Here is a 144,179-nt window from a genome sequence, read left to right as displayed (position 1 = left end):
ATTAACCTAGGAAGACACAAATAAATCCAATCAGACAAAGCCTGCAGAACCTATTCAGCATGAGGCTAGCGCTTGTGCCATTAATAAGACTAATTGCTATCAATCAATTCGTTTCACTAACAGTGGAGACAAAAAACCTGGAGCAAAGTAAGGGCTTGCCTTTTGGAGCAGTTCATTGCCACGTGCTCATACTGTAAATCAACAGGATGATTCACTTAACCAAAAAAAAAAATATGCAAAAGAAATCTTGCAGGTATTTGGACTTAAATATTCGCAATTGGGGAAAGTGCCTTTGCATGCAAAAGCAGAATGTAAAGCCTAATTCAAAAAGGCGTTTTGATTTCGTTGTTCCAGGTGAAGATATTAACTGTAGTCCCTCAGCTGCTTCTGAGGATCTGCACTTGCAGATGGCAAAGGCTGCTTGAAGCACCAAGACCTGGAATTGCAAAGGACTCGGTGTTCCTGCTCCATTCTCTGCCACATCAGGCTCAACTGATGCTCTGGCCCAAACCAGCCCTGCCGAGAGCTCCCGAGACCCACAGGGCTGTACCCGCTCCCTTCTTTTGAACTTGAGTGTCAGGGATACGCTTTTAAAAACAAATATTATCCTGCTTAATCTTTCCTGATTTCATTACTGCTGACATTGTAACAACCACATCCAGTGGCAAACAAACTCACACACGCATGGGATAGATGAGGCACCTAAAACAGATTTGTATCTTCCCTTGATATTATAACACTAACAAGTTGAGTACTCAAGCACTGCGGGCTTCCTAGCGGCATCTTTATGAGGCCCAACTGACTCTCCACCAGAATTTATACCTGCTCAAGCATGTTCCCTGAACCACAATCGTAGACAATAAATTCAAAGGCTGCTTTGTATGACAGCAGAGACTTTTCAACACTTCCTTTACACGGCACAAGGGGAAAGCATTCCTCTTATTTGGCAAAACTCCGCAGAGCATCCTGGCTGCTCATTCCTTGTACTCAGACATATCTTGCAGTTTGGAAAACACAAAAACCAAGGAGAAGAAAAACAAGCTGAATTTATTGACTTGATTATCTCGTAGCCAGGACCACAGCCGTGTATTTGATCCCTTCAGCCTGCACTCCACCTGCACTGTCAGCTGTGCTGAGCTGGTGGCTTTGAGCTGTCAGCCTGAACTCCACCAGCAGCAGTGATGGGAGGACTCCAAAAAGGCTCCGAGAGCTGACAAATCCACAGGACATTGATAAAACCTCCATTTCCTCTAGCCATTCAAACCCAACAGTGAAACCTATATGCAATATATATGCAATACACTGCCAATACTGAGTGGTGTTCTATGGCAAAGGTCGAATGTCTCTGACAAATTTACAAGCCAGGGTGAACGTAGTCTACCACAGCCATTTTCACCTTGATCTTCAAAGTACTGACCTCCATCTGAGCAAGCAATCTGAGAGATCTCAAGAACTTCATGAAACCTGAACTGCTAATGTATTTTCACCTGACAGACTCTAGAAGAGGAATACATCACATTATTACTGAAGTTTAAGTTGGGGGAAGGTTTTAGCTGTAAACATAGCAGTTCAAAAGATAAATATTTAAACACAGACTTCATGTCAGAGTCTATAAAATATAATATTCACCACTTGGTTGTAAGCCAATGGGAAATTTTAACAGAGGATAGACTACTTCTTTTCATGGTTATTTAAAGCAAATTAACAATGACAGTAATGTAATTTCCTTGGCACGACTCTTTTTCATTTCTTTTCAGCTGCCTCCTGCTAGAATCTTTAGAGAAGTTTAAACTGATTTCAAGAAATCCTTTGAAAAACATGCACTTTGCTATTATATATCTTTCAGGTGTTCACAGAAGTGCAGAAGAAAGAATATTTGCATTTCCATTTAAATGCTCTGTTTATACAGAGCTGTAGATGGGAAATGACAACATACATTTACCAGGACCATAAATATTTACTTGCACTAAACTGAAAAGCTAAAGTTTTGGATTGTGACCTGTTTTGGGTACATTGTGCAGGAAGACTCCTACATAAGATTTTCGTAATGAGGTAAGTTGCTGAAGAACTGGTCTGATGCAAAGTCCAATTAAAGGGTGCTGCAAGTTCACAACTAGTGATCTTTTTAGTCTGAAACAGACTACTTAAACCCATTTTTAGGGAATTATTTAATGCTCTTGTGTTGTTACAATATTCACAATATTAAAATCAGCCTGTGTTGTTATAATATTCACAATATTAAAATCAGCCTTCACTGCAAGAAGGAACTACTAATTTCAAAAAATCCTTTTCCAGAGTTCCAGTCATTTAGTCCAATAGTGATGCTATACTGTAATTGATTTCTGAAAATACATCATTGCCTAAAATCATTGTTTCATATGTGGAAAACTACAAAAACATGAAGAACAGAGGATTCTCATCCACTGAAGCCAACAACATTACTTTCTTTAGATTCAGTTGGGTTGTGAGGGTCTCTCTTGTCTTCTAAAGCCTGATAAAAATACCTCTAAATTCAACTCTTATCTTTGTCTTCACTTTAGTAGCCCTTGGAAGATACATTTAGAGAATACTTGGATTCAGAGCTATAAATCATATACTCCATAGCTGAAGCTGAGCTACAGTTTTCAGAGTCCACTGTACTTTAATCGAGATTTATGCTGTTAGGAAAAAAAAAAATCCTCAAAAGAATTAGGACTTTGGGCTCTCTCTCTTCCAGCTCCTGGTTTCTGCCTCTGCAGATCCCAGCCAAGAGCCAGTCCATCCCCACCCAACGTCACTCACCTCCTCCATTGAACTTTTTCTGCAGCATCCCCTGAGTTATTGACCGTAGAGCACTGGCTGTTTGAGGGGTTCTGACAGAACTCATCTGATATTTTTACCTGCTCCTGTCAAGACATTCATGCTACAAACCTCCGGCTCTTTGAGGAGCCTTATGGTCCCATGACACCTGACTGCATCCTTAATTCCCCAAACTTTGTTCACAGCAGTCCTCATTAATACAGGTCACATCATGTGTGTTAGACTAAGATGCAGCGAAATTAAATCTCTTGACAGTAAGCTGACTTTTAGGGCTGTCTGCCAAGGAACCTAATTACTATAACTAATCATTTGCAGAAATTACAGAAAGCCAGCTCACTGGTAGTAACTCTGCTAGTCCATTGGGGGACGTGGAGGGAAATCAAAGCAAGAGAGTTTAGGTAAAACCATTAAATAGGCAGAATGAAAACAATATGGATAGGTTTTGTAACAGTTTTGCCTTCAATAATCAAATCTATTACTACATTCTCAGTGGGTTCCCTGTTTTACTGACATACCTTCAGTTTTCATGCCAGGGTTTTAATTGACACAGCAACAAGAAAGATGACATTTTTCATCTCTTACTTTTGAGAAGAGTTTTGGGAAAACTACCTCATGAAAATATAGCAAACTACTGGCATAGATACTTATATGAATGCAGCCTCAGTTGCGCATCAAAAATCAAAGCTGAGTGGAACTACTTCTGCATTTCTTACGTTAGTATTGCCTTGTATCAGACAAAATTCACTTCAGTTTGTTTGGGTCACAGGGTTTTTCTGCTTTGTTTTGAAATGTTTCCTCAGGTAACATCTCAAAGCGGTAATAAGCTGCTGCTGACGTTGCTTTACAGAAATCATACCCAGAGCTAGTTCTTTTTATTTGAAGGTCCTGCCAGTGCTTGGACTTAACAGCCAAGCCCTTTGCAAGCTTTCTGTGCCCATTATAAATGTTTGTAACTCTGTGAAACAACACAGATCAAGGACACCCATTCATGGTATTTCTGGATACATCTGCCTAAAGGTAAGCTTCTTTCAGAGGTATTTTTACCCCATATTTTGTTATTGAGATATGGTACCATGATAATACAAATACAGTTATTTTTAAAACTTTTCTCTGCCTGCTGAATTGTTGTATAAATAAATAATTTTCCATAAAACCCCTCCTAAAATAACTCAATTAATGTAGTAATTACCACAAAGTACATCTCGCCTTCAGTAATTAATAGTTCCAAATGCTCATATTTTCCTTTGTGCAAATAAGCATCTATATCAACAAAGAGTTAGCAGAGGGTACTCTGTTACTGAAAGACATTAGGGGAGTTTCAGCTTTGTTTTTCCCGTCTTCTCTCAGAAGTCTTCATTAATATAATAAAACTCTCATTATTAAATCATTAGTGTAAGTGCAAATAAAGTTTTACATTGTTAATGTCCCCACCAGGTCCTTAATCACTTAAAAAGTCATGCTGCATTAAGTATAACATTGATTACACATGATAAAAGGGAATGACATAGAAAATGTTACATTACCTTACACCGAACTATTAAGGGAACAGGGTGGTCTGTGTGTTCAAAACTATTTTTGTGTATTGTTCACGCACTGGAATCTAAAAAGCCCTAACTGAAAAATTAGGCAGAATTCTAGACTTCAGTTACGTAAAGAGCCCCACAGCTCCTGGACCCCTCTATTGCCCTTTGCATGTTGCCCCCAGTCCAGCTCAGTCCACCAGCCCTGTCCCTTCAGGGACCAACCAATGGGAAATGACAGAACCTCCATTCAGGAATTTAGATTAACTAATACAGCATAAAGCTATTGAACACATTTCCATCACGGTATTTTTCCTGCACCCACTCTGCATTTTCATGTTTGGTGAATCATTGGTGCAATGTTAAGAGTAATCACCCCAAGACATCAAGATAGGACTGCACTAACCAACCACCAAATCACCGAAACAGGATCTACACAAGTACAGACAAATACCTCTGATTTAAGGCAACAGAGAGAGAAGATGTATTTTCAGCTTTGAGTCCTAAATATTGCTACTGAGAAAACATGGGTGCTTACATGTTCAACTATTATGCTGTATTACTTATAGAAAGAATCACTATATATGTTGCAAATGCATGAAGATGATATGACTGGAATGCAGAAGAACATCTTGATCTGGAATCTCTTTTTCTTTGGTTTCTTCCTACCCAAAGTTATTTTTGTACTCCAGAAGAAAATCATTAGTACTATTCTAATTAATTAGTCTGAGAAGGAAGGGGACTGATTGCACTAATAATCATAAATAGATCAGGTGGACATTTAAAGCGTGAATATAGATACAAAGAGATAGATGAAAACAGCTCTTCCAGATTTGTGAGAAAGTGTGTATTATAAGGAAAGAATTTAGTATCTCCCAGTCTATAAGTGTTCTTAGAATTAGGTACTCTTCCATAATCCAAACATCAAAGAAAAAAACCCAACCCTAGTACACAGAGTTTGCGTAAACCAGCACCAAATATTGAAACCAAAGTTACTGATTTGTGATATTCACCATCTGTTAATCCCAGTAGCTAAGTGCCTATCTCAAATTAGCACAGGTCCAGACATGGGATCATAACCTACAGCCTCTGTTTGCCATCCAAGTGACAAGTGGGCCCAACCCTGCAGATATTTTATGTGACCAAGAATTACGTGCTACTTGATGGCAGCTCAAAGTTAAAATAGAAAATCAGTTTCCCTAGGAAACTGCTTGTAAATTATTTCAAAAAAGGAAACACTATTAAAGTTTCAAGTCAAGTATTTCAACTCTAGGAAATCCCCAAATTAGGGTTGTCTGTGCAACTTTAGTTCAGCCTCTCAGAGACTTCTTTCAACTATGCCCTGTATGCATGATGATACACTCTTTAATTACTGAGAGCAACATCCAAATGAGTTCTACCAAGAGACATGCCAGTCTTCTGAAGTGAGATCAAGGAAATGATCTCCTTTTCATCTCAATGTATTGTGTGATGCAGTCATTGTTAGCACATTGTAGCTGCTATTTCCAAAGGGGCCTCGCAGACTTACAGCTTAGAGAAGCACTGAATACCTGAGGCTTTCAAGTTAGTTAAGGAACGACAGCAAATGCTCTCAACATCTGGTAAGTGTATTGCAGAGGGGGGGAAAAAGTTAAAAAAGAAAAACCTCCAACAAAAATGAGCAGGCTGCACTGACATAAATTGCTCCTTTCAACTTCAGAATTTCCTATCTGAGATCTTTCCCTTCTGCTCAAATCAGGAACCTCCAAAAGCTTTGGCAAGACAGTAAGTAGTACAATGGCTGCACACAGCAATATGCCTGCCTTATATATAAAATACTATATTAGAGGTTAACAAGCTTGGTCTGGTTATCAGAGGAATGGCTCAGGAAATAGAATTTTATCTGTGTCTTACTGGACTCCATGCTTGTCTTGCACAGGTTATTTAGGGTTTCTCTGTATCATGCAAAACAGCACTTAAGAGACATCTGAGCTGGCTGGAAATGAGCTTGCACCGGAAGGGAAGGCAATATAGCAGCATCGGCTTTACCCCAAGTCATTACTTTGGGTGTATTGCCATGCTAATGGAGCTACGCTGCATCTGGGACTTAGGAAATGAGGACAGCAGCTCAATCAGAGCCAGCTCTGGTGTCTTTACACCACAGTGGATCATGTAGTTAAACATATGTTAAAAGTACAGCTACGCTCAGTGGATGCTGATTGAGTTATATTAGGAAAAAATTCTTCCCAGGAAGGGTTGTCAGGCATTGGAACAGGCTGCCCAGGGCAGTGATGGAGTCACCATTCCTGGAGATGTTTAAAAGGCGTTTAGACGGGGTTCTTAGGGACGTGGTTTAGTGCTAGAATTAGGTTATTGTTGGACTTGATCACCCTGAGGTTCTCTTCCAACCGAAACAATTCTATGAGTCAGTAAGATTCTGCTTCATGGGGCAGCCCTTCCCTTCTCCCCTCCTCTGCCCATGTGCTTCATGGCCACGGAGCTGCATGGTGAGTCGGGCCAGGCTGCTGACCCCACCAAAACCAGAGCTTCCCACCAGAGCCCAGACCCAGCTCTTGCAGCAGCAGCGCTCTTGGAGGAGTTGGAGGTGGCTGTTGATTGCAATCGGGATTTTGCAAGGAGGGAACGAAAGCATTTCACTATCCCCAAGAAAAGCAGCAGGCTGTGGGGACAGGGAGTTAGGGGGGATCTACGGGGTGGGAGGAACAAAACAAAAGGAAGAAACACACAGCGAGAAAAAGGAGGAAAAGCATTCCGTGGTTTAAACAGCCTTTCTGTACCTCCACCTTGAGCAGCAAAGTGGGGTGTTAGTGTATCGTGTGTTCAACCTGCTGTAAATGCAGCTTTAGGGATGAACTAGATTTATTACTGTGGGGGTGGCTGGGAAAGCCAAAGATAGAAGTGAGAGATGATTAAACCTACTGGGTAGAGTGATTGCAGTAGGGGTTACCTGTATTGCCTGACAACAAGCACCACTTAATTGTTGAAAGATTAATACTTAAGCTTCATTCCCAGGTCACATTTCCTAAGGCCACGATTAAAGCTTATGCAATTTTCTTTTTCTTCCCTTCCTGTGAGAAGCGACACAAATTCAGTTCAAGGTTGAAGTTCAGAGTGAGCTAGGGCTTGAAAGATCTGAGCAGCTGGGATGTCACAACTATGGAGTCAAAGGAAAAGGGTGAAGAGAGAGGTTTTGTTATTTTTGTGCCTTTCAGTTTTAAATTCTTCCAAGACATAAAGAAAACTTGGCATTGCCCTGTTCTTCAACAATCACTTATAGAAATTTTTCCCTTTCCAGTTTCTCCAAAACCTCTTAAAAACTAGATTCTGCACAGTGCAACAGTCCTATCTCCTAGAGTTATATGCTATTTAAATGAAGCTTGTGCAGGCGGTCTAGTTTGCACCAATTACACGGCCTTAACACAAAATAAAAAGCTCACTGCTTTTTCAGTAAAACAATTCAAAGTGAAGTGGAATTAGCACACATGATACTGCCTTCCTATTAATTCTCATTGCCTCATACCTTTTCTTTCAAGACTGTTTACTTGGGAATAAAGGATATATTTACATTGCCAGCCTTGTCAAATGACTTAATACTCAGCTAATATTCAAGGAAAGATCTGGAAAGAGAAAAAGATAGAGCAGCAGGGCCCAGGTTGGCAATTTCCAAGAGACTTATTTTCAAGTTTCGACAGAAACCTGGTAGCAAACGAGAAAAATTGTAACCTGTAATGAAAGGGAGTATTCCTCTTAACAGTTATATGGGTGTTTTTGCAGCACATATATTGGCAAATGCACGTACTCACTTGAGGCTTGATGACTTGCGTGAGAACAGCAAAAGGACAAGATCCAATTCAATTCAGCAGCCTGCCCAGCACCCTGGTGCTGTAATATTGGTTGGGTAATAAGTGTTACATGAAGAACTGGATTCATACAATTCATTGCTACTGACAAGTGCCGCTGCACCAGAAAGTTCCCAATTCAGAGGCAAAGTGTAGGTGCCTGCACGTGATCCAGGGTTTGTCTGAACCATGTTTTTGAGCAAAGTGAAGCTATTAGATACAAGCTCTCAACAGCAAATATATACCCACGTTCAATCAGGATTTTATTTTGAGATGTCCTACCACTACTTTGGTCAGTTTGGCATACAGGCAGGGCAAATCCATAAAAAATGAAGCAGAAGTTGTCTATCCCTAGAGGACGGAACACTTCAGTCTTGTCAGCAAGAAATCAACTGCAGATAACATCGCCTACAGGAATGTCTGCTTTTCCTGCTCATACTGTGTCCTCTCTGAAAAGCATAAGAAAGGCTGTGAGGAGCCTTCACTCTGCTCTCCGTGCCAGCTGACAGTCACCGTACCCTGCAGGGAAATGTGCACCCAGCACCTTTTTGTACTGCAGAACTCTGGAAAGGTTCGTTATCTCTGGGGCCACAATCTTCTTTTGCATGATATAGCTTCTACGCTACCAATTCTCTTCTAGCCTGAGCCTAGAAATCCCTCACCATATATTTAAGAAACTGAGCAGAGAGTGATATTGCTGGTGGGAAGAGTGATTCCCAGCCAGAATTACCAAACAGCTGCTTGAGAAGGTCCCTTCAGCCTCATCCTTAACACTCAGAATCAGCGCTGGAGGAAGGTGAACAAGATGCCAGGCTCACAATCTAATGTGATGGAAATGACAACAGAGGCAATTCTGACCTGTATTCCTCATTATATTGATTGCACCTGAATGTTTAATTGTCACCTGCTGTTCTCACCAGCACAGTCACGCCAGGAACAGGGCACTGCAATGGAAAGTGTCACAGATCCTGTGTATCTGACTGGGAAAATACTCTTTTCTTGTCACACTGCACGCAGGCGGCAGAAAAGCAGAAGCCATTTCAGGGTCACACAGAGCATCCATTTGTGGCATCAGACCTACCCCATGTTCAGTGGCTAATGGAGCCACGTTAGGAAAACACCTGGATCTACGCAAGAAGAATTTAGTAACACGAAATTGCCGCTAAATCTACTGCCTTTTCAAAACAATCTCTCACATCCTCCCTGTTCCCATGTTAAATTAAGGAGCCACTGAAGTTATCTGTACATTGGTAATGTCCTTACCGCTCAATGTGGTGCTGGCCCTAAGCACCTAAAAACAGGGGCTGAGTTTGGAGTGAGTCTCAGATGGTGTCGGCTCATTATTTCAGAGAAAACCTGCTCCAGAGATGAAGGCGAGCCAAGACTTTTAACACCCCAAGTTACTTTTAGAAATGACTCCCAGAAAAAGTCATATGCATTATTAACCTCATCTCAACACAGAATAGTATCTGCTGTGAACTCTAGTGGAGCCGTGGATCAAATGAGAATTCTATCACGTAACCCAGCTAAGCCATATATGCAAAAGATCAAATATTAGAACGTATTAAATATACATGCACTGCTTTCAAATATACAACAGAAACATTGACCTGGTTCATCACTGTTCTTTCAGTCTCTTACTTGAAGAGGCTCTACAGGCTTAAAAATATACCCTTTCATAGGGACAAGGAATTTGTAATAAGGAATAGAGGTATCACATGGAGGGTGTTCATGGACTAAATTTATTTGACATACCTAATGAAGATTTATTAAAATAGAAGAAGACAAGGATGTATAAATACATATAAATATGTGGAAGTGTGGCAAAACTACTCTATTACTTCCTACATTTTAAAAAATATATATATATATTTTAATTACACAAAATCAAATGTGGTCCTCCCAACCCTACATTTTCATTCTCTTCCTGCTAATAACTTTCATTAGAGTCCATTGGCTAAAAGGCTCCATGAAACAATCAGAGAAAATATTGGAACAAATGGAGAAAGGGGAATGTGAAATTTGGATCCCAGGAATCTTAACAGAGCATGTTTATGAGCCTCCTACTGTTTAAATTCCTGAGCTTTTGTCTGGATAGTTTTATGTACATTCTTTCTGAGAGTACCTTGAAAACAAACAAACAAACAAACAAAACCAGCCTAAAAAGTAGCAAAAAAAGAGCCTTATCATGATTTTTAAGTTACAATTTTAAAAACTTATCTATTTGGGGATAGAATGGGAGACCAGACTCATTAATCAATGGTTTAGATTGGCAACATCCTACCTGTTCAAAACACACACACAGACACACGGACACACTCTTGGAGCTGATCTAACCCCGCTATACCATGTCCTGATCTCTCTCTGAGCAGCTGCCTCCAGCTGCTGACAGGTGACTGACAGAAATGCAAAGGGCACATTAAACATTTAAGTTACCTACTGCTGTACCTAATATTGAGGTTCCTACTTGCATTCTGTGCTTGACAGGGAAGTCATACCTTTATGAAAGAATAATGTACAGAAGTTTTTATGGCAAAACTTCCGACTGACATAGCAGAGTGCTTCCCGATGAATTTTAGTTGAACAGCCCCAAACTGCGGACTCCGAGTCTTCTGTAAGCCTGATCTATTTATATTCACCCCTACATGAAGATATGGAGTGTTCTGTGATTATCTCCTAGTCCAGCACAATTTCTAACGCACAAGAGGATTCATTTTCATTGATGAAACTCTAAAAGATGGCCTTCTGAAACCACTAGCTGTGAACTGCAGGGTGTGGCAATTAAAATTATGCTGTTACTGCAAATGAGCTTAAGTCCTCTGTTTAGGGTTTACACCCAAAGTGATTTTCTTCTTAACAAATTAGTGAGAAAATTGTAATTTGCCAAGAGCAAGAAAAAAATGACTGGGCTGCTCAGTGGGGATCCACAAGTCTCTGGCTTAGTTTTTGCTGGCTGGCATTTAAACGGAAAAAAATAAAATAGCATTAGCATTTTCATGGGCTTTTATATGCCCCCATAATTTATACGTGATTTAGCTTTTAAAATGAAACTCCATAGTCTTCAAAGCTTAATGTGTGTGGAAACTTTTAGTGCAAAAAGGCCAGAAATACCATCATCTGTGGTTCTTAAGTCCCAATCAAATGTAAAACCTCCCAGTTCCCACATCTGAAAAAACACAGTTTAAAAATGTAATGATGTTTTCCTTTTCCCATGCTTGCCAGGAATTTTTGCCTTTGAAAAATGAGATGAAGTGTCCATTATTCATTGGAAACTTGCCCAGCCTTAAACAAGACCTTATATGCCATGCATTTTAAGATGCGCATCCTCAGTAAAGGCTTTATCACTCAGGTTTCATCTGATTCCATCCTCTCCTTGTTTTAGCCACTGGAAAGCTGCTCATTTGCCTGCAAACCACTAATCTCAACCTCTGACCACAACTGTTCACAGAGAAAACCAAACCACCTTCCAGTTTATTTTGATTCAAGGCAAAACTCAGAGATCAGGCCAGTTCCTGGTACGCAGCCACATTTGTGGCATTAGCAATCTGATCGGTTGACGTGTATAAAAATGATTTATTGTCAAGATTTAAATCTGTAGCCCAGATAGATACAGAAGACAATTATCATAAGTAATAAAGCTAATAATAAAACTTGATGTTTCCCAATATTTTTCAGGGTATTTTAGGGACAGGACTCACAGCATTTAATCCAAGGTGGCACAACCAGCTCAAAGCCAAGGACGAGGGACTTCAGGAGAATATGTAAGACATCCCATGGTACATAGTGATCAGTGATGAGGAGAGGTGGTTTCCTCTGAAACTGAGACAATATACAGCTGATGTCTGTACTATAGCAACATGACTGTGATCTTTATATATACATATATTTAAAATCCTTCCTGGATTATCAACAAAAAGTTTCTCTCCTAAGCTACTCTGTTAGAAATGCACTACCCCAGCAGGTGAGCGCTTCAAGGAAACCACTTCAGGACATAAATAAGAGCATTTGGATAAGATTAAAATGTTTCAATCTGTTGTCTGCTGAGCAAGTAATTCTCTTTTGTTTCAAATAGCTCTGTTTAGACATTTCTTCTATGGTACAGCCATACTAATGATGCTATATATTGCGATGCATCAATGCACCTAAAATTATTTCATTTCATTTTATAGGTTATTGGAGATTTTTAGCTTTCATTCCCATTTAGAATACCTTACACAATATCCTATAAAATAGAGATGCTGGACCCTTTCTAACATTACCACTACTGTCTCTGGGTTGGAGGGGATGACCAGCAGCACTCCAAGCAGCTGTGAGTTCCCCACAGAATTACTGCTGTTCCTTTAAATCATTGCTGAATATCTGCATTTCTCTCCAAAGAGTACTTCATGTGGTCTGTGACCTCCTATAACATCAGGATAATCTGAGGAAAAAAAAAATATAGGGGACAAAAAATAGTGGGGAAAAATTTAGGTGCTAGCTCTAACCTTACAGAACTCCCTACACTGAATTCAGTATTAGAACACGCAGCCTGCTTTAAATATTTCACTTGCAGGCAGCACAGAGATGGACATAAAAGCATTTTGAATTATTTCTTCAGAGATGATATATCAGAACAAAACAACAGTGACTTTAAAAGGAACAGTTTATCTCTACAAAGTATTAAACTTTTGAAACATTTTTTCCCCTCTACAGAAAAGCCTTTTAAATAACAATGCACTGAGTCACTGGATTAAACCCTGGGACCACATTCTGCCACCACAGCTTATGAGCAGCTTCTATTCTAGGCGAGTTTTTCACACACTATAATGGGGGAAAGGGCAATCTGCAGCAGCAAGACTCTCTTATGCCTTCAATAGGAGTTATTTTCTGAGCCAAAACTGTGTGATATGAGGTCACTAAAATTTGAAGTAAGGAGAAAGAACTTGAGCGTGAACAGAGAAGAGAGATGATGCTACTGTCTCAGAAAATGTCTCTGTCCTGTATTCTGCAATAGTATGTCTGTAACACCGCTGCAAAAGTGCTTTTGACAGGCACATGGGGAAATAAAACCTGATTGCTTGAACACAGAGAGAAAGGAAACAGGAACGAAAAGTTGCCAGGGCTACCAAAGCAGATCCAGTGGAGAATCAAGCAAGTAGTCAAGATTAATATGCCAGATTTCATTGTTGATTTGTTTTGTGTGGGTGTTTTTGTTTGGTTGGTTGTTGTTTTTTTTCTCTTTCCTCCAAGACTTGGTCATCTCTATCAAAACAACCCAATGGCCAAATGGAGGTTGTGAACAAACCAGAACACCGGGAGGGAGGGCAAGGTTGCATGGATGCAGAGGCAGCCAAGCCTGGGGGGTGAGCTGGGAGGGAAGGTCTGAGCCCACCCTGGGGAGCACATGCTGCATCTCCGAGGGGGCAACAAGCCCCGTCTGTTCGCATCCTCCTCTCCCCACACTCCAAAATGTGCTTTTGCTTTCAGGTAACTCAGCTGGGAGTGCCAGCTCGGTCCTCCACATCACCATGTCCAGATGTAAAGAAAAAAGATAAAGCCCTGACTATTAGTTCAACTACTGTCTAGAGCTTTTACACACTTGCTGCAGGGTACCGGATCTTCCAGGTTTTTAGAAAATAGTTTAAAAATAATAATAAGAGTAGCCTTAAGGGCTTAATTTAAGAGCTCATATTTTCTAATATCCTTGTGGTTAACAAAAATAAAGTAATATCACATATACTCTGCTAGTCATAGTCAGGATATCTAATGCTTTCTGAAGGTGGGATGCATAATTCCCAACCTAACACAGAGATAGGAAAACCAAGGAAGAAATTGGATTTTTTTTTTTTCAAACTGAATTCTTCTCTTCCAAAATAATATGTGAAATATCCCAGGAAATAGAACTCTTTCCTCCCTTTTTATCACTCCTGTGAATTCTTCATAAGTAGTTATTGATAAAGTTAAATGTCCTGTTTCAATACCTCAATGGAAACTAAAACAACTCTGTTATAAGAAGAGCTAATAATTTCCATTTCACTTCTCCTGTCCAACCCAATACAGAGTACAGCATATCTCAATTTTTATTTTCAAAAATGTTTGCGGTAGAACAAGCAGAGTCAACAGCAGAACCAGGTCTAAAACTAAAAAGATGGGTTTGGGTTTTTTTTCCCCAAGTAGCACAGTCCAAGCCAGTGGAGGAAAAAAAATCTTCAATGATCAAAACCCACTCAGAGTTCTGCTCTAAGTTAAAGCACCAGACGTCTGTTTAACCCAGCATTACAAGCTCTAATGTATAAAAACTGTTTCAGATCTTATCCATCAAATGGGGTTACATCTACTTCTGTTTATAGCAATCTTGAATGGAAAGATTTGCACAGAATCAGTACTGAACCTCATTTCATTTCACTCATCCCCATTTTGGAGTACAAAATGAAATTAGCAGAACTCCAGCTTCCAAACATAAAATTGTGTTGATGTCTGAAAAGCAGCCTGATTTGTAAATATCTATTATGCACCACTTGTGCATAAGCAAGGATGCAATTATTCAAATCCACTCTGTGATTGTGCTCTTTGATTGCCAGAAATCTTTCCAGCAGCAGCTGCCCTCGCTCCCAGGGAGCCTGGGTTGAGGATGGAGCCCGGCTGCTTTACCCCTGAACCCCTTCCCTCCTGCCCTGCTGTAGGGTTTTGCCTCAACGGACTCCTGATATAACCCCGGTCCAAAGAAATTACTGCAATTGCTCTCCTCTCAAACTGGCATTAAATTTTGTTTTTGAAAACCAGGATGAAAGGATTAAAAGGTAGATCGCTTTTCAAGGTAATACAAAGTGCTGAGCTTGGTTAATGGTTTCACTTAAATATTATGGGAAATATGGTTTCCTGGATAAAGATGGATGGACCAATTTGACTGGCTGCCTAGCTTAAGTATTTGCCTGCTGCTGAAGGTACTTCAAGCTACTTTTCAAACCTCCAGTTGACAGGTCAGCCCTTACTATCAATGGGACAATTTCCATGAAAAATCCACAGAAATGTCTTGCAACAGGCAGGCTGTGCTCACAGGCAGCTGGTTGTAAATGGAACAGCACAGATCCAAGTCTGACTTTCGGCTTTGTTTATGCTCAGCAATTCTGCAAGTTTTAAGTCTGCTGGAAATCTAATTCATTTCAGTGCAACCTGCTCTTTAGCTAGTTGTATGCCAGTTTAAATTGAGTTTATACTGGTTTAGGCTGCTCCTGTCCTGAAAATGGACCTAGTTAACTAAAGCACTGTTCTATTGCAATGGCATATTTTTAACATAAATACACGGTCATCGCACATCAACAGTTCACACAGTGAACCACAAATTAATTCTAGCAGCAGCACCGATGCTTGAATTCTCATTTTTCACTGTCATATGTGTGGCTTTAGTGTCAGAAACGGTACATCTAAGCCTTTCCCGCCCCCCTGCTTTCCATTCGAATAGTGTGCTATCATACTGTGACATAATCAGCAACCTTGAAAAATACCCAGGCATGGATTTGAATATAAGTTTGCGTATCAAACTGGTATATACCTTCTGATCCAATTTAAAGCTCAGATCAAGCAGTACTATGATATGTTCCACCCAGCTTTAGTTGGTAAGAAATTGCCTTAAAACACAAAAAGTTAGCTTATGTAGTAAAGTTTTTACTGTGCTGCTGGGTATTAGTACCCACAGCTAAACCCAGAGTCACTGAAGTCTGGGCAATTCTTCAGTCTCAGAACTTTGAGAACCGAGCTGACACATCATCCTGTTCTGGACTCACTGAATAGTGTGAATTTTACCCTGGCCAGGTCCAGTTTAGGATCCTGGTTTGCACACAACCAGAGAAGCTGCCCTGACAATTATACAGGTTGAGTGAAGAGACCCTATGAGCAGTATTTGGTCACTCTGATGGACAGGCTCTGTCCCAGATAAGTGGTATTTTGAGTAGAGGAAGCGTTTCCAAAATACCTGTTGATGGAAGGGTAGATAAGAGAAGCTAAACCTTCCTTAAGCATCGTAATTAAATACCACTAGGATTAATTCAGTTCCCTGGAAAATGTCCCAATTAAGTAGATTTTCTAATTAAGGATATCCTGATTACCTACTGAGGTGTCTCTAGCACTCAAGTGACATTTAAAATAAAACAGAGGAGAGATACAAGACGTATGCTTACTAGGCCTCATCCCCTTTAGAAACACGGTATAGTTCAACTGTTAATGAAAATAAAAGCAGGTACTTGTTTTATTTTGTTGTGGGTGTGGTTGTGTGTTTTTTTTGTTGTGGTGTTTTTGTTTGTTTTTCTTCCCTTCCAGATTGATCTGTGTTGATAATTGCAGTGCAAAGAAGAATAATGGTAGCCATGAGGTCAAATCTGCCTTTCACTTCCAAGTGTAATTCCACATGAACTAATGAGAACTGGTCCTGGCACAGCAGGGAAAAAAAAAAGCATCTACAAGAACAAAAAGGCTTGAAAAGACAGGCTGTTTGATTTCAAGAGAGTTGACATTTTCAGTCCATTTTTATCACAGATGCTCCTATCAAGATTTGCTTGCTTGAAAAACGTGAAGCAATTAAAACCCAACTAATGCTGGGCACGCTGCCTTGCAACATGAAGATAAAATCTGGCTTTACCAAAGAGAAGTAACTCATGTTGCTTCGCTTCCCTGGCTTCTGTGCCCCAGTTAGGCACAGAAAGCTTCTGCTCACACAGTTCTGGATCTATATTTAACAGTACTTGGTGTGATAGTTTATCTCTCAAGTGCAGACAGATATGTACAAAACAATTTAACAACCAAGGAAAACATCTACTGCAGCCACAGCTTTACAATAGATTGATTAAATTTTTTTAATTAATGACTACTGAATGCCATTTTCCAGCAAGCACAAAAACAAAGTCAAAATCTCCATATTTTTCCTCTGTGTATACATGAACGTCTGTCCATGACTTAAGGACAAAAAATTAACAAGTTGAAGCAGCTCTACAGAAGACAGTGAGAAAGGACGTTTGTTCTTGCACACAAAGAGTCAAACACTGAAAATATCTCAGAAATGGCGATGAAGAATGTCTTTGCCTGTCAAAACACAGTATTGCTAGAAAACCACTTTTTTATGGCCCGCCTGACCACAGAATAAAAGTACAGAGTTAAATTTGAAGAATTACATAGGAACATAAGAACAGCTTATTTTACATGGAAGGGACAATAAGTTTAGTAAATTCATGCATTGCAACTTCTATCTTTGCACAGATTTGAATAAAGACAAGATCTAGAACAGAAGGTCAGAGCATCTCTGAAGGAACTGAGCAGAGCTGTGGGATTTCTTTTTTTGCCTGGTGCTTTGGAAAAAAGCTTTTCCTGTAGAAAAGCCAGAGTGACTTTTCAAGTATTAAGTCATCTCTCCCATCCCCAGTCTCATCCAAGTCCTATCTCCCCTCAAAACCCCACAAGCCTCAGCTTTTGTAGTCAACTCCAAGAATAAATTTAATTAGCACAGACAGAGCTTTCAATGCTTGCACTTTTTTGTTTTTAAAATGCACAAGACTATTTTGAAACACAGGCAAAAGTAAAACAAACCTGCAGCTTAAACCACTTATGGATGAAAATGTTTATACGAGACAGGTTTTCCTAGCAGAGGAGGATAAGGGCTGCTGCTCTGGAGCACTGACGGATGATTTATTGCCAGGGCAGAGATATTTATGAATAGCAACTGCAAGCACCTGGGGGAGGCAGACGCTCCCACCCCTTGCCAGTTCAGGCCACTCAGCACTCAAAGCAGAGACATACAGTTTGAGAACACATCACTCTGCTTATCTTTCATTTTATTCCTTCAGCAGCTTAACGATTTGCAAAATCACAATTCATTTGCTGCTTCTTTGTTCCTGGGTGAAGTAGCATGTATTAATCATTGGCGGACTACATGCAAAGATTTCCTTCCCTGTCGGCAGTTGCTCGGGGTGCAGGTGGCTGCTAGAGCAGGGACATCTCAAGCAGCAACTGGTGCATCAAAGTCCTTGGGAGACCATGACAAACACCACCTTGATGGAATGAAACCAAGTGATGAAGTAAAACAGCAAACAATGATCAGGGCATAGAGCCAAATGACCTTTAAACTCAAGCTTGTGGCTCTGATGGAGTTTGATTTGGGACTAGTGCATCAGCCTGGGTGTGACTTGCGTATAAAATGGCTATAAAAGAAACCCAATCACCTGAACATTAAATGTGCTATGAGGCTTCACATTACCATTATGTAAAACTTGCTGATTTTTATCTGGAGTATGCTGTGTACAGCGAGTTCCAATTACTAATAGTATCATTAAAAAATAATTAGCTGGAATAAAAATGCTTTTTGTTGGCACACTGCTTGAGTTGTCTGCGGCATCTTCCAGTGACTTAATCTGAATTCTACAGAACTGTCTTTCCAGTAAAGCAACATGTGTTAATTAGAGACTGAAAGAAGTTTCATTCTGGGGGCAGAACAGCAAAATACGACCCTTAGTGAATGCTCTGAACTACTTCATCCTGAAGGACTTCACCTGTGGTTTTTGACATTCAAGGTAAAGCTACAAAAAATAAAATGTGTGAACACTAATGGCTAATTAAGGTGCCTCCATTGCATCCCTGCCAACCCTGATACATATTTGCAGACTTACAATGATGAAGAAAGAACAGCACAAAACAGGGGAAGAAAAACAGTGCGCTAACAGAATTTGGAAAAATCCATGCTAATGACTACAGGAACCTGTCGGAAGGCAGATGGGCAGGAAGGAAAATCATCTGCAGCTGCAGTTGTGTTTTGCGCATCATCCAGGAGTGGGTCACAGACTTCCCAGCGTGGCTTCTTACTGGAATTGTTCACCAATTAATTCCTGGCTTTGGTTCTGGTCTTTAGCCAGACGTTAAAAAGCAGCACTGTTCTGCCCGGTTACCTACCATCCCTGACTAGATGCTTCTGAGCCCTAAAATATCAGGCCTGTAAAAACTTAAGTTGGTTACTTTATAAAAAAAGTTATATGAACACATTTGAAAGAGTTTAAATATTTTGGTGTATGAGGGTGCACTGTTAGTTCTAGTCCAGCAGAAGTGCAGTGACCAGTGCAGATGTTTGAATATGAGTTTTAAAGCCCCACAAACTTTCTGACTTTTATTTCAAACACTCACTTAAAGCTTACTGTTTCAGATAGTAGTTTTTTTTTTAATTATGCTATGGCCTATAGCCTTAAGTGTGAAAATAAGTTTGGGGAAAAAAACAGAAGAGAAAAAAGCGAAAGGATGGGTGCTTGAGAAAGGCGTCACTTGGAACAAACCCTGAGCTTCTGTAAGAAGTGATTAAGAGGTCGGATACACTACAAAGGGCAAGAACTATTGTGGTTGACCGATTAATTCATTTGCTAAAATATTAGGGAAAATACAAAATAGAGTGCAGAGAAACAAAGAAGGATTATTAGTTTTAAAATTCAATTAAGAATAAAGAAGAGTATTCACCCAGCTCTGGAAAAGTCTCCCATGGAAACTGCTGCTTTTTGTATTAAGGGAACAAGCTTCACCTGTTGCTGCCAACTGGACATCATTTTGCAGGTCTGCTTATTTATTTGCTTTCTTAACCATTAACTGGGCAGGGCAGATAGGTGGCAAGAAAAAGTCATGAAAGCAATTCAAAAGATAATTCATGGCATTAAAAGAATTGTCAAAGACTCACCCAGTCTCTACACAACAACTAAGCAGCATGTAAATTAGGATTATACTGAATACAAATGTCAGTAAATTCAGAGCACTGTTAGAAGACATATAGGAGAAGATACTGAGCAGTGAGTAAAAGTACTCTAACATCATCCCTTTCCCCGGAAAACTTATTTCAGAAACATTGGGTTTCCACAACAAACCTCAGTGGGGAGAAGACAGAAGGGGGCACTAAGGGCCAGATGTCTCCTATGTGACAGAATTACAGCTGCTCTTTGCTCAACTGAGAGCAGCTCTAAACGCCTTCCATGGCTCAGGTAACTGTTTCCAAATCGTGTAAAGTTGATTTGATTGGCATGAAAGTGCAAACTGATTCATTCAGCTCAAACCCCCATATTCTAAACCTACATTAATAATACATGCTGCACAAACTCCCCGAGCTGCCAAAAAGCATCTGAAAAGTGTTTGCACCTCAGTCAGGTTGGTGTGTGACGTACCTGCCAGAGCCAAGACAGGAATACAGCCTCTGACCTTCCAGTTGTGACAGGTCCTGTATAAAGGGGATAAATAATCCAGACCCAAGGATTTAGCTGGCCTTGCTGATGTGGTATTTAGCAGGTTAGCTTGAGTGCACAGTAGTGCATTATTACCCTTCTGTATGTACATGTTATTTATCATGCACATTGCTCTAACAATATGTCCATTGCTTTATAAACACCTATAACAAAGAATATTAATTGATGACACAGGAATACACAAATGATTGGTAGGTTACAAACTACCACAGTATTTATATGCTAAAGTGGAACAATAGTCACAGCTCACATCTTTTGCTGAATGGTTAAAAACAATTAGTAATGAGTTATTAAGGCCTTGCATATTTTGATGCTATATGTCAAAGGTGGGAGCTGGTTGTTTATAATTTGTGGAACACATCTTTGCAGCCGTCACTATGCCAGGCTGGTTGATTATTTTTCCTTTCAAAACAAACCAGCCAGCCCGATGCATCAGTGACAAAAGAACGCAGAAATGCTAATTCATAGAAGCAATAATCTAAAACCTCTGTGCTGGAAAGGGGTAAGAGGAGCTTTTCAATACTGCCCGTCATCACCAGCCTCAGACCCTCTTACAGCAAAGCATATGGACAAGCAATTGTAGCACTTGAATCACAGTTATCATGCTTCAAATTAAGCACTTGGATGGAGCAGAGTATCAGTAGGGTACCCACAGTCCTGTCCTTTTGTTTTTATAATTAACACAATACAAACCCTTGGAGTTTACTGAAGCCAAATACATATTTCCCTTATGAAAAATAGCCTACGTGCATCAGTTTCTTAAATGATTTTCCATTATAGCAACAAGGACTCTCTAAAAAGTCATTTTTCCCGGAACGTAATTCAGAGCAGCTGCTGATCTAGCAATGAGTTTGGGCTTTTATTTCAGAGAAAATCTCAAGGAAAACCCTCAAATGCATTTTGTCAACCACTTCTGTTTTTCCTGACTGTTACTGAAAAGCTCAACAATCCTTTAATGGGAACTGAAGAGGAGAAAATATAGATATATATGTGATGTAAATGCTCAGTCTTTTGCACCAAGTGAATCTACTTCAAAGTATTCAACCTGGATCCTGGAAGAGCTTTTGGAAGAGGCCCTTGGAAAACATTCATTATTGACACAGAGATAGGAGGACCCAGAGGGATATGTAGTCAGAGTCAACATGGAGGAAGCGGGAAATCATTCAAAGGAGGACATTCTTATCAGCCACCAAGACTTTTGATGCACAAAGACACAAGCTTTTGTCAAAGGGGAACCTCATGCCTTATTCTTGCACAAAAGCACACACCAATCCTTCCCATTAATTTTTTTTTTGCTTTCTAACAAACACTACTGAAGGTAATTACTATTCCTATATCTGCAGATACCACATCCACCTTGGTAACATTAATTAGGCAGAGCTGTAAGGATTTTAGCAACCGGTTCTGAAGCAAGGAGGGAACATGGGAGATTTGAGTTTCAGATTGTTTCCATCAATCTGAGGAGCAGTTGGAGCCGGGGTCTCATGGGAGACAAAGCTGCCAGCTCACCTCTCCCAGGGAGCAGCTTTCACTGCACAGCCCTTGCATTTCAAGGTGGCATCATCTGCATTCCTAAAATCTCTTCGTGAATAGGAATGAACTCAAACACATGCCAAAGTGCTCCATTATATCCAGGCCCACAAGTGCAGGCAGCACATTGCCCTCTTCCACGCCCTCTCCAGCTGCAGCTGTGCTGTCTCCTCGCCTGGCAACCCTAGCAAAAATATTTGATTTATATGAGAAAACAGAATATTAAGCCATGCTTGCCGGTGCCCCTCTTCCCACCCCAACACTATATACAACATATGCCCCTGTAACTGTTATACCTTGAGCACACGTGGGTCGCAGCCCTGCAATCAGCTCACCCAGGAGTGAGCAACATGCAGCAGCTTCTAACACTAAGCCAGCTTGTGCCAAGGTTGTGATCTAAGTAACATTTAAAAGTGATTACAACAACCTTTTTGATTGAGATACATGCTTCCACAGAGTTTGATAATGAATAACAACAACAACAAAGTGGCTAGTTTAACCACAGCCAAATACGAGGATATTAAGCAGTATCCTTTGACTACTTTAGGGATTTTTCATTTTAATAATTTCTCTGCAGTAAGGGGATTTCTGCAGTTGTTTACTTTGAAATCTAAAACTATCTCAACCTTTGCTCACTGAGGCTCTTCTATGTCTGTTCAGCTACCACGCTATGCAAAATAAAATATCTTTTTCTCATGTGACACTTATTGAATGTCTCTGAACTTGAGGACTGGAAAAAGCTATGTAGGAATGAAGAAACCAAACGATTTATAGCTTGAAATGACCTTGTGGGAGATTTCTATATGAAATGCGTAATAATCTGCTTTTACACACCTGGCTTATACATCAGCTGGCTGGATTTAGGCTTTAATTCCTAAAGCCCTCAAGATAACAGCTCTCTGTATTTATGGCAAGGTCTTGACATTTATCTTTCAATATTCCTCCCTAACCCAAACCCTCAGACTCCCAAAATTGAATTGTTTTGGGCATCAACCAGTCACCACTTGCCTTGGAAAGGTTTGACAGCTTTCCTATTTTAAATTGTCTTTATGAAACACGTTAGAGAAACTGACCAGGAAACCCCTTTTCCTCATCTCGATTACTGTATCTATTAATTTGCTGATTTAACCACTGAACTTCTACAGTAGAGCTATGAAGTGATTTTAGACTCCTACTGACCAGGAAGCCTCCAAGCAGCCTATGATAAACTTGACGAACAGGAAAGTTTTGGGGAAGAAGAATTTCAAAGGAAAGCCATCTCCTCACTGAAATTTCATGGGAATGTAACACTGAAGTCAGGCTTTGAGGAAGGGAACAAGAGGAGGAAAAACCACCCCTAAAATGTCAAGGTTACTTCTGCCTCATTTGGAGACTCCTTTAGAATCTGAGCACTAACATCAGCTATAGAAGTTGCTTCTTCCCCAATGCAGATGGATCCTCACCCATCACAGGCTGACTGAGGCTTCCCATGGACCACCAAGCAGCCTTGACATGATTTGCAACTTTGGGTGCTCCCACAGGAGATGTCTGCACCAGAGACATCCACATGAAAGGTTCCACAACCCACTTGCAATCCCTGGCAGAGGCTTTGTGCTCTTCCACACTGCTACATGTAATTAGAATTTAGCAAAGAGTTCATAATTGATTTAATTGCTGCTGCTTTTCTCTTCAGGAAAACATCTAAAACCAGATCATTAACCCCTCTGCTTTCTTCACTGTCTGGGATTATTCCCAGAAGCTTAAAGCTTTATTTTATTTTGCTATTTAAACACTGAAATATGAAGTACTGCTTCTCAATGTACTGTGTGCATATGGGCATTGCTCAGGGTTCCACTCAGCAGCAACTGTACATAAAGCTCTTAAATGATCTGTTAAAAAAACCCAAACCACAACCCCAGCCCCCCAAACCTTCACAGAAGCCATTTCCTCAGCAGCTGCTGTTCCTTTATTTGGAGTAACCAGCGGTACCTACCCCTCTTCACCCTCTTTTCTCCTCCAGAAATTCCTGCATTTGGCTCTGTGCTGCCTGAGTCTTGACTCCCAGCTCATTGTTGCAGCAGCCAGAAACACATTCCTTGTCCAACACTACTTTCCTACACAGATATTATTGCAGAAATACAATCAGCAATAGGAAATAAATTAGACAACATTAGGATAACCCCCATACTGAAACTTAATTTCACCCCCTCATTACTCAAGCATCAAAAACTGAGTCTTGGAAAATTTATGTAAAAGAGGACAATGAATGGGCACAAACATAACTGAGGGGAATTAATTTAAGACTCTTGATGAATATTCATGGAAAATATTTTTGCATTGTTTGCCTAGCTCTAATTGTGTTCATTAAAGAAAAACTTCATTAGCGAATGCAAGAGCATATTGTTGTGCACAGCACTGAACAAAATACAATCCTAGAAATAGCACTTACTGTTTTTTGAGCAGTGTGCACAGGTTTGTCAGTTACTGGTAACAAAGAAAACATTTTGGAGTTATAATGAGCTCAAATGTTCACATTAACAATTCAGATTCATGAAAGGGATAGGCACAGTTTGAGCTTCTTGCAAAACAAACAGTAACACCAAAAATATTGGTATTGAATACTGAGGGAAAGGGTTAGATTCCTGGAGGAGCTAATAGCTAAATAATAGAACTACTGCCATGCAGTAGACATGCATCATTGCCTGATGATGGATGGCTTCTCACTTTTTGTGAATGTTTCCATCTAATTGCTGATGCACAGGAAGGTAGAATCCCTTGTATTAGTGCCAGCTAACAGAAGAGGGCTCTGTTTTTCAGCAAAAACATCCTCAGTTCTGCAAACAGCAAGCACACGTTAACCACCTTGCTTCTCATTGTAGTGGGCTTGGAACTGGGTATTATTCAGGTATTGGGCAAAATCAAGGTTCCCCTCCTCTCAGAAACACTCTACCTCTCTCTGCTATTGGCAGTACAATAGTGTTCCATCTCTGGGTCAGATTTTGGGCACAGTGCTCAGCAGTTCCACGCCAAAATGCTGAGTTCTTCCTACATGCTGTGTGTCACCCTAGGGGACTTCCCTCTATCCTGCTGACAGGAACTGGGTGTCAAAGCACGCAGAGCCCTGCCTGGCATTCAGCGTTGCAATGATCAGGGTCATGGGGAGACTGGGAATTTTAGGGAAGCTCAGGGACATTGCAGACCCTCATCAATAATAATAACAAAAAAGCTGATAACACGTAACACTTCCATTCTTCACAGGCTTGGGAAGATTAAACACAACAGGAGCCACTTCTACAGTGTTAGGGACCACACAAGTACCACAGTGACAGATCATCTTCGATAAGCGTTTAATGTAAGTCTGGAAATTCACCCAGGGATTTTATGTAAAGCACAGTAGGTTTTGACTCAGAGTGTTTGCCTCAAAAATGCCCTCAACCTTGTTATCAAAGGTTTAAGTGATGAGCAACTCACTGTGTCCTGCACACATCAGAGAGAAGGATAAGGGTCGTAAATCCAAAGCTGCAAATCACTCATACAAAATAACTCTGGCACTTCCTTTGCTTTACCAACAGCATCTCACAGAGAACCAACCACTATCATTAGCAGGTTTCAAATAAATTGGGTAAATGCATGGCATTTTTTCCTTCTCTCATGTTTCCCCTAGATTTATGTTCCAGCTTTCATCAACATTCAGCTCATTGCAAAAGAGGACATTCAAATAGCTGATTAACATTTTTTGGAGTGAATGTTTGCTCACTAACTACTTGTATCAGTTACATGAAAGTGTGGATTTTTGTCCTTTTATACTGTTTCTGTGTGTAACAGGCCACTCTGAAGAATTATTCTATGTTTCTTTCCCCTAAATGGCTTATTATCTAGGATAAACACTACCTTTCCTTCCCTTCTTTCTCAATTTTCCCCACTGAGATTCTAGATTTTCCTCTTTCTAGTACATTTGCCATATTCTTCAGGATCTGGACACATTATTTGAACTTGCTCACTATATTTCAGCTTCTGCAGGTTATACAGAAATTTGATAGTCCTAATATCATTTTTGTTTCTCCTCCTTACAATTACTACTGCAAACAGAACACCTGTATAGTCTATCAGTGATACAGAGCTTATACACAACTGCCCAAAAGATTCCCCTCCCCATTATTTATTTATTTTTAGAAATGCTGTATGATGCCATTATTTAAATTCCCTTCAAAGTAGCTCTACTGCTCCTCCCTTAATGTCTCTTAATTATTTTTGCTCATGCACACTGAAGGTTCAGTCTGGAGGAATTGATGTTTCTAAGGCAGTATCCTGACCAAAGCCCCGAGCAGCTCGGCTGAGCGAGCCAACCCAGTGACCATCAGTCAAGCACGGACCACATTGGCCACTGCCCCTGTTTCCAGCTCTGCTGCTGAGACAACGCCAGCTTTTTTCTGGCCTGCTTCAGAAGCAACAAGAAAGATGAAACTTCAACATTTTAAAATAATACTTCCTTTTATGTAACCTAGCAGATGAGAGCTTCCTTTTCCTTTTTCTTTCCTTCTTTAAACTGTATATCAGAATGACTCTGTGTTGAATAGTTTCTGTTACTGACAAATGGCAAAGTTCCCATTTCATTTTTTTTTGATGTGTGTGTTAAGTCATGACAGGTATCCATTCCTGCCAACTAGCTCTAGCATGAAAATAAGGAGGCCCAGGAGACTAACTCTATTTCAAGTAGCAAATAATTTCAATGGAATCTGAAAGAAAAAGATGAGCCTATATTTTCTGTTAAAGAATACCCAGATTGAAGAAAGCGTACTCTCAGATACAACAGACTGAACTAAAGCTTGTCTAATTGTTAGAGCCAATCAGCTACTCTTAAATAATCATGAGAAAAAAAAAAAAAAAGCGGTACATAGGCTGGAATTTATGAACCTGATATTACCGTTATATTGGCTTCAAGAAATTAACTCTGCTCACTTCTACAAAACATCAAGTCTGAGAAGATCCTGCCCAAAATTACCACATTGCCCCCAGACACTCAGCTCTGTTCCCTGCACATTTGCCATCACCGACTGAGTTCACATGAAGAAGATAAACGGTGACACACTCTTGTCCACTGGTGGCATTTGCTCTACATCCATCAGGCTCAAACAACATGTGTTGCAGGAGTTAAACCACCAGCATCACAGAGAACAAAATTGTAGAAGAAAACCCTGCTGCCACCTACCAATCCCAACAAATTGGAGCCAGTGTTAGAAAGTTAGAGGAAGCCTGTAGAGGACTCTCTTGAAAGTTTACGACACAATTTGGGGAGCTACATACCCCTGGGATGCTTCTGGGTACTCGTGATGGCTCATCCAAGCTCTCTTTTGTCTCCACAAAATTTGAGTAAATCAATGGGAATGGCTGTAAAATAAGCTTATGAAAGGGATTTGGCCCTCTGATGTCAATTCTGGAATGTTGCCCTCGTGTCAGAATTACTGTTTGGTGGTAGTTAATACACATGGCTCCCATTAATCACTGTGGGTGCCATGTATATGGAAAGAGCAAACAAACACACCAATAGTGTCCCCTCAGAATCTGGAGAACAAAGTGGTATTTCAGCACTCCAACATAATAAAGAGAACATGTAGAGGGTTTAGATTGCGGGGTGACAATCAAACCCTGGCAGATGTATTGTTAACCCCCTCTCCCCCCCACTTCCCCCTTTTTGCCCCTCCCTCTCCCCCCTTCCCACTCACAACAGGCGATCGGGAGAGAAAGAAGGACAGAGAGAAGAGAGTTGGAAAAATTAACAATGTTTTACTAATGCTACTAATAAGAATAGAGAAAATAATACAAAATATACAAAACCAATCTTGAAAGTCTCAGCAACTGCAGAGCTGGCAACCAAAGTCCTGGATTAGACTCTGCAGCCAACCGGAGCTGGATTCAGTCTGTCACTAGGCCTCAGTTCACAGGGACGACTAGCAAGGTCCTCTCCTAATGTCGGCCATAAGCAGAAGGGAAAAGGGAAAGGAAAAAGGGACGAGATCCTTGTGATCTCCCACTTTTATATGAATTATTCACGTGAATGGAATGTTACACACAGTTGGTCAGTTTCTTGGTCACTGGTTTTGTTGCCCCTCTCGCAAGATGTCCATCCATGCTTATCAATAAGTTTGCATTCCATTGCTAGGTTTACCAAAACATGTGTCTGGTTCTCCAGGAAAATGTAGCTAATATGAAGGCTTTAGCTGACAGGCAAATTCACTAAAAGAGACACTTGTTTTTAACAAAACCAGGACAGAACAGTACCCAAACTGCATAGCATAGTACATAAATATACTTATTGCAGATAAAGAGTTTCTGATTATTTTTGCTAGGGCTATATGTAACACCACTCAAAGTTGGATTAGATGTCTCTTTCTGACAGAAATATCACCAGACAAAAATCAATAAGGCTGTTAAAGAGCCCAACAGATTTATCACCTTCATATTAAACCTGATATTTTCACATGTTCCACTCTAAAGTGCAAGCTTTTGTCTATTGGCATTTTCCAAATGTGAGACATTAAAAAATATTCAAAAGCCAGCATTTCAAGAAAAGAGAGGCTTAATGGTTAAATCACATTAGACTCACATTATCTATACAACAGGAACATGTTCCAACAATTACTTTTCAACATACTAATCTATGAATTGAACATTCAATTGCAACAATTTTAAATGGCTGGTTTAGTTGCCTGCATGTGTTGAAAAAAATAATCAGCTGGGTGGGTTTCTGGATGGATAGTGTGAATTTCACGCATCACAGGAGAACGATTATTCTGCAATCACATGCTGAGGAACTGAGGCACATCCCTAGGGAACCAGCCCGCCAGGTCACAGGTGAGGACGGAATCCAGGCCACCATGCTCCTGTTATAGGTTTTTCCAACCAGATCTAGTCTATGGCCACTGGGGAGCAGATCATCCCAGACAAGATGAGGTATGTGCAGTCCCAGGCCTATCCCAACCTAATGTCCTGGTGAGAAAAACTCATTAATACTACCATAACAAGTGGTAATACTAGATGTCATCATATTAATACAAACACTAGAATTAACACCTAGAATCCAAATGCAATCAGAAAACTAAATAAGTGCACTGCATTGTAAAAATCAGACCCCACTTAAAACTTATTGAAGACTTAGAAAGAGACAGCACATGTAGGAATCTGGGGATCATAAGGAAGGCTTCGCTGTTTTTACAGCTGGAGAAAAAGAGACATGACAGGGTCAGAAACTGAATGTAGGTCCTCCAAGACCCAGACTGTTACTTTAATCTAAAGGAATCTTTTTCTTCAAATAATTTGTTTTCAGGTGAGTTTCTAGTAACCTGTTGTCTCAGCACTGTCCTCCTTCATTTTCAGCCCTATGTTATATATGGTACATTGTTTTTTGCATGTCTGCTCCAAGAGCTTTCTTTAAGCAATAATATTAAGCTCAGTATGCAGGATGAAGGTGTCATAAGCATTAGCCAGACCATGAGAACAAGAAAAAAAGGTTAAGAGTAATAAAGCATAAAGTGAAATGAATAACGAATGGAAAAAAAAAAGTCTAAAATGAAGTTAAAATATACAACAGTCACCTAATCTGCAGAATTTAATTAAATTTATACTCCTAATGATCACATATTCCTTCCTTATTGCATTTCCTCTATTTAACTGATATTGATGTTGTCCCAAATGTAATTGCTCTACATTGGCGCCAACACGATGAAGCTCAGCTTCAGTAGTTTTCTAAAAACAACTTCCTATTATTATCTTTCCAGTTCCAATAATGCAGTCCTCCCCATAATACAATATGGATGACTCCTCATTTGTATGCACAGCTTCTATACTGCAGAAGCAGTCCAGGATCGCATCCAAATGTCTTATTGGCTTTTTATAGCTACAGTACATTTGATTTACAGCTACTCCAGCAAACTGTTGTACTCATTACCATTGTAAGTCGAGGCACTTATATCCTTTTTGCTTTTCGTGTCCCTTGTATTATTTCAACTTTAAGAGGCTCCAGTGATAGATCATTGACAAAAAAAAAGACTCATCTTCTATTTTTCAGCTTATAATTACCTCATTATGAGGACAGAGTATTTGCTGGCCACAATGTGGTCAAAGCATTATTTTTAGTATTGATAGTAAAATTTATGCAAAACACTCCTTTTTACTACCAAAAAAAAAAAAAAAAAAAAAAGCGTTACTCATTTGAGTGATTGAGTAACAGTTCCTCCAACACTTAATACTATGGCATTTTGGTATTCCAAAGTAAATTTCAGAAAATTGAAATTCACTTTAATTGCATTGAAGTTTATCTTAGATTTATAGGAACATCTGTATCCACAAGGGAAATTATTTTGTTAATTAGAAGACAGGCAAGCTTTTGTTTGATTAGCTGACAGGGTCAAGGATTAGAAAGTAACATATCCTGACATGAAGAGATTTGAATAATACAAAAAACCCCAAGCAAACATATGAAACACCTTTGCACACCTATACTGAGACTCCATTTTTAATTAGGACACCTTAACTTCATTCTTACATCAAGGAATTGCATCTGCTTTAATTTATAATTATGCTTGTCAAGAAGCCAAGACAGAAAAAACTGTGGAACTGATAAACTGATAGTATCATTAGCTCATCTATTTGAATGCAGAAAGGTTTGTTCTAGTAAAAGTTTTCAGGCAGTAGAATGAAACGCTTAAACCAAAAAGTTTTCAGAGAAAGCTTCTTTCCTTTTTAAAATTCCCTTTCTTGACTTGGTCTTCCAGAGAGTCACAAATCTAGTCAACAGTCAGGGGATCATCAACTCCGAGTCACCAGGAACAGCACACACGCAGGATTTAAAAATGATTTTAGAGGATCATCTTCACTCCTTTGTGATTACAAGACAATGGCCCCAAATTAAGGCCTGCTGTATGCTAAGGTGGTTTGCCATATATTGTTCCATTTTACCTTCAAGCGTAAGTAATGCTATTCTTATATACAAACTGATTGCATATTCAAAGCTGCTACAAAGGTTAGCAGTTAACCAATCCCCCTTTGCAGATTTTCATTTGGCTTCAATTCATAGGCAGAATCCATGGTTGGGAACAGGATACACACTTCAAGGTTATTTGCAGAGCCCTCATAATTTCACCTCAGATTTTGATCAAAAATTGCCTCCTTTTTTTTCAAAAGAAAAGAATTACTCACCTTTGAAATCACTGGTACCCTTGAAGAAATCTTTGCTTTAAAAAAGGATTATTATAGCAAGGTCTACACCTTAGTCTTGAAGAATAATTAGGGTCTGTAGGGATTTCAAAATTATATTCAGATGCATATTTATCATAGCCAAGTTAATTAGCACTCTTCACTAAGGACAAAATAATTAAACTTATTATATTTAATGAAATTTCTATGATAGTTAATATCTCCAAGTAAGAAATCTAAAATATTAGTTGGACTGATTTGCTACTAGTTGGACTTTTACTAATTAAATGTCCTTTCTCAATTTACATTGAGCTCCCTTTTCCATTCCTACTGCTATAGAATAAAGACATCAGAATCTCCAAGCCACTTCTTTTTCTGTTTGCAAAAGTGCTTTAAATTTCACACTTAAGTGTATTATTTTTTTTTTTAAGCAAGCCATTTATTTTTATGTGCATATTTCTTGCATTAATTTTAATTATTCCTACATGTTCAAAAGATGCTTCAGGCTGTACCAAAATTCTGGGCACGGGGTGAACCATCTTTCTCCCTCCATTCCCACTGTAGCTGGTCTTGCTTCTCCTTTCCCTGCTGTGCAAGCGCCCCAGCTGTCAGACATTTCCATGAATATCTTTGCCGAAGCTGCAGCACAGCATTGCGCAAGTGGGGATAACGTAATTACCTAGACAAACTGCCTCTGTCCCATCTGGTATTTATTTAAATTAGATATCAGTGTTAGAAACAGGCTCAAAGTCAACACTGTTTTGATTTCTATCAACTCTGCCACATTTCAAGTGATGCCATTGCACAGACAAATCGCTATGGGTTACAGCATGTGCGTTTTCTAACAAACACAAGCAATCAGCGACTGCGTGTGCTAATTTGTCCTCCACCTCGATGCTTTTGAAGGATGGAAAGAAGAGATCCAAATTGGAGAATGTGTAAAACTGAAGCCAGAGTTAAAGGATTACACACTCCCCTCTGTCTTCTCTTGTCTAAAGCCAGAATTAAAAAGTAATTCTTAGTCATCAGCTGAGACCTTTTCTCCACAGCACTTCATCATCTGGTGCAGCTCTCCTTCAGCATGGCTGAAACCAGGGCAGACCAGGGTCACCAGAAGCATGCTATGGATCCAAGGTCATCTGAGATTTGTAATTTCTCCATGCAGAGAGCCTGGCTGGCCTGTGGGCTCAGATCAAGTTCCCTGCTAATTAGGAAACACAATCAGGCCAGATCTTTCTTCTTCCTCAGCCATAAAAAGCAGTGGCCTGGCAACTGGTTATGGCATAACTCTGCTTTACTGGAAAGTCATCCCTTCAGAAAACACTGACTGGTGCAAAAAATTCAATACTACTACAAGACAACTGTTTCAGGCAGGTTTATTGATCTGTTGATTATCTTTTTGTAATATACAGATATTTTGGGTTGTCATACAATGTTCATAAATCTGTTGGCTTTTAAAATCATGTTTATGTCTGTATCAGTACAAGATAAATTGAAATTACTAAATAGAGGAGCACAGCATTGATTTAATGGTTTTTACTTCTGTATAGCAGATTTGTTTTCAAAAGCTTTATATATTTCAATTAAACATTTCTTAGTGATTTAAAAATATGCTTGTTCTACCTTTCTGCCGGATGGCACTCACAAGTGGGGTATGAGCACATTATATGAAATAAATGTTTTCACAAGACTTCTATGTGCTTTTCATGGAGAAGAGCAGTATTAGCATGGGTAAACTCAGCACAATTATTTTTCTTTTGAGTCAGTGTCTATTATGCTTCTTCCTCCACCACAGGTCCTGCCAAATCATTTTTGTGCCTCACCTTCCCATTTGTCCCTAACACCTTTCTGCCCAAACCCATAAAGGGACATCAGAGCCCAAACAATTCACTCAAGGTTGCAAACAGGACCTGCAGCAGGGCATGGGAAGCCAGGTGAGCAACACTTCTTTCCTCTCAAGCACCAGTCTCCTTGCTTTTCTAGCTAGGATGAAGGAGACAGAGAAGTCAGGGGCCCCACTGCCAGAGAAGCAGAGCACCGGGAGCTCAGGCCGATGACTCTCACCTTGGGCAGAGCCAGGAGTAGCCCACAGGCCCCTCTGATCCCCCACAGCTGTGCAGGGGCTCAGCTGATAAGCAGATAACCATATGTGCACATATTAGCTGATAGGGACACTTCCATCTCCCTTTTATTTATTGGGCTGTGTCTTTGACCCTCCCATTAGGCTCATCATTGCCCGCTTCCTCATTACATTGCTGTCACACAGTTTATTTTCTCCAATTTATTCTCTCGCACATACATAACCCAACAAGTTTGCAGTATTTTAGTGACATGTAAACCGGAGGGAGACGTTAATGCGTGGAGATCACATATGCTGGTATTTAGCTTGGAAACTCACGAGTCTCACTGAAGCATTATATGAAATGAATAAATGTTTTTATGTAGGTGACCAGAAAAGGAGAGGCTAATAAAGCTAGTGCTTCGGAAAGCTGACAGATCTGACTCCTGCTATACCTGAAAACTTCCTTTTCATTAGTCTTTCTCTGTTGACAGAGCATTTCCACTGGGTGTTAGAGTCATTCTCTGAGCACAGGCTTGGAAAAGACAAGAAACTTCTCCTCCCCTCCTCCCACACTTAAATCTGGAGGCTGAGGAAACCTGCTCCTGGGGTTGACTTTATTTCATTCACAGCAAAACCAGCTATATTGTGAAGTGTTACCAAGTAAGTGACATATTAATTACTGGGATAATAACAACAGAGCCAAGGTCACAAAGTCTCTTAACGACACAACATATACCTCCATGCTAGTGGGATCTGTCTGCCAGAGAGAGAAGAGTGTCATATTAAAAGAGCTCTGTCAAAGAGGGCTTGAAATAGCTGCCGCAGCTGTGAAGAATTTTTCTTCTCACTGCTAAGCACAGAGCTGCACTCTGAGCCTTATCACTCAAGTTCAAGAAATATTAATTGGCTACTGGGAACTCGGGTGGAGGAGGGACAGCCACACTGCTTAGTTTTAGTTATCACCTTCAGCTGCTCCGGGGAGCACCTCTGCCTCTGAGGCACTTGCTGGAGGGGCTGCCTGTCTGCAATACATAAAGCTAAATAGCACAAACAGCCCCTCTCCAGGTGCAGTTCATGAAAAGGGAAACATTAGGTAGAGATTTATAACATAAACACAGTTTTGACAAAGCAATAGAACATGATTTCTGTTTTTATTTTCCTGTGTTGCAGCAGCAACTGAAAATCCCTTTATTTAGGATCTGAATGTCCATGTGCTGCACAAAGACACATCTCTTACACAGAAGAAAAAAAAAGCATGATTATTTATGAAATTCAGCACTGATAAATCAGAAGGTGACACCCAATCTACCCAGGAAAATGGTCTTGGGACAGCCAATTCACAAAAGCAGAGACCTTTAGGAAAGCATAAAAAGCTGAAGAAGGAGCCTGACACCAAAAGCAGGATAAAAATATGGCATCTTTCTCTCCCAGCATATTCAGGTAAGCTTTAGTCCCCATGAGAACTAGAGAAGCGCTGCCATGCACACAAATCCCAACAACTTCACAGCAGAAATGAGCATCACCAAATGCACCAAGCAACAGCATCAGTTAAACCTGAGAAAAACTTCCATAGCAGCAGTCTCACAAAACTAAACTAGAAATAACAACATGTAAAGGCAACAACATACCTTTGGGGAACATCTGTCTCATCAAGAAACATTGATTTCAGGCCTCACCTTTGTCTTCTAGGTCTAGCTTACAACCATGGAGAGAGTTTTACTCAGCCAGGCTTTGCTGCCCATGCAACTAATGGGTTGCTTTCACTTGTATTTGGAGTCCAAATGTTATTTCCTTCACCTCTTCTCCCTCAGGTCACGTACCTCAGGCTGCCCCAGCTCCAGCTCCTTATTGCTGGAGCTCTTTGCAATTTCCTCCTGCTCGGCAGGTCCTGGGCTGGGGGTAATTGGTGTCACCTGTGTGGCACAGCTATTTCTTCTGAAGGAGTCAGCCCTGCATTTCTACAGCAGCCTGGACAGCAGGCACAAGCTCAGTTCCTTTCACATGTGGCTATTTTTGACGATATTTGAAAGCCAAGAGCTGAGTAAACATGTTTGGGCTTTACACTGCATTTGCACATTGCAATAAAATGGCTGTTAAGGGTCAGTCTCCTGACAGTCTAGTCTTGCAGCCTGTCACTACGGCATTCATGTATCTTCTAGTTTGTGTCTTTGCTGATCACAGAGGTGTTGAAGATGGAGGACTGTCCCTCAGTTTATCCAAATGCCAGCCTGTTTGTGACTCGCCGGGGAGCTCTGTCAGGCCAAGATGGCACCTATAGCAGTGGCACAGCACCACAAGAACAGACCTTCACTTTAGCCGCTTTCCAACACTTCCAATGGCAGATGTTTTTTAGAGCAAGCTTCACCCTCCCCAGTAACCAGCAGCAGGGTTTCCTTTTATCTTCCTACACTCTGAAAAGCAGCTTAGAGACCCTGTGGGCAGCCCCAGGTGAGCAGAAGCCATGGGGCACCCCAGCCTACATGGGGGTGAAGGGAGCCGAGCTCTGCTAAATCCACAGTCATCTCAAACCAACCATCCAAAGCTGCCTTGGCTGCTCCATGCTGAGCCTTTCTTTAGGAAAGCACCATCCCTCTGGGCAGTGGAGCTTGGCCTCCAGGTTAACATGGTCACCACACCTGTTCTTAGTATTTCCTTGTGCAAGGGTCTTCCCTTTGCCTGTTTCATCTGAAGAGTTAACAAACCTAGTAAAACCCAAAGATCTGTGCAAGTTTGGCAGCTTCCCTATCTCATAATTTCTAACATAGACATAGGATCAAACTAATTCTTCTCTAGACAGATTTTTTTTTTCCTCCCATGCAGTGTTTTAATTTTTATAGCTTAAGTGTTTATGTCCTTCTTGAATCCCCCCACATGCTACTACAGCATCCACTGTCATTACATAAGTCAACAGTCTTTCCTGTAAGCCAGTCAGTCTGAAGTATAAATTCATATGCAAAAATTACATTATTCCTGTAAGCAACTTATGTTGTGAATAAAGCCCTAAGACAGAACCCAATTCTCTCTACAAAGCCAATGTGCAAACTCCTAAATTAAAAAGAATCCTCAGGCAGGTGGAAGTGCTGTTTTGGGACCTTTCTGGGGTTGCAGTCACCATGGAAACCACTTCCTTTGTGCCCAGTCAAAGGCACTGGCTGTTTGGAGCCTCAGCCCAGCTATGTCTGAGTATACTGTAGCACTGGAACGGAAGCTGCTAGAAATACCCTGATAAAAGAAAAAAAAAAGAGAACAAAATAAGGACCTTCCACATGTAAACATCTTTCCCTAAAAAAGGAGGGGAAGCAGGAACTTTTCTTGTGAAGCCTGGGGTCTGTGGTTGCAGGCTACCGTGACAGGTATCTGCCTCCTACCTTCAAAGATGAAGGCAGAGGCACACAGGGACAGCTCTCTGGATGGGATGCACTTCTAATAGTTAAAAGCCACACACAATAAGCTGCAAAAATTTAATGGGTATTCCTGACTTAAGAGTTGCACTCTTCCCTGTAGTTTTGAGCAGTTGTTGTAGAAAGCGCCAATAATTAAGAACTGTCAGGAAAGAAAAAACAAATCCTGCTTTATTACTGTGGTTTTTCATTGTTTGCCTCTTGTAGGTAATTACCTAGTTCGGTGTTTTTCTATGAGTTCTATGTAGACACCAGGAGGGTCTCAAAAGGAGTTATTTTTTTAGTCTAGAGCTGAATTATTTCCAATGTTACTGATTAATTTTGTACGAGGAATAAGAAAAACAACTGCAAACCCATGAGAATGAGGAGGACATCTCTCAAGTCTCGGCTTGATCTTCGTGAAACTGCTTAGTTGCTGCTAATATATTTACTTTTCTGACATTGATTTACATTAGAATCATAGCAAAACTACTCTAGTTTAATGGATTAGCCTTCATTCCTTGATGCATTCTTAATCTAAGATTAATAGCACCCTTAGGTTACGTTGTTTTTCTACAAGTGGATTTTTACATTCCGTTTGACAGTCAGAAACTTCTGCAACCACTCTAAAATGGCAAGCAAACCAGATCTGACTCCCCCACCTTGCTTCTTTAGCACCTGTATGAACACAGCTAGGTGAACGTGCATCACACACAAACCCTCATCACCCATCAGGATTATTCTCCTATAAACTGATATAAACCACACAGAGCTCAGAGACCATCACTCCAGCTCTGAGCACATTAAAACTGCTCAGACTACTCAGATAGAAACCATGCTCCAAATTACAGGACTTCTGGCAGATCTTGTTAGTACAGATGCAGAAGTCCTTCACAGACAGCTGTTTTGACATTCTGGTTAGGAAAAGGATGCCACATGCACAGAGCTTGGTGCACATGCTGGCTCCTTGGCAGAAGCATGCTCAAGTCCATCTGCTGTGGGTGGCAACTTGCCAATGCATGTTGCAGATTATAGGCTTTGGTTTGATAGAGGAACACAACAAAATCATAGCTTGAAAAAGAGCTGGTGGGACAGGGGGTGGAAACAAACCAAAACCAAAAACCTGTTGTGAAAGACTTGGGGAAATCTGGGAATTAAAACCCTGGGAAATACTCCTAGTTTGTTTAATTTTTCAATTTACTTTTTTTAAAGGAAGTTTATAATTCTGTATAAACACCGTGGTGACCAGGCTTAAATATAACACTTGCACCACATGCAACCATAAGTGTGCTCGTATGTTATTGAAGCTTCATTGTATGTCTCTCCACAGAAAGCTGCCGTTCTGGCAATGCATGTTACGTTCTGCAGGAAGGCCACCTGAGGAGAGCTTTTTCATTCTCAGAATAAAGCTTTTTAAGAGCTGTTGGAGTCGATTCTGTCTTCCCCAGGTATGTGTCAGAAGTCCATAACACAAAGAGGCTGTGATTTCTGGTCAGAGAGTAAGTCCTACAAAACTGACAGAAACATTCACAGAAATACTTTGGTAGAAATTACATTCTTTTGTCTGTCAAAGGCAAAAATTCCTCACATTCATATTAACAATTTAAAGGCAAAGATACTAACATGCATGCACACGTAAGAAAAGTTTTGAAAGCTGTCAGTTATGTGTCATCAGTGAAGAGTGGACAGAGCAGAAAATGAGGGGGATGGTATCGTTATCCATTTTCTTCTTTTTTTCGGCATGAAATACACTGAGCTGAACACAGAACTATCTACCCACTCTGTCTTTAGACCCCAGATTCCTTCCTTAACGTAGAATTAGCAATAGATCAAGAAATAATTGCTCAGACGTACCAGGCGAGCACCCTGGGAGCAGCACCGCAAGCAGCCACATTCCACCGCTGCAGCACCAGCCACACGGTGCTCTTGCTGTTTCTGCTACAGAAAAGTTTCCTCTAAGAAATCCCTGCAGGGGTTGAATAGTGAGAGGAGATACAAATGGCAAAAATCAGACATCTATATATGGCAACACCATAGCAGGGGTTTAATCATCTCTCCACTTATTTCAGCTGCCACACAGAGGCAACAGTGCACAGGAGAAACATCACTAACCGAGTGTCAAGATTTCAAATGAGTTATGATTCCTTTCTTTGCTTACACAGGCAAGTTATATTCTCTTCTCCCAAGCCAGGCAAATACTTCACGGGGATTTTGCTGAAATAATAGTCTAGTGCCAGCGCCCTGGCCTGCAGGACCTCCAGTCTAACTCATGATCAGAAAATCAGAGAAAGAAGAAAGTTAGGAATGATGGTTCTCTTAGCACATAATTTGCTTCTCCTTGATGTCCACATCTTAATAGAAAATTATGTTGGCATATGATGTAGAAACTAAAATTTCCCCATACCTCTTCATATTCCTCAAGTACAAATGATTGATTAAAGATGGATGGTGACACCACAACCCCACCTAGTCAAAGAAAAGACCACAGCATTTTTATACCAAGATTTGCCTCATCCTTAAACATTTAAAATAAATCAGATTTATCTCTCCTTCAAAGCATCAACTATAAAAGGAGCGTAAGGCAGCAGACATCTGCCAGTAAGGGGAAGCTGTTCCCCCAATTCCTGAAGCTCTCGCTCCAAGCCTCATCTTATCAAGGACACTTTCCAGCAGGTCACTTTTTCTGCTGGCACCTCCTACCTGCCAATGTACATGCCCACTGTCTATAAAACCGCCTCGCAAGAAGGCTAACTTGGAGTCCTTTTAATTGCTATTAGCTCACTGAACTTGACTCAAACCGAATTTGAGAGGGACACACAAGACCACTTCTACTCCTTGCAGGATATGCCATCTTGCCATTTAATGGTGTCCCTAATTATCCAACTGCTTTATTTCTAACTATTCAATTGGGTAAATCATTCCATGGAATTACACCAGGAGTTACCTGGTATTTGACCTGCGATGGTGCTGTCAAAAAGAGCTTTCGTAGCAGCTGTGGAAGGATATTGTCAAAATGCTCCATACCAGCTGCTGTGCTCTCCAGCCAGTAGCAGCTAGTGCAAATTAATGTTTAAAACATGTTTCGATTTAATCCAATGGACAACTCGGCTGAAGTGTATTGCTTTCTGAAAATAGCTGAGCAACCATTATCTTTTATGTTAACTATTAAAACATTATAGCTGCATTATATAGTTAGAGTCCAGTAAATAATTTCCACACATTTATCTGGTTGAGCTCATCACCACTCTTGACAATTGAAAGGTAGAAATTCTTTCAGTTTGACAAACAGAAAGTGAAGAAGCATAAATGCATTGACTCTGCCATTCTCCAAAGACCAGAATAAGTCTAATGCCCAAGCCTGGAAACCAGGCACTAACATTTTTATGACTTGTTGATAATTCTAAGTCGATCACTCTTTTCTCTCAAACCACTGGGGATCAGTGATTCCCACTTTTCAGCTCATTTCCATTAATATTTTGAAGTTAAAATGAACAATATAACAAGAAGGAGCTTTATAGGAGTGGGCATCCATCCTCATCAGTAGTCTGATTTTTAGGGGACTAATGAAAATGACACACATGCTACATTTGGTGACACACAGCATTAGGTTTCTGGATATGCATATGTGATGTGTGATTTGGCTTGAGATGTGCGTCCAATAAATTTTGGACAAAATCCTCCATTTTGCCTCTATCTTTTGCGAGGCCAGATTCATGGTGGCATAATATAGAATGAGTTTGACCCAAATAGTCACTTTTTCTTTGGTCTGCTTCTTTGAATTCAAGGTATCTTATGCTTCCAAGGTCTGACTCTATGAACATTTCAGGGAGCATATACACGGGTAGCTCCTGTGAAAAGCTACGCATTCTAGGGAGCTGCAAAAACTCTTCTATATTTGAATTGTGATCAGAATCAATCACTGCCCTATTCACACAATGCTATTCAAAGGCCCCACGAATTATGTGAGTAACCTTCATTTCAGAATTTAAATCAAGTTATTTATTGAGAACTGTGCTGTACCTTCCAGTTTAAAAATTCTTTTGATGGACAGGGTGGGGCTATAAACCAAAGTAGCCCCCAAATGGAAAAAGGTACACTGATAATGAAAACACATTAAAAAAAGCCCAAAAACCACATACAAAAAAATCCTCACCACCAAAAAACAAAAAAACCCCCCACACAAAACCAAAACAAAAGCCACGAATGCATAGTCTAAAAATCCCACAAATTCACAGATAAGAAACTCCTTTTACTTAGGTGCTTCAAATATCAGATTTCACCTTGTACACAGCAAACAGCCAACACAACAGGTGACTTTAGGTAGGTAAAAATTGGATAAAACAGACTAAGATTTTTCAAATGAAATCCAAGGGAAATCAGAGTTAATTTTCCAATGCTTATCAGTGAGAGACTAATTCCTTCCGATTTTTTTTTTCATTTTAATCCAGCCCAGCCAAAAAATGTCTGACAGTTGCTTAAAAGCTAAAAGAAGCTGTTTGATTGTCAGAAGAACTGGGGACCCATGACTCCCAGTGAAGCCCCAAAGGGCTTCATTGAAGAAGACCATTGAAAAATGGATTATAAGAGTCTCAACTGTCTTGCTTTTTTTTTTTTTTTGAGATCCCACTCATTTTTTTATTTTAATTGCTGACAGTACAATTGATTCTCTCTTGCAAAAGTCTTCTATTAATTAAATTATCTTTAGCGGAATAAGCCTTCATTCCCTATTGTTCCCATTGAAAGAATGATCAAGCTTGTATTACTTTCTACTTGAGACTGGTCATGAGTGAAGAATCTGGTGTGTGCTTAAAAAGTGGTTAAAGATCCTGGTTTGCCTTAAATATCAGAAAATACTGCAGAAAGTTATGTCTTTTTTCAGAATGGAAACTCATCCCTGGTTTTCTAGAAGGTGGCAGCTGATCAGGCAAAATAGAATAGCATAAGTCTAATTTTAAGTAGCAATATTATTGTTTGAGTTTTCCACAGTAGGCGAAGGGAAAGCTATTAAAGATTGCCAATAAGAGTGAATTCACATGTCAAAATATGACCCAAAGCCCCACTCATCCTGGCTGTCCTTTGTGAGTATAAATTGATATTTCTATAAGGCTTTGAAGAAAAATAATGTAACTGCTTCCACAATTACCTCAGGAGAACAGGCTGTATCCTGCTTCCTTTTCAGCTGCTAATCAGATGGTTTATAATGAAAACACACACTCCCTCTAAAATCAGCGAGAGGTCTGTGCCTCCACATCAGATTCACACTGTGCCCGCGCTGCTAGTAAGGACTAACTTAGATTCTTAAATCTAGATGCCTAAAGTTCAATACCTCATTCGAGATTTTAATCTAGGCCTAAATAAAAGCACTGCGATAAAGCTAACAGACACGAAATCCAACCATGTCCATCTAACACACTACAATTCCAAGGTTTGAAGTGGGGAAACAATGTGGCCATCTCCTTATATTGCCCATTATTCTCTTAAAATTCCAATACTTGCAGGAATTACTTTTCCCCAAGCAGTAATTAGAACAATACTTCAGTCCAGGGTTTGCCTAAGATGCAGATATTATAGTTAAACCACCTGACGTCAGAAAAGTAGAAACATCAAGGGAGGAGACATCAAGAAGGGCTTTGCATCATTCCATCTAATTTTCATTGTAAAAATCTAAACTTAAGTCTCATGTGTCTTGTTAGGCAAGTTCAGCAAATGGGAAGCTTGAGCAAACGCATTTCACTTTTGCCAGCTGAGATTGTTTTGGCATCTGGAAATATGCTTTGGATGATAGGAACATGGTTAGGAATTTGAATACTTTTTTTTTCCCCCTCTAGTCTTGTAATAGCCTCCTTGAGAAATGCCTTCAGACTGTTGCATTTATATTACTGGTCTCGGATCATTTACATCTAATCTTCCAGTGCTGTTAACAAAAGCTGCGCTAGTATGTGCAAATGTAAATAACATTTTTTTGATGTGAAATCCCAGTTTAACTGCATAACAGACTTCAAAGCCAGTTTAACATTAGCAACGTCTACCACACTGGTAATTAAACTGCTTTCTGTAAGAGTTATTGCTTTAATTTATTCATCTACTTTGGCTGCAGTGAGCCCCACTTCCCCCTTCATTTACTGAGATACTTTTTAAAAGGAAAAGATTGGAAAAGGACAAGTGAGGTATAAGCCAGCATATCCAGGAGTGGGTACAATAATTTAACCTGGACATTGAGATGGATGCATTTGTGCATAGCCCGGTTATCATGATCTTGGAGAGCTCTGGGTTAAGGTAACCTGTTTCACCTTGGACAAATGAGGTTTTTTGTATGCTATGAAGTGCAGCACCACAGCCTGTGGCAAAACACAGCTGGATGAGTGTTTCTCAAGAAAAGTCGTCTGGGTGCAGGAGGGGATGGGATCTCAGCATGCAAGTCCATTAAGCAGCTTGGAGAAGAGTCTGTCAAGCTACAGAATATCCCTGGGACATTGGAACAGAAGACCCACCGGGTATCTTCCAAAAGAGTGGCGCTCTCAGACAGCTACAGCCAAAAAATTAGAAGAACAGGAGGAGAGTGAGGGAAAGAAAGAGAAGAAAAAAAGTGCTACTGTTGTTTCAATTTATATTCTTTTTAAAAGGCAGCTCTCCCACCAATTTAATTTTCCATGACAAACTGGAAGGCAAAGAAACAGAATGATGTGATCGATGGAGTTTTAAGTTTTAAAGAATTTCCACAAAACACAAAATGTCCAAGTCTGTGGCTGCTAAGGCATTTTTGACGTATTTTGCTGTTGGAGTTTGCACTCTAACACATGTGCAGCAGCTGCTTCAAGTCACAAAGGTACAGAAAAACTGGTACCTGGACCAGTGGTTCCAGTCACATCAAGCTTAAAGGCACGTAACACTGGAACTCTTTCCACCTTGCTCAGACACTCAGCTAAAGAAGCAGCAACATTCAACACTGCCCCAGGCTGCACAACAGTCTCTTGCTTTTAGATGAAACCCTTTGGAAGAGAAAAAGTGCTGCAACTTTCAGGATGAAGCTGCTGGAATTCACACATTGTGTCTGATCTCAAGAAGAGAAGCGATTCTCCTGTTACTAGTAAGTGGCTTTGGGATACAAAAGTGAGCAGAACACCTCTAAAACCACAATTGCATTGGACCACAGTGTTCAAGTCCATCAAAAGTGAAAGCCCACTTCATAAAAGTTATTTGACATTGACTACATTTTTATTAAATGAGAGAGCAAAGAGAACACGAGGGCAAAGCTAAAATTTGTCATGCTGATATTTTTCAAATGGAAAATGGATTGTGGTTTTTAATATTGAGTTACAAATCATCTAATGGAAAAAAATCAAAATAATAAAAATTTCTGCCAATAAGACACAGATCTGCTTCCTCCAAAATATTTTTTTAGGTTCTTCCTTCATGGAAAAGTCTGGAATTTGGAGGGAAAGGGGAATTGAAGGAAGCTAATGTTTTGTACATGGGGGTTCCCATCCTCCACACAAACTAATTGGCTGGAACAATCCCCATCAAATCAGTCAGAAATATTAAAAAAAAAAATAAATCACACTTAGAACATTTCAGAAAAAAGCACTAGATGGCATATTCATTATTTCACTGCAAAGCTTCCCTGCACTTCCAAATGAGATAGCATATTGTAACATGTAGGTTTCCATGGCAAACATCTAATTACAATATAAACAGAGTATGCTAAAAATGTACCTCACTGGTAGCTGCTAATGCCCAAGGGCTGTAGAGATCACCTTCCTCTTTCCAAACTATGGTCGGTTATGTATTATAAACAGACATTAGAATGGATGCAGAATTGTAAACTTCTTAAATGAATATCTCATGTACATTCAGTGGTGCACAAAAGCCAAGAAATTCGCTGCATTATGCAAATATACACTTTTTTCCAAATGTATTCCACCTTCTGAATAATTTCCAAGACTGTTGACTTAATGTGGTAAAGCATATGAGCAGAACCAACTTATTTGTATTATTTTGTACCAATCTTCAACTTTTTAGCCTTGCTACCATAATACTAGTAAGAGTGTAATGGAGCAGCACCAAAAATGTGGAGCATTCAACAGCAGGTGGACAGTATTGATGGAGCAAGAACATCATCCTGTTTAAGACTGATTACTTGACTGAAAGGTGAGGGTCAGGAGAGAAGGATCACAAGTAAGATGCACATGGTGCCTTGTTTTTCACTTATTTTAGAAAATACATACAGAGAAAAAAATATAGCATTAATTCAGCTCTATATAAAACCCAAGAAAATTAATTACAGTTCTCTCACCCTATTCTTGTGTATTGGGAAACTACAGTTTGCACAAACTAATACAGCAGAGTGGTTGCAGAGTGACTATTAAAACACAGGCCTTCCCATTTTAAATCAGCGTCTTACCTATTTAATCATGTCACATCCCACAGGTAACAATATTGAATTTTATTTTTGTTTGTACTATGCTAGAGAAATTAGGATCTCCTCAATTTAGGGCAATAAATTTAATTTAGATGTCAAAGAGTTTTTCACTTAGAGCTCCAGAAATCCCAGAAAACACTTAATTTGCACTCTTACACACACACAAAAAAAAAAAAGAGGTTCCACCACTCTCCTAGGCTAAGAGACAGCTAAATCTGTTTAGCTTCACGGATGAATGACTAAATCGGTTTGGGAAGTCAGCAGTTCAAAAGCAAACTGAGGACAGTTTCCAGGCTACTCTTCAAAAGTTTTCTCCTTTTTTTTATTCATCAGGACCCTCACAGACTTATTTTTCCTTGCCATTTTCTCTGCCAACCTGGTGAAATAAAAAGCCACATTCTACTAAATCTCCAGCTAAAATGCTGGCATTTCTGAACAGAACAGCATCATCCGGGAAGCTGAACAAGAGAGACAAGACAGCACAGACTAAAAAGATGATTTTACTTCACTTCCATTCTTAGGGCATCACTGCTGGAAAGATTAGAGGAAAAAAAGAGTTAAGAATTCAAGCAGAATATTTAATACAGGACCAGCTTTCAGGCCACTAATTTATTCCAGCATTCCAGACCGCAGAATGGAAATAAGATAATGAAGGAAGGAAATACTTGAAGAGATGAGACAGCAAAACTAGTCTGAGAAAAGCTGCCTAACCAACCTACTGTGTTAGGGTATTTCCTCATCAAAGACAAAAAAGTTAAATTAGGCTCATTATCATTGTTGGCCTTCATACATAGTAAGATTTAACAAGTATGTAAATGTATCACTGATTACTTTTTTTTTAACCTGCTGTTACTACTGTCAACATTTCAGCTCATTTGTGCTCCTGTTCACCAGCAGTACCTAGAGCTGGTCAAACACTGCAAAACGGTGTTTACAAAACACTTGTATGAATTCTGAGCAGCTGCTTGGTTCAACCATGTTTGTGCCCCTTGTTGTTCATGAATATTCAAGGGAACATGTTTTTATTTGCACAAATGGTTGGGGAGTGGCTGTTCCTGCATGAATATATTCTCATGCAAACAGAAATATTCCTGTGGGATCAAGAGTGTTTGCTAATTCACCACTAACTGCTTGTTATTCCCTTGCTAAAAAAGTTTTGGGCATTTAGTCAGAAATCAGAAACAATATCACCTGACTCAATTAACCACTGGGTGCTACCACACACAAGTTGTCAGCAGCAAAAAAAGCATAAACCTCAGGTTACTGGCAAGTGTAGATCTGAGCACAAAGATTCATAGGAAAAAAGAACAATCAAAGCTTACTGTGAACAGAATAAAAAGAGTTAAACGGTGACTACCAATCAAAATGAATAACCAGCTTGGTGCTCATAATGCATCTCAATTTGAAAACAGGTAACTGTTGTTAGCATATTCAGGAAGGAGGGAAAATAAAAGAAAATAGGCAGCTGGGCTAGTAGATGTTCTCCGTGAGATTGCCTGCAGTGTTCACTATGTCTTAAACTGATCTATTTCTAGGTTACATACATCACTATATATATATATATATATATATGTTTCTTCCAGCAGAAAAAGTAGATGAAAGATGTATCAATGAATCTTGCTTAGATGCATCAGCTGCAACACATTTGGGTACAAGTACCAAATGCAGAGCAGCAGTAAGTAGAGTGGGCTAGTGGGTTCCTGCAGTGAGGTTGGGGTGCATGGCTGTGCCTGGTCTGTGTTCACCAGGTCACCAACAGCTTCTGGCAGCTCTGACAGGGAGAACCTGCTCACCCACAGAGCAAAGATGGACATATTAGGAGTTTAGTTTGGGGAGATTCTTGGTCATCTTCAGACAAGATCCTTACAAAGTATCTAAATTCATATGATTCATCATAAATTTCTACTATGTGGGAAGATGAACTTGGGAAAGATAGAGACAAAACACACACTGAGTCTATTAATTATGCAGATGCATTTCTCATTTGCAAATGAGAAAGTAGTGTATTTCTATAAATACAAGGAAAGTGGCACACCTTTATAAAGCCAAATCAAGCATCAGTCAGCAGCAACATATTTATAGCTGATACTGGCTTGGGGGAAGGGATGGCAGACACATCTCCTGTAGGTACCTTCCATTTTATTTCCTACAATATCAGGGAGCCCTCATAAAAGTGACTTTAGCATGTTAATCTGTTGCTAAGCAGCAAATGAGCTGACATAGTCATGTCCACATTTCACCTTCCTTTTTCCACAGTCTGCAAAGTTTTGGAGGTTTAGGGTAATTACAAAGAAAGAAGAAATATTCTACATAATTTTTTAGGACAGTACTTGTTTACCACAACCTTGAAGTTATCATGTCAGTGTTGCTCAACCTGTAATGATTTCGAAAAACATTGTTTTTCAGACACTAATTGAGTCGTTAGGGAGGTAGTTTTAACTATATGAAACACATCCACAATGTTACATTAATATGAAGCCTTTTTGACCACGCAAAACCTTCTTGTATTTTTCTGCCTTCATGCAAGTGTTTGTACACTGTGATATCCTCCCTGGCTAAAGGGAAACTTTGAAAAACATTTCACAGTGCTGCAATAAACCCTCCTGCTAGCATATATCTGAATCTTAATACATCCATCTAAAGATTGTCTGGAAGAATTTAATGAATATGCTAGTTTCTGCAATTAGATATTGTTATTCACACCTAGGGACTCCAGAGCGCATACATATTGAGCAAAAATTAATATTTAAGCTTATAAGCATAACTATTCGGAAACACACAAAAAAATTAAGATATTACTTGATTATTGACCTAAGAAGACCCAACTCAAAACCTAACTGCTTCACAGACTTCAGGGCTTGGGCTTAATTTGTAAGGAAAACAGGATTTACCATTTCATAGTATAAACCAGACAATTTAGTTTAACTGTTGTTCAGAATGTCCCAGCCTTTAAAGCATAGATAGCATTTCAGCCTCAAAAGTGATAAGTATTCTTCCTCAGGGTAGAACACTTTTATTAGTTTATTCCTTCCCAGGCACTCATCTCAGACAATTTTACCCACTTACAACAGACTTATTTCTTTTTGGCTCAAAGAATAACTGGACAATGTTTTCCAGCCTTTTACCCACCTTTGGCTAGAGGGACTTTGCAACCTCCATGCGCTTGAGGAGGCAGAGATGCTCAGGTCTCGCCAACCTTGTGCTACAGCTGCAGGTTGCACTGCACCAGAGCCACAACCCTTTGCCTTTCTCCTTCCTCTCTATCTAATGCTGAGATTGCTGAGAGCAGAGTCATTCCTGCCAGGAAACTTCAAGCAACCCCAAATTCAACCCTGGCTGACCAAAAGCTCCAGGTCAGCTGGCACACAACCCAGGTCCTGGTGCTTCATTATCCCACTTCCCAGCTCAGACATAGTCTTAACATTATTTCTGTTGTGGAAAACACTGGCAAAGGCTCACAAGACTATTTTGGAGAGGCCATGTGTGAGCCAGGAATAGATCCCTCAGGCCCAGTGTGGTCCCTCCTCTTTGAGAGAGCCAAGCCAGCCTCCCTCTGTCTCACTGTCACAGTCGGATGCTTCATCTGTGTCAACATCCCCTTTTCAAACCCTGCTTTGAATTTTTGTCAGCAACCTGCGCAAACACGGCTGACAGCAGAGGACAGCAAGAAGCCTTGCTGCAGAGCTGTGAAAACACAAAGCACTCACACATCTATAGCTGCAGAACAAACAGGCAGCTCTGCAAGCAGCAGAGCTGAAGAGGGCTGGATGCTCGGGACCTGCATCCTGGGGTCTAAAATGGTGCCAACTCCAACTGCAGGGTCTCCCTGCATTTGAAGCCTTCCTAACTCCTCTGTCTGTGCTGATTATTTTATGTTAGAAAGAGGCCTGAGCTCCCCATGTAGCCTGCTCCTCAAAAGAGCGCTTGCAGTGACTTCCACCCAGCGACCTACTCCTGCGAGTAGGAGTCCACAACAGTTAATTGCCTCTGAGACAGCCCTGCCCTTCTGCCAGCTGGGCTGAACTCAGTCAATGGACTCAAATCATTGAGGAGTAAGGGATAAAGGAAGAGATGAGTTTACCTTCAGCATTGGCTCTTTAGGAAAAACAAGGCTGAAAATAGAAGCCTTGGCATAATAGGAAAAAATGGATTTTTCTACTCTTGTAGTAAATAAAGTCTCACAAGATAAATAATAGCAGTATCAATTCCTATTTTAACAAATTCAGCTGCAAGAGATCTAATTTTTATCCAAAAACACATCAGAGAAAATGAAAAGTCATTGATGTTGTTCATCTACCTCTCTTGCTTCTCCCCCTCCCTCCCAGTTTCAGATTTCAAGCACTCACCAAGAAAATTAAACAGAGTCATGAAGGAAGCACTCCTAATCACTTGCTTCTCAGCATCTTCTTATTTCCTAAAAGGGAGCCCATCAAAGAAGCCTTTGAAAGCAGCAAAACTTCCACCTCCCAGCCTCCAAAGCTTATATTGGTTTGGGAAAGTTGTGGCCAGCTGCACCCCTCTGTGCCCTCTTTAAGTCAATTATTCACAGGTGTGCTGACCTTAATTTGTTCCCCAGAGCCTCATGTGTGACACTGTTTAATTTGATCTTGTTACTCACTTACGGTAGATAAGAGGTTTGAGGATTTCTTTCTCACTCAGGTGACACAATCCTAAGAAAAACAACGACTTGTTTCTGACCCATTTTGTATAAGTTCACGGAAAGAAGGATGCTTTTCAGTTTTCTTAAAGTTAAAAAGTAACAGAAAACAGAATGCATGTCCCCCTTCTCTAAGCAAAAATCAATGACTGATTTAAGCACTAATGTACCTTTAGAAAAGTCAAACTTATAACTGAACTACTTTCAGTTCAGAACTCTATTTCTTGATTTGCACAAGAATACAGTTTTAACAGTTTCTTTTGAAAATTAGTTTATCGAAATGTTGTTGTTATGGAATATCTGCTCATTTAGATAGCTGTTGTGTGTACATTTCATTATTTTTTTCTCTGTCTCTAACAAAAAACTCAATTATTGCACTGAACATTTGGGCAGGATCTCAAATTAGCTGGAATACATGTACTTAGAGAAATCAGCTGTGCAGAATGAAGTTCATGACAATACTAAAAAAATCATTGTCCAGCTGACTATGTGAGGTGTTTTTTTTTCCCTACTTGTTCCTATGAACATGTCAAGAACAGCACCTTTATCAAATAAAGGGGAAAATGGGCCAGATTGCTGAGAAATACCTTACACAGCAAGTTGGTAATAAAAATGGAACAAGAAAAGTCTGAGGATCAGATTTTCTCTTGGAAATTGAGCTGGATCATATTATACCCAGATGATTGCATATGAACCTGAGAAACTTTTTTCTCTAATGCCATTAAATCGAGTTATTCCAGCTTCTGGCAACAATAATCGTGTGTGTGTGTGTGGAAATCCTGATATACAATTAAAGTGAGGAAGGGGAAAATGCACAGCTTCTGTTCTGCCTTTTACAGGCGGATTTTTTTTGAGGGCAGTATGCTGGAAGATATTGTGATACAAAGAAGCGGAATGTTTTTAAACTCTAAGCTAAAAGAGAACAATTCCAGTTGCACATTTGCCTTATGAAGCTTTAGGGGTTTTTATAAAGCCTACAATAATTTTTTTCTTAATTGCTCTGAATATATTATTTTGCCCATATGCAAAGGTATAATGTTTCTTTTATGCATGTGCATTTTGCAGCTAGAAACCAGGAAAAACATCTTTTTAATTAATTGTGAGAAATGAATATAAAATTGTATTTGAGATTAAAAATGACTTTTTTTTCTACTAAATTATATTGCCAGAACATGGCCGGAAACCTTTCGCATATGCAATGGAAGGCTATGTAAGGTCACAGCTACTCACTGAAACAAAATAATACCAGATCAAAATCCACAGAAAATGGTAAAATCCTAAAAACTAGTACCAGTAGTGTTGCAATCACAGGTTTGTAACTAAATAGATTATTAAGAAAAACCAACTTTATTCTTTTGTCTCAGCAGCAATGCTGAGAAGTGTTTAAATGTTGTGGAAAGCATTAGGTAGAAATACGTAATGCTGGGCAAATATCAAGAGCTGTTTCAATCAAACAAAATAAGGGGAATTTTAGCCGTTTTTTGCCCAAGTTACAAACACCTACAGCTTATCTGCAAAGGGAAATTAAGGCTCAACCTTTGTTACAGTTAAAAATGTAAAAGAAGCCTGTGGCATATCATCACATAAATCCAGGAAGAATGACCAGGTACGATTAAAGGTCAAACATCACCAGTCTGCCCTTGTGCAGACTCAGTGAGAATGAGGGGCATTTACCAGGAAAATTCTCCACATCATTACAGGGTCATACAATTTAGAATTAATTAGTCACAATATTAAAAAGAAAAAAAAAAAACACCTTCCTAATTAACCATGTTACAAGACAGCCTCTTCAGTATTCTATCTCAGGGACATATCCTGACACAGATGCAGGCTACCAAAGATCTTTTTGATACTGAGATTACATTGACTTCCGTGGGAGTTTGGTTCTCAAACTCAGCTGTATCCAGACCTGAGTCACTAAGGACTTCGCATCCTTCAGGCAGATGCATGTGCTGGCTTGTTTGACAGAGCAGCAGCACAGAGTACACAATCGAGTGAAGTCAAAAACGTGGTTTTGCATGCAGGAATCATACAGAAGAACCTGGAGAGAAATTCTGTAAAAAATTTATCAAAAGTGTTGAAAAATCACTATCTCAAGTGAGGCTGGGCTGCTCGCCTTTCTCCTTTCTGAGGGCGAATTGGTAGAGAAAGGAACAAATATTATCTGTTTTATCTTCAGGTTGGTTTTCCCTCTCCCCCTGAAGTGCAGTGTCTTACTAACAAAAAAGAGAAAATCAAAGAGAAACGAGTCATCAACGCAGCCCTAGCTTGAAGCTTGGTTTGATGGCTCTCTGAGGAATAACACTCCATATTTTTTCCACCAAAGTACCCAAAGACAAACCTTCAAAAATTCTGTGGCAAAGTCTTTCTTTGGGAAGTATGTTCCCCACATCTGTACAATCCTTGGCCCAGAAGCAGGTCGACCATGGGGCACAGGCAGGACCCCGAAAATGAAGCGTCCTTGAAGAAACCTCTCAAGGAATGATGGTCCTGCAAGGCCCCCTGTCAGCCCTAATCCAAACCCTTGCTCAAGCTAGGATTGATGGTTGGAGGTGTTTCAGAGACAGGAGACTTTTTAGGTCTAACACAGGTCCTTCAGGGTTACCTGACTAGCATGGTTGTGAAGAAGCAGTTGACCTACATGTTCCTCCATTTGTCTTGGCCAAGGACCAGCCCACACAAGCCTCCCCAAACCTTTTGGCCGATTCTCTTTGGCAGTGGAAGGAAATGAGAACATCCTGTGAGGCGTCCGGTGGGAGCTCCTGTGTGAGCCCACGTAACTGTGAAACTGCACTGCTGTTAAATGGTGGTTTGCATTCACTTCTTAAATTTAGCACCAACTCCCCTTCACTGGAGAACAGAGAATGATCGTGGGAGCAGTATAGTTTTTTTATAATATCTGGATTTTAATAGTACCTGTATTCAGAATTATTCCTTCGGAGTAAAAGGGACTCTAAACAGGTAACTGTTCAGCTTTATTAACTAACAGATCATTATGTACAAAAATGCACTGAAATTGCATTGTAATTTCAACATAAACTACAACGTAATTACAGTCTTTGTAGTGTAAAGTAGGACTATAACACAGTAATGAATTAAAGATGAGAAATAAGCATACAGACTGGTTTGTATTTAGAGTAGACATCTTCGTAATATTCCCCTTGTGGATCCACTTTCAGGAATATGGCCAAACTTTTCACACCTATTGGGCTCAGAGTGCCAGATCTGGGAACCACCAATCTGTAAATAAGTAATAGAACAAGACTGGTGTTTTGTGCGGCCAGAGTGCCTGTCCCATTCCTGGGTTCCCAGAGCTGACCTAACAGCTGGAATTGCTCCCTGCTGTGCATTTCCCCTTTGGAAACAGCTGCCTGGCTAATGTCAGCCTGGCAGTTTTCCCCGCCACAGTGCAAACATGAACGGAAACTGCTGGTGTAACAGCACTTCTTGTCAGGAAAATGTGTCAAATTTTATTTTTGAAGTGGAACAGAGATTAGAAAAAAAAAGTTGTTTTTTTTTTTTTCTTTTTTTCTTTCCCATTTGGTACAAATATTCCAGTGTATCTCAACTGAATCTTCAGCTACAAATTCAAACAATTTGCTTCACCAAGTTGTGCAAATCTTTGCCATCTGTTGCACTGTTTAACTGCCGAGACAAAACCAGCATAATTTGCCAGTGTAGCATAATAACGTTAGACTGATGATTTATGGACTCTTGAATGTTCCTTTACTCGGAGCTGTGTGCTTTTGTTGGCCTTTGCACCTATTCCAAATACAAACTCAAACACGAAGCTGCTTCCCTCTCTCCACTGCAGCCTCTTCATGTCAAACACAAATCCTCTAATATCAGATACGGCATCACTGTGCATGTGACTCCCAGCTTACAGTGTAACAAGTCCAGGGAAAGGATGCTATTAAACTCTGCTATCTTGGAACACATATAAATAATTCACACCTTTCCTATAAATATGTATCCCTGTAACCTCAATTGTCATTGAAATAAAGGTTACAGTCTTCATCCATATCCATTTTCCATATACTAACCAAGTCATCTGAATTTTTCAAGTGCCTTCTCTGCTTAATTTGTATTTTTCTTAAAATTGAGAGGTGCGTGTTTTATCATCACAGCTAAAAAAAAAGACTCTCGACTTCCTTTTTTCAGTGTCCTGTGGTTTTAAATAAAAACATCATGATATTAGGACCATATCTGTACTGTACAAACACATCTGAACTGTAGCCCAGGGTATGGTAAATATCCATCAGCTTTCCACACCTCCCCTAAACGCTAAACTGACACTAACTTATTTTTTTCCACTTACAGTCTCCTGCATTATCTCTTGAAAAAGAGAACACCCACAACAAAATCATCCTGTAATTTGGCAGCTTTATAAGCCAAAATCAGACATTTATCTCCTTCAGGAAGAAGAAAGGAAACAGGGAAGAGAAGCAATAGAAGTTATGAATGCTCATAAGCAAGAAGAGTGCAGTCAATCGCTTACAAAATGAGTCCCTCCAGGCTGCAGCAGTTTGGTTTTTCCAAAAAGTCATCACCAAAAAAGCATCCTGGGATAAGAAAATACCTCAAAGCGGCCAGCCTTTTGCTGAGGAGAGATATTGTGAACCATAAAAATTATGTGCTGCTTCTGTTTCATGAACATTACATAATTACTACACTAAATAGCCAGAATAAACAAAGAACGGGCATTTTTACTAGGCTTCAGAAGAGTAAAGCCATAAAGAAAATAACTCCATGAAATTTACAGGAGAGACCCATTTCAGACCATATGTTGGGAAGGATCTTCATCCAAATGTATGAGTCAATGTGCTAGTGAAGTGTTGCACGCAGAGCTCCTGAGTTTGGGAGTATTTGAGGTTTGGGGTTCTCAAAGCTTTCATGCTGCTCTTATCCTCTAAAACGTGACACATCTACTTGACTTACTGCGTCACAAATTTTTCCCCACTCTGCACTGTGAATCTGAGCAGAAAAGAAAAAATAAGATTACGTGACTTGTTCATGGTATGGACACTTCAGCACATGCGTAATTCTTTTTCAGCTCCAGAACCTTAATTGCTTAATTTTGTGATCATTTAAAGACATGGCACAATTACAGCCAGGACTGACTATACTCTGAGTCTATCAATATATTCTGTAATCCAGACCCCTAGCTTTATTCCTCTGTCGTCTTCTGTGTCGGTAACAGCTGTATGTCTTCTTGAATACCACTAGAAGATGGCAATGCTAGAAGACAATCCTCTCATACAAAAACCCTTCATCTGGCCTAATCACTCATGTAGTTGTTTATTAGATGAAATTAGTGAAAGAACAGAACACGGACAATAACAAGGGTGTCACAGAGGAGCGTTGCCGCAGCGCTCTGCCAAGTGCTACCCCAGCACCACGTCCTCCGACTTGAACAGAAACTGCCAAGTACAGCTGGCCCAAAAATAACTGTCCTGTTCTACAAAAAAACCTTTACAATTTCTTCCATACTGTTTTCAAATATTACAGAAATGTTCATTAGATACGGAAAAAGAAAAACCAGGAGGTTGATTTGGGCAATGTTTATTTAAGAAATCACAAGGTGTAGCATAGACCGTAGGCAGCAGTCGCTGCCATGTCACACCAGGATGTCCATCTCTCCTGCCACCAAATCGCCGGTGTACTTGTGGCAGCAGCAAGACGAAATGCTGGTGCTCAGATGGCCAGAAAAGCCTGAGTGATAAATGTACCAAATCAGGCCCAAAACTCAGCTCTTTGTCCCATTCCAGGTACTTGTGTTACTGCTTAACAAAGACCAGTTCTTGCAATCCTGACTTCCACAGGGCTTAAATGTGACCCACGCCAGCTGGGAACAGGTATTCTCTTATTCCCTCCTAACAAAATGTGCTTGATGGCAACTCATCCCAATCAAGGTAAAATCTTCTGCCTGGAGGGTGCTGTCATTACTGAGGCACATTTAGAAATCACAATACATTGTGTAAGAGGAAAGGCCCTTTCCTAAATGGCTGGAAGAGTTTGTGTTCAGAAGTAATAAGAATGTTTGGTCTTTAAACTCATATTTCATAATTTGCCAGATTTCAGGAATATTTTCTCATTGAAAAGATATTGCTTGTCTTGTTTTCAAGATTTTGCTTCAGCAGGCTTTGCAGCAAAAAAACAGCACTGCAAGAAAACAATAAACATGAATAAAACACTATCCTTTCAAAGAAGAACATGTGAGGTTTATCTAACCTGAATACTGAGTCAATCTTGAGCCTAGCAGCTGAAAGAAAATATAGGAAGAAAAGGGAAAAATCCAGCAGGAAAAAATAAGAAATATATTTGGGGCACTTAGTTGCTGATGTCAGATGTGTGACATGGTTGTGTTTTATTCCAAGCAAAATTTCATATCTGTGAAGTTATTAGAGTGACAGAAAGTGCTGTGAAAAGCAGAGTAAATCCAATTCCTCCCTGCCACCATATCCTCAGTGCTGTGCAGCTGGCTGGCATTGATGCTTTACTCTCTGCTGAGGCAGAAAACAAAGGAAAGTTTCCTGGATCCCAGCAAAGCCGCATGAACCAGGTGAGTTTGCACCTGCCTGTACAGCCTCTTTATCCCACCATGGGGCCACAACAACCTCTTCCCAATATAAACACCTGAAATCAGGAACCAGGCTGGGATCTGCGGATGTAAGTCACTGCAGGCATCTCCTGTGATGGTGTCTGGGGAAATGAAGGCACAGGGATGTTTATGTGCTCTGCTAAATGAAGTTCCTGAACTACAGAACAGGGTTTGGGTAAATTTGTGTCGTGATGTGAGTGATGGCTGTGGTCACACCAACCCCGTGGCCACTTCCCTGCCTTGGTGGCTGGATCTGGAGGGACCCGGTCCTTGAAAAAGTGCCAGGCTGAGGCGGGTCTCACAAATTCTTGTTGACTTGGACTCAGTGATTCCAGCTCAGGACATTCTGTGATTTTATGTCTTGAACAGGTTGCTCTTTTTATATAGCATACATAATGCCACAGTTGAGCTGTATTTTGTCATTTTTGTTCCTTTTCAATTACTTTTAACTTAAATATTACACAGGCCCAGCGTGTGTCTACATGGTGACATAGCACTCTGTTCATATAGCACTGTGGGAGATAAAAGGACTTTTTTGTTGTTGTTTCTAGCTTGCCTTAATCCTATTTATAGGCAATCATCAACAGACTAATGTTCTGTTAAATACATCTTCATCCAGGCAGAAGTTGAACTTATGAACATGATAAAATGAAAGTAACTTGTAAATAGGCTATGCTGGGTTTTTATGTTAATTCAGTCTAAATTATATAAATTATAAGTGACAGTTTATCCAGGACATTATTTTGTGTTTCTAATTTTACCCTAATTATGTTGGTTCAGTAGATTTATACTAATAGCTGTTACAGATCTCCGTGCCTTTGTCTACCCTCTGTTGTGATCCCAGCCTTCTAGGAAACAGATATACACTATAAGTAATCTCTTCCACCTTACTGCATAAAAGCATATTGTGCATACATTGTGGGTTTTTTTTTTAGCTTAAGTAAATTAGCACAATCTTTATAGCATTTGATATATGACTACATTCTTAACATTGGAAGAAGTTCATCTTTATTTTCCTGAGTGGCTTGAAATGCCTCAATGTTTTCGGAATCTCTGCTGGCCAGAAATATCCTCTATCCCCAAGGTACCACAGGTAGATAAGGGATCACAGCCTACTCTGACCTCCATGGGGACACATGTGGGCCAGAGGTTGCCCCAGTCACACACAGACACATTTTACATCAGGCTGGGTTTGTATAATGGGTTCAACACAGTCTCTCCTTTGACTCTGGTTGTAGAATCAAAATAGGCATGTTTGTGTGTGTAGAAATGACAAGTTTCAGACGGAATTTCTTTTTAACTATTTTAGGAAAAAATAGTCTGCAAGTGTTTTATTCTATTTCCTTTTGATGCTGCATAACTCTGAGCACCGTTTTTGCAGAAAGACAGGGTGTTAGCAGCACTCAATTAACTCAGTGCATGATTGAGAGAGGAGGACAAACTTTGACAATCGTGACCAAAGGAAATAAATTAAGTAGCAGCAATGTACATAGCAAATGATTAGAGGGACAGAAAACCTTTCCTTCCACCCTGAGACAAGTGTAAATTAAGACTATGTGGAAAACATGGCAACTAGACAAATTGCCCATTTTCAAGGCACCACCAGGCTCAGCCCATGGTCCAGTACAACAAACCCTGAAGGCAGGAGACACAAATAGTTTTCCCAGCAATCCTGACACACAGTCTATCCATCACCCATGCTGCCTTGTTTCCCAGGGAAGGCCACTGATAAGGAAACCCACTTCTAAGTGAGGAGAAAGGGCAGAATTAATTGCTGCTGCTGTAAAACCCACCGTACAGATTACAGGGGCATGTTCCTGCACCTGGGGGTTTGGATCACAGGACAGTTCTTTATCTACATGAATTAAAACATGCATCAACGCACAATTTCTATACCACTCTCACCAGTCAAATACTGTTCTACACAGGATCTTGGTTGTAGTTTCAATGGAGACAACAGCAAGACTCTACTGATATCAGAAAAGCAGGATTTCTACAAAAATCATTCAGGAATGCTGTTTACAGCCTGTCAGTAAATAGAGTATTTGCTGCATGAAAATGGATCAGGTTTTTTCTCTGAGTCATTAATTAGGGGAATTTTCAGGGTTTTATCTTTTTTTCCTGGCCTTCTTCCCCCCTGTCCCTGACCAACTGTCCCCTGAACTTAAAGGGGACAACATCTTTCAAGAGAGAAGAATGGATTTTGGATCTGGTACTTCACGGCAGATGGTAGAAAGGAGCTCTCCTTACTTAGAGGTCAGAGGACATCTTCACATCCCTTTAAATGGCTTAAACAGCTCTGTAAGAATAACAAATCTGTTTAAAATAGGAAATCAGAAGGAAATAAAGCTGTGTCAGGCAACATTAACGCTCCCATATGCAATTTGACCTTGGACAGCTCGTCAGATCTCTTGTTCAGCTCATTCATCATTATTCTGGGCTGTCATCGTGAACACCATTGCTCATTAATTATACATTAACCTCATTCATGGCTTTTAATCTATAATGGGTCAGGATGTTTAAAAATAATTAAATAAGAATGTGCAATGGTAATAGGGATAATACCTGTACTGGAGTTTAGGACATCTGACTGCAAATCAAAAATAAGTGATGTGGAACAATTAAATGGGAAATTAAACAAAAACAAGAGAGGAGAGGTCTCTAAATCTTCAACCTTGCATTTAGAACAGTATAAGCTTTCAAAGATTCCCAAAATATACAGCTTGTAGGATTCTGACTTTTTGTTTGTATGTTTTTATTTTACAAAATGAGCATGAATTTTCAAAGCAAGGAAATATGATCTGCTGTAAGCAGATTAGCAGATCAAACTGTTAGGCTCTAGCTCAGACAAAACAGACATGGGTTCTTGACAATATTCAGACTCTTTTCTGCGGGTGGAACCACCAGTGCTCCCATTTGGTGTGTGTGGTTGCTGGGTGGGGTGCACTGGCTGCAGGGGATTATGTTGTTTTCAGAGCACGTTGTTCCCACAGATTGGTGCATCCATCTCCTGAAGGTTGAACCAGTTCTCTGTGGGTCTTTCAGCCTATGTGATGGCTGGATTCCCCAACAACCTGGGATGAGACAATCCTCTGAATCCCTCAGTTCTCTGTGCCAAATAATTGGATCCAATATAGGATTTAACTCTGTGTTCCCACCACTGATGTTTTAGTTCTGAAATGATCACATATTGTTTCTTCTTATAATTAAATAAGTTTCCACATCACACAGCACTGGGGCACCTTGCTTTCCAGTGTCACAAAGGACTTTTCATATTGTGCCAGTTGTCTGCAGTAAGGAGAAAGTGCCAAGGTTTCCAAAACAGGCTTGAAGCAGAAATAAAATTTTATAGCCAAAGAAGAATTACTACATGCCACATAACATTTCAAACTAAAATAATGTTTCATCACAGATTTAGGGAACAAGGATTAGTTTTTTAAACCTAGCTAAGTCAATGAATCTTCTATCCCATATCCTGCTATACATTATGTTCTGAGATACATTTCACTGTGCTTACTCAAGGCTGTTCTAGTGAGGTTGGTTCAGAGAAAAAACCCTCAACTGAGAGTACATTTCACTGACCTAGTTTAAAAGAACTTGTGGAAGCCAAAGAATATTACGCTGCCTGTGAAGCACGTAATGAATTATAGAATGGTAAATTATGGAGTTCAATAATAATAAACTATGGGGCCTGAAATATACACATAAGGATTTACCCTAAAGAGAAAAACCAGAAGAATTTTCCTAGCTGTTAGTGGATGCCATTTGAAGTTTCCAGACTATGCTTTATTATTCCCAGAGAAGCTAAAAAACCTTCATAAATCATTTTTGACCACATTCAGGATTTTCAAAGGACTCCACGAAAGACAGGCTAATACTGGGTGAATGTTAATGGAGGCTGGGTACCTAACTAGCTTGGAGTGCTTGGAAAATCCCTGTCTCCTTGAACAGCTGGGTTCTGCTGAGCTCTAGCAAAACACATGTATTTCATAGCTCTGAAATATTCTGTAGGATCTGAACCTTAAAAATCTCCTTAATGTGCTTAATCTGATTTCCTACTGAGTTTAATAGGACTCTGCTTGTGGTATTAAATAACAGTACCTTTGTGTAACCCACTGGTCACAGGTCCCTGTTGTGTGGCATCCCCAGAGGTGGGGGGTGTCAAAACCCACCTGTGCAGCCCGCACTTCTCCCCGCACCCCAACAGCTCATGGTTTCACCCCAGACACCTCTGGGGCAGGTTAACCAATGTAGCCATTGTCACATTTACACTTATAAACTACCTTTTATCTGATAATCTTGAAGCACTTCACATCCATTCATTAAACTCTAACGGCTTGGTAATAGGTTGAGATTAATGTTTTCTGCTGCTCCTCAGGTAAAATAGCAGTTTCGCTTAAACATGAGCAACAACTGGTTTTAAACCTAGAGAACGTGTTTTTACGAGCAATCACAGATTTGTATGCAGTAAAAGTATGATTACATGGGATGGACTTCATTTGTGCTGAAATAGGGAAAGAGATTACTTTTTAATTCAAAATACCTTTACTCTAATGTATTTCTTTCTTAAACCGAAGGGAGTATATTGGGCTGTTTTTTCCCAAATGGAATTCCAGCAATTGGGGTTACTGAGGATTTAGTCCCTGAAATGTATTTTTTCCTTAAATCTGTTTCATAAAATCCCATTGTATATGTGATCAGAATCATAATTAAAGGACTTTTCTGTATATGTAATACTTCCAATTTGACACATCTAATCATGTATTTGGACAGCGTAAAATCAATCCAATATCAGTAAAGTAATGGGAATCCATTTCTTTAAAAGGGATGTTAGTTCACACCTTATAAACCTGTTATAATTTTCATTGTCAGGGAATATGGTCTTTTACTCAGAACACTGACTAGAAGTTCATGACCAATGAGCAGAAGCTCATAAAAGCAGAATTTCTCCTCTGTGGGAGGCATCAGTATTTTAGAAAAGAAAGAATGCACACCTATTAAGAGGAGAAGTATTTCCAAACATTCTGTCTGCGTGAAAAAATAACAGAGATCATATCTTAAAAATAAAGAGCCACTGTGCCTCAGTATCCCCTCTGCTAAAACACACATCATGACAGTAGCCTGCACCACCTGGTAAAATGCATCATCCAGAAGCTGACTTACAGTTATTGAAAATGAACATGAGTAATCATTTCAGATAAAATGACAGACTTCCATAGAATCATTATATCCTCCCAGCCTGAATCATGCAACACCAAAAAGATATTCCCTTCCCATCCCAAGGCCAGACTCAGACCAGCTGTGACCTGTTATGCATGAATGATGTAGCAGGGATTAGTCATTTCAGCTGGTCTGTGTGTATTTCTTTTGTTTGAATGTATAGCATTTTTCTTAATTATTTCTGACTTTTCATCCAGCATGCTATAAGCTTCTTATGAAGAAAAGAAAATAAATAATTCAACTTCCACTTATTCCGGGAGGAGGCTGGCTGTTCTAATCCATCCTTAGAGAATAAGCAAGCTAGCTGTTCACATACAGTTTATTCGAGTATGACAAATAAACATGTGCACGATACTGCAATGACAATAAGGATGGGGAATACCAGAACTGTATTTTGGGCTGGAACTGGAAGCTGGGACCATTTCTATTTCCCTCCCTTGAAAGTTTGGTTACATTTTTGCCTGTAGCTATAAGGCAGAGACTGGTAAGCAATGTCAGTGCAATGAGGAGTGAGGAAGGACAGAGCCAGAGAGCGTGTCAGAGTGTGGATTAATTCCCCACCACGAGAGCGCTCCGGGCTGCTTTGCACAATGCGTTTGGAGAGGAGCTCTCAAATGAGATGAAAGGCTGATTGAGAAATATGGTTCCTTGGCCACCCAGGAGGGAGATGGTCTGTTTAGGGTTTTGGATAGTCTGTTGGAAATATTAATGTGTTGGGGCAGCACGCTGCACCTGCTTCAGAGAAACCTTTCAAACATCTATTACTTGCTGCCTCCAGGAATGTTCCTGTTTTACTTGGAATAAATGCAGGATGAAACATTTAAAGCAGTTTTGGACCAGAATCTGTTTTCCCATTTCCCAGGGATGGAAGCTGTGAAGCTCTTGTGCATCCTGTCTGGCTTAATGAACCCCGAATCCCAGCTCTTACTGAAGGATGATTGGCGCCTCACCCTGGTGGATCCCACAGTTGATGGATCAGGTGGAAGACAAGAAATGACCTTGCACCGCTTGAATCCTAGGGGAGAGATCTTACACCTGGGTCCTGGCACACTGACCACAGTGGAGAAACAGAGGAGAATTATTTCCCTGACAAAGTCTCCCTGAAGCTTCACTGCATTGGTATCTGGCCACCGCCTCGCAGAGCTGCGGAGCATCAGCCTTGCAGGGAGGTCGTGTTTGGCACCGAAGGCTCCAGCTCACTTCCAAACCACCGGAGCAACAAGGGACGTTGTCCTCACTTGAAAATGTTTCGGTAAAACATAAAAACTCTGAAACAGTAAAATATGCAATTGGATTGGAGTTGACTTCATCCACGGGAGATACCTGACAATCTTGCTTGATGAGAGCGAGCTGCATGTGTCACCAGAAAGACAGAGTGTCTGAAGAAGTGGAAACCATTCATCTCACCACCCTGACCTTTCTGATAGCCAGCTAGTAGTATGGGCAGAGCTCCACAGATCACTTCAAAGTTTATTGCTCTGTTAGTCCTTTTTGATTGACAGATCACCTAATGGATAATAAATTACTGCCCTCCACTCGGATTGGGGGCTGCCTGCATATTGCTAACGCTGATTTTTCAGAACCTACTATCGCTCACTCTCTGCTTTCACAATTTAAAGGGATGCAGGTTCAGAGACAATAAATAAATACAGAGAACTGGGACTTCAAGGGTACGTGTGGGGAATTAACAGCACGGCACCTTCTGAATTTCAGCATGACGCAGGCTCCCATGTCCCTTGGGTCTTTTTAAAAGTCTTGCAGCTTTACTCTTGTGCCTGCTGCAAATGGGGCTGCCTCTCCCCAGGCATCGTGGGGTCGGAGAGCAGAGCCCCTTTCCTCGGCCCCTCCACACCCTGGGGACCACTCCAGGGTGGTTTGGGAGCTCAGTGGAATGCTTGTCTCAGGAGCCCACCTGAACCAGAGGAGAAATTGTGCTCTGCAGTGAGATGAATCTGAAGAATCTCCACCCAAAACCAGTGGTGCTTCAGCCAGGACGGGGCCCAGCTCTCCATTTAATTCCAGTCACACTGACTTGCTTTGGCATGAGAGCAGCGCAGAGACTGAATAAAGACCTCAGGGTTTTGCCCATAAAAAGAAAATGAAGTGGAAATGCCTCTCTTGAGGCTGGAGAGGCCAGGTTCTGTCGTGGCTGCTCCAGGTCTCTCAAAGTGCCACAAGTCCGCGGTGCTTTCCTCCAGAGCCACCGTCAGACCTGGCACTTCCATCAGTTCTGCCACGTGTCAGAACACAATTAAAAAGTCCCTCTTTCACACTCACCTTGGGGACCGGTGGGCTCGTCACCAGCACTGAGGATGAGGCACTTCAGCTGCTGGTCCCACCAGTACCTGTGGTGCAAATACCAGAATGTATGAGCTAGAAAAAGCAACAGAAAACTCAGTTCTCACATGGGCTAGATTTTCCAAAGAGCTCTGTACAGATGGAGCAGGACACGTTTAAATGAATTAGCAAACTGCATTCCCTAAGCTTAGGTCATTGATTTCCTGAGAGATGGGGGGCGTGGGAAGGCTCTGACATTAGGCAGTGTAATTTTGCGTGTAATTTTGCACAGCTTTCCTGAAGGCTAAGGACCTCCCTCACATGCCAGGGATCTCCCCAAGGCACTGTGGTCGGGGTGTTGCTACTTAATGTTCATCTGTGTCTGTGATAGCTTTAGCTGTGATTGTGGAGAAGGGAGCACCTGCATAAATCTAAAGAATTTGGGGGTCAAAATAAAAGATGCTCCTCCCAAAAAAGGAACCAACACACTCAGCTGGATCTGAATTGGTGCTGGCAGAACTACACCATTACCCCTGGGCACACACAGCTTTTCTAAATCTCCCTGTCCCTGCATTTTCCAGGGTCTTTGCATGGTACACCAACTGTTTGGAGGCTTTCATTTTAAATTAGCAAATTAAAAGCACCAACCGCAGAGGCACCATCAGCACAGCAGGTACCTCCCGCAGGTTGGATCTGTCTTTCTGGCAGGTGCGTGTCTTTAGTCCCTACACCGCACATTCTCGGAGCTTTCATCATACGTGCTCCTCTTCCCTCTTGACTGAGGCAACAGTGAGACGTTCAGAACATGTTTATGAAATCTGTGTTACTTGTTCCTCTAACATTTATTTTTCTCTCTCTTTGGAAAACGCAGAAGTTCAACCCAGGCCCTTAGAAACACAGCTGCTGTTATTCCGCAGCTGGGCACTGCTATGTGGAGAGCATCTGAAAAGGGAAGCTCAGACATAGGAAACTGGATGCAAGTTTACACCACTGTGGAGAACAATACATGAAAAATTTGAGATGTAGATTTTAATCCAAGATTTTTAATATGAATAATTTCATCCTGCAGCCTTTACAGCTGAATGAAGGACTGGAAATTCCATCTACGAACAGATCCATGGAGAACAAGTCACTATTTACTCTTGTTTCTTTCTCAAATGACAGTAAGCTGCGGGTTACACAACATAGCCCGTCTTTATATCCTCAGTTTAGGGATGTGCTTTGGCTGTTCAAGAGAGCATTTATGTACACCAGTGAACTCTAAGTGCATGCTGAATGTTTAGCACATATTTCAGTGCTATTTTCACAGCATGGGCTATAGGCAATGTGTTCCCTTTACCCACACTACTAACATTTCTGCATCCTTACATTAAAGCTTATGGCTTATAAAAAAGAGAACTATGTTGCTTCATTTAGCAGTATCAAATATTTTTCCTGATACCGTCATCAATTATTTTTACTGAAAGTAACTGCTTATGCAGAGTTTGCTTATATAAGAATTAAACATGGTGTTCCATTAAAATTATTAAAAATCTCTTTCTATGGGTCTGCTTTCTCCACTTCTCCTCTAATGTTTGGAATCACATAAAATAGTAATGAGCATACATAGCCTGCTGCTGTTTTCATAGACAAGGCAGTAAAAGAGACAGTTGCTGTTCCCTTGAGTGCGAGTCCACGAATCAGAAAGTCTAATCAGCCACAGTGTCTGACACACTAGGTAGCCTCTGTATTTCATTACTGCTACATTAAAATCTTCCCTATTTGAATTCTGTATCCTCTATTAAAAGGAGAGGAAGAGGTAGAAGAGGAAACCAAAAAAGTGCCAGAAAAAGGAATTAAAGTAACGCCCAACATTTTCACTCCCCCAGCCTCATGCTTTGGAATTCTGTTTCCAGTGCAAGAGCTGCTATGAAAATACCTGGAGCAAGTACCCGGCACGCTGCGGCCATGGTACACCCCTGGGGCTGTTTTGTGAGAGTTCGGCTTTAGTAGCCTGGGTAAGACCCAGAGCTGGTTTGTGGTTCTGCCTTGCAGCAAATGCTCAGTGACAGGTAAACGAGCAATGGTGTTTCTCACCGCTTGCCCACAACACTTGCCCACAGTGTCTGTGCCCACGATTCGATGTCCAGGGTTCCCTTGGTTAGGTCCAAGGATTGCAGAGGGGCAGATGGGCTGAAGCTGCGCTGGGACAACGAAAAGACAGTTTTCCTGGGAGAATGTGCTGCTGGGTGCTGCCAGGCTCTGTGTGACCAGGGCATCGCTGCGGCTGTGCCAGCAAAGCGGCCGCCGGGCAGGTTTCAGAAAAGCAACATCTTCTGACACTCGCAGAAATAGGAGGTGCCTCTGTGCCTCAGCCCACGCTGATCTGTAAATTAGGCTGTGACAAAACGAATTAGATTTAATTTTGCATAGCTGTCCAATGCCATTACCACGTGTTATTACATAATTCTTTGAATCAATAATTTGACTGTGTGTGCTTTCACCTTATGAAATTGAGAAAGATCAGTTCAATACCATTAGGCAGTTGCTAAGAGTGTCACAGATGTATATAATATCCAACAATAGATGTCACTGTTATGCCAATAAAAATGGGTTATATTTACAGTTTTTGGTACTTTCAACCTCCACTGCACAAAGCTGCTAAGTCAAAAGTGTAAAGCCAGGGCATTCCCTGATACATGATACTTCTTAAAACATGGATCCTACATCTCCTTGTGTTTTTTTATCTACCAAATTACACACAAAAATTCTAAAATATTTTAAAAGCCAGTTTAAACAAAATTTAAAAAAGATATTTTCCTGTGGCTTTATGCAAACTGATCACTGAAGAATAGTCACTATCCATAAGTTACAATGAGCAGGAGAAAAAGAAAAAGGGATGTGGGAAGCTCAACCAAGGAAATATCAGAGATGGAAACATTTCTGCTTAGACTTCTTTCTTTTAAAGGGGAGGGTGATGTATTTCAACTCTTCTCCTTGGAATGACTACATGGAGGATGGCAGGTAGGAACTCATCAAAAGGGAAGGACCAGGGTATAAGCAGTGGTTTGTTGAGACAAGAAATAAGGGAGAGGCATCACAGGCAACATCCCACAGACAGGGAGAGTCTGCAGAAGGAGGGAATAAGTATCCAAGCAAAGTTTGAGCTCTAATGTCCTACTTCAAGTTCTTAACACTGCTTGAAATTAGTATAAAATTATAAACATTAGACTGCAAACAATACAAGAAACTCCAGACCAGCAAAGTAGCCTTTAGCTCAGCTGTGGGCAAGACCTAGGCAGAGCCAGCTCGCAGTGATGAGCAAAACCAGTGAAGTCTATCAAAAGAGAATGAGTTTAAACATCAATCTCAGGATGAGACACAGAGGAAACTAGGCAGGTTATTACACAGCAGCCATTCACCAGCTACTCTTCTATTCCTCATATCAAGAACACAATTCACTGAGAGAAAATATCTGTGCTCAGTGGTCGAAATTGTAGCCATAACACAAGAAATAAAATGCTGCTTTGTGACCAACTGATTCAGTCAGGAAAAGTGGGCAGGTGTTTCAGTGTATGGTGCTGTCATCAGCCTGGCCCCAGTCAATCCCGAGGAGGAGGGGGCTCCTGATTTTTTGCTTCTTACCGTGAGTTGGGAAGACATAAATAAATTCAAGCAAAACCTAAGTCTATGGAAATAAGAAAAGCCACATCGTAGATTTTCATCAAACCTCTTTCTTCCAGAATGCGAGGGAGACAAATTGTCATTTCTGGATAGATGGAACTTGAACTGTGCACACAAACATGTTCTTTCAAACCAACCCACCAGTGTTACTTACATAAACACCAAACCTTTACCACACAGATTAGACCACACCTACTCATTAAAACAAACAATCAAACAAACAGTAATTATAACATGGAGGGCAGCTCCCTCCATCCAGTCCAATGCCTGAGGGAATTGCCATGGATTTTCTTTCTAGTTTACAGACAAGACTGTGCTCTGGATAACATCGTGATGTAGCTTTAAAGATTTCTGTGCTTGTTTACCTAAGTACTGCAAGTTTTGCATGTAAATGGTATCATTACATCTCAAGTTTCTTCTTCTCTGCTGTATTTTTTCCTCTTCACTTGAAATCATCTCCTCATATGTCACATCCCAGTCTCATGCTGAGGAAATGATTAGGAGGTCACAAGAAGAAGAATGACTCAATATAAAAGTAGAAACAAGAGAAAACTTCAAGGAACAATCTGAGGAATAACAAGATTGTTTCCATCACATATTCCTTAGTGTTAAAGGAGGGATAGAGGCAGAATACCAGGTGAATTGCTTCAAAACATAATGTCTTTCAACATACCCTATGAGATATTACCTGCTTCTGTAGAAAAATAAAAGGAAAATGATACAAATACCTTGTAAATCATAGCTGAGGTGCATATTTCAAAGATGCATGGGATTCTGGTACAAAATAGGAAATGGTATGGTTTGCAATATGATGTTTCCTGATAGCACAGAGGAATTTCAGCCACAGGCATTCAGCTTGGGAAATTTAGGTATAAAAATCCAGTATTTTACATGTACTTTTATAGCACCAAGATAAAGCATGCTCCTGGACACAAATGACATTGAAAATGCAAAATCTTAGCATCTGTGAAAATACAAATATCGATGTGCATCACTAAACATATGTTGCTGACTAAAGCTATTATTAGCGACAACAGTCATTCTCTACTCTGGAAAATCCCAGTTGCCTTGGGCTTTGTCTGAGCAGAAAACCAGAGAAAAGTCTGAATAAAACCTTGTGAGTTAGCCTCATGATAACAGGCTGAGCTGTAATACTCAGATAATAATAAAGCCAAAAATATAGGGCTAAATTCAGCCATGCTTACTTGATGCTAAATCGAGCAAATTGCATATCGCCTGCTGCAGAGGCAGTACCAGAAGGCGTCTTGTTCTCCCAGATTGTCTTTGCAGGGTACAGATTATTTTGATCCATTCATTGCACCTCCCATTTTGACTGACACCTCCAAACTGAACTGGAAACTCCAGATACTGCGGTTCGGGAAGCTTGGAGCTCCTGCTGGGGTTGAACCTGACTGGTTTGCTATCACCCAAGGCACACAGCAAACAGATCTTGTGCCTGTCTCCTTCACCCAGCTCTTCCCTTCCATCCTTCTACAGCAGCATGGGGCCATCCCTGCTACTGAGAAGACTAAAAGATTAATTAACCCCCCAAAAAGTATGATTCTGACAAATAAATCATTCTAGAAGGTAAAAAAAGCAATGAAAGGACCTGTTTTTTGTGACACATGAGAAATTTTGAAAGGAAAGATTATAAGATATAAGCAACAATATTACTCCTGACTGCCTGGTATGGAGAGTCACAGCTAGAAAGGCAGTTTGAATGGAAGGAGTAGATTGGAAGGCAAGTGGATTGAGAGCAGAGGGCAAAGCAACTGAATGTTTCTGAAAACTACTGGATGAATCAGTTGTATTTTTCAGCTGATGCACGTGTTTATGGGTTGAAGTGTCGTGACTGCTCAAGGAAGGATATGAGCATTCAGTCGCTTTAGATGGAGTTCAAACCTTTGAGGACTGCACAGGGAGAACATGCAAGAGCTGGAACAAGTGATGAGGAAACCCAACTAGGAGTTCAGCAGAAACTGAATGAAGCTATGAAGGCACTGCAGCTGGAAAATTGGACCAACATATTTACATCTGTCTGTCTATCATTGCAATGGGAACTATTATCACTTGTTGACAGAGAAGGTTCTGGGTATTATGTTCAGCTGTTATGGAATGCTGAACTCAAGCACAGGCACATGAAGTATTGGAGGGGTGTGTGTAGAGCTTGTAGGGTTTATGCCTCACTAGCAATTAAATCTCTCCTAGAAATGACACAGGTAAGAAGAGAACAGATTTCAATACTTGAAGTATAACAGAATAGCACTATTTATGGTTAATTATCAGCTGTTAAATGATTAGATTAGCCAGGCTCTATTTATACAATGGTTGCTTTTCTTGATCATTCAATTACAATCAGTTATACACAAAAATGCATCCCATAAAAATGTTTCAGTTGTTTAACAGGCTAAGTGATTGGCTGGCCTCACTATAATTAATTTGGGGTCTTTAGTTGAATATTCATGGTCACAGAGCAACGTAAAGCTAAAACCCAGCACACTTATCTGATTCTGCCAGTAAAAATTAGAATGAATTTTCATTGAATCTGTGAACCTTTATGGGTTGGGCTCTGTGGACACATGTAAACATGCTAAAACTGAATTTTCAAACACAAAATACAGAAGAGTATTCTGTGGCTACAAAGTCATGGAAACCAGGCAGAAGTCGTGCTTAAAGTGCACGTAACAGGAAGAAGGGCTCCTGTACTGTCTACGTACACAGGATTTATGTTTAGAAAGCAAAGCGAAATATGTAAATGAAGATCAAAGAAGGAAAAGAGGTTAATCAACACTTCACATAACCATAAATATGGGGAAAAAAAAGGTTAATTTAGTTAATTGCTTTTGCATCTGCCTTAGCAAGCAGTAGGGTGTGCTCATGAAACACCTTCTGAGCTTAGTGGCAAACAGCCTCCTGAATGCGTGAGCATAAACAGAGGATAACATTCATTTTCCTACTCACTGCAAACCATCCCGCCCTGGTATGACTTTGTTCCAGCTCATTAAAACCACGTTTCTAGAACTGTGCCCAACTCAATTAATCCATAGCCTTTTTTTTCTCCAAAACAGTTCGTGCTCATGATTTATAGCTAATGCATTGCCACAGCATGTGAACAGCAGGAACTCAGACCTGGAGTAAGGACCACAGGCAGCCAAAAGAGTGAGTCTATCCCATGCCCTGGGTGGAAAACACTTCCTACCCCCAGTTGAAAGGGAGCCTGGTATATAGTCCCAGGCAAGGGACCATGGAGCCAAGCGTGTTTTCACACGCTGCACCCCATGGTGGGTACCCGGGCTTTACAACCTACTGCCTCACTAAGTCCAGCACCTCAAACAAAAGAATCCAAGAGAAATGCTAAGGAAGGAACCTCGGAGAAGTTCATTTTCAGAAAGGAAAAAACCCATTGATGGTAAATCCCTGCTGGAAACAGCATACTTTTATCTCAATCTGGCAAGTAATACCTATGTCTCATTGCATCTCTGAAAACTACTGCTGAAACTAGGAACACCAAAACAAGGAGGATGCCAATAAATAAATGCTTGTAAAGTGCACTGAAGCTGCAAAGCATGACATATTATTACTAGGAGGTGACCAGCATTTAAACAATGCTTGCTGTCTCGTAATTTCATCACTGAAAACAAATTTTCGGCTTGATTGAAAGGCTGAAGTTTTTCCACTGCTTTCGTCAAACTTCCGATCAGATGTTTAAAATGTTCACTAGCATAAACTGGTGGATGGGACCAACAGCCAGAGAGCACTTAGACAGCATCAGGAAACAGAGGGAGATTATAATAAATTAATTAGGTATGATTTATAGCATTTAATTTCTTCCACTTATTTGTTGTCCCTTCAATATTTTATGCTAATTAGCTTCCATATTGAATAATGCACACAGATACATGCCCAATGCGTTAACCTCTCTACCAAGAGCAGTTTTCGAGGGGTTTCCCAATAGTAATAATGTGCCAGTCTGGTGCTGCCGCTATCACACTGACACGGACGATCAGATGGTGCTTTGTTGGATGCAGCTTTTCTGACTCTTTGATCTGGCAAATCTCCTCTCATCAGGCCTCTGATACAGGGCACTGACTCCCCTGCTTCCCTCTGCAAACCTTGCAGGAGCATTTTCTCCCCACCGGTCAGGCAATTGCCATGATCTCTAGTCTGATTTTTATGAGGACAGGTTCTCTCGTCTTTTTCTTTTAATGTCTCGTGAGAACACAGTTAAGAAAGACAGACAGCGAGAAAGGGAAAGAAGTGAGCCGATGCTATAAAGAAGCCACTGCTTATGTCATGACAAAATAACCCTCATTTCCCAAATGTGTCATGCTCAGAAATGACAGTACTTTGCACTCTAATGCCTTTTTAAATCACTCAAAATACCTCCTACCCTGGGAATGCAACTTTCATTTTGGTGCAGTTTGATACAAGCATGGAGCAGGTGCCATCTAGAGAGGTACATATATGTGTGTGTGTGTGTGTATATATATTTTACAGGCATGAGGATGAAACCTGCCTAGATAAGGTGACGTATATTTTCTGTAAATTTTTGTGTTTTCTGTCAGGCTAGATGCTCACAATGGCAAAATTTCATTTTCTACAGTGAAAAATACCTGGAAACAACATCGTACTATTCTCCTACATGTCTAACCCACTGTTTTCAAAAAAACCCACAAACACACACCAGAATATCCCTGCAGACAGCCTTTAAGATTTTTTAAGCATCTGAGTTGCTGGGCAGTTGATGCAGAAGCATCATAACAACTCTCATTTTGCAGCAGTTTCAGGGTCCAGGGGTCCCTGCACAGCTACAGCTTCATTCAGCTCCGGCTGCTGCCCTGTTTTTCCTTGCGAAGAGCTGACTGTAATAATCCGACTTTTTCTAGGATCTTGATCAGTATGCAAGTTTTTTGACCCAGAACTGACTCAAACTGTGCAGTGTAAAAGTCTACATTGTAGCCTATTTCCCCAGCCACTTCTAAGAATACTTTCAACTATTGCAGAGATTCCCAATGCTCCTCCATAAGCGTTTTCTCATCCACTTCTTTTTTCTTCTCCTATGTTTTCCTCTCAGCACAGAAAGCAAACAACTATGGGGAGACTTTCTTGCCTTCTGGTACCCCGAATAGCTGTAACTCAGCTGTCCTGGGACAGTTCTGAATAGTCCGGAGTTTCTTTACATCTCTCAGCTGATGTGGAAACCTGAACATCTCCTGACAGGGTTGTCAAGGGAATTTAAATTCACCATGAACTTGTCCCTGGCCACAGTGGGTCCCACACGCTTGATTGTCCCCCGTAGGGGTCTGTGGAAAGGATTCAGCTTCGAGGTTGAAAACATACATGTTTTTAATCAGCTGCTATGGGTGGAAATAACATATAAAGCTGCCATCACCTGAAAAGGCTTATTTGAGCTCTCTGGCGTGCAGCTGCTGTGACACATCGTGTCTAATTAGATCAGTCACATTGTGTTAAGCTAATGCTGGTGACACAAGAATTTATAGCAGTGACAGAAGCACAGAGACTCAAGAGATGCTTCTCGTCCTGCAGTGACCACACAAAAATGCAGAGAACAACACGCTGTTTTCAATTACCTTGAACATAAATTTTGAATTCTTTTAAAAGGCTTTGCATGCCTTGAAATCCCACCTGAGAAAAAATGAACTTAATAGTATATGAATGAAAAACAGAGTTGCAGTGCGAGTGCAGTGGGTACGTCTGCATCCACAAGGCAGAATTTGTTATCATTTTGATAACCAGAACAGCTGATGGTATTTTAAATCCATTTCTGTGTCAATCCATTTCTGTGTTCAATCCATTTCTTCAGTCATCTGCGTTTCTGACTAGAGAATTTCAAAGTTGTGGCTACAGGAACATATTTTTAATACCTTGGCTTACAGAAGGTTTTTGGTTCATTTTGACAGGTAGATTCAGACATTCAGTGACAAGGACTGTTATTTACAAAAGTATTCAGATGCCATAATAGCCCCCTGAAGAATACATGCAGAAATAGTGGTAAACTTACATAAACGGGAAGTAAATAAAATCAATGCAGTAGGTTTATTTTAGAAGATGCTTAATTATCTCCATTTGTTCTTGCCTTTTGACTGGCAAAAATGATGAACTCAGGCAGTCTGAGATCACCCAGACTTAACAATAAGGAAAATCTTGGACACCCTTATTTACTGGCCCTCCCGTGGAGCCAAAACACCAATTAAGATGTGTTTTAATTTCTTGAAGGAGAGCAATTAATATCCACAATTTGTTGTCTGGAGATGTAGGCACCATGACTACTGTTGCTTTCGGCTACTTGTGCTTGACTAAATCCCCATGCCTTTGAATGAGCTTTAAATGTAATTTAAAACACTTTTATGTGCAGAAAATATGTCACTGTTATAGAGAGATCTAGTTCTTGGGTCTTCATCCGGAAACACCAGCCTGAAAAAGGATGCAGAGTAGTAAAACAGCAGCAACTTGTTGGCTAGATTTTGGAGATAAAAGCCTGCCATGTACACTGTTAGATAAGCTTGAAGAAATACAGAGCACCAGGGATATAGAGTAGAGCAAAGCTGTGATTTTGAGAGCTTGTTCAGCTTTCCATGGCAACGTTGTCCCTCAGTACAAGTCCTTCCTCAAATTCTTTTGTCAGATCTGGAGGTCAAAACACCCTAGAGTTGTGGGCTGCAGCAGCATCCCATGAATGGCCCAGAGGGATATAATGAAATCAATCCTTGTGGCAAACCACCTTTTCTGTTTAATATTTGGAGACCTTTATAGAATCTCAGATAGGCATCAGAGTGCAATCAACCTCTTGCTTGAGCAATGTGACATTCGCTCTTGGGTAGCTTAACAACTTTTCTTCATCTGATGTTCCTAGAGGACACATACACCATAACATGCGCTCGAGTAACTCTGCAATTGTACCCACCAAGCTGTGTAAGCAGTTGCTCATCTTGGATTTAATTAGTGATATCGTTGTAAGAGAAGATGACTCAATTTCATAAAAGTATTGAAATAGTCCCAAATAACCATAACAGAAATCTAATTTGGGGAGTCTTACGAGGTTTATTACAACAGTACTCAAGGAAAGATGGCATTTTAAAGGAGCCTGACTGATTGAGGATTGCCAATGAATTTCAGTTAGATAGAGATTAATTTTTCCAGTGCTCTTAGAATACAAATTTCCAGTCTAAATAAATACTCAAGAAAAACAGGGAACTTCCACAGACTGCCAGTTGTACTTTCCCTGTACAGAAAAGTTAATATAACTCCAGTGTGGGGCCAGGATAATTTTGGACCTATGATAAAATACTTAGCAAATAAGAGGACCATACTTCAAGCCCTCTGACACAAAAAGGAGCCAAAGATGCCAGTATTTCTCATGGTTGGACCATATGCTAAGTAAACAAACAAACAATCAAAAGGTAAAATCATTACATATTGGTTTATTTCTAAAACCTGCAAATTTTCAATGGTGTGACTTGCTGAAATATAAACTCAGAAAGTATCCTGTACAATTTTTTGACCTTTTTTAGAGATGCATTCTTTAGAACATAAATATCCAAATACATGTTTTAAATATGAACCTCCCATGAGACAAAACATCAAATCAGCTTTTTTAGAGCATTGTTGCAAGCTGACACATAGCAGCTGTCGAGCTCATTAGATCGCACCAGGTTTCTCTGCTTGCCTGGCACAGACACGCAGCCTCAAGTTGATTCAGTTCTTCGTGAGCTCAGCCTACATCCCAGCCCCTCTTTCACAGTAAGTACTCATCAGTTGTTCCTTCCTAAACAAACGGCAAACTACTCTTTCCTGAGAGCTCATCTGTTGAAATCTGAGTATTTTTATAACAAAAAGAACGTGCGTGGATCTATCAGCATGTTTGGTTTTAGAGGGGATGGCTTTGATTTGCAGGTAATATATGTAATGATAACAGCTGACCTGTCATTAGCCCACAGATTCAACATTTTAATGGAACAGCCTGATTTTCAGATGCAACAGATAACTGCAGACCTCGGTGAATTCTGCTTCAGATACAAGTATAACAAAATCACAGTGAGTATTAACGCTAGGTACTCAAAACCAGAGCATACCTTTCAGAATGGCAATACCATGCACTTGCTTCGGTCACTCATATAATGGATTAATCCTTGTGAGAACACTCCTAGAACATGGATGATCAAAACTCTGCATTTCATAGGGACTTCAGCTGCCTCTGCACTGGAAAGAGATGCCACTGGAACAAAACTCAACAGGGCAGTTCTACAGAAAACACGACAGGGAAATATAGGGGTTAACTGACAAAGCAGCCAGAGGTAAACATTTCAAATGCACTTAGATTTGATTATTTTAATCAATTTAAAATAACCCACTTTATTTTCCCTTCACTTTTCTAATGCAGTACCATGTTGCTGCTTGAGACTTTAGTTGAGGTGTGGCCCCAGTTATGTCTGATTATTTGCCCTTACATCTTTAAAAATATTTGCATTGCGCTGTTTTATAATTCTAATAAGACACCCAAGCCTGTGAATTACAGTGCAGTAATTCACATCTGCTGCATTTAACAGCTTTCAGCCTTCAACCTTACTCTGACAGCACCATCTCGTGAAGTATTGCACTATAAGTCACTCCCAGGAGTGTCTTCCTGCTCCCTCTTCATGTTGGCATCTAATTGCTGAAGTAATCGTGTGTGATTTTGTACACAAGAGAAACAGAATTTATGCAAGTGCATCTTCTATAAATAGTATGCTTCAAAAAAACCAAACCAAAAAAGCCTCTACTTTGCTTGAGATTACATGTTTCAAACTCCGACAAATATTAATGGCTTTGATGGCTATGCATTTACAAGCAGCTTTTATCATCCAACACAGATGGGAAAAATGAGAGCTTAAACTAGCACTATGATCAATTAACCAGTAATTTTAAAAAGAAGTGTAAAATCCTGTCCATAAAGTACAAGGGTGCCTGCATGCGTGTTCCCTTATAGAGGTGCTTAAGTCCTTGACAGCTGTGGAATGTCACAGCCCTGACTCAGTGTCACCCTGTGATATCAGAGCAGCTTCCCGTGCCAACCCAAATACATGTAGAGACCAAAGCCCCCTTCCAGTTCTAGCCAAACACAGTCTTAAATCAGGACCCAAAGGAAGAGGATGTTTTGATGTTAATTTCTTCTGGTTTTCAGATCCCAAACAGTAAATTAACATGAAATTACTGCCTCAGTGCTCCAGCTTCCCTGCAGTGTCCTGGAGGAGAGAAGCGCATATCTGGACAGAAAAGCTGGAATTATTATCATGGTAGGAAGCAGTTACTCTGTAATATATCAAAAAGTTTGTGTTGGATTAAAATTGAAGAATTGTCAAAAGGAAATTTTTCTGCAGACCCAGATGCTGGGGTTTAATCGTGTATTTTGAGGGATGGTTAGTTAGTTATTGACTGGCATGAAGGTGGCATTTAAACACCTTATGTTGAAATCAGGACTCTGTTGTGCTGAACAGCATGTAAATATTTCCAGAAAAAGACTATTTTTCTTCAGTGAATTTTCTGCTAGAGTTATAGACAGCAATTATAGAGTGAAGAGGAAAAGAAAGGAAGAGGATGGTGTCTCCAGAGAGGGCAGGGGACCAGTCTTTTTCCAGAGTCTTTAAAGCTTTTCTTTATCTATGAAGAAACCCTGAAACAAACTCTAACACATGCTGTGCAATCACTGCAAACCATTTCCACCAAAAAACAGCATACAGATGAAACGTGATGAGGTAAATGACAGCTCGTGTTTCACAATTTATGGGAACTCTATGGATGTACAGATCTGCCCACACACAAACTTCTTGCAAGACCAAGATCCTGATCACAACTTGTAAATAAATTAAAAAGACACAAAAACCCAAAAGCAAACCACAAGCCTTGATAACGGAAACAACGGCTGTTCTGTAAGCTGGGAAGCACAGATGGGCTCTATCACACTGCGGGGCCTACAGGACTTGCATAACATTGTGTAGAGAAGTGGGAGCGTTGCCAACTCCATAGATTTCTATTAGAGCTAAACTCCGTGTCTCTAAGCAATGGAAACAACTTTCATTCATCTTATGTGAAGTAATAAAAAGCAAAGCAAAGCAAAATAATTATTGGTGTCATTACAAAAGAGGATAAAACCCAACAAACTCAATGAAAGTTGTGAATTACAATGAGTTACAAAAAAAAAAAGTTACAATGAAAGCAGTATATGATTTCCTCGATGTTTTAATGAGGGTCCGTCAATTTTTATTATTATGTATTTACTAGTCTCTTCCTGGCAGAAAACAGTATTTAAAATTAATGTAACTAATCTGAAAATCAGAGACTGAATACTGCTAATTTATGCATCAGTTTAGTTAGGTCTAATTCATTTCTTAGTTAGAAACATCCTGTTAATGTTTAATACATGGAGAAGCTTTTAATAACAAACTCTTTCTAATTACTGGATCTTTCTGGCTATCCTCATGCAGCTGAACATGTAAACAGAGTTGTTCTTAAATGTTCCAAGATCCTCTTTACAAGACTTCCCTTAAAGAAAATTACGGAGCTGCGCAGTCATATAATTGTTTTAAGCCTTAACATTTCAAAGGACTTAACAAATGTTAATTAAAATCTGATCCTAGTCTTAGAGCCATGCAGACATAGCAGTTTTTTATTGGTTACCAGGATCTACAATTCTGAACCATTCTCCTTGCAGCTGGGTACCAAGCAAGCAAGTCAAACACCAGCACCCCCGCATTTCTGGGTCTTTCTACCTGAAGTGTTGGATAAATTTGAAGTTGTGGGGAATACAAGGTTTTTGCATTTCTGAAAGTCACCTAAGTGCTCACACATGGATTTTAAGTGACTCACTTTAGATTTTGATGCTTGAAAGCTGAAATGGAGAATAATTTTTGAAAAAACCTGTTGAAGGTTGTTATCCTCTCTTGGTCTGCACAGGCAGGAGTTTGCTTCCCAATTACCTGTCTGCCACTATAATGATTGATTTCAGTGCTTTATGAACAGCATATGCAGCCCTTCTGTGTTTAGATAAGAGATTACAGCGACTATCAATCCTCATGCACTTGTGTACAATATTAACACTGTCTCGAATTAATCTATTTCTACCACGGACTAGTATTCTTAAAGTATATTAGTAGTAACTCCAGCCTGCAGAAGGGATGAAGCACTGCGAGGGATCCAGCCTGCCAGGTAGTTTAGAAATATTTTTGGCTGGTTTATTTCTCCTTCCAAGTTAAGGACACAACATTTGAGGATAAACAGTCACAGGAGCCAACAGGGATCGAATTAGAGTTTGCACAAGAGCCTGTTGAGTCCTCTCTTTGCTTCTTTCGGGCAGTGTTGTCTGGAAATGTGAATTTTGGTAAGAGGTGTGGGAAAGGAACAATAACCTGAGTTCTAACCTTAACCCTTTCAAAGGGAATCAGTGAGCTCAGGAAAAGTGTTTCTTGTCTCTACCCATCTAATGCACAGCATAGAAAAAGTTTTTGGCATCTGTCGGGCCTTTACAAGCCTTAATTGTTATAAAGGGCTGTATGTGTGCTCAGTATTAAAAGAGTCTTGTGCGAAGTAGTGGACCGTAAGTGCATCATATAATAATACAGTAAGCTAGGTGATAAATCAAAACAGCCTCTAAAAATATACTAGCTATTTAGGATACATCATGTGCTATGAGGGAAGTATCTCTGGAGAAGCAGCTTTGGCATCTTTCATTGTAATGGCTGTCAGGTCCCTTTTAATCTCTTTTATAAAAATGTTTCTCTGACTCCTATATCAAGGCAGTGCTCATTAGTTAGCTCGCTCCAGAACAATTTATACCCAGACAGCATGTCCATGTTCAGCTGGTCTCCCTGGAAAATCACACATTCTGACATTGGATTTCATATTCAGACACAAAATGTCTAAATATTAGCTCTGGTTTGCAATGTGCTGTATCTCCTTTTGCTCTCCATGACAGCTCATCCAGGAAAGCCACAATCAGCACAGCATTTGGGAGGTTTAAAGGAACAGGAACAAACCCTTCCAAGCTAGATGATGCTCTCAAAGCCAAGGAACTGTACTGACAAGATGCCAATGTCTTATGGTCAACACACAGGTAATTCCCAGCTCTACGGATGTCAACGTCCAAGGCAAGTAGCCTAACTAGTGCTAAAGAGCCAAATTCTGACAGCCTTCCTCACCTGAAGTGATGATTTATGCTGATTAGTCCTATCACAGGATCAGACTGTCAGCTCTGTGGGCTCCCAGTGACTCTCATCAGGTGTCACACTTTTGTTGACATTACCAAGGGAATGAGATGCCTTGATTGAGGCCCCAGAAAAGTGCTGCTCGGTAAGAAATGCACATTCAGCCTGGGAGAATCCATCTCTGTGAGGTGTTCAAAGTCTGCTGTTAGTGCTCACAGCCACAACAGCGCAGTTGTGCGACTACCCCTGAAGGGTAGCTTGGTAGGATTTACCAATAAATCCCTAAGCACAGGGTAGCTTAATGCCTGTGAAAAATCAATGCATGGTGGGTGCTTTTTAGCCATTTGGCATTTCTTACTAGCTACACCCCTACCCCTTAACAGTTTGAAAAGCAGGTTTACAAATGGACGTAGCACCTAAAATCACCTTAAAGCAATGAGAAATGAAAGAGCATAGCTCTTTTTAGGATGTGACCCTACATTTTCAATAAAGGCTGTTGGATTATCAGTGTCACATAACAGCAGTGCAGTAGCTATGAGCCAATTCCAACAGAAGGAGGAGTTGCCTTATGATAAAGATGCCACGTTCTCTGCTAAGCATGCAGTAAATAACTCATTTCCGAGCTACAGTTCCAAATATTTGCACACATGAGTGTTGAGAAGTTTTCTAAATTATTCCTAACAGTTATATGTTGGACAATATACAAATCTACTTTCTTGTGTTTTTCCTCCCTCCCTCCTTTTGTGTTTATGTATCTGCTTGCAAAACCACCTCATCCATAATGCAGTGCAATAAACTGCAGCACGGAATGGCTGCGCAGCCTTGCCCATGTGTAAATAGCAGGAGAATCCATTACTCACAATGTATCCTTCAAAAGCAATTCAAGTTTGACAAACATTAAACAATTTGAACCGACTGCAGAAAGCAGTGCTTCCTTTGAGTGCCTTTTAGGAAGCTCATCATCAAGCTGTTCTTCAAAAACACTGGGCAGAATTAAATATTTCCATTAGGTAAATGATTATGTGCTGAAACAATGCCGAGGTACGCCATTAAGCATTTTCTTCGGTAAGAGGGAATGTTGTTTCCAAGTTCTGATGTTTGTCTTGCTGGCTTGTTTTACGTCTGCCTCAATCACAGCCATTTTGTGTTGTGTGTGTATCTGGCTGTGTATGTTATCATCTACCATAATGTCAATTTCTTATTAGAATTTAAAACACAGCTTTTCCTTCTGTGAGGAAGCACAGTCTCGTTTGTGCTTCATTTACACAGCTGAAAAGTCCATTTTCTGTTAAAAAAGATGTCTTATTTTAGAACCTTTAAAACAATCAACGCCAAACCACAGTATGTTTAATGCAAAATATTTTTCTCCCCTACCAGCATAGATCATGAGTCACTCTATTAAAACCAGGCTATATCCAGGCAAGGTTAATTTAGAAACAGGATCACTAAATCTAAATAATATCTTCCTTCCATTTCTATTCACTAAGGAGTAAACACTGCATAGAAAAAAATGCCACATTTCATTTTGTAACCTACCAGAATTTAAGTAGATAGCTGAAAAAAGGCATGAATTATACTACTTTGAGACCACACGATGATCACAGAGTGTTTTTCCCTTTATCTGTGATTAGCTCCATGTACGCTGGGCTGCAGATTTACACCAGTGTGGTAGCTTCAAACTGAAGTTTATCGGCCGGGCAGTCCTGGTGAAGCACGTGCTGGTTGGGAACCCCAAGGAGTTGTTTCAGGACACTCATAGCAGTGGAGATGCCAACAAGAACTTATAAATATTTGCTTTCCCTTTTTCATTTGGAACCACGATTTTTTTCCACAAATTTGAAAATGTAAATACCTCAACCATTTCTAATCAGCGCTGATCAAAGTGTATGTTGCAGAACTGCTGCCAGCTCCAGCAATGAGCTGCAAGGACACATCCTCTGACAAACACACAGTGCTGCTCTTGCTGGGGTTGACAGCATTTCAGAGGGTTTCTCATAGTCTCTACATGACAAACTACAAAACCCCCTCCACCGCTGGCTGGATACATTCTCTAGGAGGAGGCAGAAATGGACTGTTTCACATTGTGCTAAATATCAATGCACAGATAGGCAGGTAGGTCTAGGCAGGGCAGAGGAGATGAAAGCAGAGAAGAAAACCCAATGGGCTAAAATGGTGGGAACTTCTCGATTTCCTGCTTGCATTTAGCTGTGAATACGCTGATTAGTGCAAAGGAATCAGACCCTGTACAGCTTGTGCACGGTGGGAATATCTATCAGGTAGCAAGGAGGAGTCGAGTCACAAAGTGCTGTTCTCCGCAAAAGCCTGGCCTTCTGCTAAAAGGATCTTTAGTAAATGACAAATAAAGGATTAACTGCCTGGAGCACTAGCCCTTGTACCTCAATATTTATAGCTTTTCAAGTTATTAGCTTTTTAATTAACACTGAAAGATCTGAAAGCACCTGGCTGTATTGTACAGTAATTATATTAACAAATTACAGACATGAAAATTAAAATTCTGTTGCTCTAATATTCTATTTAGAAATGTGCAAATAGAGTTGCTGTTTTGCTAATAAATGCTTCTCAGATGTTATGTTTCTAAATGAAAAGAGAAAATGTACCTTTATAGGATTCCTTTAAGTGCTTCTGCCCTCATTTAGAATTAATCAGCAAATACAAACAGCACTCTGAGCTTTGAAAATATCCCTTCCTTAACCTCACTCCAGTTATAACAATTTCCTAAATTACAAACTGTTTACATATTAGGATAGCAGTTTTACACCAGGGCTCTGGATATTGTCAGCTTAATTTTTGCTTTTTTCTCCCTGTCTGTATGCATACATATGCACAAGGAAGGAATGAGAAGACTGCATAATACTAATTATGTGTCGGTTATATACACATTCAGAAAAGCAGCATTTTCCCTTTCTAGCCAGCCAAATACACAAACTTGTTTTTTCCCACAAAAAGAAAAAAAACCTATCCAAGACAAGCAGCATGCATGGCATTTGGCAATCCGTGCAAATAACATGTACCATTCACCTCCAGAAAACCCTGAGGAAAAAAAACCACATATGTAACGTTTTGAGCACCAGGTAAGGGAACAGTTGGAGGAAATCAGGAATTAAAGGGACTTGTCTGCATCCCTACTGAAACATTAATAGTCTGACTAAAATAACTCACTTGGACTTTTTGGTTCTGCAATGATCAGGCTTTTGCAGGAACCATTCAGGTTGGGTGAGAGGGCTGAACTTATTAATAAAAAGTGATTTATGTGATAAATTGTGCATGGGGAACAACCTGTGCAAGCTAAAGGCCCAATAAAGACATAGGCTTAGCAGTGCTCTAATGTTCGCAACATACACAAGACACAGCACCTCATTGCCTCTAACCCAAACCTCAACCATACTCTACTGTCCCATCTCATAGCTGCAGCAATGACCAGAAGAAGAAATAAAATCTCTCTTGTTGGCAACATCTCATTCTAGGTGATTAACAGGAATAGAATAAGCTGTGCATATGTTGTCCCCTACTCCGTGTTTCCAAAAGCCATGGCTGGTCCTATTTCTAACGCCTATTCTAGCTGTATGCCATATTCTATTGACCATTGCCCAGAAGTATTTTACCTTTTTTCCTGTTTCTTTAGGTCTAAGATGATACAGGAATAAACTGAGCTCTTAAAATACCACTACATCAAAATTTCAGCTTGACCAGAAGCCATTAGATCAGTGACCTCCATCTGTCCTGGAAGAAACTGAAGAAATTCACCTGTAACAGTCTCAATCTGCATTTCAGATACTTTAGCAATCCACTCTGAAAAGCAGGGCTGTGAATGAACATGAATTATGCTGGCTGAGATCTTGGTATTTAGAATATCACATCAGCAGTTCCCTTCCCTTACAGAATCAGTAGAATCATTATAGGTTTTTTATGTCCTTTTTAAATGGCTGGAATTAGTCATTGATGTAGGCAGGATATCAGACTTCCTGACTTTATGTTCTCATTAGGAATAGTCAATCCTGAGCATCGCATTGGGACAGCAATCCACGTGGTGAGCAGCATGCAAAGTGCAGCACCGCTTCCTAAGGACCTACTCAAGAATATTTCAGTGCTACTTTCTCCACATCCCCAGTTCCTTTTTTCAAGCCCCATCTTTCTCTTTCCTGGCAGAGTCAAAAAACTACATCCTCAAATGAAGCTCAACTTGGTGCTATGGAGATTCATTAGTGCCCATTTAACATCCAGAGGGCTGGCAAGTTACAGGCACAAAATGAAGACTAAATCTTAACAAATGAAATTCAAGAACAACAGACTTAAAAGAAGAAAAAATAAAAAAATAGAAAGGTAAAAAGGCAGCTGGGAACTCTTCTTAAGATCCTATCCGTGCCCAAACACATGACCAGCAGTGGCTGAAATGAGTTTTGAAATTTTTCTCTTCGGACCTGAATGCTCCCTTAGCTGCTTTTAATTATTACAGTTAAATTCAGAAAAGTTTTAACTGTAAGCTTTAAACATCCTTTTAAAGATAACTTGAGGGAGTTGAGATCAGGAAAAGAAAGAATTAAATAAGCTTTCTGTCTTTTCCAATCTGCATTGCTTTTCCACCCAGTGCCCTGGCCTTTTATCCTCCTCTGTGTTTTTTCAAGAAGGTTCATTAACAAGCATCTTTAGAAAGAATAAGAAAAGAGGATGGAGCATACAATTGCTGGCAGATTGAAACGCATGTCTACAGCTGGCCTGGCATTTAGGAGAAAAGGAATTCTGACGCGGTTGAAATTCATGTGTTGTTCATGGAGGATAACTGTTTTGAAGGAGTTTTGTTTGTTTTTAATTCAAGAGTCAACAAGGACACTTACTCAGGATAATCTCTTCGACAACTAAGTGAAAGGGTTTTGCAAATCTGTGCTGGCACTTGGCTTCCTGACGGGAAGGTTCCCAAATGATACACAATCATATCAAGGACTGAGTCAGTCACTGGTTTCTGCGGAGTCTGGGAGACCCACGAGTACCTGGTGCTCATGGAGCTCAACACACAGGCTGCACTGTCAGTCAGGTAAAATAAATGGTGCAGCCACACCTAAAAATATGTACAGGGTTATGAACAGAGTAAAGGAACTTGGTTTCAGCTTGCCGTAGCCAGTGAATCAATCTTTTTATTTTCTTTGCATCTTTTCTGAAGTTAAAAAAAAAAAAAAGATCTGCACCTCTGTCTTCTAAGCAGTCATATCGAGCTCTCTGCCTGCGTTCTTTTGTGCATCCTTCTCCTTAGGCATTTCCAACATTTCATTCTGTGGATTCACTTTTATGTGGCAGGCTTTCTCAGGTGAGCTTTACAGAAGGCCATTATTTCTTCCTCAAACTTTTTCAGAGCGTACACCAGGAGAAGCTAAAAGCAGCCTTATAATTTCCCAGGCTGGCAGTGTTCCACTGCTTTATCTTTCAGCCAACCTAATAAGCCAGGAGTGGAAAGCAGCATTGCGATGGGCAGGAGAGGAGAGACACAGAATGAATCAGAAAGCAACAAAAAAAATCAATACGGACATATTCATGGCCACATATGGAAAAAGTTAATATATTATCAGGTGAAAAAAGGCCCTCGGTCGGGACTATACTTTCGATGCTTTATGCCAAAGGCATAATAATGGACCAGAAATGCCCACGTGTGTCTCTGAAGTTTGCCATTAAAGTCCTGATAGCAGGCAGCGTGCACCATTGAGTCAAGAAGGAGTAAGAACACAACGACAGATTTAACCAAAATCATCAAAATTTTAACTGACATTTCTGTTGGTAGCCGGTGCTAGTTTCAAAACTAGAGCATTAACTGAGTACTGCAAAAAGGACAGGCCTGTTATTGTTATGGGAGAAGAAATATATTAGCAGGCACGCTGTTTAGTATTTGCATTACCATTCTGCCACCAATTAGTTAAATCATAAATATTTAGAAGAGGTTAAGCTATTATGTGTGCAGGGGACATAAACATTCTAAAGATTCTGGCTTGCACTGTGATCATTAGGACAGTGATATTTTTACCAAAACCAACCATGTTTTCATCTAAATAGTTAAGAAAGCAGCAGTATGATATAGGCTTACCCTTCCAATTAGGGAGAAAGTAGATACAATGCAGAAAATCTTATTTCAATCATATTCTGCCTGACCTTTTAAGGCTGCCTGCATTCTTATTTACTGCTTCTTGGATTTGCACAAATTAATATATTTATCTTTGCTAGAAAGATAAACGAAACCAAATTCATAAATAGAGATTTATTTTTCCTGACTTAATCCAAAACTGAAACATTTACTATTTCACTCATGCCACTTAATGCCTGTCTATCAAATATATTAGCAAGAGAAAACAAATATAAATAAATAAACTACAGTCCCTTGGGCCCCTCTGTGGATCCTGATTTGGGAAAACAATTAGTTGTGCTGAGCAAGTTTGAAGTCTGAGCAGTGATAGAAACAGCTCGTGGCCCTCAGAAAAATGTATCTACTTTAGCAAGACTACAAAAGGGTCATGTAACTAGATTGAAGAAGTCTATGTCAAAATTCTCAGTACAATGATCAGCAGTCATTCATGACCTCTCTCGCTGTATCAAATCCCAGTTTTCTTTCAGTATACTCAATTCTTTTCACTCACCTTGGTCTCTTTAATTACTAAGATCGTCTAGGCAGTGGGCCTCAGCAATTTCCAACATATTACCTAGTATTGTATGTTATCAGGATGCTGACTTCAGTGGGGATTTTTATATTTGACTCTCACAAAACTAACAAAACAGGTAATTAAGTGTTGAACCACAGGACAGAAAATGTAGCAAATGAAATTTTGCAGGGCCCCTAACAATACACAGCTTGCTGTAGAGAGAGGATCAGGCATCTGAAAGCCTGGGAAGGGGGCATCCCTTCCCAAAAAAACAGGATCTGTGTGCCTGCAGGACCAACGGGACGGGAGAACTGACAACACAAGGGCTGCTTAAAGCTCAACTGTAGAAGAAGAACACGTTCCTGTCCTTCCAACAGCCATAAGGAGCTTCATTTGCTATACTGTATGCTGTGAATTGCATCTCACAGACATTCAACTGCAAAGCAGAATAAAAAATAAAAATTTTAAAAAGTGCAAATCAGTCTATTTGGTATATCTGAAAAGTGGAAAAACTTTCCTAGAGCAGAAGGTGCACATTACCTGTGATCCCACCTCACAATATTATTGAGTGACACTTACTCATTCCTGCTGAGTCTTTGAATTCTCAAACGCTGACTGTTTCCCTAAGAACCATCTCTGAAAATGGGTCAAACATCTTGTCATGTTCTCTTGGTGCATTTTCCAGGGTGTGGGTTTTTTTGTTTGTTTCTTTGGTTTTGTGTATTTGGTTTGACTTGTGTTTTTGAGGGGTGGGAAAGAACTGCAAACAGAATTAAATATTAAAGAGTAGAATTTTTAAACTTGCAAATGAATTTATTTTTGCTGGAAATGAACCTAGCTTTTCTGATAGCAGTAGTTATATGCTAGGAACCACTTACGTTAGCCAAAACCAAGGAAAATGCCACCTTTCCCTTTCAATGGAAACAGAATTTAAGCTGTCTCTTCTGCAAAAGACTTTTTTCCCCCAATGCTATATGTGCACTAGACTGTATTTTCTAAGTTAGTGGTGGAAAGGGTACCAAAGGTGACCCAGCGTAATAATTTTTTCAAACTTAACTGCCAGAGAAATGCATTCTCAGCTGGATCTCACAGACTTACTTGGTCTAACTTTCATGCCTCTCCAAATGCCTGCACCAAAATTGAGTCTGTTCTTTGCCATCTCATGACAGCTCATCTACTCAGAATTTATAAAGCAGGGAGAACACAGTCTCACCTACCACAATGGGGTCCTGCATCATTGCCAGGGGCTCCTGTGTGCCTCATAACACACGTTTAATAGGTATTAAACACTTGAAAAAGAGAGAGCAGAGAAACTTAATTAGCTCTACCTAAAACAGTGGGGTGCCTGCTGCATTTTACGCCTGTAAGGTGCTACTAAAATAATTACTACATACATCCAGGGAAAAGAACTTATGTAGGAAGGAGCAAAAGGAGATGTACAGATACAGGAAATAATGTACTTAATTAATAACGCGGTCACATGGTGAAATAGCGACATTATCATAGCAGATGCTAGAAGGATGGGAATGCCTTTACTGACACGCACCCGTCTCCCACCATTTGTCCCATTGCCTATTTCCCAAGAGGCAACTGCTCTGAGGCATCACCGGCAACACCTGCAGTGGAGGGATCCACAGGTCAGTTCAGAACATCAGTGAAAACCAGAGTCTTTTTCCCGGTGAGGATTCCGTGCATACCAGGAACAGACCAGAAATCAGATTGAGCGACAAGGATGCAGACACATCAAATCCTGTGTTCTACCATAGGAACTCAATAAAACTAAACGAAGTATGCCCGTCACCGATGTGAAGTAAACCATGTAATTACAAGGTATGATCCTTGAAGAAACTGCACCTTTGTGGCTGTTTAAAGTGAAGACACATCTCTGAGGTGTACTACAGTCAGTCAAAAATCCCAGATGCTATTAGTTCCCACCACAGAAGGGCAGGCATTGCCACGGTGTCTAAACCATAAATTATATATTATTATATAGATTCTGAAATCACTGAAAAGTCGCAAGATTGTCATGACAAAACTTAATCCACTTTTGAATCTTACTTTAAAAAATAAAAATCTGATTGCTGAGGATGAACTCTAGATCCAAGTTCTATAACATGTAAAGGGAAAAGGCTTTATTAGCTTTCATAGCATTTGCTATCCATGAATTCTACAAATTCCTAATAAGTTGGATTAGTATTGATAAAACTTCAGGGTCTAATTCTCTCTATGGCAAATTAGAGAACAGAATTACAAATTTACGTTTTCATTGCAAATGTGAAGAATCTCCATGGACTGAAGAAGCAGGGGCACCCTGACTTCACACCAAAGGCTGCTACCTATGGCTGACCTGCTGTGCAGGTCTCAAAACACACATTCTTCCTCCACACTTACAAGAATCACACATATCACACCATATACTTGATGCCTGAATAAAGTACATCGGACCTTGAACAAAAAATGACTAGTATATTTGTTTTCTTCATTGTTTAAAAAGAAGCATGAGATTTAAAGCGCCTTTTCAGGTGGGAATATTTGGAAACTTACCCATGTATACAAAATAGGCATTAACTGGCTGTAGGCAAAGATTCAGTCGCTCACTCCCAATATACAAACACCATATAACATGGCCAATTAGTTTCAGTTCATTGTCTTACAGCAAAATACACTTACAGATGGGAGTATGTATGTGGTGCTCTGGGTAGCGTGACTAAATCTGTGCCAGCATTTGGATCTATAGATACAATTTTTCCTTGTGTGTCTGTTTTACAATTCTTTTTTGTGTGTCTGCTTTCCATTTGATTTCTTTTTGATTAAAAGGATGATAAAAAAAATATACTGCGTCACATGTTTGTTTACTCACATGCCATTGGAGACATACAGTGAGTTAGCAGAAAAAAATATTCTCTGATATATCAGTTGATAATTGATTTAAAATATTGATAAACAATATTCACATACACAGAGTTGCAGTAGTAGAAAATTAAAACTTGAAAATTATTCAAAAACCGCTGACAAAAGCCACAGCAGTTATTATACGTAAGGAATATGTGCAAAGACAGTAATTTATTGGGCTTTTCAAATGCTATGTTTTAAATAATTCCTCAGCCGCATATTTTTCCTAGCACAACTACTGTATTTTATTAGTTGGCACATATTCAAAAGATGATAATAGATATTTTCTTCTAAACTGATAAGACATTGCGTTATGTATTACTACAAATATTATAGAGAGAGCCACCTCTTCCCAATGATACATAGTTTAATGGAAAGTATGATTAGTCACAAAAAGCTATTAAAACTCATCAAAAGAATAGCATAAGTAGCCCCAGTAAACTCTCTCAAACTATGACCTCAGGTTTATCATTTGAAATCCAGAATAATCTATCAGACTTCCGTAAGTTTTCATAGTGCGTTTTCATAGCATAAAAGTGATCAGAGTATTGTCCTTCCCCCCACCCAGGAGACAATAAAATCCTAAAATATCAAGATTATAAGAGGCAACAAAAACAAAAATCCAATTATTAGTTTTCTGGAGCAAAGGAGCTTTCAACAAAATTGAAAAATTCTGCAGGATATCTCAATTTTGAAAAATTTCATTTCAAGCCAAAGCAATAAGAGTGAAACATTTTGATTGTAAGAGTAAAATAAGTCCTCTGTGTTTCTAAATGACATACCAATTTGGTTTGTATACTATTTACTGTATATCTTAATGTGAAAGCAAAATGAGGTGTTTGATTCTGAAACAATGATTTTCAAAAGTAGCATTTTTTGAGGTCTGTGATTTTGAGGGATGCTGCCCAAAATCTCTGTCATGCCCTACTGCCCATCTACCTGAATCCACATGTTGTCTCCCTTTTTGGTAAATTTTATTGTAGGCTTTCAGTACAGAAAAACTACCCATTTTTTCTTTACCCTATTCAACAGTATGTGTTAATTAATGTTAATTTCATGTATTCTTTGGAGTGACTGACTTGCAAGAGGGCTTTTTTTTGCCCCTCTCCTTGCTGTGGAATTTATTCTGTTTTCCCCTGTCAGAGCCGCACCACTAGGAGAGTATCTTAATGGGGTTTTAGAATGAACAGTGTTCATAAGCATCAAGCAGATTTGCACAAAAGGGAATATCTGTCTCTTTCTTGTCAAACCCTTGAAGTGTGCTGCTTCAGTATCTTGAAGGATGAGAGAAAGGAAAAGAAAGCCACAACTGCTGTGAACTTTGATGATGCACGTTTGCTACCACAGCTTCTCTCAACTTGGCTTGGCTTTAGAAGAGGCGTATTTTTAAAGACTTTTTGTTTTAAATCATACAGAGAAGCACACATCTGCATAGAGTTCCACTGCAACTGTTAGAGAAAGTTTTAGGTTGTCCTCATCAGCTGTAAGCCCAGATGAGAAAACAAAGTAGTACATTAAAAAGGATCTGATAAAATATTCCCCGTGCCATGAAGGTAGCAGTGGTGTGCAATTGCTGGCTTCTGTTTCAAAGGCACACCGTGAGCTTGCTTATCAAGGCAGCGTGTTTGAGGACTGGGGAAGATTATTCTGTGAGCTTTTCAGGTGGCCTGTTCCTGCCGTGTTACAGGAATTGCAGAAGTTACAGCAAGTGTATTAAGAGATGCCCTGCAGAAGTGAGAGTCACTATAGGAAGAAACTACAGAGAGATGGTCTAATACCATTAGTTCATCCAGCTAAAAGTACTTCACTTTTCATAAAATGTCTCCAAATTCACTAGCAGGTGCAGTGGTTGAAGCCCCCAGCTGTTATCCAGCTGTTAGCCTTTCACCACTGCCCAAACCTGTCTCACAAGTCCCTGTTTGCAGCCCAGGGAACACCCAGTTTCTCAGGAGCTTGCCAAAGTTAATCACCTAGAAAACTCAAAAACCTAATCATGAAAAAAATCTGGTCACAGACATTACCCATTATCCCTGCATGCTATTAAACAATATTGTGTCAAACTGAGCTTTGTTGTGAGCAGTCACTGAACACCTCTATGTTTCATTGTCATTCTTGTAGGTAATTGCTGTAAGGTAATCTGCATCTTCCAAAATCTTAATCCTAAACAGCACCTTTGGGAACAGTAGTCTGCATGGGAACCAAAACTGTACAGACCGAGCCAAGAGAATCCACCACCCCTGACTTGGGAAAAACATTTATTTTCAGCTACCAAAATGTAATGTTTTCAGCTACCAGCAGTACCTGATGAATGCACAGCCAGGTTGGGTCCCCACCTGATTGATACTTTTGGAAATGCTGCAGTTACCTCTTGATAGTCTCAATTCCTAGCAGACTCAGTTATGGGAAACTCAGTGACAAAAGGATGGCAGGATTGCTCCATCAAACACACCCAACACATTAACTGCTTTTCTTCCGAAAAATGGTTTCATGGTGACGTGTCCTTATCCATTGACTAAAATAGACATATTCACCAGAACCAAGCATTAATATTAACAGGAACAATTACCTTTTGAAAACACCACTGATGTTATGGCTTTGCACAACTGTCTGTCCTTGGCATGCTTAACAAATGTTTATTCGGACTGATATGGACTGTATACTTCTGTTTCACTGCTGCTTTTGATTTGACAGTTGCTTGAAATCCTGCTGCTGATTTATTTATCCGTTGTACCCCCGCTGTTTTTTCAAAAGCACTACTTCCACAGAGTTTCCAGGCAGTTCAATATAACCTACCTCAATCAACTTTCCTATTTTCTTTCCTTCCTTTCAATAGTCCCAAAGTCCAAGGCACACATTTTTCAACTTAAAGCATTCTTTCAAAGAGTAATATATACTATTTTTTAAGAACACTACACTGCTTTACCTGTGATGGGAGAGTCAGACAGGGATCTCTCCAGAGACCACTGCACAGCGATGGGGGGGTCAGAAGCAAACTCAGTCATGCGATGACATTTGTTAATCTTTTACACATTCCCGTGTCTCTGCAGCCATCGGTGTTCAAAGAAGGGAATACCAAAACCGCTGCAATTTAGACACTCAAAGCCTGGAAACAAAAGCCAACCCAATCAGCTATTTATAGGATGAGTGTAGCACGACAATATCCAATCTGTGCAGTACTTTCATTCTCTCCTACAAATCTTGATGCTATTCAAAAGCACCATAGAATAATAACAGTATGGCTGCTCACAAGTTTTCACCAGAACAATTTCAAAATGGAATTAGATTTTCAACAACACAAAGATCCTGCAATTCATTACAGTGATTTGAGAATTACAGTAATTAAAAATTGTACCATCTAGTTTGCGTGAACAAAAGTTACAGCTATCAGGCACTATTATACCATAACAATACCCATTCATCCAAGACCAGTTTCTTTCTCTTGTTGTTTTTTTCCAAGACCAATTTCTTTCTATTCAGCAAATGAGTAACAGTTAAACAGACAGTAATTTCTAAACTTGTACGCTTTGACTTGATTTGTATTAAGTCCATAAGATATAAGAACAAGTTTAGGTCAAAGGCCAAAACAGGCATCCATGTAAACAAGTTCCTGTGAGGATGCAATTCTCAGCCTGTATGTAAAAAATGGGGTTTTTGACACCCTGGGATTCAAAGCCATTTCAAGTCTTTTTTCCATGTTAACATAAATATGGAAGTGGTATTCAGGACCGAATAAGGACAAAATTCTTCTTCACAGTCGTATTCATTCTCAGTGATTTGTTCTCTTGGCCTTCCCTACATCCAGGGACACTTGGGTAGGTTGCTTGGGCTAGATAAAAATCTTTAGTTTTGCCTCTGAGAAGAAATTAACCAACTTCAATATTTCGATACCACAATCCTTTTGAAATTTAGTTTATTAAACATTAGTCTGAGATGGAAATGCCACGCTGAAAATAAATAGTCCCCCAAATCCAGGGTGTCCCCAGCTTCATTTGGTTTTGCTCCCCAAACCCGAATGCCTTTGTGTGCTGTCAGGGCAGCAGGACACACACAGCCAGGTCCAGCCCTCTCCCAGCTGCAGCTCAAACAGCCCTGTGGCTCTACATTTTTAATGCATACCCAATTCTTCCTGTTCCCTATAGCCAGGTCTTGAGAGCTGCAGCTTTATCATCCTTAATCGTTGCTGACAGTTCCATTAGTTGAGCTTTAAAACCATGTACTTCATATGCACTGTGTATGTTTGCCACAAAATCCTGTAACTGATTATGTCCCATTTATCTGATTTACATGCATTCACTCTAATTATATAATTAAACCTAAACATAGCTATTGCCCAAAGGATAATCTGTCCTAAGGTATTACCGGAGAAAACAAAGACCACCACAAAATGGATCCGATTTGGCTTGTGCCATTTTAGAAAGCAGGGACTGAAGTCGGCTTTCAGAGAAACAGAAAGAAGCAAGAATGAAACTTTCTGTTGTATCCTAGCAGGCTTTAATTCCAGAATTTTAACCTTTTTTTTGCCTTCTCACATGATATATCTGGAGCCATGGGACAGCAGCAGAATGCCCAGATCTGGCAGCTCTCATCAGTGAGGCCAAGATGCCAATTTCCACCAGTTGCCGATGTTCCTCCCCGGGATTGTCCTCATATCCACAGTCATCAAAATGACCCAGTTTCCATATTCCCAGATTTTGATCTTCTTGTTCAAAAGTCCTGTTTTTACTACTGTTTGCGTGTTTACCATTCCTCCCTCCCACTTATATGCAATCTATACTTGCTATAATTTAATACACTACAATTTCAGCCATGAAAAATCCATTCAACCCTCCCACTATTAAGGTAAATGACTGTTTTTTTTTTCTAAATCAGAAAGTAGGAGTAAATTACCAAGAAGTATTTTAAAATAATGATAAGGTAGAAGACTGTTCCTATCTCACCCTTTACATAACACTGAAATCAAGAAGAAAATAAAAACTCTATAAACTTTCTTAGTCTTTGGATCCATCACCTATGTGAAGGAGAATTAAATCTGATGAAAACAGATGAACATTTTGGTGTGTGGTTGATGTTTTCTTTTCTTTTTCCTGTTCCTCTCTCAAAACTGCACACATCTGACATTTCTATTATTCTCCTGAATATTTGTGAAGTCAGAAGCATCAGTTTTTCAGACTTGACAGTTCAGGATATGATATTTTCAGTGTAAACAAATAGAAAATATTTTTATTGTCTCTTTATCCAGGCACCTCAAATGCCACTCTGGTTCCAATAATTTATCAGATGCAGACTCTGGAGTGTTTGCCTGAGATCCAGAGCTTGGCAATGAAAACGAGTTGCTCAGTTCCTCATTTTGCATCTACCAGAACTTCTGCACAAAGACATACTTTTGATAAAATCAGAACGTAGCCACTTTTCTTTTCCCTTCAATCAATCATGACTTGAGTAACACCTTCATCGCAATAATTTGCCTAACACTTACTTCTAATTTGTTTGCTCACAAGGCCACATAAAACAGTGAAAATGCAGAAATGGGGAGTTCAGGGTAATCCATCCACATCAGCAAAGTTTTGTTTGTGTGTTTTTGTAATGAGCTCACCAAACTTATAAGCTGCAGATGAGTTTAATTAAAGTCAACAGAGCAAAGAGATTAAGCACTTAAGTGTGCTGTCTTTGTGGCTTACAAAACCTGAATGAGTCAAATCATTAAACTTTAATTTGCTGGAGATTATGTAACATTGGCATGGAAATACTTGGGCCTCACTTCATCCCATCTGTCTATTAGAATTTTTTATAGCACCTCTTGCTGCGGTAAAAAGCTGCACTACACAAAGCCCAGACTTCCAGGGGAAATGTGGAAGCAATCGGGACCTTTTCCTGGAGCAGGACAGCACTGCCAGGAGCCAGCCTGCCTGCAGCTCCACCATCCCCTGGGCAGCAGGAATACCAAAATACCAGTAACATTGCATTTGTGGATCACATATTATGCCAGAGCTTTTGTTTCAGGTGGCAGTTCAGATTGTTTGAAAATAAGAGTGTTATACGTGTTATCAATGGATCTTAATGTTACCTCCATCCAGCCTCCATCTAAACAGGGTGATTAGAGCTCAAGCCAGGAGCATTTTATTTCCCTCAAAAGCCAGAGGTTATTTTACCTGCCCTCACACAGGTGTGCACAGTTGTGCAGTGTCTCTTCCTGCACCTCTGCAAGTAACACCAGAGCATTTGGTCCTTGGTCTTACCAGTGCTGAGCCTCCTATGCTGCCCCACGTGGATTTTTTTCAGTGTAGATACAGAGGGAGTTTCTACCTTCAACCTTCCTCAAATCCCACCACATGCAGTTCTGCCCAGGAGCTGTGGGCCATAGGGAAGGCTGCAGGACTCTCCATGTGATAAAGGGAATTGACAATTAACTAATTAACACTTAAAGAACTAACACTTGACACTTAAAGAACTAACCCTTACCTCACATCATTAGACTTAAAGAGCCAACAGAGAGCTAACCCTTTAACCCACATAGCCTTGCTTATTGTACGAGAAACAGGAGTTCACTGATGCCTTACAAAGGTAATAATCCTTGGGTGGCATCCATGGTGCATCCTTGGGTGAACTAGATAAACAGAAACTTGGGCACAGGACAGGAGATAGGCCAGTTTTAACCAACTCGGCAGTCCGAGTCCTAACCAACTCATCACACTGGACCAAAGGCGATCATGTACAGAGAAGAGGACCCGGGTTCGCGATCACTGCGCAGAAGCAACCAGGAGGAGCCAGAGGTGGAGACTATGGAAATGGTCTCCCGGAACTCATTGTAATAAGAACCGCCTTCTCGGGGACAGGTTATGAATATGTATAGGTGTTCCTAAAAACTTTCATGAATACGTAACACTTTACTGCATTTAACCAAGCTCACAGCTACTGTAAAATTACACACATATTAGGTGAAATGATTCCCCATGTGTCCGATAAACACATACCTTCTTTACAATCTCAAGGGTTGTAAGGTCATTTCTGCGCCTCACATGAGCCACAAGCTTCCCAGAAGGAAGGGCAGTTTGCTTTTGGATAGGTAGCTATGTGCAAGAATTGCAATGAAGGCCTGTTTCTGGTCCAAAATACCATGCCTTGTGCTCTGGCATTTCCACTATGACATCAGTTCCTTCCAAAACAGCTGCTGGATTTCAACTTTGGATATTCTGCCAGACATCAACTAGGATAAATGCAATACAAACTGGGATACCCACCAGTGAACCAGCCATTCAAGACAGCTGAGATACCTACATGCTGCCAATGTCTTGTAGCACCCAGCCTTGCAAAAATGATTATGGTTTAGTCACATTCTTTGTTAAAACTCAGGCACCTGACTCTGAGCTGGATTAGTTTGCTCAAGGTTTTGGTTGTGTGCAAGTACTCTCCCCCATTTCCCTTTGCTGTTATTCTTTCATTTTTTTCTGAAATGAGCGAAAGGAGCAGCCAATTTCTTCATGGCTCATTTCTAACCTTTTAAAATGTTACCGTTTAAAGTATTTATAGGTTTTTATAGTTGCCTGCAACCTTCAGAGTGAGACTAAGAAGTGTTATTTCTTCTTCTGAGAAAGTTACTGAGCTTGGGAGCCCCCAAATTCATTTAATTACAGAGCATGTTGACAAAATTACTTCAAAATTTCCCTTGTGGTGGAAAGCAAAATTAACTGTATTTTATATGACAAAACCATATTGTGTTTGCAAATTTCATATACAAAATATCACTCACCGATGAAATAAAAATTCTGCACTGTCATATCATATCAACAGACTCTCTTGAAGATTAGATACTTTATATCACACCTTGAAAATTAATATTTCTTCATTTAGGCCTCAAAATCATATTTGCCCAACACATTGGGTTTTTTCTCTGTGTGCAGTTTTAAGAGACCAATACAAGCATTATCAATCTCTGCATTTCTGTCAAATTCTGACTTCTGTGTGAAAAGTCACATATCAGGTATCACAAAAAGCCCAGACCCACTGTATTTTAACTGATTTCAAGTACTGTCCTAATGTTTAACCATCCAGAAAGATCCCCACATACATCCATGGAAATTACATTAATAACAATGAAAAAGAGTCCTTAATGCAGAGCCTTGATTTAAGCCATTCTTACGCCTGTGCATTCAGTGCATCTGCTGATGCAGACAAACCCATTGAATCATATCCTTCTCTTTCTAGACTCCTGGTAACTCTCAGCACTGTGTTTTTTTCTGTGATATCAACCCAACCCAGATAATACCAGCTTCTTGCTCTGTCCAGTGACCTGTCTTGTCAAGCCTGCCTTGTCCCAGGGTATCAAGTCTGGCTTATCAAAAGAGATTTCTTCAGCTCCTGCATGGTTCAGACTCACTGCTTGCTCTAGGGAATGGTTTATTGATACTTGTTATAGAGGATTAATAGTTACATACCAAAGAAGTGACAACCAGTGCTCATTGACAAGGGTTGTTGGCCATAACCACTTTCAGTAACGGCTTCTTGCTAAACTCTCAAAGCAGTTATTTTACCTCGAAATCAGCCCACATGTCGAGATACAGGTCCTTTGCCACGCTCTACTTCCAACCCTTCCTGTCTTTCTGTTTCACATCAAAATGTCCCTCTCCAATCCCTGTGACTTGGAGCATACTCTCCCACCATGTGCACAACATGCTGCTTGCACAGCTCTCCTACACAGGCTACGCATGATGGCTCATTCATCTGGAAACAAAACATTAACATCATTTCCTGCAGCTTAGAACGTTCAGAAGAGTAAATTACAGCTCAACGAAAAATCCAGCAAAAGCCATAAAGAGAATGTTTTGAGCATAAAATTTAGTCTGGAATGAGCTCTCAGTATTCCTTTGTTGTATAACGACTTTTCTGTCCTCCATTTCCATTCCCTTCTATGCACCTTCTCTTTTGGCTCACTGATTAATCAGTAAAATTAATCAGTCTCCCCTGTAAGGAAATGCATAGAATGGATAAAGAGTCACAGGCTCTTCCTGTTCTGTTTAAAATATAAAAATGGCTTCACAACGTGCTCTAGAAACCCTACATCTATACATTAAGCTCTGTACAGTGCAGTACTCCTAGTCCTAGATTTGCAAGTGATGTTAGGGGCAGATTTTAGTGGAAGACAGGGAGGTGCCACTGAAAGCCATCACTGTCACTTGCTGTGAGCCTACCGGCCTTTGTGAATCTTTAACCCTTGGAGGTGAAAACCCATCAGCTTTCAATGATCCAGGTGCTGGTCAAGATGCAGAAGTACATTTCACTAGTACAGGTTAATTTTAGCTACAACAAGCAGTGGTTTCCCTCAGATATAACAAAAGACAATATCCTTAATACCCTTATTGTTATTCCATCTTTTGGTCTAAGTAACTCCAGCAAAAGGAATAGGATTATAGCAAAAGAAATTTTACCAGTGTGGTTCAAAATATTAAAATGCTTTATATTTGTGCAGGGTCTTTCATCCCAGAACTGAAAACATTTTTGCAGATATGAGCTAATTCTCACAATACTCTTGTGAGACAAAAATTGTTAGTTGCTTCTACCAATATCCTGTATGTGACTGTAGAGATACTCTTTTTATATATTCTCTATTTTTCTGTGGTTTTTCACTTAATTGGAAAATAAGCACTGGGGATACTTCAACCACACACAAAACATACTATGTTGTTTTCCTTTTTTTAAGCAATTTAATATTCATTGCACATACCCTGTGTTTATTTGGTATAGAGAACTCGTTTTCTTAAATTAATATGCAAAAATACCTATATAAGGATCTTAATTCTTAGCTGCATGTTTGAGCTTTGCTGCATGGAGAGTCCAAGAAATCCCCTAATTCATGCTACAGAGGAATTCTTGTAAAGAGTAGTCAGGAACCTCCTGAGATGTCTAAGCTTTCTCACCCTTTTTTAACTAAATTGAAATTGTAGCAGTAGACACTTCACAGGGGACCCAAATCACTAGAACTCCAACATGTACAGAAGTGCTTTGTTAAAGAGAGCTGGATCCAAATATACGCTTACAACTCAGGGTATGTGCATTTACTAAACACAAGGAAAAGGAAATTAACCCAGAGCTGATAACATTCCTATTGATTTAAGTCATACCGCATAAGAATTTTAGGGCTAGGCTTTCTTGCAACGAATGACTTGTTCTTCCTGGGAATCCCTTCTCCCTCCTTGCCATTTTTTACATTCTGTTAAAGCCAGTTGAATTTTCCATTTGGCACTCTTCTGCTTAGTCTCAATTTAGGAAAAAGCCCTCCAAAAATCTACTGAAAGGCATTGTGTCTATGAGGCTGTGATTCTCTGGGGACGATGCTGAGTCTATCTGTACTGATTCTGGGCCCAATTCTGAGCTGTAGGACACCCTGCCTTTTGCAAGTAGCAACAGCACTTTTCAACCCCAGAGAGTTACAGGAGCCAGACAAACTCACATGGGAGAAAATTAACCCCCAGACTAAGTAAACATGTGTGGAAAAGTCTTGAAAAGAGTAGCAGAACGTGAGCATAGGAGAAGTCTTTCCAGAACCCACCACCGAGGCCGTTAAAATAATTTACAGGCTTTTCATCTACATTCCCATGCATATTTATAACACCAAAGATCATTAACACCTAATCTCTTTAGCCAACCAACAAGCTTCACAGAATCCTAAATCTCCTCGAGGTGATACCTTAAGGCTATTTTCATCCTGAAGAAGCAGCTTTTACCACCTTAATGCTGGGCCTTCTCTACTCTCTCTCCCAAGACAACTTGGGTTCCTAGGAACTCTCCTGCTCATCACCAATACAAATCATACATGTAGCCTGAGCAAAACTGACCCCATCACCCTGGATGATCATCTTTTTTCCTTAGGAGCAACAAAACTGCAGTTGAGTTTCACCTGCGTGTACCTCCTGTGTTGAAAATCCAGGAGATCCTGCCCAAAGCTTTGCTTTGGTTCTCTCCAGCATCAAACTAGCATGCTGACGTGATAACTACTACAAAATGGACTGGGAACAGAAGCAAACCCAGCTGGCAAACAGAAAGGAAACTCAAGAAAAATCACATTACTAATTCTTACTTGATTTACTCTGCTTTTCCAACAGCATCACTCCACTGAATTGCCGTTATCTCTGCTTCATACCTCAACAAGCAGGAGCCAGATGTAATTATAAGGATATGGAAAAAGACTGCGTAGTCCTGGACCCCATATTGAGTCTTTCATTATGGTGTGATTTGTCCTGCATCAGGGCTTCCACACTGATGTTCTTGCTGGTCTCATGTTGTAGTGATTGCTATATATGAGAAAGCAGATCTTTTCCATGAGATATTTTATTCCGTATTTGAAGATTAAATGACAAGTTGTTTCTATGAGTACTATTGCCTAACATTTCTGATTAGCAAAAAATGAGTGTTCTTTCACAGCAGATACTTTTCTAAAAGCAGGGACGCAATTTAATTAACCACGCCACTAACAAATTCTGGGTAGAAATTAAAAGTGGTTCAGATTAATGATTTTGTATTCACCACTCTGGGAATTTCCTATGCCCCGCTGGTTTTAACTTCAAGTTTGTTATTTATAAACCTTAATCAGGAACTTGTATGGCACCTTATTAAGACTTTATTTAAGTGGTCCTGCAATAATTTCCATCTGAAAAGGACACTGTCACACAGCTCATGCACTTAAACCAAGGGTTTGAATCATGTAAAAACTACAATGTTGACAACCACAGCTGAAACCATAATCAAACCCACACTGAGTCAAATTTTCCTACTTCCACTTATAATATTTAAGTCTGGACTAATGCCCTTTAAGTAGCTTCAAATTAAAAACTGTACAGGTGAAAGAGGAATTTATTCTTTTGGTCATTCTACAAAGTATGATGAGCACTCACACTGCTGTGAAAATGAGAATAGAAATTAAAACTCATATATCTCTCTTTCAAATTTAGGTCACTTTTGGTGATGACATGAGGAAATAAAAGCCCTGCAAAACCCCATCAATAAAGTGTCTGAATTAGTTCTGCCGAACTCAAGACTCAAGTATGAGATCGCTCATAATCAGTATATAAAGGTTTTCTGACCCCTACATCAAAATGCTGGAAAAACAGGTGAGTTTCCTAATGAGCCCAAAAGCTGCTGCTAAGAGATGCAAAAGCTGCATCTCTTCAATAAGAGATGTTTCCAAATGACCAAAACCCTCTTATTTCTTCTAACTATTCTACTTCAAAGCACCTTTTAAATTGGTTATAGATCAATAGAGGGAGAAAGTCAATTCAGCATATTCTACTTCATGTATTTACAATTTGATTAGTTCTCTCTTTAAGATATTCAAAATGAATATTGTTCACTTTCCAACTTGACTCGAATCTCATTCACCACTGACTTCTAACAATAAGCCCAAACCTAAATAATCTCTGCTCTCTGTGGGGCAGTGACAGAGAACACAGATCTTTTGAGTAGCTGATAATAGTTTGAAGCGGTCTTCAATCAAAGCCTTTGTGCAAAGAAGCCACAATACTAGACAAAGTACCTAAGGTTATTTCAAGCTTTGTAGTAATCTAACTAAATTTGACTATTGCAAGTACCAATTAATTACTTGAAAGAAAAGGTAATTGTAACCTGTATGAACTCAGTAATTTGTATGTCCATTGAAGATGACTGTGTCATAGTGGTGAAAAGATACATGAAAAAATTGTTAATGGATTTATTGGGCTAAATGTTATTGGCACTTATACTTGGAAGAGTCTAAAGTAACTCTGAAATATGTAGAGTGACCTGGGTTACTTTGGCTGCAGATTTGTCTGAAAATGCAATCTAACCTATTTATGACAGGTAAACACCAGACCTGGTTGAGAGCTTTCTTGTAGATCTTTGTTCTACCGAGTAACCTTGATTTACAAAAATCAAAACATACGATAATACCAGACTCCTCAGTCTTCTCTATAGAAATGCTGTGGTAACTACCACAGCATTTCATTTCCATCGTCTCAGCCGTGTTATACTGTCCAACGAAAACACTGAAGAAGCTGAAGTGAAACAAAATTTGAGACTGAAATCAAAATGTCTCATTAAATTTAAACTCTGCTTCCCTTGACCCTTTTACATTTGGTATGGTTTCTAAATTAAAAGGATATGCCCATGGGATGAAAACTCCATTTTCAACCTGTTCTAGTAATTACCTCAGACTTACACGGACTGAATAAGTGCAGTATTTAATCTACTTGCTCTTAATTTTTACCTCTACTTGAACTCAGTGGGTCAAAGGCTGGTTTGCTGTGGAAGAGGGAAGGAAAATGAAACTACACAATGGAAGACAAATAGCTAAGTTTGAAAACACATGCAGAGATTCTACATGGACATGTCACAGAAAACTGGAGGAAGAAAGGAGAAAAACTAGATGAAATATAGACCTCTGGAAATTCATTAGATTAATCTAGTTCTCCCTGAATTAATGCCCAGGGATAAGGTAGAGACTAATGCTCAATTTTTACTACTCAGCTAAGCTGCTGCCTGGCTCAGTACTCCACGCAGTGTTCTGACAGCCCAACCCTACAACCTATGCAGAAGATCCAACTGCAGAAGTAGTTAGAGAAGCTAATATTAAGGCTCATTTAATCTGAAAATTAATGATAGCATTTTCTCTGCTCATTTCTTGGTAAGAAGGATATGAACAGAGAGACCTGGGTGAAGGTCTGTGATGAAGATCTACATTATCTTTCCATTCATACTATAGGGGTTCTCAAATATTGTTATCATCTTTGTCCCTGCTTGTGTTCAGCTGTATGAAGTACACCGTGACTTTTCACATCTCTCAGACAACAGAGTCTGAAGTAAGGCAGGCATATACCAAGTGTCCATTAACACAATGTCCTTCAGCTGGAAAACATCATTAATAAAGCTAAGGAAAGGACCATGACAGGTCAATATCAGCAGTTTTCAAGTTAGCCAATTTATGCAGGTGAAGATGATGACTGGGCATTAACCACAGAGGAAGGTATACAAGTGCTTTGCCTACTAACTGCACTGAAGTAGGGGATCAATTAAACTACTAGAAACAGAGGAGAAAAAAAATATGAAATAACACTATATCAACAATATATCATTTTTCCTCCCATTGTAAGAATGAGTATAGGCAAGTTAAGGAATGCTACCACAATTTTATGAAATAACAAAGCATATTTACTTTTTGTTTCAGATTCTTACTGAATCTGGCTCTGCTTGCAACACTACCTATTTTATTTTTGCCTGGCTTTGACTACCTGTATCAACTCTTACTCTATCAGCTTGCAACTCATGCTACAGATCCTGCAAGTTTACTCTTGGGAATGATGACTCCCCGGTTGTCTAAAATTGGCTCATCAAAAGCAGATTCACTAGTAATAAGTTTTTCACGCACATCTGACATTTTAGTCTGTAATCCGTAGGCAATATCTGTCTCATGTAGGAATTCTTCTGTCAAATGCCTTTAGGGAGATACATGAGCAAAAGGTCAACATTTGCTAATGTGAATCCTAGTTTCAGGTGCCTCCATTTGTGGATGCTGAACTTTTGACACTTAGAGTTCAGCATTTTAGAAACAAGATAACTCACCGCCTCCTGGCAGTAAAGCTTTCGATATTATGTCTAGCAAAGCACTGAAAATATGAATGACTGTAACCCATTAGTCAAAACCTCAAAATAATAAATAGGGTGCATTTTAATGATAGAATATTTCCTCTCCCAAATTTTGTTTGTGAATTGTGAATGTACTCCTCAAAGTGATAAGTTCAATAACTGATAACTTTTTTAAACAAGCATGTTTACTAAGAAAAAGTGCAATAATTTTCAACTGTATTTAATTACTAAAGCATCTTGCTACTTCCTAGTAATAACAGTCTTTAATTATGCTTATGAATTTCCCATACACCTGTTTAATTGAAAGCAGATGTTCATTCTGCAGTGGGTTATTCTCATAATATGCACCACTGTTAGTTTGCTATTACTATCAGAACACACTGGGAAAAGCAATATACAAATAACGCAGAATAGTTTGTGTGGTTATGAAGTTAACTGCCTATTTATTCTATTTTTTATTACTCCTCTTCTGTCACCATCAACAATTTCATAGAGCACTGCATTTGCTATATTATTATTATGTATACTGTTCAACAATTTATTTGACTTGTACCAAAATTGCAGTTCAAGTTAAGTGTTTTGTTGGTTTAGAGAAAAAGCAACAAGTGATCTACTCATCTGGCCTGGAATCCCTCATCAGAATTAATTTGCAGCTGAGGTGTAAATAGCATAGTCCCACCTCATCGGTGGTGAAAATGGCCTTGCAGCTAATTTGTAATCATCTTGTAAACACAAATTTTGTTGCAATGGTGTTATGTTGCTTTTGGACATCGCTATCATAATCTCCTTAAGACAACATGTAATGTACTGGTTCAACATGGCAATTAAAAACTGAAATGCAATGCTTTCTCCAAATCTGAAAGAAGCATTTCAACTTTTAGTATGTGTATATCAGTCTGGATGGATATTCTTGCAGTATTTTAGCTAATAGTTTTTCCCACATTTATGCACATTTACTCAGTGAATATAATACAAGCAATTATTTTGATTATTCTGGTTGTGAAGCTTTCCATCCTACCTGTTGACCATTGTGGGGATTGTCTTCTAGAATCCCCCAAACAGCACAGATTCTCTTGTGAGCTTGTTCATACATTGACACAAGAACAATCTGCAGAAATTCAAAAGAGAAAATTCCCCTGGGGTAGAACCAAGGAATCAAGTTCAGAGTACTCTACATTTTTTGGGCCTTTTCAGATTTGATGGAGGATCATGTCACAAAGCATCAATAAACAGGACCAAAGCCAGGTCCCACTCTGCACTGCGTTCCTAAGCAGGGACTGTATTTGAAGACTGAGCAAAGGAGGCATTAGTTTGCATGTTGATTGATTTTGAATTTTTCCCTGTACATAATATATTGAACGCCACATAAAGAGTGAAGAACTGCTACTGTGTGTCTGATTCCAAAACAGGAAAGCTAGATAGACTGCCAACCAGCAAAAGCTATTTCTTTTCAAGACAGAGACTTCTAAACTCATAATCAAGTCTACAGGGAATATACAATGTGAAATATAACATGAGTAGCTAGAAGAAAATTGGATTTGATTTCCTTTGGTGATAATCATTTCAGATAACCAATTTATAACAAATACACTTGGGACATACTACCCAGGGTACAAATTAATAGATGTAAAGAAAAAAGAGGCGGGTGTCTAACTTTTTAAAAATTCTGGAATAGAAATTAGAGAAAAGAAGTATAACTGTGATTCAATAATTTAACTTTCTGTATATTTTTAAAGAATAATTATTAAAATGTCTTCTCAGGTCTGTTGATTTACTTCTGAATGCTTGACTCCTAACTAGTGATGCCATAGCCTAATGAGAAATAAATTAGATGATGCCTGTAGTATAGGAACAGTGGGAAAAGTTGACTTTATTAGAAGATTATGCATTAGAGCTAGGTTTATAATTGCATTTTCTCTAATCACAAGCACAAGAAATGTCATTTTTCTGAGTATAAATATCTGAAAGGGAAAGAAAAATTCAGCCATGTTATTAACTGTGTGGTAGCAGGAACACTAGATGTGTTATTGATCGGATTCTTTTTCTTACTTCTTTACTGTCATACCCTTCATTTTTTCCAGTACTAAATGATTCAGTACACTGGAAACATGGAAATTACAAGGGAAAACACGGTTGTGTTCCCCTCACAATGTCAAACTATTCTATTTCTGCTGCTTTCTGTTTTCTTCATAACAACTTCAAACAATGGAGTTAAAAACTGTGAAGATTACCACAAATCCTTCCACAATTTTTTATATCCTACGTGTTAACTAAGAAACTGAGTTAGTTTATGGAAATCTGGCAACACTTGTTATCTTAAAGACCTGTGGGTCACTTGGGTCTGTGTGTGATAGCTTGAGAGGATGCTCCAGAATAGGTTTGCTCTTCTCACCATCCATGCCTGCAAACTCCAATACTGAGCCACACAGTATCTCATACATGAAACCAGATGAACTAATCGGCACTGGGGGAAAGGGAAATACTGGATCAGAGATATACAATATTGAGTGCTATGTCACCATAAAAAATGAATGTGCAATTGCAGGTTACTCAAAGTCATAGGAAATTATGGAATTCACAGCATAGCTGAGCAGAGACTAGTCAAGAGACAGTCATTGAAAGTTTACTACTGGCTTAGTCAAATTTCTTGATGGGAAAGATTACTTATCATCCTTGTACTTACTGATTGCATTTCATGTGTAGTCACAAAGGCAAGCTGATTGCTTTTTTTCTGTGTTCAACATCTTTGCAGGCCAAAGAACTGCTACAGAAGCAGAGTTTAACAGTTGTCCCTTTTCAGCAAAATCCATCATTGCACTGAAGTCCAATTTCAGATTTTATCTGATGGGTCTTTTGGTGAACTTGGGTCAGGCAGTAGCTAAAGAGGGAATGTGAGTTTAAATGTCTTGGATATAGCTACATGATTCCTGGTTTAGGCACTATCATAATTTTGTGGATCTTGCTATCCCATAGAAGTGGGGTAACAGATGATCAAACGTACCTAATTTTCAAGTTCCAGTTGTTGGTGGAACCCTAGTCCTTACAAGTCAAAACTTAAGTGCTACATTCATAACTATATGTAGCTTCACATCTACTCCATTCAGAATACATTCAATAATAAATGATAATAGATTCAGTTTTCAAATGGTTAAAATATAATTTATTACGGGTTCTACTCAATACACGAGTCATGTAAGTAATCCAGACCTTTCTGCTGTGGTCCAGATATTAACTGTGTCAGCACGGTATTTTCTTTTCCTCCTGGAATAAAAATTTAGCCATAAACTCCAGAGGCAAAGTGGCATCTAGCTAATGGCATTCAATCTAAGCTTATTGCAGATCGACCTTGAATGCTGCCAAGTCTCTAACATGTGCTGACAATACAGCATCGTTGCTAAGCTACCTATTATTAATCTTTGCAATGAAAAATGAAGAGGTCAGAACGTGTTGAAGGTGTGTTTATTACAGAGCTTGCACAGAGGGTCTCATTTGAAAGCTTGGATATTTCACCATTTTATTGCTGTGAAAAGCTTTTAATTTTTCGTAAAGATTTGAATCTGACTGACAAGTCACTATTTCTGACACTGCTCATCCCTTAATTAAATAGCAGAAAGAGATAGACATGTATATTTTGTAAATATTTATCTGTCTACATTCAGGCCAATAGAAAAGGAAGTTTCAGTCATTTGTAATTGAAACAAATTATTAAGTAATTTATCTCATGTCCAAAGTTGCAGTACATTGGGTCTAAAAAAGCCTGATATAACTGCACAGGGCAATAGTTAGTGTTTAGGAAAAATATATTATGATTTGAACGTTCTCCATTTTTATTGTCTGCTTCTGTCTTCTGGGTTTATTTCTTGTGGCTTAGAATTTTATTTAGCTTTGCGGTCTTTTGGTTGAGGATGAAGATTGTATAGAGAAACAGGACACGTTCTATTTATCAATAAAACATCAAACACAAAGACCAACGAATGGGATGTGCACACAAAGAATGAAAAAAGGGGAACCTCTGCATCCTTTGAAAGAAGAAAAGGCCAGGGTAAGAGCAAAAAGTGGCCTCGTGTCATTCTGTCACAAAGGAAATTGATGTAGGAGGTGAGAAGGAGATGGAGTATATATTTCAAAGGAGAAGTGCATAGGTTATCAAAGTCCTGTATGCAAGAGCTGCTGATACACACAGGGACACCCCCCCACCCCCCCCCCCCGAAAAAAAAAGGAAAAGTAGCCAATGCTTTCCAGGAAGGAAGACATCTCCTTGAAAAATAACAGCAGCCAGAAGCTAATCAACCAAACTTTCTCAAGACTTGTTTTAAAGGGAAGGCTTCATCAGCAAAAGCTGAAGTGTGTATTTCAGGAGGGAACTGCATTGAGATTTTCCCTTTCATGGAAATACTTTTGTCATAGGTCATGGCAATTTGGAGGGTTATGAAACCACCCAAGGATGGGGAAGAAAAAGAGTCCTGAGGTGGACAAGTATTATATTGGCTTAATGTGACTTGGGAGTTCTGCGTGTACCACTGGCAAAGCTTCATCATACACAATTTATCCTCACTTTCCTAAACTCTAATCACATGAGGACCCTGGGGAAACCGCACTAGTCCCCAGGAATCAGCCTTTCTTCAAAGACTAATCTGAGATTGCTGGAGGGCTGCTGAGGCCCTAGCACCCAGCAGCAGGTCAAAGGAGCAGCCATGCTCCAGGTGTCCTCCGTCCATCCTCACTTTACCTGCCTAAACTCAGCTTTTCTGGTCTGCGCTCACAACTCTGACAGCTTGCAGCTCCATCCATGCCTGTGTGCTGTCCACATGGATTCTCTTGAGTTGTTCTGAAACACAGCATCACTAACAGAGCACAACAAGGACACTTTGAAACAAATGTTTTTTAATCAAATCCCTCAGTGCTTAATAGTAGAGAGTGTTTCCAGCCAGGGTGAGGATTTAGGAACAAGTTCACGGAGAGGAGATCCATCTGTGTTACCTGCGTTGATCTTTTCAGGTGCTTCAGTCACATCAATAGCAGCCCTCAGGTTCTAGATTTTAAAAAGGCCCTAAAACCACTCTGCAGTAAGAATCCTTCTAGCAGCTGAATATACGCTCAAAGACCAGTGACGTTTCTTTCCAAGTGTTTGAAGGATGGGTTTAAATCCTATGCTTCAAAAGCTCAAGTTGCTATTGGGAAAGATGAGCAATAGTATTCTGGTTCCTGCTGTTCCCACTGAAAGAGCTTTGTCCTAAGTGACAGAGGGGTCTCAAGCACATCGTTATCAAGCACCGCACAAGCAGATACTCTCAATAACAAACCACTGTGAAACCTCTCGTGAGAAGCCTGATAGTGAAAGTGAATACGGGAATGGTCCCAACTTCTCTTCCTCTTCTATTTGTCCTTGTAGCTGTTTTACTTTTACTGCAGCACTTCAGAAGAGCAGGATGAATGGAACTGCCTCTGTAAAGAACATTCCTGTATAGCTAGAATAGTGTCTTGCAATTGTGGCAGAGAACTTATCACCTAAGATACAGGAGGTTAAACTACATGTGCACTGTCAAAGATACCCTGCAGCCTGGCTAGACAGATACGCTGGAGATGTAGCTTTGTCTTTTGTGTTTCTCAGCATCATTCCCATTTTCACATGCCTTCAGTTTGTTAATGTGAAAATTTTGACCATGGCACCACAAATGTGGTTCCTTGTTTAGGCACACAGAATCACAGAATGTTAGGGATTGGAAGGGACCTCGAAAGATACGATTTAAATTTAGCAACAGTCATACACACCTCCTGATCTCTTCCCTAAATCTTAACTTGATAGAGGTGTCTTGGGGAGTGCTACGTATAGTTCTGTTTCACCTAGCTCTGAATGTCAAAGCTGCTCTTGAAAATAAATATACTGATTGGGAAAGTACTGCTTGTACTGTGGTTGCAAGAAGTGGCTGGAAAATAAGAGAGACTTTTTGTCAACAACATGAACCTGGAAATTTAGTTGTGTTCCAAAATGAAAGGCAAAAGAGATCTTTCAGGATTTTTCTTGAAATGATATAACAGAGTCACAGAAGAAAGGCTTAGAGGCCCTTGATTAAGATATTCATTTCCAATGTGGTACATTCAGTTCCTTTCCTGCCTGGAGAGATTTGAACCGGATTTGCACATATCCCACTGGAACATACAATTCCTCTGTCATCAGTATCAGACTGATGTACCCAAAAGGTTAGTAAAATCTTACAGGGACTTATCAAAAAACATATGAAGAAATGAGTTTGTATCCCTCAGATCAACAAGCAGATAAAACTGTTAATGAGCAAACTGCAGATTTTTTCTGTATTTGGCCTAGTTACAAGTTTTGAGTCTTACTAGCAAACGTTATTTTATTTAGACTTTATATGCAATTTCCATGAAAAGTGGGAGTCAATAAAATAACTGACTTCTTTATAGAACAGTACAACTAGAGTACAGTACAATTTTTCCATGAAAGTTAGGAGAGTCCGTAACTGAAAGCAAATATGCAGAATCATTCACTGATACATATGCAAGAGGAGCACGAATAGCACAACTCCAACTGTGAGTATGCAGGATCACACCCGCTGTTTGAATCAGAGAAGCAAATAAAGAAAGGCAGTGATTGAGAGGGTCATGTACCCCACAGGTGAGCAACTACATAATGAGTGTCTTAAATATTTTATTTCAGCTGAGCAGCTTCAGTTTATATCAGCCAAGAAGCTGCCCTTTGTGCTTAGAATGATACCCAACGTCGAGGCTTTCCTGAAGTCAGTGACCAGATTTGCATGTCTCCTTGATTAAGGTTTCTTGCCAGAGACAAGAAAGATTTTGTGTTACAGAATATTTTAGGCAGCCAAACAGAATTCAAGCTAAGACATACTCATGTCTCATTCTACTTATCCTGGGATGACACAGGCCTCATTAGAAATATATACGAAGTGCTGAATTTATACTTGCAAGTCACAACAATACATTTTGTGTGACATACACCAAGATGGAAAAACATGCCACCTAAACTAGATTTTTATTCACAATGCATTTGACTGTGTTGCTTTGCTGCAGTGGGAACTGTGTACAATTCATGATTAATATAAACAGAGTGAAGCCAACTATGAGTTCAAGTAATGGGAGAAGTTATTGGGCAAAAAGAGAATGCTGAATCTGGATGAAAACCATGAGGATCCTGTAATACCTGTAGGTCTATAGCTGTTGTTTTGAGCGTGCTGTTACAACCAGGTTTGTTGTAGATTCTGTGGCATGTGAGTCCAAAGAGTGGTAAATTTCTCGGTATGACCCTATATTATATCGTGTATTCAGATCGGTAGTTCTGAGATCAAAAGCCCTCTAAGCCTAAACTTCCAAGCCTTAGTTATACATATGATTTGTACATTTCTTCTGAGTTTGTAGACTAACAGTCTCTTGATTAGGAGTGCAGAACAAATAATTTAATACATCATGCTGGCTGAAGTTGTTACTGCTCATCTTTAAATCACAGAACTACTGAAACTAATGGATAATTGAAAAAAAAATGCAAGTATAACATAAGGGAAAAGAAGCCATTTAGCAACTTCAATGGAAGATAAGCTACCAGCAAACTTGCTACAAAAATTTAGGATTGGGGTCAGATGTGGTTGGATTCCTTTGAAACGCTTTAATATTGTGGGTAAAAAGATTGAACTCAAATCAGGGTTTTCAACCAGAAGAAACACCAGGGGAAAAAGAAGAAAATCCTAGAAAAAAGTTGAAACGGAGATGACTGAACCTGGGATGAAATACAGAGAGAACAGGCAGAATAAAACAACAGTAGAATTCTACAAGAGAAAAGATGAAAAACTGGCATGTGCGTAGGTAACACTCACATGTCCTACCTATTCATATTACAAGGCCTCTTTTAGCTGGGGGAATACCAGTTACTCGCTATGGTTTGAATTTAATCTTTCTTTAAACATGTTTCCCTGTTTCCACTGTGCTCAAACCACAGGAAATGAAAGGATGAAGGATCTGATTTAGCTTTGTGATTTCTCCTTTCTGTAAAGAAAGGAAGAGGAGAGGGGGAAGAGAGGGTTGTGTCAGAGGTGTGAAATGTGATCCTCAAAATCCCACCTTACAATCAGGTATCTTTAACAATAAAGCAAGCCACTATTGATCAAAACACTGCATAAAGAAAACAGACCTTGACTGGTATTCCATATTATTACTGGAAAAGTTTTAAATTGTAGTGATAGAGCTAGAAGATTATGGAGTTATGGTGATGTTTCAATACTATTTCAAAGTCATATCTCTACTGAAAATGACATTGTGCTGATGAATTTCCTAGTAAAACCACTTCTGTCCAACACATCAGCAGCATAAATACAGACTAAGCGCAGCCAAGTGCCACTGGGCAAAGAAAGCAACTAAATGTGCTTCGCACCCTTAGCATGTGCATAGAACCAGCTTGACTTTGGATGGCCTTCAAGTTCAGTATGGTTTAGCAGAAGCTCGTGGAGGACAGTGCTGTTCACTTAGGAGCCAATTTCACGCCTTGGAGGAGATTGACCATCACAATCTGCATGATGGTGAAAAAGCTTTTGAGAGCTTTTGCGGGGTCCGGGAAAGCTCCCAGCACAGGTACCAAAATAATCCCACCAGCAGCCCAAGGAAACAGGGGACAGAACCCTGAAAATTCAAGATGTCAAAGGATGAGATAGGCAGGCAAAGCTGTGGGGTTCCGGCAGAGTGGTGTTGATAGCCTTTTCATTCTCCTAATGCATCATTTTCTGTTGATTAAATTTTCCATTGGAAAAATTCTGACAAGCTGCTGTTTCCCTCAGACCAAATCATAGTAATGAAAGTCTATAAAGTAGCCATTCATTCAATCAAAACTTATTACTCAAAGAGTAGTTCTATTTTTTTTCCCTGTACTCAACATTAAGCATTCATATTCAATGCCTGTTATTATGGGAATTGTTCTGTAATGAAAACATAAATCGTCACAACATGAGTGCATTTCTACAAACAATGTAAGAGGGGGCACATTCTCAGTACCTCCTATGGCTATAATCTGTGGTATCCATTCGTATGCTGTAGTTAATGCCACACATAATGGCTTCATGATGAAAAAAGCCTGCTAGCCTGAAGATGCATAGTGCTCTAGAGGTCTCTCTTGCAGTTTATTGTGTCCGTAAGGAATCTTGTTCTCTTTATCATAAAAAAATACAGTCACCTAATGCAGCGTGACAGATCCCTGCTCTGTCTGGATACAGTCAGACTTGATTTTGCTGAGCAAAAGCTTGAATAACTGAAAGGTACACATGTGAATATGCCATATAGTTAAACAAAATGGGAATGTGCACTGGACAAATATGTAAAATTTGTTACCTGACAGTCCAATTGATGAACAACTAGGAGTTAAATTCACTCCTGTGTTAGGTAAAAGCAGCAATGTTTCTAATTTCCTTATTGATGGGATCACTGAAAATAGCTTTCACTATAAGTCCAGGGGGAGTGAATGAAGCCTGAATATTGCACTCTTTCTATTTCTCTATTTTATTTCCACATGAAATGCCATGCTAGAAATGAGCTGACTGCCTTCGGTAGCTGAAAGAAGAGACTAAGACTAAAGTCATAAGGGCTGTTTGGCTGCTCCTGGGCCAGGCTGAGGGCAGCCCAGCTGTTTTGCCAGCTCACCAGTACACACGTGTAGCGAAAGGCCAGAACGGAGTAACTGCTGAACCATCCCAAAGCTAGCCTGTGATCTGTTTATAAGATGGTTGTAATTTTAACCGACCACACCATTAACAGTTTCACTGTTATTTCACTTGTCTTTGCTTGACATCTTCTCCTAAAGACACAAAAATGGTACTTCAGAAAAATGATGGTGATCAAAATGTGTCCGTGTGAATGAACATAATATTGAGTCTGAAGTGTGAGCTCTTTAACTTAACCCTCCACAGTTGAAGATTAGTTGGCAAGATACGGTATCGACCCCCCCTACCCATAATCACCTTGTGGAGCTGTTAGATCAATTTTAGAGGCTTTATGCACCCCAGGAGAGACTATTGATCAACTTCATGTGTTCTTGAGCAGTACACAGTTTTTAAAAAAATTGCTTTTTAAAGGAAGGACATCAAAACCAAAATAATACCACTTTATACAAAAGCCTTTAACTCTCACAGATTCTCTAGATTTAAAGTTCCATTAAAGAATCTGATTTTATGCGAAAAGACATTGCTTTGCATTAAGACCCTTGTAAACTTCAAAGGCACGAAGACATCTCTTCAAAGAGAACAAGGTTTAGGCATTTCAAATATTCTTTTTAATCTCACCCTATCCCTCATAATCTCTTTCCATCAGGCAGAAAAACACGGTGCTTGCAGAACATCTGTTATAGAAGCCTACACAGATAGCATCAACAAAGAGCAGCTAATGTTGTATATAATCATTCTTAAAGACAACAGGTAAGTTCTCTTGCTATTTTTACAGAAGGAGAGATGATAGACCACAGGTACAAGTGTGTGTCATGCAGAACGTACAGAAATAGCACACTATATCACATTTATTGGATGCCCAAATTAGTGGTACCTCCTGCTTCACTGTCTTGCACAGCCCTGTTTCATCTCAGATCCCAGCCCTCAGTACCTGTCGGCACCTCTGTCTGGGGCAGGACTCATTCTGCCTCATTTCACATGCCGACTATAGGGCAGTATTTTAAATGTCCCCATATTTACATAATTAAAAAGTTGTGCTACAGATATACTTTCCATGAAAGAACTGTTTGTGTACTATATGTTAGTGATCAACCCTGCTATTTCAATAACTTAGTAGCACACTTCAGATATTATGGTTTTATGTTCTTAATTAACCAAGTAGTACCTGTTTGCTAATTAATGAATATATGCACCTGGCTGTGCTGCATTTCATGCTGAAGCTGTTAATTATTTTTTCTGATTTTCTGACATACTTTCATGATTTAGTCAAAGGCAATATGCAAGTATCCAGTGAGATACATTGACAATTGTTCTTTATGTTTTCCTGATAATGCCGTAGACTTCGCTGAGCTGCAAAGAGTTGATAAAATTGCACACACTTTACTTATTGCTCCATTATTCTTTGCTAATTGAGCCACATAGTTTAGTCAAGTGTTTACAAGCTTTGCTAATAGACTTGCATACAAATTTTGTTCAATATGTTATACTAAAGAGAATGTTTACTACCTGCTGAGCAGTTGGAATCATGATAGATAACAGTTCTGAAGTTGTCAACCAGTCAATAAACACTGACAGCGGCGTAACTTGTCGAGTTGGGGAGCTTATTGCTTTTGCAATGCTGATGTAAATGATCTGGATTAACCAATATAATAACTAAGGTGGAAAGCCAATGGGTGCCAGATGCCTAACTACTCTGGGTTTCTCTGAAACACCGGCTAAATGGTCCATTAGGCAAGAACTTATTCTTTTGTATAAAGAGAAGTAAAACAGCAAGAAGCTTAACAGGAATCTCTGAGTTCACACAACGCTCTTCTTGGAAAGCTCTCCTTAAGTCAAGGACCTTCAGAGCTCCAAACGTCATAAATTGCTAGAAGCAAACAACTCCTGTAAGGATGCTGGGGGGTCTCACACAGTGACACAGGGGGCTTTCTGCATGGCTGGCAGCTGGATGGAAACCTGAAACAGCACATGATTTATCCCACTACACTCTTCCTGGCTTTCCCTCATTCTCACTCGCTTTGTTTTCACCTCAACAAAATTGGGAAGTAGCTACTACCAGTTCTGTGGAACCATTTCTTCTCTCTGTCCAAATATGGGCTAGCCAAAATCTACTTGATGCATTTCCTCTCAAACAAGGTTCTTGGAATGTGGTTTTAGAGCATGCTTGTCATTTCCCATTACAATAGGAGTGTGACACAATCATATGGTAAGTCAACATCATTCAATTAAAAAGAAATTATCATGCCACAACAACAGTAACTTATCATTAAATATATATATATATATCTACCATTATGGGAGGGTACATGTTTCCAGCTAGTAGAAAAACAACAGAAGTCCACTGAATTCACAACTGCAGAACTACAGCAGTTAAGTGGAATTATCCACCTGATAATATAGCCCTGCAAGCCACTCTGCAAGGGGGAATAAATAATTCCCATTATGCAGTTTAATGTAATTGTTTAATTGCATTTAAAATGCAGCAATAAACAAGGGGTTATTTGGAAGGCTAACATGCAAAGCTCAGAAGGAAGAATGTATATTCAGTCACTTTCTAAACTCTGCAAAATGCAACTGGTGCAAAAGGTTGTGCGACTAAATTCCAGTGGAAGTGCCACATGGCTCTGTTTTCTCTCCATTCCAGAATACCCATTTCAAGCAAGGTTACTCATTCATTTTATGCATGAAACTTCTGTAACCAAAGATTCTTCTGCAAGCAAGGAGAGAATACAGAAAACTCAAGAGGCATCTGTAGAAAGCATCACAGATAAGAGCATGGTTAAAGCATCTGCCTTGGTCAGCAAAATACAATGGGACTAAGTATTGAAAAGGACAAGTCAGTCAATAATAATTATAAACCCATTTTAGCACCAAAGTAGAGCTCTCTGAGCCAAGCACTGAACCAGAATTCTCATGTCGGTTGGTGATAAAAATCTGTACCTTCATATTGAAGACATCCGTCCTCAAGCAAAATTGGAAATAGAAAGGGTATTTAGGCAAGTTGGCAGAAGGTACACACAGTCCCCATGCAGGGACATTTTCTGTGCACACCAGCACAGGAGGTAACACTTCTGCCTACTTAATTTAGTCTAGAAGACATTTCTATCACAGTCACAAACCTCACTGTAAATGCCTTGCTTAACCTAAACCAACCTAGAACTGAAATCTGTTCTGCGCTGAGGAGTAGCATCAGCTGTGCCACTAAAGTCCTTCTTTACAAGGATTTCTCCCATTGTCAGCACCATGTTGTCCCCAGGTATAGCAGTATATGTTCTATATATCCATTTGTATTTTGCTCCACTGTGCAGTGGTAAAACCTTGTTACCCAACATCATTAGCTTCATAGGTTGCATGTGAGTGGTAGCGTGATATGTCCAACACAAATGTACCTGCCCCTTCTACTTGAGTCCAAAAGAAATTTCCCTGGCCAATCATCTGGTCCAGGACACACAGTTGCAAAATTCGCATTGCACCCAGAGATGACAGCTTTGCGTATTTCACTGGCCATACTCGTTATGCTGCGTTTGGTTGTCTGCAAAGAAGAGATCACTCCATGTGTTCTGTCCTCTCTGCTCTGCTGGAAACCACTAGATGAATGTGGAACACACCCAGAGCCTCAGTGATGAATTTCTGTGAATTAGGTTCCAGTTCAGTATACAGTCTCCTGAATCTGCACACATCGTAACTTAAAACTTTAGAGTTCAAAAGCAAATGTAATATTACTGCCTTTAGCTCAGTACTTCTGCAGACCTGTCCTGCCATCAATTAGCTCTCAGTCCTCCCATCAGTTTAATTAGCACACGCTCAGTGGAACAATAGCAAAATCTCCCTGAATGCTGAAAGAAGATTGCTTTAAAAAAAAGGCCAGCATGATATTATTAGCCTTTGTATCCAGGCATCCCTTTTTTAATCCATCACAAGGCTTAGAAATGTGTGCAGTGGTGGCACATCTCCTGTGTCTTCATAGTGCTAAAAATATTAATAATCACAAACACTGTAGCATAGGGAAATGACTATGTCTGGGCTTTAATGATGTGTTGTGTCAGTTTGCAGCATTTAGACATTAATAAACCTGTATTTTGTATGAAACCAGTCCGAATTCTTTATAATGGATAATGGGTAGACGTTTCAAGAACTGCACCAAATAAAGCTTTGTGGGTTTTTCTCCCCTATTAAAAGAAAAAATATTTAGAAATTATTTTAAAACAATACTTCAGTTGATAATGTCCTTATGATAAATAGGGTTTTAACACACCCTGACCATAGCATCTTCACATGCTATGTGTTTCATCTTCTGTCCTGTGCAAAGAATGCTGCCAGATAGGTGTTTTTAAGCAGTATCCTGGTTGTTAACAAGTCCATCAATCAACAAACGCACATGCTTAATTTTAAGCCATTTAAGTAAGTAGCCCTCGGTCCCTGTAAGTTTAATTACAAGCTGAGAAATCATTCTGCATCTGAAGCTAACAAATAAACCTATGCAATTAAAATTTAAGTTCTTGCTACATATTATTTTATTTTTTTCTTATGAAAATAGGCTCATAGAAAATAGGACATCCATAATGTATCATCAGCAAAGTTCACAAATTTATTGATATTGCTAAAAAAACCCACCATCATGCTACATAGGAAAAGGTCTACTAAAGTTAAATTATCCCCTTTATTTAAAATAAAGTGATTTAATTTTAATTTGAAAGACATGCTCATATAATTTCGGCAACCTGTGTACATCAGTCATTAACACTTAATGCTTTCGGGACTGTTTACATGCTGTCTCAGTCACCATTAGTAAAAAACAAGCTGAAATACATATGCCATGTCCTATTTCTGTAGTGGCTCAAATCCTGCTGACCGCAGCTCATTTGAATGAGATGGAGCTGCTACAACGAGATGGTTTTCTGCGACAGTGGAGATACCTAGGCATCAGACACCGATGGCAAGTTCCTTTTGGAGATGACTGTGTTAGTGGGGTGTAATTTGAGAATATGTGACTCATTTTCTCACACACTAGAAGGTGGAAGAGAAATCACATCACTTATTACATTACATTGTGCCCATCAACATGCTAAGTAATATAATAAGTAAGGCAATCTTTCCTCTCTAGCTAAAGAATAAGGACTTTCTCTTATCCATTTTCCCATCATTCATAATTTGAGAGAGAGGAGGGAGAGAGACTGATCTTTGAAACTTAATTGAGTAGTTTATAAGACTTTGATAAAGACAGAACTTTGCCCAAAGATACTTTTTATTCATATAATGTTCAAGAGTCAATCTTACACTCTTACTCAGGACTGGTCATAGATTAAGTTTAATCAGTTTTGGATACCTTGGGAGAATATTTTTCTTAAAATCTATGGCTCCTCAATATAGTTTCATTTTTCATAGTGTTTAATCTCTTTTGCTTAGTATGACCACATTTTCCTTTTAAGATTGACAAGTTACATTATATCACTTCAATACTTGTTCTGCTTTTGGGGATCAAATGCATACCTCAAAACCTTTGGGACAGAGGAACAAATGTGCCCCAGATTCACTCCTAGATTTGAGATTAAACATTTTATTTAGGTTCCATGTTACTAGACATTCTAATAAAATAAATGCATATATGCATCAAACTTGAAATTTATATTGTAAAGGGGATGTCTACATTAAAAAAATTGCTGTCAGTTCAAAGCTCTGAAAAATTATGATTTAGGATTTTTTTTCCACCCCACTAGTCCTGTCTGTCTCATTTATTAAAAAACTCTGCAAGAAAGAACTTTTCTTCACTTCTCAAAGGAATAATTATTTTACTGATGTCATCAGTATTTGGCATGGAATGGACATGCAAATGGAATTTACTTATTGTCTCCCAGTCACTCATACAGTAAATAATTCCTGTTCCAGCATTCTGGTGGTTTGTTTTGACAGCTCTGGCTTCGTATCTGCTGCAGCTTCCAGACTTCAGCTGGCTGTTCGGCTGACACCATTTAACCATAGAGTATTTCGATACAAAAGAAACATTTGTCAGGGCTGCAACTACACAATTTATTTTAATCTAATCAGCTTTTAATAAATTTTCGTACAAAACTTTCTTATTTGTTGTAAGCAAGATACATAGAAGTGATTATGTACTCATTTTGCTTCTCTAATCAATCATGTGTTGATGACTTAGGCAAATAATCTAGTTCATAAAACAGTATGTGGTGAGTTTGTGAGGGGAACATCCATCAAAGTCAGGGATGGGTGATTTTTATAATTTGCTCTTGTTGGTACACTTCCTATTGCATTAAACTTTAAAGAAGTTAATGGCAATCTGAATTTCATTCCATGTATTTCTTTTTCTCACGTAGCCAGACATCACAGAAGCACAAGAAATACAATATCCTCCCAATGACAACCATGGGATTTGGATTTAAAAGGGCTGCAGAACAGCACATGCGGCCAGCCCATCTCCTGCAGGCTTTGCTGCCTCATCCCATGTCTTGCCCTTGGAATGGTCGCAAGTGCTTGAGGGGTTCCCTTTTTGCGGTCCTCTGGGGTGGCCCCTCCACTACTGCTGAAACACCGTCACCAGCCAAACAGCTGCTTGTTTGGGCTCCCAGAAAGTTATGACTCAATTACAGTAAAACAGCGTGTCATTATTGCCCTCCTATATGCATAAATATTACTTCATAAAACTCAACGGTAAATTGAGTTGGTTTCTTTGGGTTTTGGTTTGTTATTCTGCAATAGTATTTATGCCCACTACCAGATTCAAATAATGAAAATGTCAGGAAATATAAGGCACTGTATGCCTGGCTTACTGAGAGTCTTAAAATATAATACACTAAATGCAGTGCCCTTGTAATGGCTAAATATATTTCCTAATTTTCTTGATGACTTGCCATTCTAAACATTGTATTTCAGCAGTTTATATTACTAAATCCATCCTCTCAATCTTTTTAAACAAGACTTACTACAGTCACAGTGGCAACAGGCAATCTACTGTTATTTTCCCCTGTGTCCCTCTACGCACCTAGACTCCAAATATTGTTCCCTATTCATAAGTATATTACAAATTTCTCTATGGTATAAATGTGAGTCATCTTCACTTGGTAACAGTAAGTCATTTAGCAGTGGCAGCAATAAAAAGAAAACTACAGAGAGACACTGGGTTCTGTGTTGATAAACTATTAGCGACTGACACAACAGCTCTATGCAGGGTAAGATCTGTGATTCCCCTACATGTTCCTATATGTTCTTACCCAGATTTTGCACCCAGACTTTCCCATGATGGAGGAACAGAGCTTCATAGAGTGAACCAGCAGTCCGGTATAGGACAGCACAGGTCACCTAAAGTCAGTGAAAGCTGTAATGGTATTTTCCAGCTTAGGAAACACACAGGGTTTCTCCTGACAGGGACCAAGCTTGTGGTTACAATCACACCAGCATTTCTAAGCCAGCCCCATGGGAAAGCAGCCCCAGCAGGTACCACACTGAATTGTCCTCAGCTATGTTCATTAGGGTGATGCCCTGGAGACATAAGTAGTAGGACACCCAGATCTTCTCTTGGCTGTGTATGCTTTTCAGCTAGAAAAATATTATTTATTTGTAATTTGAGAAAATTTGATCTAGAAGTCGTTAAGACATATCAGATATATTTCTTCACAGTGTGAATTTTACAGTTGCTTTATAATGCTCAGTCTGCTGCATGAACTGCAACGCAGTAGAGGGAAATTGCAAGGAATATGTGCATCAAACATTCTTTCAAATCCCCAGGTTACATTTTCTCAGCAGAAGGATCATTAACAATAACCTTTCCTCTTCGCTCTTGGACCAGTCAAATGTCAGCTGCAATATATTAGGAAACAAATTTCCCCCTTTCTTTTTCTACTCTGTGTAGTCAATTGTAAGAGTATAAAATTACCAGTTTAGAACAATAGCATGTTAATTTGTATTTGTGTCAATCACCCAACAGGCACAACAATGAACAGTACAGCCCTAAGACACCACAGTCATCAAATGTCTTAGCAGAAGATTTCACACTCCTTGTTACATGAAGAAATCAGGAACAGACATTTTTTAAACTGAAACCCAATTGCACGCCCCAAAAGTGAAGCTGGTAGTCAAATATTTGTATATACTCATCTCTGCAAATATTAGGGCTTCAGAGCAGAAGTCAAATAAAAAACTTGTAATATGAATCTCATCAAGTTCTACAAGCACAGAACTGTATTTAAACATCTAAACCAAAACACTGTAACTAATGCAAATAGATAGAAATAAACCAGGAAGAACTAGTCTAGAAAGGATCTTATTTTTCCCCCAAGCTTGTTGAATTCTATTGAAAACATACATTTATGTTTGACTGTTTCAGCATGCTCATGCCAAGAAAGATACAGCAGAAAACAATTCTAAACTACTGTCTTTATCTAACCACAATACTCAAAATAACCACAAGTACCTTGATATGTTAAAGATGTATCACTATTCACAAAATTTTAGGCATTCTATCACAGCATGCCTACAAACATAAAGAATTAATCTTTAATGCAAAATTTACAACTTGGATTACACAACATTCGCATTACCCAGGAAAATTATGTCCTTTTCAGATTTTATTTTTTACTTGAGTTAAAACATGCATAGCATTAACAAATATACATGTTTATATTCAAGAACTACATTCCTAATATGTTAGCATCCATTGATCCTCATTAGCAGATTTAAGTGTAAATAGGTCCCACAAATTTTTATAAAGAGATCCTTGCAATTGGTCTAGAAGCTACTTCAAATGAAAACCAAACATAAAATCAAACCTCTAGAAAGAATATCAGTCAAAACTCTGTATTCTAAAATATTATTATATAACTCTTAACAGTAACCTTTTGTTCTATAACAGTGTTTTGACCAGCTGGCTGTACCCAAAATAAATTGTCAGCACTCAAGGGTCGATTAATTTAAAATGAACTACTGCTTTGAAAGACATTGATGCTGATGGAGTTACTTTGCTGAACAAGCAGAGATGAGAACTCTGAGGTGACATGAGGATAAATATCACAGGTTGTCCCTGGTAACAAGCCCCCTGCCAGGCTGATGTGCTTTGAGGGGATTCTTCACCTGGATCCTTCCCCAGGAAGAGCAGCAGCAAGGAAACCATCAAAGATTCCCTGAGCAAGATGTGATTGATATGGCAGAAATAACGAAGCCCATTTCATTAGTGTTCCCAATAGGGATTGCTGGGCCATTAACTTTCCCTTTATGACTTTTCTCCTCTTTCCGCTACGTTTGAGCCTTGACTGAGCTTTGTTCCACACTGGCAATGGGCTGAGGTAACTAGATTGCATAGAGAGGGGAGAGGGGAAAATCCGTGAAAACCGGCAGCTCTTTGGGCAGTGGGAGGGTGCAATGGTTGGGAGCTGCACAGAGGAGCGCACCTGAAAATATTGGCATATCTGTCTATCAAAACAAAATCAAGGTCACTGGCAGTGAATGTGCTGCCTCTCAATTAAATTGGATGGGAAGAGTCCACACTTGCTATTGTAACTTGAGGACTAAAGCTTTTTTCCCTTCCCTTCCAGGATGGATATATATAGATATATATATATATATAGATATATAGATAGATATATATATATATTCCAAACTATAATGTTGAAATGCAGAGAGCACAATGTTTTTTTCCTCAGCTGTTGACTGCTTTTCAATGGGAAAGGGGGCTACTCCTGCATATAAATCCCTATCAGGGAACTTTGGGATCATTCTCAATGCGCAGCGTGCACTTAACAGATTTGCAAAATTGGGACCTGTTGAACTAAAATGTAAAACAGTGCTGTGAGAAGATCTAAACTACTTACAAAGGTTTTCAAGATTTCTGCAGACTGCCAGTCATGGAAAGGGGTGAAGGACACACATGGTAAGATTCTGCAAGCCATTAAAGACATTCCTGATCTTAGACTACTATTTGTCATCACATTTTCCTGTGTTTGTATCTCACCATACTTGTAGGAAAGGAAAAAAAGACTGAAATCACCTATGGACTGACAGTGAAAGTGTTAATGCCTCCCTTTTAGTTTCCATGTTAGAACAGGTCTTGTTGGATTTATACACTTTGAGTCAACTCAGGGTTAGTAAACAGGCTTCAGCAACAATCCTGCAACGACTTTGATCCAGGAAGACAGAGGATTTAATTGAACAAGTTGCTTTTATTATAAGACAGTTCAGCACAACTAAGTTCAGCACAACTATACCTTTAATACCATAAAAAGCTTATGGGAAATTGGAACCGATGGGACTGGCTGCGCCCCGGCAGAGGCTGGAGCTGAGCAGGGAGCCTCACCCCCGCACTGGCTGCTGGCGCTCACCAGTGTCTTCATGCCTTTGTTTCTATGCTGTCATTTGCTAAGGTCAAAAAAGCCCAAACAAGCAATGAAAAAGTCAGAAATCAGGCTGTTTTCCAGAAACACGCAGGAGGGAGTTTTCATCACAAGTGTAGTACCAAACAAGCCAAGCCCTGGTAGGTCTGACTGCACTAGAACCCTTTGGTGGGACTCTTTGAACTTGGCAGTCTTTGAACCACAGACCCTGCTGCATGGTACAGCATAGCCCTTGTGTCCCTTACGTTCTCCGTCATTCTTTGGGTTTATTCATGAATACTTTGGCTGACATCCCAAGACTGTATTACTGAATATATTTTCATTTCCTGTCATATTTAATCAGTCAGCATGTACATAACACATCCATCAAAAGGCCGTAACTTCTAGACAAAAAAAACACAAACAAAAAACCAACTTGCTAATAGGATCATAAGTTTTGTACAGTTACAAAATGAAAATATGGGAACATGGGAAACACTGAGCTGTCAAAGTCCCTGCATAATTGTCATGTGGTAAGATGAAGATTATAGCTCAGGGTTGAGACAAGCCACCGCAAATTAAGCATCCTAATAGCAGAGGGGGTGGTAAACCAACGGCTCCAGCTAGACCTCAGCCCAAAGCCTCAGCCTGGGCTCACACCACAGCCCACAGAAGGAGGTTTTGCCTGTGAAACGGGACCTGAAGGCAGCTCATGACTGAATGACACCTGAGCCACACGCAGCAGATCGCTCGCCGAGGTGTCTGTCGCGCCAGAGCCCTGTCAGGTGCAGGACAATGCTCTGCATAGTGCATGGGGGCAGAATGGCAGGATAAAGAGACTGAGCCCTGACTTGCTGAGGGCTGCGTAGGGAGACTGTGGCACAAGAAACAATCAAACTAGTCTCCAACAACCATTGAGCATCCTTTAGATGTTCAGGAGAAAGCGGATCAACTCCACGCAGGGATGAGAGGCTAGAACAAGCAGAGTGGGAAGTATGCAGAGAAAATAGCTTAAATGGTGCCCATCTGAGGTGTCCATGTTGTGGCAGATGGATGGACAGACAGTTCTTCACCCGTATTTTCTACAGAACCATTTTTGTTCTTCCTTTGCCTTGCCCAGCTCTTTCCCTCACCAGGCTATGGAATAACCCTGAATCTCCTAAGTGCTCTAGGTCTGCATACAAAATAATGTGTCATGTGGAGCACAAAATACATGCACCCAATTTATTTTTACAGCAATGGGCCAAGCCCTTACACTGCTTCATGTAGGAGAGACAAGTAGCTCTAGGCTAGGAGGTTGTTTCTGTGTTTTAAACAAACTAAAACAAAAGCTCACCAGGCACAACCAAGTGAGGAGCAGCCTTGTTTTCATCCATCAAACTCTCTTCTTCACAGAAATACTATTTTAAGCCTGACCCAGGCAGTTGAAAGAACTGTCACTATCAGGATTAAGGATTTTCCCAGGTCAGAGACCTGCCCTGCTTAACAGGAGAAAGCACTTTTCTATTGACAGAAATCAAGCTTTAGACATCTGAAGCATCGTCTGCAGCATTTACGGCACCGCACTTAAAGCTGCTGGACAAGCCAAGTGTCCTTTCAAGCAACGTGGGAAGTCTGTCAGGTTTTGTTGAGGGTAAGAAAAGTGACATTTGTGCTTACACAGATTCTGTCCCCAAATTCGGGGCTGTTCGGATACAGCTTACGGGATCCCTGATTCTTGTTCTTTTTTTCAGTGTGTATCTGACCCATTTTCTTATGGACGTTTCTTCCTCTCTTGTTCTGTAAAACTCCACTGCAAATCGTTAGGGGAGCCTGCTGTCTTGACACTGGTAATAATCCAAACTTACAGGACTTGCTTTTCAGTATGTGGAGTTATTCATGCCCTTGGCATACCAAAAGCAATTTTATTCATGCAGCTTAAGTGTTTCCGGATGACAAAAGCCTACTTTAAGCAGGGTTGTTTCCCTATTTGATTCTTTCCCTGAAGGAAAAGCTCAGATCAGTGTGTGACTGGGGACTCTGGGCTCATTGCTCAAGTGCATCACGTGGAGTTCTCACTGCTCAAATACCGGCTTTTTCTCATCACACCCCGTCGTGGCTTTTTCAAGCAAGCCCCGATTCACACAGTACTAACATGCTGCAGCACGCTCTCCTTTTCACCCTTGCCTTTTGTCTTACACCACAGACACTCACTTGTGTATGTGACCAGCTCAGCTGCAGGGCACTGAACAGGGAAATTTCGGTCTGGTGTAGGAGCCAGCTCAGTGCCGAGCCAGCCTGGGCTGCCCCACAGGAAGCAAAGAACACCCCCAGCCCAGCAGGACCTCAGCATCTCCACTGCAAATGCTTTTTGAATCAACACTTGAGGAGGTTGGTATAGGGAAGAACTTGGCTAAGCCTGTATAATCCAAGATTTAGCTGATAAATCACGTTACACATTGCCATGAAAGGCTTTACCCTGATTTAAAGGAATTTCCAAGAGATGTCCAATGGCAGAGGCTACACAAGCTCAGTGGCTTCAGTCCCTCTTGAGATGCAGCTGCAATAGAGTTTTGCACTATACAGGCACATGGACACCAGAAGCTACGTAAAGGACAATCAATCTCTTCCAATATTCAGTCAGACATGAATGAAAGGAAAGATTTATTTTCTTAATTTCTTCATTATGCCACTGAAACCTACTGGAAAAATGAAGTCAAAACCAGTATTTGGCCTACTAGTTAAGCATTTTTAGATTCTAGACAAATTTGTATTAATAGCTTGGACACATTTTTGAAATAAGGTTCTTATTTTAGGTCAGTTTAATTTATCAAGTAATAAAGGAATTGTTTTCAGACTCACCACTGTATTTAGCACTGTCAGTTTGAGACACAGTTGTATTGATTGTGACAGTGTCGAGGTTTTGATTGCAGGGTGACAATAAACCATGGCAGATGTATTGTTAACCCCCTCTCCCCTGCTTCCCCCCTTCAGCCCTTCTCTCTCCCCCCTTCCCTCTAAGGACAGGCAATTGGGAGGGAAAGAAGGACAGAGAGAAGAGAGCTGGAAAAATGAAAAATGTTTTACTAATGCTACCAATAAAAATAGCGAAAATAATACAAAATATACAAAACCAATCTTGAAAGTCCTGGAAACTGCTCCAGCAGATGAAGGGCCAACACCCAAAGTCCTGGACCAGATTCTGCAGCCAACTGGAACTAGATTCAGTCTGTCACTGGCCTCAGTTCACAGGGACAACTCACAAGGTGCTCTTCTAATGTCGGCCATAAGGAAAAAGGCCAAGACCCTCGTGATCTCCCACTTTTATATGAAGTATCACATGAATAGGACTGAGCTGGTCAGTTTTTGGTCACCTGTTTCTCTTTGCCCCTTTCATGAGATGTGCATCCATCCTTACCAACGACCTCACATTCCATTGCTATGTCTACCAAAACATGTATCTGGCTTTTTCAGGAAAATGCAGCTAATAAGTTGGCTTTAGCTGACAGGCAAATTCACTAAAAGAGAAACTTGTTTTTAACAAAACCAGGACACAGACACTTCCAGCTCTATTTTTCTTACCTGTTCCAAGATAAAAGCTATCACTTACCATGATGCTGATTGCCTTATTGCCTTTTTTTTTTAAAGTCAAATCTTTTGAACCTGCATGGAATGAGACCCCTAAAAGCTCATCATGTTTCTCAGCTGTTAAAGACAGGCTTTTTAATTTCACTTTGTGAAGCTCATTGATTTTCTTCCTCAATTCGGCTATTGTTGAAGAAATCACTAATTTATGGCTTTCTTCAGTGTTTTTACTGGCTATTGTTACAGAATTGTGGCACTGCCAGCACCATGTCTGCATGCCACAAAGAGAGGAGCCCCAGTACTCCAAGCAATTGCTGACAAATTAGTTACTGCTGAAGGTCCCATGTTGTTTGGTGTAAGCAAAGGAGTACTCTTTGCATTCTGCCTTTTCTGTAATTGTTGGGTTTAGTTTTCTGTGTGTGTGGCCAAATTGCTGCCTGAGGTGTCAGAAAATCAAATGTCTCTGTATTCTTTATCTGCAGTGCACAGCTAGGAATCCCTGACTGATGTGTTTTCAACCTGTGCGCTGTTGATTCCAAAGATGATAGCATCCTTAAAAAGCAAAACAAAATAAGAGTCCAGTGTTTGCATATGTCAGTCAATGACTCAGTTCAAGTACAGAGACCTGAAAGTAGTGTTTGCAGGTATCTGCCTAAGTAAATATTGCGTAGCAAATAGAGGTGAGCATGCTAAAAGCTTTGCAATCCTGTGCCAATGTGATTTGTCCTTTGGAGAAGTAACGCTTTTGTCTTGTGTGGTGGAATTTTGCAATAACTGCTGACAAGAAACTGTCGGGTACAGCTGTGGTGAGATTGAATGAGATGCTGGATGTCACCAGCTGAAATACAAGATAGGCAAAAAATTTTCAAGGCCCTTGAAAATGATGACAGTTCACACATCTTTTTGGGAATGAAGGCTACCAGGAATTTAGGATAAAGAAGGTCTGGAGTTTGAAAATTCATTTGCACATCTTATACTGTCAAGCCTCTGAAAAAAAAGAAAAATCATAGCATGCATGTGTTTGGCGAGCTGTGATCTGTGCATATTTATGAGCTGAAGAGATAGCAATCAAAGTTCAAATGTTCCACAGAAATACCAGTTCAAAACACTGTCAAGGAAAACTGAAGGACAAGGGAAAAAGATTGTGACATTTTATGATACTGGAAAATTCAAAGTAGTTGGAAGGTTTAGAACTAGATTCTCACATCGTATAAATCATTACTTTCAGTGGTGCTCAGACTCGCTACACCAGCAGAAATCTGACCATTAGACTGGAAGTTGCTTTCTTAACCTCTGATTATAACCAACAACAACGTTATTGAGAACTCACACTTAAAAACAAACATCCCACCCTGCAAAACCCAAACAACCCAGAACTATAGGAGGCAAGAGTAGGCTTGTTGGAACCAAGAAAAGAAAAACAAATTGGAAGAATGGAGTTAGTGCTGAGTCAAAACAAGACAGTAGAGGAGGGAAAGGCTGCTGGGGAAAAAATATCTGTCAGCAAGATAAATCTTTCTCCTTGGGGTAACATCTCAACCCTGTGCACCCCTCTCCATTCTCATTAGAGGCACAAAGACCCCACTCAGCACTCAGGCTGGGTACATCTCTCCTTCCCACCCTCACAGGCAGTTGGCTCCAGGTTAGTGCCAGAGCAGCACTTGGATATAAACAGCAAGTCTGAAAACATTAGCCCGGATCCCAAGTTCAGGTGTTGTCCGAAGCCTCAGCCCCAGCTGGAGATGCTCTGAGACCCAGGCTGCCCGTGGGGTTTGTGACACGTGTCTGCACACAGAGCTCACGGCCCCTGCCCGGGGCTCCTGCTCATATTCCCGCTGATTTATATCAACCTGCCATTTGCATTTATTTACTTAATTTTCCATTTTTCACATGTATTTTATAAGGGAAAACACTTCCAGTTTTCCAGAAGAGAAACAGTTGCTCTGGCATTGAGTGAGGAACCTGCATCAAAGCTCCTTTTACTAAGGCTGATTTTTATCCTCTGCAAAACTGCAAATGTGGATTTGGGGCATATATGTTGGATGGCTTTTCTAATGTTCACTGCAGCTGCTCAATATATTTGCAGTACCCCTTGCACATCCTGATACACACCTACATCTGTGATGTAAATGAATAAATGTATTTGTGGTCCATGCAATTAAAAATGAACGGCCATGAAAAAAGATACTGGAGTTGTTTCCCTATGATGTTGATATCCATAAAAATAGATCATTGCACAGTAAATGATCTGTTTATAGATATAGTTTTCTTTTTACTTTAAAATGCCAGTTGGCTGAAGTACATTCCCACCTCTAGCACCTGCTTGAGTTATTATTATGGGCTTTTTTCCTAATACTGAACTAACATTGAAATATAAATACATTCTTTATTCTCTGAAGTTCTGGCACTTACAGGCAGTGGTTATGTGTCTGTGTGGGCGTCTGCAGGTGGACATTGCTGTGCAGCTGCTGAATTCACTCCTTAAAATAGAAAGAGGGAAGTCCTGGCTTCACAGAAGACAAAATTTCCATTACCTCAAAAGTAGGATGAACAGTAGAGGTAGATTTGACTACTTATTTTGGTTTTATTAGTCCAAACTGTCTGCCATAATAATGCATTGATAATGCTTTGATAGGGACTTAATATTACCTCCTTTTCCAAGGCTTGGGATCTAACTGCAGCTGGCTGTGGACAGTTAGTCAAGCTGAGAACCTTGCTAAGATTTTTGCCTGAGGGCTGAATCAACCACGAAAGCTGGCTGAAATCTGGAAAGGAATTATTGCTTTAGAAATAGACAGTCCCTGTATGCCTTATACTTTATGAGTCTAAGTGTTTTAGGAACTTTTTAGGATGCTAGGAGGATCCACTTATTAATTCAACAAGAATTTTTACAAAATGCCAAAACAAATTGGTATTTAAATTCAGTATAATTTATTCTCCACTCACAGGGAGTTCTTAGTGAAATAAGCACTCCAAGGAGGTTTCGGAAGAAAGGAACAATCAGTGGAGAATATATATTCCCAGAATTGATATCATTCAGTGATGCTTGTTTAGTACTTTGCAACAAATTCAACAGCAGTGTTGCTTAGGAAAAAACATCTGTCTTGAAAATGCATGTACGTTACTGTTTAGCTGCTTGACAGTAATAACCATTGTTTGTGGTTCTCAGGAATATTTTAATGCCAGAGGCTGGACTTCTCATGCTGCTTCTTTGCATGTGTGACCAGAAGCAATTCTGCACCTCGGGAGGCAGTGGGGTGCGTGTGCTGAGTAGGAGTTTGAGCCTCAGTCACATGAACCAGTTCAGTTTCTCTCCCAATCTGTGCTGGTTTTGATGGGTATATGCTCATGTGTAATATATAAATAGGTGAATATCTTAGGGAACAAAGGTGTTTTTCATATCATGCTTACTCTTTTACTTTTCTGTGCTTTGCCAATGGTCCTGTTCATTTTGTCAAATTTAATGGCTCAAAGGACAGAACTGCTAGTGGAAGACAACACAGTAAGTTTCAGTTTCATTGTTCAATGCTCCTCAATTGCCAATGTCATTTCCAGCAGAAAAATCTTTAGAGCTATGTGAAGTAGCAAGTCATTTAATTGTATGAATGTTTGTAAGCAGCTTCACCTGTTAGAAAATGTTGCACACATTTGATAGAGAGAGCTCTTTAGGGATGTCAGTATTTCTTTCAGCAAAATATTTCCCTCTGCACTCGGGTGGGTGTCTGCACGTCACTGTCACACACAGAGGCAGGACGACTATGAGCATAATTGCAAGCAGCAAAACCCTGGTGTCTATGAGCAAAGGTATCTGGGTGCAATACCAGGTTTTGAATTGTTTGTTTGGACCTGGGACAACCATATTGCTGGAGCAATGTGTTGATGGTCGTGCATTTAAAACATCACGGTAGTGAGATGCTGTGGTGTAGTTATAAATGTTACAAACCAGAAGCTGTCAGAAATTCCAACAAGTCCATCTCCTTCCTGTGAACAGAAATCTCTCCAGTGAGCAGCATCGATTTCCAATAACATAAAATTAGAATATTTTATGTTTAAATTATTTTTGTCTTTATTTTCACTCAGCTCTCATGCAGGAGTTGTCAGTGAATAAAAGATCCTCCATTACTTAAGTGCGTGAATGTGTATTCATATATTAACTTAATTATTCACAATTTTTACTACACCTTGTCAGTAGGTGCTGAATTTGCTGTAGGCGTAATTCCTTAATTATTCACAATTTTTATTACACCTCATCAGTTTGTGCTGAATTTGCTGCAGGCATAATTCTAGTAACATTAGTGAATTCCTATTAGAAGACAGTGTTTGTGTTTAGGGGGTGGTGGAAGATGTCCACATCTATTTGTGCTTTTTTTCAGTTTGCGTGCAAATAAGACTATTATCTGTGCCTCGGTGTACAGTGTCTGTGATTACCTCCTCTCTATAGTGATGGGCACAGGCTCCGGGAGGACTGTAGCTTTCTTTTTAGATTCTGTAGCAGTATAAGTTTGCCAACACCCCCCTCACTGTGCATCAAATCAGAGCTGGAAAAGACGGTAATTCCCTTTACTGAGGGCAAAGAATGATGCCTTGAGTAAGAGTCCTTTGGATTTCTTCCTGCAAAGATCTGGAAATTAGTTCTTAATTAAGCTGATTAGAATATCCTCATTAGAAACAATCATTTTAGCACAAGGTTCTCTTTAAGACAAACTGCTTCATTTTGGGGGATGTGTTGGCTTTTCCTCCTGCTGTGCCTTTCACCACACTTTGATCCTCATCTGCTCCAGCAAATCAAAGGTCTGGTTTTGACAATAAGTTCGTATTTTATTTCTTCTTCTTTTTTTCTTCTTTTTTAACTACCCGAAGTCTCTAACAAGCCACATTACAAGTAATTTTATCTTGTTTACATCAATTATATTTTGCTTTTCTGTAGCCATGAATTCAAACATTGCTGAGTGCTTCTTCCCAATTTGTGAGTACCTGTGACCCTTCAGGTTTGCCTGGTGTTTAGGTTGTTTCAGTCATAATACAGAAGCCTTTATGCATATATTGAAGGTCTGTGAATATGTGGATTTATACACTGTAGTTGTCACTTAGTCCATTTTTATGTACAACAAGCTCTGACTTGCCAGTTTTTAGACAAGTCTGTTAGTGTCAGAAAGGGGAACAATGCTAATTCTGCATCTTCTGGGACATTATTATGAGATTTGCAGCTCATGTCTCCTGTACAGCAGGACGAAGATGCCATAGAAGACCCTAAAAACTGAGCTTTGACTGTGGAGGATCTTTCCCGATGCAGGCAAAAGTCTCTCTTCTCGCAGCCCTTTCCTACTCACACCTCCTGAAGAGAGGGCTTTCCAAATCCTCTGTGGTTTTATGACAGTTGTTTAACTGGGTGCATCAGGTAGGAGAGCTTAACATGAACAGGGATAGCTAATACAGGGGGGCCTTTTTGCTGAAAATGCAGCTTAGAGTCAGTGCTTCTCAACAGCTGATAAATTTTGTAGTGCTCCTTATGAAAGCTCACTGCAGAAAAATCGTAAGACTTTCGTAGAGCGTTACTGCAATGCTATAGCAATATATTTTTTAGTAAACAGACTTTCATGCATGGTTTGTTTCATATTATCATCACACACTTTAGTTCAGCTTTGAAACATCCTTTTTTCTTTTTATTCTCTCTTCCTTATTTAAACCTGGGTATCTAATAGTGACGTCTTCAGCTATTTGTAAACAGATTTGCAACCACAGTTAAAGGGCGACTTTTTTATATAGAAGCACCGCAAGCATTTTTGCCAGAAGTTTCAGGTAGCATTGAATTCCTACTCTGGCAGATTCAGATATGCAGAAAATACCCTCTTCCTGGTTCTAGAATTCAGTTTTCAGGCTGTGTGTTTGAAATGTCTGCAGCAAACACAGTAAGGTATTGCAGGAACTGTCTATTGGCAGTGGTTGGGAATGCTAGAGAGGTCAGAACAGGAATATATAACATGTGGGCTGGTTGATGTTGCCCATAGAATGTACAGAGACTGAATTGCTGCAATAAGATGTGAAGATGGGCAATGTGTGTATATCATTTAGTGCTGTAAGTCATAGCATTGCTGAACAGTTTGGATAAGTCCTGCTGTGCCAGCTGTTCGAACAGAAGTTGTTCCTCTGGATGCAGCAGTTCTAGGTTGCACTTACTTCAGTGTACTCTGAATGAACGTATTATTTATTATTGAAAGAGCTTAGCAGAAACAGCGAGGACCTGAGTTTTAGATGCAGATATTTTATTTAAAAATGTGTCTAAGAGATACCTTTAGGCTTACTTGCAACTTACTTTCAAAGGAAAGAGGTGATTAAATCATATGCAGTTTTTTGTATGGTATATTAATCCTCTTGAGCCAGCCAAGTTAAAGAAAAAACCATGTCATTGTAGAGACATCATGTGTTTTCAGACAGTGGCAGGACTTCTGTACACAACCAGCACTGTCACACCTGGTTTGCCTGCCCAGGACACTGTTAATGCTGTTGCTGATGAAGAAAACTGGCTTCCATAGCCTCCGAAAAATAAGCTTTTCAGAAATTATGGACAAAGCAAAGTATTTGGGCAAAACCCAAAACAAACAAACCCCCATCATTTGAAAGTAAATATTTAATATCATGACAGAATGCTTTCATTCCTTTGTTTATTCATTCATTTTTTTTCCCCTGCATGTTTATTTGACCACTTTACAAGGAATAATCGTGACCTGCTTCTGTTTTTTGACTGGCAGATCCTTCCTGCAATGTTTTATTCGGAAGGAGTTTCTGTAGCAAAGGTGTCAGGCAGTGGCTGCTGACAAGCATTACAGTAATTTTATCTGTAATGTCAAAACCACTTAGTAACAGACTTGTTGGGTGAAGAACTTCCTACTCTGCTCTTTATGGCAGAAAGATAATAATTATTGTGTTCCAGAGCATGACAGGATTTTCTCCTACTATCATGTATCTGTGCAGAAATCCCTGGGGTGCTACTTGCATGAACTTTGTATTTAAATTGTATTGCCAGTGTGCTTAGTTAGGGAAAATAAATGAAACGATGCACCACATTGCTCTGCTTTGTTCAATTTTAATTCTGACTGTTTGGCACAGCAAACAACCAGTGGTCACAAACAAACTGAAGGTTCTATATTGTGATGGAGTTTACACTAGTACCTTAATGGTCTCAAAGAACCATCTACTTGGCAGATATGACAATTCCAGGATTTTGGCTTCTCTAGTGATATCCTGGTGGGAGCTGGAAAATGCGAATCATAAGGATTCATTTCTGAAGAGAAATCATGACAGGAACTAGTATGTTCTTGTTAGAACTGGTAAATGTGGGCTGAGGTCTAGAGATGACAAACAGAACCAGGCTGAGGTTTCAGATTAGATTCTCCTTTGCTCTGAATACCTTGGGAAATCTTCTTGAAAGGAATAGCATTTCTTGAAATGGAAATTAATTCTTGATATTTATCTGGATTTCAGAATTTTCACCCTAGATCTTAAAAGAGGCCTTTTGTGAAGAAAGTTATACACAGGACAGGAAAGTCTATTTCAATTGCTGACTTTAGTGCAGGCTGTTAAGTAACCATATTCTCAGTAACTCTGACTTGCCGAAGTTTAGGTCTGGCAAGTACCATGTTTTCAAAGTAGTAAATCATATTGGTTTCAAAATGCCTATCATGTCTTCACTGTTATCTAAATAATAATGATTGTGAGCAAAATCTGTCATCTTGCTGTCAATTTGATTCTTCTAGGAATTTTAAGATGAGCACAGGGCTACATTTAGTTTACTTCTCCTGTATTTGGTTTACTTCTTAAGCTTTTAAAGCATAAACTTCAAGTCTATTTGTTGTCTGGTTTTCATGCCCCCTTCAGCCCAGACCCCCTCCCTCCCAGGAGAACTCTTGAATTGTATTTCAACCCAAGCAAGGTCATTTTAATGTGGCTTTTTTTTTCTTCAAAGTGCTTTGATTTTTGAAAAGTTTACATAAAAGTTCTAAAACACATTAAGAAGGGATATTTATAGAGATATATTGTAGGTAGCTGGGAGAAATATTTTCTTTGTAGTGCTAGTGAAATGGGAAATATTGGTATTACTGAATATATGTGTGGGGTTTGTTGGTTTGATATTGCAAAATAAAGGGCAGACTTCCATAATATTCTGATGATGGGCATTTGATCTGCGATTTACTCTACAATCTTGCCATTACACTCACTTCTTCCTTATGGCTGTCAAATTGTTTTAGCTTTGTACCTTCATTTACATAGGGTGTCCATATGTATACTCATATACAGATATGTGTGCATATAAATATGCCCACCCCCCCTTTTATCTTTTTTAAAAATGTATAAAATAGGTACATAGTTAAAATGCTGTCTAATCATAAGTAAGAGGTGAGTCAAATGACAAGATTGTACATCTAAATACGAGCAGAGATTAGACAGAGCTCTCAGGAAAAATGGTCATCTTAACCGGAGGCCATAAGATGTTTCTACTGCTGCATAAAACCACATTCCAGGGGGGACATCACTAAACCAAGAAGCTGTCATGTGCTAAGTGGATTTTCCAAACTTATAATAAACAATTTCTAGCTAATGTTTTGGTTTGGGCTTTAGATAAAACTATACTGATAGGTTGATAAGTTTGTTTTTCCTTTGAGGGGAAAATATCTATCTGTAGAAGTGCTATAATCTCTGGTGGCATTCTATACAAATGTTTTTAATCTATTAGCTTTGAGCATGTATTACCATTTGCCAGTGACTGCAGCTTCAATGAAAGGTCTGAGCGTTGTCTCTTCACCCTGCGCTGCATGAAGCAATTACCTTTACATATTAATACGCGCTTGTAATTTCTCTCTTTATTTTCTTTCTCCAAACATGAAAGCAAATGCTTTTGAGGGTAAGAAATATTCTTTTGTCAGGAGCTCTGGTAATTAACACAAATAAGCAAAGCTAGTCTCTCTTTGTTTGATAATGATGGGTTTATAGGTGGAGTGTTTGCTCCATTAAATAGGAAAAAACTCGCATGCTCTCAGTAGAGTTCCTGTGGTGGCAAAGTGAGGCGCAGGGGAGGTAATTCCTGTCACTGGTAGTGAGCTGGTTTTACTCTCTGCACTTAACGCAGGCTGCCCGTGGAGCAGGGAGGGCTGCACAACCCACCCGCGAGGACACCGAGATTAGAAAGGGAAGAAAAATACAGTGGGGGAGAGGAAAAAATGAGGAGCTTTGTCTTTGTTGTGCTGGTCAGAAATTATCAGCGAACACGCATGTCATGATCTTCTGCCATTTATCATCTCTTTCGGAATCTAAAGTTTCCATTGATATTTTTGAGCTTCTAGGTGTGTATGAGCTGTTCCCCTGCCCCCTGCCTATTTATTTCTTTAATGATCTTTGAGTTTATAACGGGTTCCGTCACTGGCAGGCTGCGCTGCGTGACTGACACCAGCCTGTCTCTGTGACCTTTCCTCCCCAGTTGTGCTTTTCTGTAAGCCTGAACTGAAAAATTGAGGCTGGTTGACCGGCCCATTGCTGTGGGTGGTCCCATTTTATCCTTTTTTGTACATAAAAAAGCTCCCCTTGTGTCATCATGAAAAAGCTCCATCTTGAGCAGATTTGCTGCCAGTTCAGCTGATTAATTAAAAAAAAAATAAAAATGTATTAATTATATGGCTGAAGGGAGGGAAAAATCCAGATATTTCCTGAATTACCAGCAGGGGATGAACTAAGCTGAGGAAAAGGAGAGCTGCCCCAGGCTGAACTTTGGAATAGGGGGAAACGTAATGAAGGAGCCCAGACAGTTTCATTAGTACATTCTAAAAAAAGAAAAATGATATGTCCTGTATCATTGCATTATCAAACGGCACACCTTCCCTAAAATACCTAGAGGGTTTTCTGAGGCTTAGGTGCTGTTCTGAAATAGGGTGCCTTGGTTCTGAGTTTAATCTCCTCTGGGAGCAGCTGGTTTCTCCGTGCAGGAGCAGAAACTTTCACAGCTTGCGGGAGCAAAGTCCCAAAGTGCCCAGGAGCTCCTGCCAACCCCTCCTGCAGAGTCAGCTCTGTCTGCATCTCAGCACCATGTGCTCTGGCACTTTTACACTGCTTTGCTTTTTTGATCATTATTTTTGCAGTTCTACCGTCTGCATATTTTATAACTTTTGTACTAATAAACTCATCGACTTTAACAACTATTAATCTGAGCATTTTGAAATCACTGTGGATATTGCCCATTTGCTTTTGAACGTTTTAGGAATCATAAATGTGACATGATGTACACCTATAAATGAAATATTACCTCTCACATAAAATCTGCATAGATTTTTTTGCCTTGCTTATTTTATAGTCTGCTCTCTGTGGTCATTTTTATATCATCAATGTCTTTCTCCTTGCCTCTCGAATATAAAAAGTTCTACTAATTATTGAACAGTCTCTCTATGCTAAGCCAAATAAGGACTTAATGATTTCTCAGATTCAAGACTTCATCTGTCTCATATTTCATACACATATTTTAAATGCTGCTCATCTAGTTGAAATATCCTGAGAATGTCCATAAATTGATGTCATTTTCTCTTCCCATCTGTAATCTGGAAACAGAGAAAATAAATTACCCTGTATGCTGTTTTTTTCTGTTTCATTTGAGCACTTTGGATAGATACTTTTTTCCCTTCTCCTCTGATGTATCAACATTCTTTGGCACTAGAGGTCATTTTAGGTGGCAATAACCTTAATTTATCTCTGGTTATTATGCTGAGTATACTCCAAGAAGTTTAAAACTTGAGATAGGCACAGACTACCGCAGGTGTTTAATCCCAAATATTTGAGTCTGGGGAAGGTCTCTGGGATTTTTTTTCCTCGGTCATAAATTTCATAACGGGAGTTTTCTGTGTGGGTTAATTCATTTTACAAATTAAATCCATTGAACCATTTAGAATCCTTAAGTAGTCTTGAGAAGGGAATTTATGAAAATACTTCTGCATTTTTTTCTTCTTTGTATCTGCTTTAAAAGCTGAGGAGAGGGGGACAAGATAGCATAGGTCACCAAAAAATGTGGTGATGTCTAGGACAGAGGCCATGATTCAGTTTACCTACAGCACCTCAAAAGAACGATGATGGATAGACTGAGCACAGCTATGCTCCAGCACTATAAATCTGAAACTGCAAATAACTTGGGCTTTGCAGTGACTCTGCTCAGCTCTAGATTTGGAGCTGACAGAATCATGAAACTGCTGAAGTGAATGGACCTATGATAAATTTACACCGGTGCTATTGAGAATAGAGTTTGACTGAATGTTTCTCAAAGACAATAACAATGATTTTCTGTTGGCGTTTTCTGCATCTCCTTGTTTTTAATAGAGTATCCAATTATCAAAAGAATTTGCTTAGTGAAAGTGTGTGTCATATGATAATTTGAAGGTATGATAGCAATGTTTCTGATCAGAGTAATTGACAGTGTCCTTCACAATGTCTTTTAAATGAGGTCAGGAAAGCCTTCTTCGATATACTAAATATTCTCTGAATTAGTTTGCTTTGATTGCATAGCAATATACAAATGGACAGTTTCTGGGTGAATTTAATGCCTGCACCAAAAATTTTCCAAACATGAAACCAGCTTGTCTTCTCAGCAGAAATAGGGGAAAACAGGTAGCTGTAGTAGACTGGAAACAGTGTCCATTTGGGATTACAGGAATCATTAGGTGAAAAATAAAAGAACTAGTCAGTAATCAAACCAGGTATGTTAAGGATCATATAATGCTTCAAACCTGAAAAAGATGAGCTGACATTTCTGATCATTTGTATTATAATTCCCGAATATACGTTCTTATTTTAAGCCCTGCTAGGCAGATTATTTTGACAAGGCATTATAAAAATACTTTATAATATTGTTAGTATTTGAGACTATTCAACGGTAATAGTATCAAAATTTAAAAGGTAATTAAGATGACTATGGTTCTAGCATATGGCTTGTTGTGAGAATCAAGACTCTGTTCAAATTGTTTCCGCGAGGTTTTTATAATCTTCACTAACAACCAAAGCCAGCCTGACTTTCAGTACTTGTTCCATTTTAAGACTAGAAAATCTGTTCTATTACCGAATATGTGATTTATGATTTTTTTTTTAAACACGATTGTATTTTTTCCTGTTATTTTTTAGGATTCCCCCCAAATGAGCATGACTGTAAGTGGCAAAACTTCCTGCAGTAAATGTAGAGGGCACCTGACCATTTTGCAGACCTAAGATCACATCCAAACTCCTTTGCAAGTATCCAGACAAAAATACTTTCTTTCCATCCTTTCCAGTGGGACTTCAGGAAAGAAATGTGTTGCACAGCATCACATTCTGTTGGTCCGGCTGAGAAAAGGTTGCGATGTCCACTGAGTGATTCATTGCACAGAAGTGGTGGGTACATGCGCAAGGTCGGCTTCTGCAGAGCTTTCATCTGAGCAAATTTGGACTCTTTATTTACCATTGTCTGAACAATTTCTGCATTTATCTTGGGTAGCAGTGTCATTAACATTAGAGATTTCATCACCCAGAGCTGGATGCATTTTTGATGCTTAAAATATTCTTCTAGTTGAAAAGGTAAAAGGCAGCTGATCTCTCTTGGAAAATCTCACCCTAGAACAAACGAGATGTGTGTATAGAAGCTCAGTCTCATTGTTTCGTGTCCTCTGAAAGGTGCTGTTCCTCTCTGTGTGCTCCATGAGGGCACCTAAGCTGCACTGCTGTGTAGGTAAAAGAAGGGCATGTGTAAGAGTATTCTCTGTTCAAAATAGGGGGATTTTTTGTGGTAAAGCTAGACGTACATTTAACATAGCAATTTTTTAAAAATATGTTTCTGTCTAAGCTGCTTTTTTCTAATGCCACTTAAAATCCAAATATATATGCATTGGTAGGACCGGAGCTGAAGATGTGGAGCTGTCTGCCTTCCTGGAATGTCCAAGGCACAACAGGAAAATGTTTGGCCCGGAGGAAGCCAGGATGTGGAAAAAAGGATGCAAGCTGATATCAGACTGAGTACAACTTTCTGAATCAAATCCTGCAGGTCAAATTAGAAACATCTCTGTCAAGGTATTCTTATCATATATAGAACAGCTAATTTAAATAACATTATAAAAAGTTAATTAAGAATACTCAGCAAAAAGCTGAAGTATAAAAGTAGAGGACTAAAATTAATAGTGCAAGAATGAGATTCATTTGGTTTTAAACTGATGGTTTTTACATGATATCTTCTGTTAAACCATAGTCTCATTTGGGGACTGCAGGATAGTAAATTTTTATCAGGGTTTAATTTTGTTTAATTTAGAGCAGAGTTCCATAATAACATTTACCATGGAATACTCAAATTAGGTTAATTACATGTGTCAATTTTTGTCATAAATCATTTTTGAAAATAGACTTGGGAAACAAGGTGGCTAATACTCTACATTAGTGATAACGTATTTTAGAGTGGTGGTTTTATTTAGATGCAGCAGAAACTGATGGTGCCATTCATTATGTATTTGTAAAGACTATAAAGTCACAAGTGGAAACAATGTAAGATTTGATGAGATGTCTCAGCCTTAAGCAGGGCAGGTTCTCCTGAACAATCATGAATCAAATCCAAAATAGAGAAATTAAATGATCCCTTGGAAATGATGTACAGAACATGACCTGACTGTTTCTTCATGGCGCTTGCAAATAGCTTTTATAGGAAAGAGAACATCAGTCATTTTGTATCACCTTTGAAAACCTTTTCCAAGAGCGTGGGCATCCTATGTAGCGTTTTTCAACAAGTGGATAACAAAAGGGAAACCTTTGGAGCTGCAGGTTTCCTCCTGTTGACAGGGTTGTCTAACTAGTGGTTCGTACAGCATGTTTGGAAAATGAATTGATCCACTGAAACACTCTTTTATTGAAAGATGCTTCTTTTCATTGCTGACATAGAATATGTGTTTCTTTCTACAATGAAGGTATGTGCAGGCGTCATCCTCTTTTCCAACTACAGATAACTTTGTTTTAAAAATCAGTTTGATCGCCGTGTGATTGCAGTGTACTTGTCTGCCGCATTATTTACAAATCTCAAGAACTTAACAACTAGAAAATGATTAGTTAAGGGACATCATAAATCTTTACACAGCCCACACAGTAAGCACATTGGCCTGAATCCAATTCTTGCAGCTGCCCAAAATGCATTTATTTTCATGTGACCCAGAAAAGGAGAATTTAAAAGGCTTTCCTTTCTCTCAACGTGGCAAAGGCACCAGTTCTGCCCGCAGAGTAGCCTGGGGCAGGTTCAAAGCCCCCTGAGTTGCAGTTTGTAGCCTCAGGAGCTGCTCTAGAAGATGAGGAACACTATGATGATGTTTTGGTCAAACAGGAGCTTTCAGGAGGGAGGGCTGTTGCATGGCTAAGGCAACAATGTTTCATCAGAGAATAAAGCTCAGGAAATTTGACACAAAGGGGTAATAAAGCCAGTTCAGTGATCTGTCTCAAGACTTTTGTGCGGAATCCCTAAAATACTGTGATTTGCTAAAGCTTTCACTGGGGGAGACAAGGAGGCGTGTGCTCCTCTCAGCTTTTGCCATCGGAGATTTGTTTGTGTTCATTGAAAAACTCTTCACTAATATGAAGTGAAAGAAGAAGTGTAAAAAAAAAAAATCTAGTCTCCAAAGTTTTCTACCTCCCTAATGCTACTTTAGAACTAATACATTAATGTACTTACTTAAGAAACAAATTGCTATTTATATTGTTTCTCACCTTTTGTTACACAAACCTTTCTATTTTCCATTTATTATCTCTCCTTGTAGCACAATGGTAGCTGTTTGTCAGATACAAGGCTCCCCGGCTGAAATAATGTGCTATTCATTACTGGAAGCCTGATAATGGGTAAAAGATCAGCCCTATCTGAAAGTGGTTTTGGCCTTGGAGAGTTGCGATCTTCCGTAATGAATGCCTTTTATGTCACATAATGTGACTTGTCATATTTGAGAAATGGGGAAAAAACTAATTTCAAGAAAAATATTCCTTGGATACTGCATGTGTGTTTTCTGGAGGACACGAAGCTCCAGAACAATACTGACACCCAGAGCAGACTTGCCAAAGGTTACGTGCAGCTGCCGTTCTCTTCCTCACCACCACCCTTTTGTGTCATTCACATTGAAACTCCTTGTTTAGGTTTGTGGCCCCTGCTCACCTTTCATGTGTCCCTTTTGCTCTTTCTTTTTCAGTAACTTACTCACCATTCTCTTTTTGATTTTGGAACTGGATTCCATGTTGTTCCTTACTTTTAGAGAGCAACCATAATCACACTTGAGTCTGGTTGCTTTCTCTCTCACAATACTTGCCCAATATATTTGTATTTTGTACCTTTAAAGATAAATTAGGGCTTATCTTCTTATATTCAGGTTTTGCACTGGTTCATACGTGTTCATTGCGTGGGTTAGGTAGGAACTTGTGAGTAATATTTACCAACTGGCTTACCTGATGCAACTTTGTTTTGTATATAATTAGTCTAATTTCACTACCAAATCTCAGAAGACATAGATCCACTAAAACCAAAATCCTGCTGACCTCAGAAGAGAGAATTAAATCCCAATGTATCTTAATGATTCTGGAATGAGAGGCAAGATCCAGGCTGGCACTCTGCACAGGGATGCCAACAGCTTCCTATATTTTTAACTCATGTTGAAATGTTATTTTTGAACACACCTACACATGCCCACCAAGTGTCAGTCCAGCAGACTCAGGAAGGAGTTTTCCTTTTAGAAGCAGATCAGAGTAATGGAAGAGTAATGAGATCAATTTGTTTGGATCTTTCACTGACTTTCTGATTACTTTTAGCTCTGGCTAGAATCCAACACGGATAATTACATTCTTCCTACCTAATTCCCCCTGTAGTTTCAGTTGCATATAGCATTCTTTAGCTCCTGTTGGTTTTTTTTTTTTGTTTGCTGGGAACTATTAAACCATTCTACATTTCACCCCAGAACTGGCTGCATTTCAATAGCTCATGAAGTGTTTCATATTTTATGTTGTTTGTAAAGCACCTTGGGGCTAATTTGGATTAAGGGTCCCACCTGATCTGAAGAATATATTATTTCCATCCCTGATATCCTTTGTAACTTGTAGATCTTAGAATTTTACTAGATATATCTCCATAGATTTGGCTTTCTGAATGAGATCTCAGTGTCATGTGGGATTTTTTTCCTTTCTAAAGTTTAGCAACCTTTAAAGCCCCATGTGTACCATACCGTTTCAGAAACAAACAAACAAACCCACCACAACCTTCCGTGCTGTTTGGCTTAAACATGGGGTAACGAAAGCACTCGCCTTTCCTGCCAGGTTACTGGCACCCTGTGACTGGCAGCCTCATCATTTTGAGTCATGAGTGGTAGTGGCTGGAGGAAAGTCATTCCTGCCTTATGAGAGAAGCCGTGTGATAAGGAATATCACCCATTGCAACCTGTTCTTTATCTTCTGGCTGAACCTCAGAGATTTAGGCTTGTTTCTTAATAGCTTTGCTGTAATCCACACTTGTCATTGTGATGTGTATCTAGCAGGCAGGTATTAAGTATTAATAAACCTGCAATTTAGCTTGGTTTTGCAAGGTAGAGGAAATTGAGATCCTTATTTGTCAAGGCGTTTAAAAGCATGTTAAAAGTCCCATTAAAATCAGTGCAACTCCTCACATGCTCAAAGATAAGGCTTTATCAGGACTGAGACCACTGCTCAGTAGTTGACAGAATATAGCCCTAAACATATTGTCTTTGTATTTTTCCACACACTCCAGATTTGCACATTAAATCAATCAGTCATCCTTACAAGATTACATATCATAATAAAGCATTTAGTATCTAAAAGTTTTCACTTTTTCATCTTACATGAGCATCATGAAATCTTAATGTTATTAGAGGTTAAATAATTTATGCTGCTTGCATA

This window comes from Streptopelia decaocto (genome assembly GCF_964273445.1).
Source record: "Streptopelia decaocto genome assembly, chromosome: 16".
Classification (NCBI taxonomy): Eukaryota; Metazoa; Chordata; class Aves; order Columbiformes; family Columbidae; genus Streptopelia; species Streptopelia decaocto.
Note: the sequence above shows the minus strand (reverse complement) of the source record.